This window comes from Oreochromis aureus, linkage group 13, assembly GCF_013358895.1.
Source record: "Oreochromis aureus strain Israel breed Guangdong linkage group 13, ZZ_aureus, whole genome shotgun sequence".
In the NCBI taxonomy this organism is placed as follows: Eukaryota; Metazoa; Chordata; class Actinopteri; order Cichliformes; family Cichlidae; genus Oreochromis; species Oreochromis aureus.
In genome coordinates, this window is record NC_052954.1 from 628,009 (window position 1) to 772,187 (window position 144,179).

General features: G+C 41.9%; 2 protein-coding genes across 7 annotated transcripts; one reads left to right on the top strand and one right to left on the bottom strand.

Annotated features, from left to right (window-relative positions):
- Positions 1-3,083: 3,083 nt before the first annotated feature.
- Positions 3,084-120,034, bottom strand: hspa12a (heat shock protein 12A). 5 transcript variants are annotated; one of them, XM_039621989.1, is made up of 12 exons: positions 119,709-120,034; positions 54,860-54,936; positions 54,244-54,368; positions 41,970-42,156; positions 33,554-33,658; positions 33,002-33,118; positions 29,525-29,696; positions 17,275-17,361; positions 15,604-15,708; positions 15,268-15,526; positions 11,564-11,667; positions 3,084-7,188 (listed from the first exon to the last, which is right to left on the bottom strand). In XM_039621989.1, the coding sequence occupies exons 1-12, from the start codon at positions 119,749-119,751 to the stop codon at positions 6,557-6,559; spliced, it is 2,013 nt and encodes a 670-aa protein (XP_039477923.1). In that variant the 5' UTR covers positions 119,752-120,034; the 3' UTR covers positions 3,084-6,556. The 5 variants fall into 5 exon arrangements, with proteins under 5 accessions (XP_039477923.1, XP_039477922.1, XP_039477921.1 ...); XM_039621988.1 differs by having other exon boundaries at positions 17,275-17,364; XM_039621987.1 differs by having other exon boundaries at positions 54,244-54,371.
- On the top strand, positions 104,172-108,339 carry LOC116328900 (sterile alpha motif domain-containing protein 3-like). Of its 2 annotated transcripts, none has more exons than XM_039621991.1 (5): positions 104,172-104,937; positions 105,515-106,023; positions 106,124-106,279; positions 107,157-107,246; positions 107,332-108,339. In XM_039621991.1, the coding sequence occupies exons 2-5, from the start codon at positions 105,529-105,531 to the stop codon at positions 107,620-107,622; spliced, it is 1,032 nt and encodes a 343-aa protein (XP_039477925.1). In that variant the 5' UTR covers positions 104,172-104,937; positions 105,515-105,528; the 3' UTR covers positions 107,623-108,339. The 2 variants fall into 2 exon arrangements, with proteins under 2 accessions (XP_039477925.1, XP_039477926.1); XM_039621992.1 differs by having other exon boundaries at positions 104,172-104,587.
- Positions 120,035-144,179: the final 24,145 nt, after the last annotated feature.

Below are 144,179 nucleotides of genomic sequence, written 5' to 3' on the forward strand. Positions count from 1 at the left end.
GACACTGTTGAACGTGTTGCAGGGTTTCTTGACATTGCATACTGTTGAATCATGAAGAGAATGTTGGGTGCAGAAGGCCTTGTTGTTCTGATAGCAGAAGAGACAGACCACATTCCATACCCCCACCTTTACCGAGAGCATAAAAACAAGGAGCCGAGGTCATAACTTAGGCACCGTAAGAGAGAAAGAATGTGAATGTTTAGGCTTTTACGACTAGGTGGGGGCTACTAGAGGCTATAAAAGGCTGAGTAACCCGTCACCATTTTGAGACTTGCTGTGACCCTCTGCAGGCAGGTCTCCCCATCATGATGGTTCTTATGCTCTTAAGTGTTGAATTGTATGGAAATAAATGATTGTTGATTGAGCATTTATACACCGAGTATTGTCCTTCCTTCAGCCCAAAGATTAAAAGAATTGGGAGATTTTAACAATGGTCATGATCACAGGTACTGGGCCGGGGGATGGGTGGGGGACTTTGGATCGGTGGGTGTGGGAATTCCTGATTGGAGATGCCAGCAAAATATTTGGACCAACGTTCTCGGTCGAGAATGACCAATCTAAGATCCTATGAGATTTTAAGATACAGATGGATGGCGGCGCGTGAACAACGCGAGGCTCAGCGTCTCTCCAGAATCTGCTATTTAGCGGTTTTTTATCTACTTTTAACCGGATTATTCATCCAGAATTGCTGTGCGTTGCTGACCTACAGCAGACAAGAGATTCTGGACATCTGGACTCATAACTCCAACAGTTTTATCGCCGATCTCCGACTCATCCCAGAGATCTCCAGAACACCGGAGGCTGCCCACTCTCCCCGGCCGGGCGGAAGTGCACGCAGACGGCGCCGAGAACGTAAACAAAGGCGAGGTAGGCGCGGAGGGCTACGGGCTAAGCTAAAGCTAACACCACATCGGCTGCCTTTACCCAGTATTTTCCTCGCAAATGTCCGTTCTCTGGCAAACAAAATGGATGATACTTATATTTCAGGATGTTTCAGGATGTTGTGCATCCCTGGGAACAATCACTGTGGATCTGAAACAAAGTGGTCTTGTGGCACACCTTGCCCCCAGTGTGAGGTAAGTTATACAAGCCAGTTGCGCCACATGAGCCCATCAAAAGTAAATTTTCTTAAACAAGGCCTAGTGCCACACGACCACATGTTCAGAACAAAATGAAATTCAAATGAAGACGAAATTAACTGCAATTGTCTTCACAGATTTGGCCTACTTCATAAAATCCCACGTGCTGATGCTACCCACTGCTCCCTTCTGGCTGTACCAAAAGTTTTTGTGATGTGGGTACTGATTTTATGCACATCTTCTCTAGGGATGACTCCATCATCATGTTCTTTGAAAGAGAAGATGGGCTTTCCATTCACAGACCTATTACTACTTGACCTTAAAAACTTTGCACCACTGTCGGCACCATCAACCATCTCAACCAATCCAGCGTAGTTGTAGGATTTGGTTTTGTCTGCAAAGTTCACAGTAACAATCACAACTACTTTCAGATTGAAGCTCTACGCTCTAAATAAGTACCCAACTTTGGTTCTCTGTGAACTATCTGCATTTTGATAACCGATAATGAGCATTTCCTGGGAAAATAATTATTAATGTTCTCTATTACTTTTTCTTAATGAATGCACACTTAACCCAACCTTCTTTTGCCCCTGATATCCCTGCCAGCTGTATCAAAATGGCATTTCTTTGTGCATACTCAAATACCATGAACTGGCTTTTGAGTATGCACAAAGAAATGAACACATAAAGCCCGCTAGTGCCTTTAACTGATCTGCCAGTTCTTTCTCCATGTTTGTCAAAGACCTGATTGGCAGGTCTAGTTCTTTTATATCTTTATTTCTTTTCCATCTATCTTCTTCTTCTCAGTGTATCATTTTGTCATCCTGAATATGTTCATCTTCCTCTCCACCTGATGAAATGACTCAATCCTTCTCCACCTCATTCACTGTGTCCATGTCCTCTAAAGGAGTGGCAGCCCTGCCTGTCCTCTCTATTATAACTCTATGGCATGATGGTCTATTTCTATTTTTGGCCTGAAATTAAGAATGTCACTGTGAAAAACTGTAAAAGTACAATCTACAATAAAATAATTGTGCCAATGGCACAACTTAACCCAGGCCCCTTGACACAAATCCCCCAACCCCACTAGTTTGAAAAAAAAAGCATCATCCAGCAGTTTTTAGCTAACATCATGTTAGGTGTATAGACTCATAGTGTTGCTTACCAAAGCACTAAAACATTTGTGAAATGTTTTCAAACTCATCTATAACTGTTCAGACAAAACAATCAAAAAACCTTAATCATAGAAATTTTACTTTGAAAGCCAAACAACACTTTTTGAACTTAAATGTGCTTCATTCTCATGCAATGAGACTCTCTTCTTTGCAGGATGAGTAAAATGGTTGACTCTTCAAAAATGTGCAGTCACATGACCAATTTCCTCTATGGTTTTCTAGGAACAAGGGGTGGTACAGATCACCCCACTTTTCCCTACACTTAAATACAGTCAAGTATTTTTAACTTGTAACTTCCCACTTCTGGTGCAGTGCCCATATCATCTCCTAAATAATTAACTAAATTCACTGAAAATGGAAATTACTTGCAGCCATTAAAATGAGGTCTGCAGTGCTTTGAGAACTCATGTCAAAAATAACATGCTAGTCCTACGAGCAAACTTCTTTCTTTTATAAAGGTGGAGTCCTTGACGTTTCACAATAATAATAAAACCAGGGTAGAGCCAGCTCACTCCTCATTAGAGCCACTTGATGGCAGTGTTGCTTCACAAACATGTAGCCATTGTTCTTCAGATTTTGTCAGCTTGGCTCTAACAGACCATTACAGCGTTGGTCGATGTGTTAGGAAATACAAAGGTCTAAATCTACAATTAGATAGCTAATCATACATTTTTAACTCCAGTAACTTGCAGGCTGTGGTTGCACATGTTAGTGTAGATAAACACACTTTGCATAACTTTAACATTTAATTGTTGGTTGCCTTGGCTCTGCCACCAAGACCTATAAAATGACCCCATTTTAACTAAGCCGAAGAAAGTACAGCAAACAATTTGAAATAAACATTTTATTAGTGACAGTGAATATCTGGCATTGGCAAAATAATACACATAGTACTGCATGAAAAATAATAAACATAAAAATGTCTTTGCTTAAACAATAAAGTTTGCTTAGTTTTTGCGTTCCAGAGTGGCTGACGTGATCCTTACTACAAGCTCTGTGATTTTAGCTGTGAATTCCTGGATTTTCTAGAGAGTCTTAAGGAGATGCTTAAAGACAAGCAAGCTGACTAGAGTGCTACTCAAATCACATCCAAATAACCTGAAATCAGACTCATCGACTGAAAATGATGCTTCACACACCAAGAATAAAGTCAGCTAAAGTCAGATAGTCAGCTAAACATGTCTTCTGCTAACCTTGTTATAGCTTTAAGTAAAAAGCTGCTACATAACAGTACCCTGTGCATCACATAACACTCAAAGTTGTACAAAACACATAGCAATCATCTAATATTAAACAAGAAAACCACGGTGCTATTAGAGCATTACATTTATACTTTGTGAACACAGAGGTGTGTAAAATAAAAGGTTATTAGTTCAGTTATCAGTAATGTTTGTTATGAGCTGCCATCGTTTAAGCTCAAATACCAGAGCTCAAAAAGAGGACACTACCAGAGTAATTATGAGTAGTTAAGCGTGGTTGTGTGTATTAGTAATAGCAGTCATTCCTATGCGACACATGCAAAACGTGCATTGCAGAAAGAGCGCTGAAGACAGCAGAGGGCACCGAAGCTTGTGCAGCTTTGTACATTTACACTGAAAGGCGAGACCAGCTTTAATTCACAGTTTAAACAAAGGATCAAAGGAAATCAGTAATAATTCAGACTTATACATAACTCATAACTGCTGCATATATGGTCCATGGCAGTGAAAAAATGAAATTCAAAAAGTGCGATTATATAATCCAACAACCCAAAGGGAGTTTGTTGCAGCTGAGACTTTAATGGTAGAATGTTTGAGTGTTTTTTTCCTCCTAAATCTCAGATCATTGCCCTGTCCTGCTGACTCTGTCAGTGTGGCCCACAGGTGCCACTCTAATGATGGCACCTGTGGGTGCTGATGTATACTGAGTATACATCAAAGTTTTTCTTAAAGTATGTATTTGTAACTTTCCAAAGCATGAAATTTAAACAATAATATGGCCCTAATGCAATGACTGTTAAAGGGCAGACTGCCTCCTACATCTTCGCAACACTGAGACTAGAAAGGCCAACAGTTAAAGTTTGAATCTTACAGACGTTTCAACAAATTAATTTTAAGTCAAAAACAGGCTAAGCGATGAAATCGGGTTTTGCAAGTTCTAATTTGATCTTTTTCTGCTTATTCAAATATGGATCTTCCTCCATTGCAGGGACAAACTGATGTCTTTATGACCTGAGTTGCAGGTGACAGTAAGCACTGTATGTTCTTGGTGGTGACAGAATTTGAACATCACATTTATTCATGCTAGGCACTATCATGATTGAGACTTTTTTGTAGAATAATCTGGAGATTTTACCTGTATGATTATTGCTGACTGTGCATCACACTTTAATGAAGACCCAGCTGGACCGCACACGTTCAGATCATGGAACCATGTAACCCCACAGGCTGAAATATTTTTAAGGACAAAGGTATTCAAGTTTTTTTGTGTGATTGCAAAGTAACAGTAAGGTGATGCATCCAGCCTATGAAGGAACACAACAATCAAAGCCTATAACTCTCATGTTGAAGATGTCCGTGTGACAGAACACGAGCTTTCTTCTCTCCTTCATGTGCACGTACACAAAAACACAGACATATGCACTCTTGGCTTTGAAGCTGCTCATACAATGCTAAAAATCTGTACAATATTTAAATACTGTATTTACAGAAATAAATACACTGTTGTTTGCCTCAACTGGCCTGTTGCACTTTACGTGCAATCAAAGAGGTCGAGTGGGCGGGGTCATTCTTTCTACAGCTGATAATCAGAAGCAAAAACTAATAAAGGCCACAGTTAAGCACATTGATGGTTGTTCTTTCTTTAGGATTGAGCTTGCAGCACATTTCACATTACTGGAATCAGATATAACACTGGATTACATCAAGGGGCCAAGCTGGTGCTTTTGCATGATTCAGCCTAATGGTTAAAGTGGCTATATACTTTTTTTGGTTTAACATATCAGTAGAAATATAGTTGCAATAGAATCACCACACCTTCAGCCTTTACACGGGTTCCCTTCGTCTGTGTAGTACTGGGTCTAAAGGCCTGATCATGAAACCAAAGCATGAAGAGGACAGCACGTTTTTCCCTGGTAGAAGAAGCTTTCCACTTCAGCGATGGACAAAGGATAGTAAAAGTCAGCAACCTCAGTGAGTAAACCCATATTTCTACAGATGGTACAGTGATTACCATTAGTGCACCATACCCTACACACACGAGGCTGTAAACATAAAGTATGTTGCTAAAGGCGAAGCACAAATATGATCTGTTATGTATGTAAGTAGATGTAATACTGAAATCTATGTGAAACTGTTTTAAATGAACCTGATGGTGAGAGTCAGCCCAATGCTGGAGGCTCTCAATCTAAAAATATGAACTACTCTCACATCTCCTATTAATGGAAAATGAGCAAAATGACTCAAATTCATATTTTTTCCATGTGTCCTGGATGTATTAAGAATGATTTAGTGTATATTTTTAAGTTGAGTTTTGGTAAATGATAGCGAGTCAGTGTTGTTTCACTTTTAGCAGCTAACCAAAGATGTCACAGCATTTTTACATAGTAATGCTACTTATTTTTAAGCTTGTAATCTCACAAATGGAAGATGACTGCAAGTTGTCCAGTTGGCAGACTGGCCATATATAAGGAAAATGGTGTGTTTTGCCCTCGAGGGAACCATTCAAAGGGCTGAATATTGCAGCGATTTTATATAGAAGAACATTAACAGTGTGAAGATATTTTTGTGTAGCTCTTCTGAGGATGTATACTGATCTTTTCATAGTCTCAGAACAGAAAAACATTCTGTAGTGAAGCAACTAGACATGGCATGAGCTGACCAACAAACAAAGATGAATTCACTGTATGTGTTCCTCTCTGTGCCAGAGGCAGTAGATCTGCATAACATGTATGAAGAAGCTTCTGTCAGGAGCTTTTTAACCTGACCCCTGTGGCCTCATCACTGGGTTCAGGGGTTTCCTTGGAGGGAATGACCACTAGAAAGCTGCTTATCAGTTAAACGTGACAGATGTGGTGAAGTGACAAACCTAAAACATACTAAGCTCTCATTAGTGCCTCTCTTCTTACCTCGATGATACGCGGATTCTAAAGCTGAATGTCTGCGTTTAAGTTAAGTTTGCACACATCATCACTTTAGTGCTTAAATGAAGAGCGACTGAACCTTCCCAGTACACGCCCCTACAGGTATGTGTTTGTATATATGTGTAAGCTGTTAGCGTCCATCTCCACAGCTCCGGACTGGAGCATGAATTCTCTTTTGATACTTAATGGCTTAGGAAATCAATACTAGCTTTGACAGTGCGTCCGGTAGACACGTCCACTGCCATGGCTCGGATCTCTGTGTCGCCGAACTGCATGAGCGTCTGGATCTCTCGGCGTGCCGCTGTACTTTCCGTTCCGCTCACGTCTAAGCGCAGTGTCCCACACTTCCTGACACCGGGCTCGCTGATGAAGCCCACATTCTCCTTCTCAGAGCAGTAAACATGGATGACAATAACCTGCTGGGAAGGTTTAGCCGGCGTGTAGCTCCGCTTGACCATCTCACCAAGCGCCACAGACTGGTCCGCAGCTATGAAGGTGTCGAAGACATCCGTGCACCAGCGTGTTCCATCTTTAACCAGCAGCTTCTCCGGTGGGTGCTTCCCCTCCACAAAACGATTGAGGACACCAACCCCGTATGTGAGCGGCGAGCGGCGGACTTTAATCACACTGGGGTCCAGGCCAAACAGAACAGCGCCTTTCAGGATGGTTAGGCCAACGTCATGGGGAATGATAATGCGGCTGCGGCCCTGAAGCATGTTCTGAACGGCTTGCTGCAGCAAGGGAGACTCGGCAAAACCTCCCACTAAAAACAGGAACTTGATGTCACTGACTTCTGGCTTCTCGAAGAGCTCAGCTGTAGGAGAAACACAGAAATGCCTGTTATTCATACCCCGTGAGTGCACTGACACACAGCTGTTTATATCTTTTATTGATAAACAGCTGGATTTGAATTTTATGACCACCTTCCTTTCTTGACACCAGTCCCTGAGCCTGGTTCTGAAGGACGCCTTATTCTCCTCCCACTGTTGTCAGAGTGCTTGCTCATATGATTGTTGGGCTTTTCTGTTTATTGCACGGGGTTTACCTCACAATATAAAGCACCTTAAGGCAACTGTTGTTGTGACTTGGCGTTATGTAAATGAATCGAATTGAACCTGTCACGGTTTATGAAGCTTGGCCTTGCTGTTTTACAGATCCTAATCATCTGGCCATAGCAGCTTTCCTCTTGTAAAAGTCTTCATGCTTTCCCATTTCTAGAAAATCCATCCAATCACATAATCAATGTTATTTTCTTTCATCTGTCTGAGTGTTTTCGCTCATCAGTGCGATCTGCCTTCTATTCATACACATAATGATGACAGGAAGCTGTCATGCACGGCTGAAAATTCCACTGTACCAGTACTTACTCATTTTAAATTGGTTCTGACACTAGAGCAAGAAATACAATTACAAATTTTGGTGTTTAAATTTCATTAAAGTTTTGTGTCCTTCGATTTCTTTCTTGAGATAATGTATGGATATTAGGCAGTTTGTTTATTAGATTCCTCACTTTGGGGCTTAATGAACTGACAGAGAGCAGATTTCTCCCATGTTAGCTTCTCTTCTTTGGCTTCCTGTTAAATCCAGAATTGAATTCAAACTCCTCACATACAAGGATTTGAATAATTGGGTAATTGAGCCCCGTCTTAAAGACCTCATGGTACTGTGCCCTCTCTGCAGAGCATCTACCATCGCAGAGTCCAGAGGAGAGCTGCCTCCATTCTCAAAGACCCCACACACCCCCAACACGGACTGTTCACACTTCTGCCCTCGGGGCGAAGGTTCAGAAGTGTGAAATCCAGAACATCCAGGTTACGTCCACACTAATGTGTTTTTGTTTGAAAACGCATCGTTTTCTCTCCGTTTTGGCCTCCCGTCCACACTGAGACGACGTTTTCCCCAAGGAAAAACGCAGCGTTTTGAAAACGCATACATTTCAAAACAGAGCTGTCCCGTCACTGTCTGGACACTCGAAAACACAGACTTTCGAAAACGATGATGCATGTTGGTCATGTGATGCAGTCTTGTGACCACTTAAACCAAGATGGCAGACGCATCGGACAGCATTTGTTTTGTTTGCTCAAAATTTTGGTAGTAGAGTCATCTTGTGTTTCACGCATGCGCAGAACTGCAACGTCAGTGTTTTCGGCCGTTTTAGTGTGGACGCACAACTCTTTCAAAACGACTGAAAACACTAGTGTGGATGCGGAGCATTTTCAGATGAAAACGCCGTTTTCAAATCTATCCGGGCTAGTGTGGACGTAGCCCCAGACTCAACAACTCCTTCTTCCCCACTGCCATCAGACTCTTGAACAGCTGACCTACTTTTGAATAGAGATGGACCGATCCGATATTACATATCGGTATCGGTCCGATACTGACCTAAATTACTGGATCGGATATCGGCGAAAAATAAAAAATGTAATCCGATCCATTAAATATAAAAAAAAACACCTCACAAAACTTGCAACACCGCGTAACTGGGCTCATAACTGTAGCACGTTGCAGCAGTGTGCTCACATGATAGAGCGGCTGTGTGTATTTGTAGCCTCGCTACCAAACCAGCATTTCATCTCCGAGGAAGTTATCCCAGAGAGAAGTAAAGCAAGTGTGTAAGTTCATCTCTGAATGTTTGTAAAGTGTTCCCATGTTAAGCTTAACAACCGATATATGGAGCGACTGCCTCTCTCCCTCCCTCTCCTGCCGCTACTTCAATCGTGAAACTGCTTAACGATCAGCTGATCGGCTTTTCTGTCGCGAGTCCGTCTCTCTTCTTTGTTTTTGGTCCACTTCGCGCCAGAAAGAGGAAACCAGCGGCTGAACAACAGCAGCACGTTTAAGCTTGATAAGCTGTTGTTAGAATGTATTTAATATTACTTTCTACACCAGGATCCTTTTCTACGTAGCTGACGGCTGGTAACTGTGCAGGGGCGGATCTAGCAAAGTTTAGCCAGGGGGGCCGATAGGGTATGAACAGGGAAAAGGGGGCACAAAGACATACTTTTCTTTCTTATTCTCATTTAAAATGTCTCGCTTTTAATAAATAATTATCTGAATCTTACACCCAAAGTTTTAATCTGATGTAAAATGTATAGAAGTCCATTACTGTATATAGTAACTGTTAAGTCTAATATACCCTAGTAAGCTATAGTACTTTTTCCTTTGGGAAGGTACCATCTGTGAATTCTGCAATTCTGTTGAAGAAAGATGTTGAATCTATTTCATTATTCTTGAAAAATAATTTGTTTCTGTGCATTTTTTTTCACCCTGCATCAAATTAAAGTTGATTACATCGATTAAGCATCATGAGGTGGAGGGTGGGTGGTTCCCTATTTTTTTTTTTTTTTTTTTGGGGAGTTTGCAACCATATTAGTTAGGTTGCTTAATATTTCTGCTAAGTACTCTTTAAAATACCAGAATAGGGAGGATGGAGTAGGTTTAAGTTAGGTTTTAAGTTAGGTAAGGTTTATTAGATTGATCAGTGTTGCTGAACTATGAAATATTTTGGGTGCAGTATATTTTTTTACACACAGGTATAACAGAATAGCTTTAGTGTTGTTGTTTATTTAAACTTGAGTATGAACTTATACAAAATGCAGCAAGATATTAAAAAAAAACAATTTTATTGATTAAAAAACACACAATATCGGATTCATATCGGTATCGGCAGATATCCAAATTTATGATATCGGTATCGGTATCGGACATAAAAAAGTGGTATCGTGCCATCTCTACTTTTGAACAGTAATAATAATTTTTTTTTCACATCAGGTCATCTTACATATTAAGCCAGCACATTAAGCTATAGCTCTTTTGCCCACATCTCTGTTTCAAATCTCTATATTTTGTCTCCTTTTCTGTCTTCATTTATTTATTTGTATTATTTGTATTTATATGTTCTATTTCTATTGTATATATTAATCAGCATCTGTGGGTGGACAGCAAAGAAAGAATTTCATTGCACAGAGAAATGCCTTTTCTCTTGTGACACATGACAATAAACACTTTGAACCTTGAATGTTGAATCAATAAATGGCCTGGTAAATGGCCTGTATTTGTATAGCGCTTTTACTAGTCCCTAAGGACCCCAAAGCGCTTTACACAACCAGTCATCCACCCATTCACACACACATTCACACACTGTGAATATAGGCCCCAATAGGCCCCTTCACTTTTGGGCTGCAGGCTGAATTTGGGTTCCCAGGGTATTTAAAAGCAGAATGGGACGCTCTAAGGCCGTCTTTTTTGGAACCAGCTCCCAGTTTGGATTTGGGAGACACACACCCTGTCTCCTTTTAATACTAGGATTAAAACTTTTAGGACTGGTGACCCTGATCCTTACTTAGTGACACAGCAGTAGGTCTAGGCTGCTGGTGGATTCCCATGATGCACTGCAGCATTTATTCTTACTTCTTTTGATTCAGTCATTATTAATCTCTGGCTTCACTGCGTGGACAGGTCAGAGCAGATGGCCCCGCCCCTTGGTTCTGCTGGAGGTTTCTTCCTGTTTAAAGGATGTGTTTCCTTCCCACTGACGCCAAATGCTTGCTCATGGAGGATTGTCTAACTGCTGGGGTTTCTCTCCACTACTGTAAGGTATTTACCATTTGAGGCAGCTGTTGATGTGAGATAATACTTCATAAATAAATTGAATTAAATTCAATTGTAGCACTGTCTTTACAGTGTTTTAAAATTACAAATGTCACAGAAAAACAGCTGTGGGAGGATGCTACAAGGGTTTTATTTTATTTATGTTATGCTAAATTGCTATAATCACTATCTGTACTGAATCAGGTGCATCCATCCTTAAGAAATGCGACCTACTTTCATGTGGTTGAGGAAACTGTGGATTATCTAGGTTGTCTGGAGTTAGGGAGTGTCATTTTGAAACTGAGCAACAAAAACACATTGAACAGAATGTTACTGAGCCCAGTGAAGGTTTTTGATACTCATTGTTCAATACTTATATGATATATTGTACATGTAATGGCCATTTTTCCCATTAGTTACTTGAGAGTAGTGGCGCAATGACTAGAGGTTGTCTTAAAAGTTGCATTGCAGTTTTACTGCAAAACAAAAAAAGTCAAATGTTTTATTATTAGCAATACAAATACTATTATTTACTTTGCAACTTGCTTGACTCTAAGGTGAGCAATACATGTTTATCCAGCTGTTATAATGTAGCTTACTGAGATGTTGGATGATGTGGTCTATGGTGGGCTTAAAGAGGGAGTTCATAGCATCTGGACTCATCCGCAGCATCCCCTGAGACGACCACTTAACAAAGTCCACACTGGAAAGGAGAGGAGAACATCTGTTACATACACTGTTCATTTCAGTTCACAGGCAGATCATTAGTTAGTTGCAAGAAATGATCAAATCAAAACATCACTGAAGTGTCAAATTTCAGAAAATGGTAAAGAATCATATTTATAAATGACAGCACAAAATGTAATTAATGATACTACGGAACTGTTGTTCACTTCTGTCATTTTATTCTAATCCAGACACAACATGTTTGTTACAAATGGGACCAAAAATGCAAGAGGCTGTTTACCACTTAACAGTTTATTAATGCAAGTCAGAAATAGAAATCAAAAAAAGACTTTTGCTTCAGGTGATGGTCCAGAAAATTAAAGCATTTCTTAGCCTGTTAACATGTTAGCACAGCCTAGTATAAAAACCGTCTTACAAAGCCACTAGCTACAGTGGTATGAAAAAGTAATTTCATACGGCTGAGTAAGTCCTTCGAAAGAAGTGTACTTAGAGCTACACTGTGGAACAGCAATCGCGTCAGCGAGCTGTCCCAGCGGTTCCTGGTTTTAGTTAGCGAGGTAGCCAACGTTGTGTAACTCGGGCTAACGCGTTACAGCGAGCTGTTCGTTCAGTGTCCGGCTAGCATTAACTTGTTAGTCGACCTAGGGTTCGGTTAGCATTAAGTTGCTAACGATATTGGCTAGCGGAGTGCAGCTAACGTGTCACGATGAGCTGACTCCCGTGGCGACTAGCTCGGATTTAACTCCCGCATCTAGTCCTAGCTACATACGGGCTAACATGTTGCGACGTGTAGCCTAGTCTCACCCCTTTCCGCTAACCTTGTTTACGGCTCCTAGCCACGCCAAAAGGTCGGAACCAAAGGCCAAAGAGGCTGTATCCCGCCCGTGCCCCCCATCATGCGGTGCCACCATCTCGGGCAGGGACCCTCATCCAATGTGCATTGTCTGTATGGGTTCCAAGCATGCTCAGGCTTCGCTGGGGGACCCTCAGGGATGCCCACACTGTGCGCTGATGCCAGAGAAAGTCCTGGAAAGGAGGCTGAGAGTAGCAGTAACGAACAGTCAGGACCCCTGCCTGTCGGCCGCTGCTGCTACGAGTAATATCCATCATCCGTGAACCTCCACAAGCTGGGCGGACATGATGGAAGAAGAGTCCCCGCTCATGCCCCCATCGTTCGAGGACCTCCTCGATCAAAACGTGGGTGAGCCGGGTGGCGAGGACGCGGAGGGTGATGCCAACTCCGACCTCCTCGACCTAGAGGATATGGATGAGGAACAGGAGGATGACTCTACCTTTCCTCCCCAGCAGTCCAGGCCACTGAGTGGGGCACCCCCGGTGGACAGCAATTTCTACGAGGTCTGCAAACGGGCTGCTGCCAAGCTAGGCATCCCATGGCCTAGCTTGATGGCAAGAGGCTCCCACCAGCCTTGCCGCCATCGAAGCAGCTTCTGCCAGCAGTCCTGGCCTGCATGAAAGAAATGAGTCGCTATTGGTCAAGTCCTTTTAAAAGCAAGGGCTGCTCTAAGCTTGAAATCCAGGGGATGGGTGAACTGGGGCTGACCGAACCCCCAGCAGTGGAGCCTTCAGTGGCGTATCACCTTCACCCTAACCGCAGGGCAATCTCAGCTTCTTCTAGCATTTCTTTGCCCAACAAGATGGATCGCCTCACGGCATCTATTTATCAAAGGATGTACAAATATGCTGCACAGTCAGTATGCTCGCTTAATGCAGTCACACTGCTATCAGCATATCAGGCAGAAATTCTGGAAGACATGGGCCATCAGCTTGACTCGGGTTCCCCGAACCCAGCCCTCTGGGATGAAATCTGCGTGGTTAATGATCTTATTCTTCGCTCCTCCAGGGGAGCAGTCCAAGGGTGTGGCCGTGTTATGGGCCTTGCAGTCTCGGGTGAGAGAGCCTTGTGGCTAAACCTGTCAGCCCTAGGCAATGCTCAGAAGGCTGAGGTCATGGATGCAGCCTATGACCCAACCAACGGTCTCTCTGGCCCAGCCCTGGAGAGAATGAGAGAGACAAGCACCCGCAGAAAGCAGGAGGGAGAAGCATTCATCCTCTGCTTACCCAGAAAACCTAACCCTCAGCCCCAGCAGGTGCCAAGAGCTGGTTTTGCAGCAACAGCAGCAGCTATGAGAGGGAGACAGAGTGGGGTCAGAATGCAGAGAGGAGCAGGAGGCCCGCAGTCTGCCCACCAGGCCGAAATAGAGAACCAAAGACCTTGGGGCAAGCATTCCTTTGCAGCAGATGCTGCAAAGAACAAGCCGTCACACCCCGGAGAGGGGAAGAAGAAGCGGTCAGCCTAGCACACCTGCAACATTCTGTGTCACCCCTCTCTTCTCCCCCAAAGAGAAGGAAGGTGTTAGAAGGGGTAACCAAATCACTCCAGGGTTCAGGGTTTCCGGAAGTTTCCAGTTCACCAGGAGCACCCTCTCAGTCTCCTCCTCCAGTTCAGGGAGGACAGACTTGTGGACAAATGGCGCAGTGTCACCAAGCACTCCTAAGCACTCTGTCTGTGTCACCAAGCACTGTCCAGAGTCACCAGACACTTCACTGTGTTTTGGGGGTAACAAAAGAAATAAAACGTGCATTACTGCAGCCAGGCAGTTTGCCAAGGGCAGAATGTCCCCCCAGTTTCAAAATAAAAACAAAAGAAAATCACTGCCATTTGTCTTTGTCCCCAGCGTAGGGTACGAGTTTCAAACTATCCCATTCGAGCTATCCTTAGCCCCATGAGTGTTCAGCAAATGTGTGGAAGCAGCGCTGTCTCCGTTGAGGAACAGCGGCATCAGAATATTCTCTTACATAGACGATTATCTAATATGCTCACGATCGCGCGAGCAGGAGATCAAAGACTCGAGGTGGTAGTGGATAACCTCACGGAGCTCGGTTTCACAATCAACCTGGAAAAGAGCCACTTGGAACCCGCACAGTATACAGAGTATCTGGGGCTCAGAATAGACTCTATCTCTTATCGTATCGCACTTTCAGAGCGGAGGATCGCATCCTTCACTCACTGTCTTTCCCGCTTTCAGCTGGGGAAAGTCGTGCGGTTCCGACTCTGTCTCCGCCTCCTCGGCCTCATGGCCTCGGTGATATCACTGGTACATTTGGGGCTTATGATGAGAGATTTCCAGCGGAATCAGGATTTTGACAAGTTAAAAAAACTAGTATGTGCAGAATCTGTCTTGATGGATGCTCAATCATCCAGGTCAGTAAATCCCAAAAGGTTGATTCTGTTCTTCTGGACGTAGCATTTAGTACTGAGGAACTGACCTCCCAGCCTATTGCTCATCAGTGGGCTGGTTTCAGTCATTGTGCAGATGTACTGTTTATAGAATTGGAAACCTGCAGTCAGCTGAGACTGAAGAAGTCACCTGATAATGATGAAACGTTTCTGAAAACGTCCAGATGAACAGAATCAACCTTTTGGGTCATGTACAGAATCATATGCATGTGATCAAGAAATATTGCAACTGGAAATCACAGAGTCAATATAATTCAGATTAAATCTGAATCAAAAGCAAACAAGCGTATCTTTTTGGTGTCAGGATTATATAGACGCTCATGTCAGTTCAGGATTGGGCTTTCTGTTTATACTCACTTGCTTTTGCGCAGAGCATGTTCCACACTGTGGCCCCTGAACTTCTTGTAGTAGTCAATGAAGGAGAAGGGCAGGTTAATATTGAGAGGATTGGTTCTGTCAGGGGCTGCGGCTCTCTTTCGAGACTCAAATGCAATCATCAGATCCACCCACGCAGCTGGCCTCTTTATCTTAAATTGGTCAATGAAATCCTGGCCAAAGATCTTACACAGCAGCTTCTCAAATTCATAGTCAATCCCAATGGACCCATAGGGGCCACCTGAGAAAACAGACAGCTGTGAGTCACATGAAAATGGACCGATGCTTTAGCAAAGTGTTACGCTACACGTCTTTTACCCGAAGCCTTGTAGAGCTCTTTTAGATGTCCTTCTGGAAGACGGATCTGATGGACAGTCAGGTCAACTGTTCCCCCACCACAGTCCACCACCACATATCGGTCACCTGTACAGAGAAGTGAGCAGGCGAGAGGCATGGCATAAGACAAATAAAGTGCGTGCACTGTGTGGTTTACAGGAACATGACTTTGTCTGGCACTACTGCTTCTGGAGCGATGCCACAGAGAGTAGTGCTGAACTAAATCCATGTAAACTCAGTTCTGACGCAGTGTAGAAGGAAGCAAACCACTCAGGATAGGTGGAGCTAACAGTTTTATTAGCCTCTCTATTAACCCAGTAACACCCAACCCATCAAAAAATAGCCAGAAAATTCAGATTTTTTAGAACTGAGATGTTTATTAACCCTTACGACAAAATCCACAAAATGTGTTTTTTGCTTTATCATGTTGTGTTTGATATGTTTTTATTATATATTTATTATGTATTTTTTGTATCGCATTTGATACATTGAGCGTTTTTGGCAACTTTTTGATAACAACAGTGTTAACTTTAGACAAAAAAAGAGTTTTGTCCATAACATTTTGAAATTATGGCAAATATTGATCATGTTGATGAGATAGAGGTCTCAGAAACTCATGTATCAAATATGATACAAAAAGTTAATATGTATCCATGTTGCAAGCAATAATTATAATCTTTGTATTAAAGTCAGTCTTCAATTTTTAGTAAGAACTTTTGAAGATGAAGGGTGTGTAACAGCACAGCCACTCGGCTGTGACATGGGAACAACACAGAAACCAAAGCTCCCGTGGTTATTAAAGCTCGCTAGCAGGACGGTGTTTAGCAGACTGATACTGTCAGCTGCAGGTAAGCATTTGTCCAGTGTTCAACAGCAGAGATGCTAATGAGCTATCAAGCCTGTAAAGCAGGTTTTCCAGTGGTTTGTGCTGTGATTGGTTATTTGCTAACCAGTCAAATGGTTTATGTGTTAATTTAGCTCCTCATGTGCTGCTGATGGGTATCCTGAATAAGCCTTAAAACCTCTGAAATGTGAGGGTTTCAGCTGGGCTCTTTTTCCACCTAAAAGGAAAGGTTTGTAAAAAATGAGCTCAGTTTAAAGTAGCTCTAAAACCACATGTGTGTGTTGAAGGGACAGACCAAACCTCTATAGAAGCTAATTTTACAGGGAGGCTGTAACATACTGTCAGGTGACTGTTTATTCTGATATGACCAACAACATAACAATCAACTACAGCAATGCGTGCCTCTGGCTGATCCAGCCTTTCCCAGTTAGTGGAATCAAATGAACTTATTTAGCAAACTGCATCAGTGTTTGGTGGCTCCATGCTGGACACAGATCCCCGCTGTGGTTGTGTCAGAAGGGTAAGAAACTGCCAAATCAAATGTGTGGACCTACCTTCTGCAAAGGCAGCAGCTGAATGATGCTTAAACTATGTCAGTGTTTGACATTTGTATCTGTAACTGTACACTTGACTTTTTCATTTCTTTATAAGTTTGGTGCCAATTCTCTAAATGTTAGGTTTATGATGCTGATTTCTTAATCAGCATCATAATTTCTTAATCTATGACAGGATGACAGTACATGAAACAGCAAAAGGAGGTAGCCTAAAGGAAAAGAGAACAGATGAGTAAAAGAAGAGAGAGACTCTACCTTCTTCCAGCTCCGACCAAAGCTCCCCTATGACATTTTCCACCAAAAACGTGCGACTCTGCCGGTTGCGCCGTACATGCTCCTTAGCTGCTTGTTAACAGAAAGAGAGTGTTCTGATGAGTCTGATAAAGGCAGGAAGCGTTGCTATGAGAAGTTGTGGGGCTCATATAAAGTGGAGTGTGAGACAAGCAGCAGGCTGAGATGATACTCATCCATACTATGAGCAGGACTGTTCTATAGTGTAATCTCTATAGAGATCTTTTCAGGAACAGTTTAATTAAAATGACTATTAAATGCTTGGCCACTAAGTGCATACATACATACAGTCACTTCAGAGTGGATTCAGTCCTACTTAAGATAAAATATACAACGTCATGCACAGAATCTAAGTGGAAAATGGATCTATTCAGTCTTATATATATAGTGGCAAATCACAACAACAGTCACCTCAGGACACTTTAGCTTGTAAGTTAAAGACCCAACAAGAGTACAGAGAAAACCCAAACAATTGGACGACGTTCCACGAGCAAGAACTTTGGCGACAGTGGGATGGAAAAACTCCCTTTTAACAGGAAGAAACCTCCAGCAGAACCAGACTCGGGGAGGGGCGGGGCCATCTGCCATGCATGTTTGGGGGTGAGCAAGGGAGAGAGGACAAAAGACACGATGTGGAGAGAGCCAGAGTTCAAGAATAACTATTAAATGCAGAGATGCACAGTGAGTGAAAACGGTGAGTAAAGAAGAAACACTCAGTGCATCAGGGGAAGCCCCCAGCAGCCCAGGCCCAGTGCAGGGGAACTAAGGGAGGATTCAGGGTCACCTGGTAGAGCCATAACTGTTGAAGAAAAGGTTTGAGCCTAATCTACCTCCCAAATCCATCCTGGGACCTCAGTAATATGGTACTGTATGTGATGATAAGGCCTGTATTTCAATTCTGATTTAACAGGGAGCCAATGAACAGAAGCCAGTACAGGAGAAACCTGCTCTCTCTTTCTAGTCCCTGACAGTACAGAGTGGGGGTCTCTGTTTTTTTAATATCTCTCCCTTAACTTTAGGAAACACCCGAAACACATTTAAATAGAAGGACAGAAAGGTTCGCATTAGAAATAAAATAAGCAATAGTCACATTTATGCAGCTCAGAGTTGTATAAATGTCTGCTTTGTCCCGTATCTCTCTGAAATAAAGCTCATTATAACCTGACAAAACTCAACCGTCTTAACCAGTCACTCCCCTGTGATGCACCCTGATGCAGGCACAAGGAAGAAAGTCAAAAGGACTGCAGCATGTATTCAGCATGTTATTCTAACTATACTGTAGATGAATAAACATTACTAAATATTATTTCAATTATTTAATTATGGCTGCATACATTATCATTTAAGTCTTATGAATGTTTCACATTTTCTCATTATTATAAGCCTTTATTAAAGCTGAAATCACTCAATGTTAAGTGACAGTGATGTGGAACTTCAGTCTGGCAACAGTAATAATCTCTTAAAAATGCCCTGAGCCCGAGACTACAAACTGACACAATCATACGCTCGTGTCTTCAGCAATGCAATGTGCCAGGTTACAAATATGAAGGGGTGACTGGCCAAAGCTGTCACGGTTCTGGGTCATTCTGACCCAGCTTCTTCAGTTCTTTATATTTTGGTATATTTCTATAGTATTGATTATTATTCTAGATTAAGTGCAGTGTCTGTCTGCCTCCTTGTAAGTTGTTTCTTGTTTCCTGTTTTACTTTGGAGGTTCGTGTCTGGTGTCAGTGTGTTCGGTTTACTATTCCCCTGTCTCGTCAGCTGTGATTTCTCCCAGGTGTGTTCCCCTTCTGTGCCTCATTCCTTGATTACTGCCGTGTGTATATTAGCCCTGTGTTACCTTTGTTCTCTGTCGCATCGTCAACGTCTACTCACCCTCAGTTTCTGCTGTGTGTCCTGTTACCTGTTTTTGCCTGCCTGTTAGTTTATATTTTCCAGTTTAGTTAGTCTTCTGTTTGGTAAGCAGCCTGCAATAAAGCAGTTCATTCTGAGTTACTTTCGCTTCGTGAGTCCTGCGTTCTGGGTCCTTCCTCTCTGCCTACCTGCACACAGCCATGACAAAAGCTCTGGAAATAAGATGGTGTCCGTCAAAGGTTGTGACATCAAACACAACGTGCAACAGGGGCTGCACGGCAAGCATAAAAATACCATAAGACATGCAGAAAAGGTTCTTTCATCTTATGAACCACGCTCTGTGTCAGCTAACGTGACACATGGTGGTGGATGGATCAAGCATGGAGGTGTTTCCCAGCTGCCGTGGCAGGAACACTGTCAGAATTAACCTTAGAGAAAAGGATTTGACCTTAATGACAAAAAATGCTATAAAATATTATATAGTAATAATTTTTTCCACTTTAAACAACTCAGTCCTTTAAAAGTACTTCAGTCTGAAATATACATATCAAATATTAATTATACTTTAAAGTCCAGCTCAGGTGGAGCAGAAGCTGCAAATGGACAGATTGTGGTCTTTGCATTGAACTTGCCACATATGCAGCTGCAGCTCCTCTCTGTCGGTTTACTGTCCTTACATTTACTGATGACAGGTGCCTGCAGAGTTGAGTTGATTTATGTTTTTAATCTGTAAACAGTGAGCATCCCTACACAAGCCTACTGCTCCTCTGTTTCCATATTTCGCCATTGAGCATCTTCAATGCAGGCTTGTTATGGCCACAGTTTGCTGCAGGAGTTCATCTGTCAGTGACAGTTCAAAGCTAGGGGCAGAGTGCAAAGGTCCTGGGATCAAACTGCGACACAGCAGAGTGTCACAGTCTCTTTGGGGGACCAAAATATGAGGGTGGAGAAGTCCATCCCATCTTCAGATAAGACCTCCTCATGTCAGCCTCAGAATCCTTGTTGGAGGATGAGGAGCCATCTTCGCACTCTCACGGTCACAGTCTCAGACTGCAGGTTTTAGATCTCACCCTGGGCCAACACACCTGAATCAAATGATTAGTTCATTATCAGGCCTCTGGAGAACTTCAAGACATGTTGAGGAGGTCATTTAGCCATTTAAATCACCTGTGATGGATCAGGGATACATCTAAAACCTGCAGGACACCGGCCCTCGAGGCCTGGAGTTGGACACCACCGGTGTAGATGCTTCTTTGTGGTGGGTACACACATCACACAAGTTCTATAATATTCAGTCCTGTGGGACTCATTTAGGCTCTGTGCTGCCTGCACACATTTATCTCTGGCCACTCAAAGATATTTGTAGTGATTTATTTTAGTATTTAATATTTAATACGGAACTGTAAATTTGGTCTTTTCCAGTGTTTTATTTCAGTTCATATTCTTACATCTCACAGCACTGCATACACACAAGCAGGTTTACTTGGTGATTAATACTGTAGTGTAACCTTGTAGTTGACTAAACTGTGCTGTGAATATTAAAAATGATTTAGATGAGAGCTAGTTTATGTCATTTATTCTGGCCCAATACGTTTGGTAGTGACATTTACAGCTCAACAGCTCAGCATTCTCATGAGTTTCTACTGTCTACAGTTGAACTCTGTTTATGTATTTTCCATTATCACCACAGACGGTCTGTAGTGTGTTGGTGATGTCACCAACCCTGAACTACAGGTGCTGCATACCAATGGTTTTTGCATAATGGGGACCTTAGGTCTTATCAACCAATCAACATTTGCAGTCGCACACTTCATCCACTGCCAGCAACATGCAGTTGGGATCTGAAGTCCCACAGATGTGTCCATCCACACACGTTTAGTTTGGAATGAGCCGGAAGGACGATCAAAGAATAAAGCATGAAAATGCAGACTGTGATTTTTAACTCTCGCTTTCACTCCAGCTTTTTGTATGTTATAACCAACAACAGCACAAGTAAGAGTGGCAAACCAGCAGTAACACATGCTTTGTCCACTGCTTCCAAATGACAACAGAAGGCGGGGCCTGGAGCAGGGCGGCCACCTGAGCACTCTCTCTGCTAGACCATATATTGAGTTTTAGCCTGATGGTGCAAACCGACTCCATTACAGGGGCCTCTTCTGTGTTGTGTCACCTACTTAGCTTAGACCATTCAGTTTCCCTGATGTATAATTCATGGCAATCATCCAGGCACTTCACCATGTATACTATATTACTCTGTGCCGGGTCCCGATCCGTCATGTCTGGACCAGTTTTGATGCACCGTGTTATGGGGTTCGAACAGTGATTAGAGAAAACGTTCCGATAGTCCCACTAAAGATTTTTCTGTGGGTGAACATCCTCTTTTGGTGGAATCTGTTTACCTGAACTTTAATTGTTTGCTGTTTTAGCTGTGTTTCATGGTTGTTGAAATGGTTTTGTGGGATTTCAGCTGAGATTCTGATGTTTCTATGGATACCACACATCCATGTTTAAATAACAGATCTGATGGAACATCCTGTTAAACCAGCTGTTCTCCCTTTTGCCTCCGGTACCAAGGGGAACGGAGGTTCAACAAGTTAATTGTTTATTGCTTAATTACTTTGTGTAGAACTGTAAAACTTTAGAAAATATAGTTTAAGGTCCAAAGTTTATGCTTGTGCTTGTTTGTGGTGAGAGGCCAATCAAAGTTAAGTCTGTTAAGCTGAGGTTTAAGGCCTGGACAATTGTCAAACCTTTTGTTCTCCATGATGGAACATTGCTGACAATAAAAACGGTTATGACTTTAGCTAACTCCTGATTTGATAAATTCTGCACTCAGCGTTGAAGTCTCCAGCGTCACTGAAATGCAGACAGATGCCACTCACTTTATGTTTTCGCTCATCGCCTTTTTCCGCCTTTTTCACTACACCTGCTGTCTTGGAATATCTGCCCCCCTTCCTTCTTTCACACAACGGTATGATTACAGTCTGTTTTTGCATGTGATTGGCTGCATGATATGTCCATCAAAGTGTCACCCTAACCTGCATGGGTTCTCAGCAGGGCTGAAGATTCAGCTCACACATAATAAATGTATCGCGTGAAACCCCTGACCTAGAGCAATATTTAGGTGCCTTCCCAGCTCTGACAAATGGTTAGGAGGAAAGCCTGGCCACCACACCTGACATCCATCATACTTCCCTATTTCAGAAGGTGGCGGGGCCTGGAAGAGAGAGATGTGCAGCTGAAAAGCTGCTATAAAGAAAGACTATGTAAAAAAAATCACTCATCTCGCAACACTGTGTGGATGGGTCCTTTCTGTGCTACAAATGGGAAGAAACAGGATCAAGCTCAGGAATTAGGCTCATTTGACACAACCAGCTGGGGAAGAGGGGCGAGGTCAAAAGACAAACTCTGAAACAGAGCCAGAGATTGGACAGTAATATAAATTTATGCTATGTCTTCTAATGATGCTGCCTAAGAGAAGCGTGTATAATGTAAACAGAATTGGTCCTAGCACTGAACCCTGTGGAACACCATAATTAACCTCAGTGTGTGAAGAGGACTCTCCATTTACATAAACAAATTGGAGTCTATTAGATAGATATGATACAAACCACTGCAGCGTAGTACCTGCAGCAACTTCCCTAATAAAATGTTATTGTGAGTAGTAACAAACACTGAGGTCTAACAGGAAGCTTAGACATTGTTCTATGATTAGCTGAGATAGCTAATGATGCTTTTTAAGTAAAGGTTTAATTCCTGCCACCTCCTGTGGTACTTAAGCCGTTAACAGAGAGACTCAGTGCTATCCGAGTTCATCTTTCTAAAAACATTTAGTCTAAACTCAATATTCAAAGACTAACATTTAAATTTTAGTTTTAACATTTATTTCTGTTAACTACACAAACACTTTTGGCTTTTAGTTTATTTTTAGTGACATAAAAAAAAAAGTCTGTATTGCACAGCCCTGCCTGCTACACCCAGGAAGCCTCAACCAACTGGGATCCAGTGTCTATGTGTGAAAGGCCAATTTAAGACCAGTAACTCAGGTAGAAACCTTTTCAGTTCTCTTACAACAAGTCTTTTTATTTTACTGAAGCCACTGAACCTCAGGCTGACTGGCAAACAGCAGGCACAGGTGTCTGGCCCTCTTACACAGGGCAAATGATGCAGAGAGGGATGGACAATCAGTAGTTATGTACAAGAATCTCAATCTAAATAATACCTAAAAGATCAATCCAAACTGATCAATATAGAAATAGCATAAACATTACAAAACATGTCTTACAGATGTGTCATGTGGACTAAACCATGTGAGGAAGAATATGCTTCAGTGGGAATGCACATCCAAAGGAAACTGCAGAAGTCATGTTAAAGTTCCAATATTCTTTAATATTCTGACAGCTTATTTATTATGGACTCGTGTCTGTACTTTGAGATGAGATGCATGCACTTGGCTTTTCACAGGGATCCTCCACAATAGAGTGTTTGACTAATGGACTCTCCTCTCTCCAAGGAAAGCTCAGAAAATGACAGAACTGACACCCAAGTCTTTAAATCATCTTTAAACTATTGTTTCTAATAATACTACTCTGCTCCTCAGGAGCCTGAGACTTATTCACTGAGGAGTGACAGTCACCACTCACAGGACACTTTGTTAGGTCAGCCATTCTCATGGCAGCATCTGATTGCATTTAGGCATATTAATAGGGTTAATATTATTATTGTTATCATTATTATTTATTATTGTTGTTTGTACTGGGGACCATTTCCAAGGCATCCAGTTACAGCTAGAAATATGTTCTCCAAATGCAGTGACACTTGTTTTCTGTATGAACGATGTATTCATTGTCACTTGAATTTTACAGTCTGTTGCAAAAACGCAAATTTCAAAAGTCACTTTTCAATTGCTCTGAATCTTTGAAGCCCTGAGTGCTTTCTGCTTGAATATGACAAAACCAATGAATGATTTCTCTACAATTTCTCTACGAACTCATGGTACCGGGTCATTTGACCCAGCCTTTTGTGTTTATTATTATTATGATATATATCTTGTGTTCTAGTTCGTTCAGATTATGTTTTCGGGTTTAGACTTTTTAGTTCTCAGGGTTTTGGTTCTGTGTTCCCTCTGCTTTCTGTCTGTACCGAGTCTCTGAGTCCAGTCTGTGCATTTCCTGTTTTACTTTGAAGGTCTGTGTCTTATGTCTGTGTGTTCAGTTTTGTGCTCTCCTTGTCTTGTCTGTGTAATCAGTGTCAGCTGTGCCTCCCAGCTGTTTACCTCTTGTATTTAGGCCGTTTATCAATGCTCAAGTACGCGAGTACGTACTCGCGTTCTCGGTGAGTACGTACCCGCCGAGAACGCGAGCACGGACTCGCGATATGTACAATTGGAACACCTGCGTATGTGATGATGTCACAGGTCCGGAGTTTTTAAGGCCGTCCCCTCCTAATTTAACTGTGAGTAACATGTTATGAAGCTTAACTTTAATCACAGCCAAACCGGTTTACTCAGGAACAAATAAAACACTGAAATAAACCAAACATTAACATTTAGAAGTGATCTAAGTGACTTATATATCATTTTTAACCTCAGTAGTGAAACCTCTATTAATAAAAATAGTGTACATGTACATACGTGTACATACCTTAATAAAAACAAGCAGGTGAGATGTTAGAACGCTTTTATTTCTATTCTAGTGGACACTCAATACTATAGACAGCTGCTGGGGTTTCTTTAACCTGAGTAGTGAGAAGACCGCGAGCGGGGGGGTTGAAAACGATGTGCCGGGAGTCCGCTGTTGAGTTTTGGACGAAATGCATTCTGGGATATTTAGCTGTACCAAGTCCACACCGATGCATGCTCGATAAAACGGGCGGAGCGAGAACACATCCGGGACTTTTTCGCGTTCTCGGCTTGATGCGTACTTCGAATTGGAACAGTACTTGGTCTCCGACTGATGACGTATCACGAGTACACGAGAACGCAAGTACGCACAAGTACGCATATTGAGAAACGCCCTTAGTGTCTGCGTCTTCCCCTGCTCGCCGTCGCGTCGTCCCTCATTCTACTCTGTGTTCTGTTTGCCTGCCTTTAGTTAGTTTTCTGTTCAGTCTGCAATCTCCCAATAAAGCCGGGTGTTTTGAGTTCACATTTTCCTCCGTGAGTCCTGCTTTCGGGTTCACTATTCCCTCCTGCCTTCACACAGCTATGACACAAACTCTGTGATTTTTCTATTCATTTCTGGGTTTTATAGCATGCCTGCCTGCAGCCTAGGTCTGAGCTGCAGGCAGTGCCAGCACTCACACTCTTCTATTCTGAACTCATGCTTGTGCTGTTTAGCATTAACCCTAGAAACTGAATGGAACATATGTTACTCTAAAGCTTTGATTATGCCTTCCATACATGCAAGTGACCTGTTACACAGGCACTAATGCAGCTTCATAGCAGCAGAGATGCAGCCTTTTGACCTGAGCGCTGATGATGAACATTTGCCCGTCTTTATCCCCAGAATCTCTGCCTCCCAAAGATGTTTGGGAGATGTTACTGACTGGTTAACAGTTAACCTAAGTAACTGCAAAATCCAATTCTCTGTGTTGCTGACCCAGACATGCTGCTGCCATCAATTTTAAAATCAGCTAATATTTTTCATTAAATAGTAAAATGTCTCATAGTATAGTAAAATGTTTACTATGCTCTAATATCAATAAACATTAGTTTATGGGATTTGGAAATCACTGCGTTCTGTTTTTACTTTACAGCTTTTTAGGAAGTGAGGTGTTAGAGTGATATGATGATGCGTGCTCGATCATCCAGGTGAGGAAATCCCACAAAGCTGATATTGCTCATCTGGACGTCTTCAGTGTCAGAAACATTTCATCACACATCCAAGACTGAGACTGAGACTCAGCTAGATTCAGGTTTCCCCCCATTATACACAATAAAATAGCACTATTTACTTCATAATGAACAATGGCTTCAATTTTATAATGATTGGTAGGCAAACTGTCACCATTGAAACTGCCATCTTCAGATAAACAGAATTGGTTTTCTGGTACTGTGATGCATGCAGTTTACATGCAGTATATTTGGTCTTGTGCACGTGTATAAAAGTATTCTGCAAAGGTGTACAACAAGAGCAAACTCATTTGTGGCTCCACAAAAGAACCAACAACGCAAATGGAAACAGCAAGGCCAAAATGATTCTTTGAATCTGGAGTTTTTCTTTATGCAGACTAACGATAAGACTGATAAACCTTGTAAGTCTTCTGTTTTGGTTGTGGTGATGAACACATGCTTTGCACCAAAAAAAACTTGAAGATGTGAGAAAGAAAGCACAGAGAGCTCACTGCTGTTGCTCCTTTTTGTTTAGATCAGTGAGGGTTTAACATTTTCACTTTGCACCATTGGCATACTGCTTGATTGACTAGAAATGATTCTGTTCTGATTTCTACAGGGAGTGCAGAATTATTAGGCAAATGAGTATTTTGTCCACATCATCCTCTTCATGCATGTTGTCTTACTCCAAGCTGTATAGGCTCGAAAGCCTACTACCAATTAAGCATATTAGGTGATGTGCATCTCTGTAATGAGAAGGGGTGTGGTCTAATGACATCAACACCCTATATCAGGTGTGCATAATTATTAGGCAACTTCCTTTCCTTTGGCAAAATGGGTCAAAAGAAGGACTTGACAGGCTCAGAAAAGTCAAAAATAGTGAGATATCTTGCAGAGGGATGCAGCAGTCTTAAAATTGCAAAGCTTCTGAAGCGTGATCATCGAACAATCAAGCGTTTCATTCAAAATAGTCAACAGGGTCGCAAGAAGCGTGTGGAAAACCAAGGCGCAAAATAACTGCCCATGAACTGAGAAAAGTCAAGCGTGCAGCTGCCAAGATGCCACTTGCCACCAGTTTGGCCATATTTCAGAGCTGCAACATCACTGGAGTGCCCAAAAGCACAAGGTGTGCAATACTCAGAGACATGGCCAAGGTAAGAAAGGCTGAAAGACGACCACCACTGAACAAGACACACAAGCTGAAACGTCAAGACTGGGCCAAGAAATATCTCAAGACTGATTTTTCTAAGGTTTTATGGACTGATGAAATGAGAGTGAGTCTTGATGGGCCAGATGGATGGGCCCGTGGCTGGATTGGTAAAGGGCAGAGAGCTCCAGTCCGACTCAGACGCCAGCAAGGTGGAGGTGGAGTACTGGTTTGGGCTGGTATCATCAAAGATGAGCTTGTGGGGCCTTTTCGGGTTGAGGATGGAGTCAAGCTCAACTCCCAGTCCTACTGCCAGTTTCTGGAAGACACCTTCTTCAAGCAGTGGTACAGGAAGAAGTCTGCATCCTTCAAGAAAAACATGATTTTCATGCAGGACAATGCTCCATCACACGCGTCCAAAGTACTCCACAGCGTGGCTGGCAAGAAAGGGTATAAAAGAAGAAAAACTAATGACATGGCCTCCTTGTTCACCTGATCTGAACCCCATTGAGAACCTGTGGTCCATCATCAAATGTGAGATTTACAAGGAGGAAAACAGTACACCTCTCTGAACAGTGTCTGGGAGGCTGTGGTTGCTGCTGCACGCAATGTTGATGGTGAACAGATGAAAACACTGACAGAATCCATGGATGGCAGGCTTTTGAGTGTCCTTGCAAAGAAAGGTGGCTATATTGGTCGCTGATTTGTTTTTGTTTTGTTTTGAATGTCAGAAATGTATATTTGTGAATGTGGAGATGTTATATTGGTTTCACTGGTAAAAATAAATCATTGAAATGGGTATATATTTGTTTTTGTTAAGTTGCCTAATAATTATGCACAGTAATAGTCACCTGCACACACAGATATCCCCTAAAATAGCTCAAACTAAAACAAACTAAAACTACTTCCAAAAACATTCAGCTTTGATATTAATGAGTTTTTTGGGTTCATTGAGAACATGGTTGTTGTTCAATAATAAAATTATTCCTCAAAAATGCAACTTGCCTAATAATTCTGCACTCCCTGTAATGTGGAAGTATAGAAAACATGCCACATGTTTAATTAGTTTACATTTTTCAGGCCTAATGAAACCATAACATTATTAAAGTAATTTTGCTGAGATAGGAGGTTAAAATTTCATGTAATTTCACCCCTAATTACTATTGCACAGATTTCAATTGCAAATGACATTCCTATATTTTGGGTTGGTGGGCGGCAACATGAGCAAGCATTTGGTGGTCTGGCCTTTGGTGGCCCGGCCGCGGTGGCCCGCCCGCGGGTCCCAGTCCCAGCCACGCTCAGCCCAAACGAGCCACATGGTTGTAGCCCTTCACACAGGAGGGGCTGTAGGGGACCAGTGCACTGTGGACCAGGCAGCAGCTTAAGGTGGACGTATTGGTGGTCCAACCCTCAGTTGCTGAAACTGGTTTTAGATATATGTGACATCAACTTTGTGGTGAGAGAGAGCCAACACTGGTGTTTGTGGGCGAGAGACACTGGCCCCACCTGATGACTCGACTGTCTTACTGGGAAACTTTAACACTAATGTGGAGGGGATGTGACTGCAAGGACTGACATGCTCAGCTGTGAAGCAGAGTGTTTTCTATCTAACATCCAACATTCACCCTGACTTTCCCAACTTTCTGTTGCAGTTTGCATGGCTGACATGCATCTGCAACACTGCAAGGTCACTGCCTCTGGATTAGCTGACCCTCTTCAAGAGGGGGTACCTGAGAGTGTGTTCCAACTTTTGGGGCTCAAGCTTCTCAGCCCCCTGGGAAGATATGTGCCAGAGAACTGGAGCGGATCTATTAGTCAAACCTCAGATTCGAAAAGGAAAGGAGCCATTTCAGGCATCTAACCAGGATGCCTCCTGAGCACATCCTAGGTGAGATTTGCTGGGCATGTCCCACCAGGATGAGGCCTGGGAGCAAGCCCAGGTCAGACTGGAACAATTACATCTCCTGGCTGGCTTTTGAACACCTTGGTGTCCCCCAGAGGAGCTAGAAAAGATGGTGGGGAGAGGGAGGTTCTGGGCTCTGTTTAGACTGTTGCCCCCATGACCTAGATACGTGGCAGCAAATGTACAGATCGATGGATAATAAATCCAAAGAAGCTGAATAGTACAACGCAATTCTCAGAGAAGAAGCAAAAATAAAAGAAATGAGTTGGTATGCATTTGAATCGTTTTTGAAAAGTTGTGTAATAATTACCTGGTGACGCTATGAAGAAAACAACATAAGGGAAAACGTTATGTTATTATGCCAGTAACAATGTTGCCATCGGAAATCAAACACTGAACATGACTGTGTGTATGTATGAATGAAAATGTGCTTGTGGTTTCAGAATAATCTGTTATATCTGTTAATGAGACATACCTTGGCTCATCCCACTGCCCACATTGTCAGAGGGGCTGAAGCCATTCTGTGTGGTCTGGGTGCCCAGGTCCACCATCTGGTGGAGGCGGAGCTTGCGGCAATAGATTGATGCTGCTTCAGGTTCTAAGGCAATGATCAGCTGCTCAGGGTTTTCCCGGGATACCAGACCAGACTAGACAAGAGCAGAATATGAACAACACATAACGCTTCAGCTTTAAAGGACAAGAAAATGTTTCTTTTGTCTTTTCAACTAACTTCTTCTACTGTGTCCACATGTAGTAAACACTGAGGTACCCTGTGTTTGCTGAATTATTAGTCACAACTGTACCTCACCTTTGACCCTGTGACAGGTGGGATAGCTTACAGCCCCCTGAGAAAATGGGTGGAACGACTGCTTTTCTTTTTCTTTTTAAATCTACAAGCTCCTCAGGTCTCTTATGCTTTGTCACAACTAAAATATTTACAATTAAAACCTTCCTCTTTTTAGTCTCACACTTTAACTGTTTCACAATATAGCGTATTTAGAAGTTTTTCTTCTGCTTATTCGTACATCACTACATCACTCCTGGAGAGAGCTGCCACAATTAAAAATCCACTGATCCCTGACTGGTGTAAGTCACTAGACAAGCATATGGATTTTTAAAATAAAAACAAACCATCAAGAATAAAAGTTTAAAAACTCTACAAAAGCCAGATCACAAAGCTGGTCCAAGAACAAACACTCTGTGGAAACGTAACACTCTCTGATTTGCCTTTCATTAGCTTTAGCAGTAAGCACTGTAACTGGAATAAAGGTTTAGCATAAACACCTCTCTGACAGACTCAGCTAACACCAACTTAGAACAATACATTGGCCAGAAAAAGAAAATACAGCCGCCCACCCCCACTAAGTAATGCAACTGATCAGTGGGGACCAGAGAGAAACAAAGTCATTGGTTTTTTGAAGAGGCAGAAGTTTCCTCCTGACTAATTTGATCACGCAGTAAATTTCTATATACATTGACACATAAGCAGTTTTTTGGTTTTCAGTTCATCAGAACAGTTTTCTTGGCAATGTATAAGGAAGTAAGGAGTATAAATGATGTATTTGCTTCCATATCTAACAAAGACATCATTTTAAATTGATTTCTCTTTCTAGTCCCTAAGAGGCACTGCTGGGTGAGGCTCTCCCTCAGTCTGGTTCTACTGGTGTTTTGTTCTTCTTATAGGGGAGTTTTCCTTCCCACTGTTGTTAAACACTGACTAATAGGTGTTTTGCACATGGTTTGATTATCTCTCTAACAATATGCCAAACTTTAAATACAGAGTTCATTGAGGTGCCTTGTGTTGTGAATCAGTACTATAAGAATAAAACCGAACTGAAAATAAATCTTCAGACTACAGCTGTCCCAATTTAAATACAATAAAGTTCAATTAACAACTTTTTCTAATCACGGGATGCAACAGGCCAAGGAATGCAATGAATGCATAATATGGTGACTATACGACTATACTGCATTCAAGAGTCAAGAATGTGCTGTAACTAATGCAACACATTAGCTGTGATATAAAGCAGTGATTAAGAACTGCTGGTGAGGAATGACACTTGCAGTGTAACCACAGAACAGAAAATTGCAGCTGTTATAAATCACAGTCCACCAAAACAAAGATGAAAGTGATAAGAACGACTGTATCTCACATTTGTTTCATTATTCACATTTCTTTTAGTTTTCTTTCCTTACTTTATCTCATGGCTACTTTAAATGTACAAAATCAGCAGCTCTGCTTTAAACAGAAAGTCCAAAGAAGCTGCACTGAAGCAGTTAGAGAAGAAAGCCCAACAGCTTCAGTAGCTGATGAATTCTTTCTGATTCTCGTTCATTAACAGCAGGCCATATTCTCCTTTTCCTCGTCCATAGTCGAGCAGTAATTCTTTACTAGAAAGCAGTAATACTTTGAGCAGTAATAGAGTACTTTGAGTAAAAAAAAACCCTTTAAAGATAGTTTTAGGCTGATGCAAAAACTAGTACCTACTTGGATCGACTGAGCACAGTTTTCAGGGTTTCCATTAGGTCACAGTACCTGGTAGCAGCTACTAAAAAAGTACCTGGTACCAGGTACTTTTTTAGTACCAGGTTGGCTGGGGTTTCAAGCAATCCGAGCAGGTACTAAAATGTGACGTAGTTAGAGTGCATGCCACTGATTGGCTGGTCAGCCGTGTCACTAGATGAATCATGAGAGCGCAGCAATGGGAGGAATGGTCCCTGAAATCCGTAAATATTTCTGCCTTGATGTCCATTTTTTTGAAATGAATTACATTGGAGGGTCACTCACTCACTCCTGAGAATCTACCCCTGAGTCTGATGACCTCTGTATCCCTGTCCCAGGCAGGTATATTCTTGCCTTGTCATGATGTCAGGCCCCTGAGGTGTGAATTTTCTTTTGTGGCTGGTCAGCCAACACTGCAGCAATCTACAAGAAGGGGCAGAGCAGGCTGTACTATGAATTACATTGGAGGGTCACCACTCACTGGGGAGGAAGCACTGAGAATCTACCCAGGCTGGTAAGGAAAGCTGGTTTGGTGCCAGGACAAAGGACTGAGGCTCTGTGACTCCCTGTCCCAGGCAGGAGCTAATCAGCTGGAGACTGTCCTCTGATTTTGTCATCAAAGGAGGATTCTGACTTAAGGAAAAGGAGAGTTGGTCTTCTTAGTCTAGGCCCTCACATTCACAGGACCTGCCCATATTGTGTAGGTGTGCTAGAACTCTTATACTACTATGACATCTTCTATACTGAGGTGTTTTATCTTATTTGCCAATATATTTATACTTGAACATGTCCAGCTGGCAGGATATAGAACTGTTATATTACCATGTTTACATTTTTTATTGTCCATATATGTCATTCTTGTGATTGTATCTGACTTGTGATTATTCTTATCTCTGGGTTAGACCCATATATTTATATTAGAACTGTTAAATTACTGTGCTTACATTTTATTGTACATGTTGACATATGCACACATTTACTGTTGGTCACTAGATTTTAACCTTGCACTGTTGCACCCATTATTATCCTGAACAAAAAGGACTCATCCCCAGGAAGTGATTTAGCCATTTAGATTTAGAGAGATTTAGTAATGTCTGTTGATTGTATCTGTGATTAGATTCTAGCCCTTGAACCTGACTGGGGATTAATAAAGTATCTATCTATCTATCTATCTATCTATCTAAGTGAGGTGTTTTTGCCATGTCCAGCTGGCAGGATATAGATTCGGGACATGTTAGAGTGATTATATCTCTGGGGTGACCTCAGTGTACCCCCAAGAAAAACTCCAGGAACCCAGAAAAAAGAGTGGGAATGGGATCTTCCTGGTTAAATAAAGGTTAATAAATAAATAAATAAAAATACTTCTACTTAATGTTAAAATCACCATGAGATCCTATCTTCTTTCTCTAGTATGAAACACATTTGTGGGTGAGTGGGGTAGGAGTCTACCTTGTAGGCAGCTTCCCTCATGAACTGCTTTGCAGGCATTTTCCAGATGGCAGGAACTGTGATCACCCATCTAACATCACTGTTGTCAAACTCGCCGCCTGTCTGATCACTCAGCTCCTGTTGAAAGAACATTTAAACACGCCATTTAATCCTTATGCATTTCAGGTTTAACTGTGAGTTCATGCCATCAGTCAGAACCTCTGAGCTCAGAAGCAGTCATCTCTCTCTGATTGGTCCACTGTGCATGCTTTATCACTGTAGTACCCTTTAATTCATAATGTCACAAGTTTGTGAATTGTTTATGAATGGGCTTCAGGCTAAAGCTCAGTGTGTGCCCAACAGAATTACTAACATATTTCCATAAAAGCTGGGACACTACAATGCATAAAATTCAGAGTGAGATAATAAAATAGACCTGAAAGGATTTGCTAATCAATGGATTTTGGTTTGATTTAAATTCCACACATCTCCCAATGTTTGTCAGCAGAAGCTTAATCAAAGGAGAAAATATTACTTTGCATGAGTAAGAGAACAGAAAACATAATGCGTTACCTTCAGTGCTTGTTCCTTAAAGAAAGCCAAAGCATAGGCAAAGATGTCCAGAGCTTTGACACGCTTCCCATTAGCTGCATGGAGGTCAGTGTTGATGGACAGGTTCTGATTGCAGAGAGAAGACATCACAGTCAATATATCACTGTTAGTATTTATTTCTATTCTCTTTGTGGATTGTCCACACACGTGTACTACCACACCACACCGTACAATCTACTCTGTCGAGTCAACGTGTCTCAATATGGAAATGGGCTGGCAACCATACATTCATAACGATCTGTCATCCATGACCAATTTAGACTCATCAGTTATTGTAACATGCATGAGTCACGGGGAAACATCTAAATTTGACAGCTGTGGTAAAAATCAGCAAGTGTCTGTCTGTGAAGTGACACCAAATATTCTGACACTGAAGGAATCACAGCCATTAGATGCACTCAGTTTCATAATGTATGTAAAAAAAAAGGTCTCTATCGGATGCAACAAGATGTTTCAAGTAGCCACATATTTAAGCTCATGGTTGGCCGAATGCTAGTGGTCTTTTTTTTTTCTATTTTTAAACTTCACATGGCTCACTTCTGTACCTGTACTTGCTGGAAAAAAAACAAACAGAAAGTGAAACATTTTTACATATCCCTATAAAGGGCCTATAACTCAGAAAACTCCTCATTATAAGAATATTGTAAAAAAAAAATCAAGCTGATTATGAGAGACTCAGATGGAGGGACTCCCTGAATTTCCATGTAATGATCCCTTTACTTCAGTAACTGTTGACTGTGGTAGAAAAGTGTGTTGTAATTATGAGCAGTAACGGGCTCTGAGCCAAAAGCCATTGGCAGAAATACAGTGCACAGAAAAAAATATTTGCCCCCTGGTTATTTCTTTATTTTTTGCATTTCTCACACGTAATATTAGACAAAGTTGAACCAAGTTAATGCAAAATGGAATTTTTAAATAAGTTAAATAGAAGCTGTCTGAGAAAGTGAAGGAGGCTAAAGATTTTTCAGATATTTCAGTTATTGGCAGTTACTTCAGTTCATTCAAAATAAAATAAAGAATTTCATTCTGGAGTTTTTCAGTTTGTTAGTTCATTCCCCATCATCAAAAATGAACTAGAGTGTGATTAAAGTGGTGGGTGGGTTCTTTTACATTTTGAGAGAAGCCAATTGAGTCTAATAACAGATTAAATGCCATGTTGAGGCTGTCATTTTTAGCATCTACATGGATGTTAAAATCACCCACAATAATTATTTTATCTGAGCTGAGCACTAAATCAGATAAAAAGTCTGAGAAATCAGAGAGAAACTCTGTGTAAGGCCCAGGTGGACGATAGATGATAACAAGTAAGACTGGTTTCTGAGTTTTACAGCTGGGGTGGACGAGGCTAAGCATCAGGCTTTCAAATGAATTAAAAGTCTGTCTTGGTCTTTCGTTAATTAATAGACTGGTGTGAAAAATTGCTGCCACACCGCCCCCTCGGCCTGTGCTTGAGATTTCTGGTAGTTAGAATGACTCGGGGGTGTTGATTCATTTAAACTAACATACTCATCCTGCTGCAACCAGGTTTCTGTAAGGCAGAGTAAATCGATTTGTTGATCAATTATTAAGTCATGTACTAACAGAGACTTGGAGGAGAGAGACCTAATATTTAATAATCCACATTTCACTGTTTTACTCTTTGGTTCAGATGTGGATACTGTATTGTTCTTTCTTTGTGATTTTTATGTTTAAGTTGTTTGTTGCTGGTTTTAGTTTGTTTTTGTCTGTTTGGGAGCTGACACAGTCTCAATGGAGATGGGTTTTGGGGGTAGCAGGAGGAGAGAAGCTGCAGAGAGGCGTGTAAGACTGCAACTCTGCTTCCTGGTCCCAACTCTGGATAGTCATATTTTGGGGGGTTTAATAAATTGGTCCATATTTCTAGAAATGAGAGCTGCTCCATCCAAAGTGGGATGGATGCCGTCTCTCCTAACAAGACCAGGTTTCCTCCAGAAGGTTTGCCAATTATCTATGAAGCCCACATCGTTTCTGGGACACCACTCAGACAGCCAGCAATTTAAGGAGAACATGCGGCTAAACATGTCACTCCTGGTCTGATTGGGGAGGGGACCAGAGAAAACTACAGAGTCCCACATTGTTTTGGCAAAGTTACACACCGATTCAATATTGATTTTAGTGACCTCCGATTGGCGTAACCGGGTGTCATTACTGCTGATGTGAATTATGCTACAGGGGCCTGGCTAGCTACGGGTTTTCAAGGGTGCGAAGCCGAGTCTCCAATTCAGTAATCCTGGCCTCTAGAGCTGCAAATAGGCTACATTTGTTACAGGTATCATTACTGCTAAAGGAGGCCGAGGAGTAACTAAACATCTAACACAATGAGCAGCAAAGTGCCTGGGGGACAGGTGAAGAGGCCATGCTGCTAGCGAGTCGGCTACCAGCTAAACTAAGGTAGCGAAAGCCTAAAGAAACAGTAAGTGAATACTGTGGCTATAAATTAGTGTGTGAACACACAGAGTGTGCTTCAGAATTTGGATTTCCTCTACTATCACCGCCTTTCACCTGCCGAACCACTCACTCAGGTTAACGACTCTTCCCAATGGGAAAAAATGCTTATATGGGGTTTGGTTGAAGGGGCAGCAGCCTACACAGAGAAGCCCAGACCTGCCTCTCCACAGCCTATACAGGAGAACACTGACGCATTCGGACATATGCTCGGGTCCTCGTTCTGTTGGCACATCTCTATGGGCAGAAATCTGTGCCATCAGAAACTGAATTTGAATAAGTTAAATTTGAATTTGAATTACTCGGATTGAATCTGAATTGTAACTTGAATGAAAGCTTTTGAAAACTGAATTTGAATTAGTCTAATTTGAAATTGAATTTATGGTTTGAAAATGAATTGATTTGCTTTGAAACTGCATTTTATCCTTTAAAAATTCAGCTCTCGAATAATTTCAGATTCACTTCTCACCATTCAGTTTCAGTTCTACAATTCAGTTTTTTGGGACTTACATCCGGTTCCGGTTCAAGCGCAGATTAATAGAACTACAGACTGATAGCGTTACTGACGGAATCTACAGCGTCTTGAGCTGAATTAAGACTTCAGAAGTCATTCGTCATGTCGAATGACCAGCGGATAAACTCTCAGGTTGGTAATAAATGTATTACATGTATAAGAACAAGCGTCATGTTAACAATTGATAGCCGTACAGTAACTTTTATGCTTATTGTAGCTGCTAGCTAAAAACGCTAATTTAGCCTAGTTTGCCCTGGATTCAGCTTTGACAAACAAATATGATCGACTGTTTCTAGTAGAATTCCAAAGTTGTCATCTTGTACCCTCTCAGAGCCCTGTATGCTTGCAGAGACCCCTACAGTAGGGAAACATGCAAAACGCTGTCCAAACCTTTGTATTTGAGCTTTATTTATGTCTTACACAGCATCCCAACTCTTTAGCGAACTTAATAACTTTAGCTAAAGTGAATAGTTAGTCTTATTCATTAGTGCAGCGTTACTGGATCACCTCTGTTTGAAGTGATATAATATGATATACAACTATCACTGTGTTTAACTACCATAATAATTCTTAGGGTACTGAGTGCATGCTTAATTAGATTTTTTTTTTTTTTTTAAACATACTGCTCCATTGCTATGTTTGACAGGCTGAAGTTGTCGGGTCACCTCCTAAATCGACCATCTTTTACAGGTGTTTTGTGCCAGAAATGGAGTGTCCACTGAAGACTGAAGATACTGAATCTCTACGCCGTGCCATTGATCCCTCCTGTGCCTTCATCTAGACAAGAGACATTAACTTAACCACTCTCACATGCTCTGTACCTACATCACCTTCCCTGACAGTCGTAGCTTGGCTCATCTGAGGGTGAAATTATAAGAATGTGTTATTTTGCAAAGTGCTCTCTAGGGTTCCTAAATAAAATATGGCATTGAGGTCATTTCTTTTGAATTAATCCTTCTTCTGAAATATAAGAACCTCTCCTGGTTTAAATGGCACTTTCTGTTCCTTACTTCCTGTTCCACTCCCAACCCCAAATAGATGCTGACAAGCTGACACAGTAACATGGAAGAGGGAAAGAAGCTGGAAAGGACTACTACAAATAAACCCAATGCCTAACAATGAAAAATGTAAAATAAGAACAATAATAATAATAATAAAGATAAAAGATGAAGTAACAAGTTTTTTGTTTATTCCAAATGATCATCCAGATGTCTGTGACATGTGATGACAAACACCATAATGGAAGGCCTTAGTCATCACATGCTTAAACTCATCATATATTTTTGCATATGCTGAACAGGCAGTCAGACATGCTGTAACTGTGGGGTAGAAAACTGCATGAACACCATACAGCAGGGGTCTCAAACTCCAGTTATCAAGGGCATGGAAAAGTTGCATGACACCGGCCTTCGAGGAATGGAGTTTGAGACCCCTGTCATATTCCATATGACAGGTTTTGGTTGAACTTCATGAAGACTCTGAAGTTTCTCTTCTCTTCTGGCAGAACAGGAATGTCGCCTTGTCCTGTGAACCACCGTAAGGATGTACTTAGAGTAGAACTGGAGTGTCACCGGCCTCAGGCTCTTCACCTTTTCAAAGACAAAGCAGTCATTTAGATAAAATATTAGATATTGTTTACCTGTAAATGCACAAAGAGAATTTAGAAATGTAATTATTGTCAAGAGTGAACAAGCACTGATAGTGTAATCTACAGCTGTGGCCAAACGTTTAGAGAATGAGAAGTGTTGTTTGTTTATTTACAAAGTTTGCTGTTTCAGTGATAGTTGTATATCATATTATATCACTTCAAACAGAGGTGATCCAGTAACGCTGCACTAATGAATAAGATTAACTATTCACTTTAGCTAAAGTTACTAAGTTAGCTAAAGAGTTGGGATGCTGTGTAAGACATAAATAAAGCTCAAATACAAAGGTTTGGACAGCGTTTTGCATGTTTCCTTACTGTAGGGGTCTCTGCAAGCATACAGGGCTCTGACAGGGTACAAGATGACAACTTTGGAATTCTACTAGAAACAGTCGATCATATTTGTTTGTCAAAGCTGAATCCAGGGCAAACTAGGCTAAATTAGCGTTTTTAGCTAACAGCTACAATAAGCATAAAAGTTACTGTACGGCTATCAATTGTTAACATGACGCTTGTTCTTATACATGTAATACATTTATTACCAACCTGAGAGTTTATCCGCTGGTCATTCGACATGACGAATGACTTCTGAAGTCTTAATTCAGCTCAAGACGCTGTAGATTCCCGTCAGTAACGCTATCAGTCTGTAGTTCTATTAATCTGCGCTTGAACCGAACCGGATGTAAGTCCCAAAAACTGAATTTTGGAACTGAAATTGAATTGTAGAACTGAAACTGAATGGTGAGAAGTGAATGTGAAATTATTCGAGAGCTGAATTTTTAAAGGATAAAATGCAGTTTCAAAGCAAATCAATTCATTTTCAAACCATAAATTCAATTTCAAATTAGACTAATTCAAATTCAGTTTTCAAAAGCTTTCATTCAAGTTACAATTCAGATTCAATCCGAGTAATTCAAATTCAAATTTAACTTATTCAAATTCAGTTTCTGATGGCACAGATTTCTGCCCATACATCTCACCCACTAGGTGCTCAGGTGACATTCTTATGAGATGCCCAAACCATCTCAACTGCTTCCTTTTGATGTGGAGAAGTAGCAGTATTACTCTAAGTCCTCTTGAATGACTAAGGAAGCCATCGACCCTTTGGAGAAAGCGCATTCCCACCACTTGTATCCACAGTCTCATCCTTTCCGTCACTACTCAAAGCTAATGACCAGGGTGAGGGTAAGGCTTCACCAACCGGGAGTGAGCACACCAACATTTTCTTGCTGAGGACCCATAGCCTCGGATTTGGAGGGGCTGATTCTCATTCCTATCATTTCACACTCCACTATGAACCAGTGCAAGCTAGAACCACATCATCTATAAAAATCACAGATGAGATTCTAAGGCCATCAAAGTGAAAGCCTTTAAAAATACTGGTGGTCGCCTGTTGATACACCTATGGCAGGGGTCGGCAACTGTGGGCACGCGTGCAGGTTAACTGATGGCACAACCATAGCTGGACTGGCCATCGGCCCACCGGGCAAATGGTGATTTTTCATTTTTACGGGTCGAAAATTTTTTTTTTTTTTTGTAATGGTATAAACAATGAAAGGTGGTGGATTGTCCAGATGCTGGTCGATGTGTAAAAATAACTCAGTTGTTTGGTGGTGGCTGTGGCGGAGCTTCCACAGAGGCCAGCAGGTGGATGAGGGAAACAGGAGGCTGGAGGAGGAGAGACCCGAGGCGGCCGCCGGTCCGAGTGTCAGGTGAACTGAACTTCAGGTAAGAAGTTATGACCTGCAGTCTATCTGGGTCAGATATAAACCAAGTTTAGGTGGAGTTTATTTTCGTTGTGCTGACTTTTTACCATCAGTTACAATAACTCGTACTGTGTGCTAGCTAGCTTGATGGAGTTTCTATACTGCTGGCTGGGTGCTATGATGTTACTAGTAGTGAACTTTATTTTATTCATAAGGTTAGTTAGTAGAGTTTCCAACCATCGTCCCGGAATTGTCCCGTATTCAGAGAAAATATGACGCGTTTCGTATTAAGCTGAAAAGGAACAGTTTGTCCCGTACTTCAGGTAGGATGGAAAAAGACACAAAGCTGGAGTTATTCTGTCTTTACGCTGCAGTTGTTTCTTCTCCTCTCATTCTCTCCCCCTCTCTCTCCTGTTGCTACTTCAATCATGAAACTGATCAATGATCAGCTGATCGGCTTTTCTCTCTTGTTTGTTTATCGCCCACTTTGCGCCAGAAAGAGGAAACCAGCGGATGTCGCGCTAAACAACAGCAGCACGTTTAAGCTTGATCAGCTGTTGTTAGAATTTATTTAATATTAATTTCTAGTATCAGCTGATGTTTGCTGGAGCCACAGCTGTAAAGCTGCTGGTCATGATGTCGGTTTGGTTATCTGGTGAGAGGGAAACATGCAGATGAAACCAGGAGATGTCCTTACTGAATCATCAGAGCTGAACAGGTGATGGAGAAACAGGTTTACCTTTTAGGTGACATGAATGAGTTGAAGGGAAGTTATGAACTGTTTCTGAGAGACAAATAACACCAGGATCCTTTTCTATGTAGCTGACGGCCGGTAACTGTGCAGGGGCGGATCTAGCAAAGTTTAGCCAGGGGGGCCGATAGGGCATGAACAGGGAAAAGGGGGCACAAAGAAATACTTTTCTTTCTTATTCTCATTTAAAATGTCTCGCTTTTAATAAATAATTATCTGAATCTTACACCCAAAGTTTTAATCTGATGGATCTGAAAATGTATAGTCCATTATAAGTCCATTACTGTATATAGTAACTGTTAAGTCTAATATACCCTAGTTAAGCTATAGTACTTTTTCCTTTGGGAAGGTACCATCTGTGCAGTCTGCAATTCTGTAGAAGAAAGATGTTGAATCTATTTAATTATTCTTGAAAAATAATTTATTTATTTATTTATTTTATTTATTATTATTATAATTTATTTCTGTGCATTTTCTTTTTCACAATGCATCAAATTAAAGTTGATTACGTCGATTAAGCATCATGAGGTGGAGGGTGGTTCCCTTTTTTTTTTTTGCTGGGAGTTTGCAACCATATTAGTTAGGTTAAGTACTGTAAAATACCAGAATAGGAAGGATGGAGTTTTTAAGTTTATTAGATTGATCAGTGTTGCTGAACTATGAAATATTTTGGGTGCAGTGTATTTTTTACATACAGGTATAACAGAATAGTTTCAGTGTTGTTGTTTATTTAAACTTGAGTATGAACTTATACAAAATGCAGCAAGATATTAAAAAACAGCTTTATTGATTAAAACACACTATATCGGATTCATACCGGTATCGGCAAATATCCAAATTTATGATATCGGTATTGGTATCGGACATAAAAAAGTGGTATCGTGCCATCTCTAATCAAGACGGGGGAAAATGCTCATCACTGCACTGTACCTCCCACACTGGCAAGAAACAGAAACCCTCAGGAGCATGCTGCAATATTAACTTGCCCAAACAGCAGGACCGTCACATTTTCCATCAGCTGAGACAGTCACTGACTGATGATGATGGAGTGTGCCTGTGCAGATCCTGCCCGGAAGACAAGTGACCTAACAAGCTGCTATACTCATGATGTAATGTGTGTATATACTATGTGCTGGGCAAAATGCTGAACAATGAATTACTCTGAATTCCTCTGTTTTTGAATATTAGTGTGTGATTTTGTATGCATAGAATAATGCTAAAGACTAGCTATCCTTACTGTGAAGCAGTATGAGTGGTCAGAAAGACTAGAAAGTAAAATTTAATGTCAATATCCTTACTGCAGTGGTGTGGAGCTTCATCTTGAATTTTTCAAGGTAAAGCCAGTGTTTGGATTCGCTGGGGTCCAGGTCGTGGTAGAAGTCACGAGCCGCATAACCAAAACTGTGGAATTTTCTGTCTGGAGTGAGAAGGATGGTGGTCGGTGTCTTCTGATTGGATACACCGGGGTCCCCACCCTCCCAACGCCTGGAAAGAAAGACAGTTATCAATACATGTGCAATAAATCTATCTGCTTTTAAGTGAATAAAGTAGCTAAACTTTTTAACGATTGTCACAAATATTGGGTAAGGATTGATTATTCAGGAAGAATTAAGCATCATTCCACAGTTCATGGTAAACTTGTAAACAAACCTTTGAAATTCAAACCATTCTTTAAGTTCTCTGAGAAAGGCCTTATGAACCCACTGGCTCACTAAATTGCCCCAGCACTTATGGAAAAACAGAGGACTTCTATTATTAGGGCCCTATTGTTCCTGCTCCTCTAAACCTTAAAGTGTGAAGGTCCTATTGTAATCACTCTGTTTTATTTTCTGTCTTTAATTGCCTTTTTGAAGGATTTAACATACTGACAAACTCATTAAATTTTGCACATGCCTCACACCTGTTCAAAGTTTTTTTTATTATAAATTACGATTTTGCCATTACCAGTCATTGTACTTTTGCGAAGGGATTTTATCGGATCAGCTTCATACTTGGTCAGTCTAAAGCACAGCCCCTGAACACATTTCAACTGACTTATTTGACAGAAGGCACAGAGCCACCTAGTGGGAACAATAAATACCATGTTTTACACTTTGGGGCACAGTTTTGAGGTGGTTGACCCCAGCACCTTGAAAATTGTCCAGGAAAGCCTTAAGGAGTTGGTCTTTGGTCACAAATTTTCATCAGAGGGCATGACTTATCCTCCGAGGTTGAGCCCATCCACCTCAAAATCACTCAGAATCACCCAAATCAATCAGAATGGGAACGCTTATCATTTCCACAATTGCTATATTTAGTATTTTTAGACCTCTTTCCCTGTTTCAGTAAAGCCCTCACCAGTGACTCTGGTCTCTCCCCTGGTCCTGTGATTAAGTCTCCTGAGAAAAAGATTAAATAAACCTTGCATTCCTTCCCATCTGTTCAGTCTGCTTTTGGGTCCACCTTTTCCCCTTTGACCTTCGGACATATCCAAGCTAAATGCTTACAAGTGTTTTCATTTTCCTTTATATATTCTTTCTGCAGCGACTGGTTCTACTGGGGGACCAGCAGAATTTGGGTACAAGTACAGATCACACTTTTTTCTGCTGTTTGTAAATGCCAACAGGCAACGTTGGTGCAGCTTGGAAAAATAAATGTAATCCCTGGTGGCGACTAGTCTGGTCAAAGTGCTGTTCAGCTGTTACGGCTCTCGTAATACATGCATACAGTTTTAAACACAGTAATTATTGTGTCTCTAAGTCAAGGACCTTAGAGGTTTAATGGTCATTCCAACACATGTACTCAAAGTTGAAAAGTGCTTGGTTTTTTTATTTATTTATTTTTAGTTTCCACAAAATGTATTTTATTGGTGTTTTCATACGATTTTTAGGTGCCAGGAAAAAAATGCCAATCTTTTTGTATCTCTTTGTGTAATAAGCAAAGTTGTGGTTACAACTCTATAGAAATAGATTCATAGTAGCCTATTTAAATCCTTTTTAGCCAGACCACCAACAACAAGCCTGCCCATACTCATTTGAGCCTGCCCTCACATGATGGTAATGTCACGTGTGATTAGGGATGGGTATCGAAACCCGGTTCTTGTTGAGAACCGGTTCCCACTGTTTCAATTCCTTGGAATTGTTTGCCATTTTTGCAAACGATTCCCTTATCGATTCCAGTCGCCCCGAATGACGTCACCACTTTGCGGAGCGTCATTTACCTGGCAGGGCGCCTAAGCGGCTCAAACGCTCAAAAGTTTGGTTATACTTTACGAGAACGGATGACAACAGGGCAACTTAGTATTTTAAATCTGTTGTTACAAACCTGGGTTTTAAGATGGACAGTGATTTTAAATTAGACAGTCAAATTAGGGCTACTGTCAAGTCCAGTTTTTATCATTTAAGGCGCTTGGCAAAGGTAAGACCTATTTTATCCAGGCCGCATCTTGAAATGGTAATCCATGCTTTTATTTCATGTCGTCTAGATTACTGTAATGCACTGTATTGTGGAGTTAGTCAGCATCTTCTCTCTCGTCTGCAGTTGGTCCAGAATTCTGCTGCACGACTTTTAACCAAAACTCGTAAAAGAGAGCACATAACTCCCATCCTGGCTTCACTCCATTGGCTGCCTGTATATCTTAGAGTTCATTTTAAAATCCTCATGTTTGTGTTTAAATGTTTAAACGGTCTTGCCCCAACTTACCTCTCTGAGCTTCTGCATCCTTACTCACCCCCCAGGTTTCTCAGGTCAGCTGACAAGCTGCTCCTGGAGGTACCCAGGTCCAAGAGGAAGCTCAGAGGGGACAGGGCGTTCTCTATTGCTGCTCCTAATCTGTGGAACAATCTGCCCCAGCACGTTAGAGAGGCCCCTTCACTGTCCACTTTTAAAACATGTCTTAAAACCCATTTTCACTCCTTGGCATGTGACACAGTCTGACCCTGATTTTATTGATTTTATTGTTTTGATCTAATTTTATTGTTTTAAATGTAATTCTCATCATCATTTTTTTATACTATTTTATTATTGTCTTTGCTATTTGTGCTAATTTTATTTATTTTAATGTCATTTTAATAATCATTTTTATATATATATATTTTATTTATTTTATATTATTATTATTCTTATTTTTTAACATGTTTAATGTATCATTTTGGCATGTCAAGTGTACAGCACTTTGTGTTCAGCTGGGGGCTGATCTGAAAGTGCTATATAAATAAATTGCTTGCTTGCTTGCAATTTGCAATACTTGCAAAGTAGATATTTCATTTAAGGGAGGAAACACTACGAATATGCAAAAGCATTTGCTCACAAAACACACGATAACCTTAAATGAATGTCGTGTTTATAATTCCGCTCCGGACTCGTGAATCTCAACCCAGCAGCAGCGGTAACGTTTGCACGTCCTCTCCCGTTAATGCGGCAGGTAAATAATGTGGGGATCAGGGAAATATTTTACTGATGTTTAGGCATATTGGCACCCAATTAGCCTGTATTACAGGTGCAGTTATAACCACTTTAAACTGTTGAGTTGAACTTATAATCTTAAATGCTTTTGAATGCTTTTTATAATCTTAAATGTTTATGTGCAGATTACATTACTTATAAAAGAAAGGCCTAACTCTGAGTACACTCTGTGCCAAAGTAGACAGGAAGTGCAGGCTTTTCAGCGTGCTTGTGAAAGTGAAACTAAAGCAGAATCTAAGTGTAAGTTACTTTGAGGAGCTGTTTGGATGATGCTATTTGAATAACTAGGTTATTCATTATTGTCTTCTATTAACATTTATTCAATAGATTACATATACATAGTTTCAGTTAGGTTATTACACATATGAGAGTGGCTTCTGTCTCTCTGTTTGGTAAAAGGTTATGGGCAGAGGTGCGAGGTGAGACAAAGTGCAGCTGAGGTCGAGACATACACACACAGACACACACAGTAGATAGACTCACTTATAGGTGAAAGTTTAATCATATTCTGCTTGTGACTGCAAAATTGTGCCTGCAAAAGAACAGTTTGTTGCAGAATGTGCGTCTGCTGTTCCAGACATAAGCGAAAGTGGGAAGTTCGACAGGAAGCATCTGCCGTTGAGATGGAGACAATGTTCTTTTTAACTGTGTCACAAGTTGTCAACAGAACATTTGTGGTTTTAACTTGCATGTATTGTATCGGATGACGTATGAGGGGACGTCGGTAAATATACCCTGATGTTATAAAACCATTCCTGTGTAGTTATTGGGCGGAGATCCACAGCTGAGATTGTGCAGTGTACATCTCCCCATGCGTGTTCATTAAAAATCATCGTTTGACTCCACCTGGCCGGATCAGTGTTGTTATTTGGATTTCCTCCTATATCCCTCCTTAATATTTGAATCCTAACAATAATCAGCTAACAGTGCATATTATGTTAGCGCGATCTGCCTTATTACAAAACCTGCCATTACTGTGCGCTGCATTTATGTGACCATGATGAGACAGACAGAGTCTGGCTGGCAGTTCTCGCTGCAGTCTACCGGTAGCGTCTCCTTTCAGGCCAGGATAGACGAATGTCACCGAGCAGTGACTAAGTTTGTGGTCAAAGGCTTGCACCCATTTGCCACAGCAGATGCCCCGATTTTCAGTAAGTGAATGTGTTTAATTGTAGGCAGGGACATTACTGGATATTCTTGTGTAATTGCTACAGAATAATTTATGTTATACTTTGTTATTGCTACAGAAGAATATTTATTTTATTATTTTACATTGACAATTTTTTCCTGGGGACCCTGTGACACCCCATTGAAGAGCCGTAGGCTGTGGATCTCTTAAGATCTCACTGTTGGGTTTGTAAGGCCATGTTACTCCTAAATTTCTATCTTGTTCAAAGAGAAGATGTAAAACAAAGTTCTAAGCTAATCGACCTTAGTGTTCTCCTTTTTTCAAAAATAAGAATCGATAAAGAATCGAATCGTTAAACAGAATCGAAAATGGAATCGGAATCGTGAAAATCTTATCAATACCCATCCCTACGTGTGATATAGGATTTCTTCAAAGGTCCGTACTGTTTTGTTTGACTTCTGTGTATTCAGTAACACATATAGAATTATGTGGTAAACAAGCTAAAATATGTTTTGTGTCATGGTCCTGGGTCGTTGACCCAGCGTTGTGTGTTTTATGATTATTTTCCTCTGTTCTAGTTATTCTGGTTTTGGTATTCTGTGTCCTCCCCTCGTGCCCTGTTCGTGTTCTGGATTTCCTGTTTTATTCTGACGGTCTGTGTCTGTTGTCATCATGTTCAGCTTGTATCCTCAGGTCGTCTTGTGTATTAGAATCAGCTGTGCTCCCACCTGTATGTCATTACCTGGTCTCCTTGTTTGTGTGTATATTTAGTGGGTGTCAGGCGGTGCTCGGCGTCGGCTCGTCTGCGTTTGTCTGCATTTCTCCGCATCATTTAGGTATATCCCCGTGTCTCTCTGTTCCTCGCATCGTGTCCTCTGTTTGTGTTAGTTTTCCCAGTTTAGGTTCATGTTCAGTTCTGCCCTCACCTTGGGCTTTTCACTGTAAATAAATCTCCACCTGCATCTCCACTGCCGTCTGCATCTTGGGTCCTTTCACTCCACAACACGACTGCTGCCCCAGCCGTGACAGTACGAGCCGACCAAACATGGACCCAGCAGCATCCGCACCCTCCCAGGAGTTTCCCTCCCAGGAGTTTCGGGAGGAAGTAATCGACTCTGTCTCACGGTTGATTAACCTCTGGCTCGAGCGTGAGGGAGAGGAACTGCACCGCGCTGTAGAAGCCAGGCTACAGCGATTAATTTCTGCTCACCCCTGGCTACTGGACTCCCTTCACCCACTCGCACAAAACTTCATTCTCCACGAACTCCACCTTCACCCCCCCACCGTTACCGCTCGCCCACTCGCTTCCACGGAGCTCGTGCCGTCCGAACCGCCGGACGAGGAATCACCCGGACCGTCGGAGCCGTCTCCGAATAGAAAGCAACGATCGCGCCGTCGGCGCGGCACCCCACAGCCGGATGTCGGGAAATGTAAGCTACCGGCAGTGGTGAGTGAGAGGGACACTGTTTCTGCTTTTTCGGAGATAAGGACTGTTTACTCTGGGGCCGTTTTCTGTGCCGCCAGTAAGGACTATGGTGTTTTCCCTGGCTCACCTGCAACTGTCGATTATAAGAATGTGTTTCCAGGAGCTCACTTAGCTGCCCAGCCTCCAGGAGCTCACTTAGCTGCCCAGCCTCCAGGAGCTCACTTAGCTGCCCAGCCTCCAGGAGCTCACTTAGCTGCCCAGCCTCCAGGAGCTCACTTAGCTGCCCAGCCTCCAGGAGCTCACTTAGCTGCCCAGCCTCTAGGAGCTCACTTAGCTGCCCAGCCTCTAGGAGCTCACTTAGCTGCCCAGCCTCCAGGAGCTCAGCTAGCCGCACAGCAGCCACTAGCTCAGTTAGCCGCTCAGTCGTCACCTCCATCACATTCAGCCTCACAACCCATAGCTCAGTTACAGTCACAGCCAGACTTATTACAAACTATGTTACAGTCCATTTCCCAGTCTATAGCTCAGTTGGTAAAAGAATCATCAGCCTTATCATCAGCTCAGTCTCCAACTTCGCCACCATTATTGTTCCAACCTTTACGTCAGTCACCCTCAGATCAGCCACCTATTCAGTCGTCATCTTCACCTACTCCTCCTGTACAACAAGCGAAGCCAATCCAACCTGAAAAGAACTGTTTTTCATCTGTTCGGTCTAAGCAGAGAGACAAACCACACAATATTGTAATCAGTCCTCTAAAGCTGGTCATCCCAGAGACTGTGACGCACTTCAGGGCCTCCCCAGAGGCTGAGTTTCAGCCCTCAGCGCACTCTGGACCCCTGAAGGCTAAGAACCCAGCTGAGGACTGCACCCAGCTGTCGCTGTCTGAGCAGGGCCAGTGCTCCGCGCAGCTGCAATCAGCCCGATGTGTGCCAGGGGCCCCTGTGCCCGCTGGTTCTGTGACCATGTCCGCTGGGGGTTCTGGAGAGCCCGGCCAGCCCATTCTAGTCTCCGCTGGGGGTTCTGGAGAGCCCGGCCAGCCCGTCCTCACGTCCGCTGGGGGTTCTGGAGAGCCCGGCCAGCCCATTCTCGTCTCCGCTGGGGGTTCTGGAGAGCCCGGCCAGCCCGTCCTCACGTCCGCTGGGGGTTCTGGAGAGCCCGGCCAGCCCATTCTCGTCTCCGCTGGAGGGCCCGAGGAGCCCGTCCAGCCTCCTGACTCGTCAGCTGGAGGGTCCGAGGGACCGCTCCGGCCTCCTGTCTCCGCTGGAGGGCCCGAGGAGCCCGTCCAGCCCCCTGACTCGTCAGCTGGAGGGCCCGAGGAGCCCGTCCAGCCTCCTGACTCGTCAGCTGGAGGGCCCGAGGAGCCCGTCCAGCCTCCTGACTCGTCAGCTGGAGGGTCCGAGGGACCGCTCCAGCCTCCTTCGTCGTCAGCTGGGGGGCCCGAGGAGCCCGTCCAGCCTCCTTCCTCGTCTGCTGGGGGGCCCGAGGAGCCTGTCCAGCCACCAGGTGTTCCAGCAGCAGCTTCATCCTCATCAGCTTCACCCACGCCGTCGTCTGGTCCAGCTCCGGCTTCATCCTCGCCTGGTCCAGCTCCGGCTTCATCCTCGTCTGGTCCAGCCTCCGAGTCCGCTTCGTCTTCAGCGTCGCCTGGCCCAGCCCCCGCAACGCCTTCATCCTCGCCAGCTGCAGCCTCCGAGCCTTCATCCTCGCCAGCTGCAGCCCCCGAGCCTTCATCCTCGCCAGCTGCAGCCCCCGAGCCTTCATCCTCGCCAGCTGCAGCCTCCGCGCCTTCATCCTCGCCAGCTGCAGCCTCCGCGCCTTCATCCTCGCCAGCTGCAGCCTCCGCGCCTTCATCCTCGCCGCCTGGTCCGGCCTCAGCATCTGTTCCTGCCTCGCCGCCTGGTCCGGCCTCAGCATCTGTTTCTGCCTTGCCGCCTAGTCCGGCCTCAGCATCTGTTCCTGCCTCGCCGCCTGGTCCAGCTCCGGCTGCAGCCTCCGAGTCAGCCTCAGCCTCGTCAACACTGCCGTCAGAGCCAGCTCGCCCTGTGCCACCTCATCCTTGTTGGCCGCTTTCCAGGCCTCTAAGCTGGCATCATGGCCGTCGAGGCGGCCTCCTGAAAGAACTCGCCGCCACCGCTGGCTTCGCGGCCAACCTCCGGACCTGCTCTGCCACCGCCGTTGCCGTGTGCACGGTCGGCCACCTGAACTGTTTGCCCGTTGCCGCGTGCACGGACGGCCCCCTGAACTGTTTGCCCGTTGCCGTGTGCACGGACGGCCCCCTGAACTGTTTGCCCATTGCCGTGTGCGGGACGGCCCCTGAACTGTTTCCGCCGCCACCGCTGCCTTCCGGCGCGTTGGCTTTTGGTTAATGTCGCCAACGTGGCGGCCTCCGGAGGTGAACTGTTTCAGACTCCTGAGTTGTCAGCCTCCGGGCCGGCCTCCTGAACTGTGTTTTGGGACCCTGTTCGAGGACTCCAGCATGTGTGTTTGTATTTTGGACAGTTCCTGTAACTCGCTGGGGCTTCTTTTGTTTGGTGTTGGTCCCTCCGTCCTGGGCCCCCCGCCGCCCGCCCTGGGGTGGTCGTCTGTTTTTGTTTTGGGCTGTCTGGAGCCAGCCCTTGGAGGGGGGGTCCTGTCATGGTCCTGGGTCGTTGACCCAGCGTTGTGTGTTTTATGATTATTTTCCTCTGTTCTAGTTATTCTGGTTTTGGTATTCTGTGTCCTCCCCTCGTGCCCTGTTCGTGTTCTGGATTTCCTGTTTTATTCTGACGGTCTGTGTCTGTTGTCATCATGTTCAGCTTGTATCCTCAGGTCGTCTTGTGTATTAGAATCAGCTGTGCTCCCACCTGTATGTCATTACCTGGTCTCCTTGTTTGTGTGTATATTTAGTGGGTGTCAGGCGGTGCTCGGCGTCGGCTCGTCTGCGTTTGTCTGCATTTCTCCGCATCATTTAGGTATATCCCCGTGTCTCTCTGTTCCTCGCATCGTGTCCTCTGTTTGTGTTAGTTTTCCCAGTTTAGGTTCATGTTCAGTTCTGCCCTCACCTTGGGCTTTTCACTGTAAATAAATCTCCACCTGCATCTCCACTGCCGTCTGCATCTTGGGTCCTTTCACTCCACAACACGACTGCTGCCCCAGCCGTGACAGTTTTGTATCTGATTCTTAAAAGTAATCATTGTTTCCAGTTTACCTCATTAAAAGGGAATTTCTTGTCTTCTGGCTGCGTCTTCTCTGTTTAATTCAATTTTCTTGTGCTAGGGTAGTGTTTGTATATAACAAATAGCCCTATTCAAATAATAATTACTTAGTACTTAGTAATATTATTTACTTATATTAAAGCAAGAACAACTCCACCAAATTAAACAGAAATTAAACAGAAATCACAGGTTACATCTACCCAAGGACAAGATCAGTAAGTCCAGAAAAGTTCAAGAGCTGTGAAAAAAAATCCATTCAGGCTAAAAGATGCAGAAGATATTCAACATTTCAAAATGAATTTAATATATCAAAATGTTAAAGACTTGGTGAATGTTTTATCTGAACTTTTAACTGTGTTTGTTTATCAAGTTTTGTGATTTATTCTCTTTCACGCATAGCTCTCTATTTCTTTTTTGGGGGTACGTACGTATGTAATTTTGAGGGACATTCAACATCTTCTATAAACCTTTGTATTAAACTGAAGACATTTCACTGTGTTGTTGTGGAGTTACGACCTGACCATCATCATAATAAAACTCCTTGTATTGTTACTTTTAATATTTCATTAACACATAATGAAATGCACGAATTTATTATGTCTTAGTTTTACACGGCTTTGCTTCAAAGCTGACAATCCAGTATCCAGAAATATTTATAACTTTCTAATATGAAGTTGTGCTTCCAAAAATTCTGGTGTCTGCCAGTGCCAAGCTTTAAGCGTCCTAAAAGATGCACGTATAGAATCATTTGACAATCGTAGGTGACTTCCTGCTTGAGCTTTCACATTCACAAGATTTTCAGAAAACATAACCTCTGACCTTGACCTTGAGTACAAGACTCACCCGAGACCTGGTAGCGTCTCCCCAACAAAAATTGGTCCTGGGTAAGAGGTTTTCATAGGAAGCTGGAAGTCACTCATCCAAGGGACTTCCAGTGTTCCTCTCTCTCCAGGATGTGTACATCCTTATCACTAAAAGACTGGCCACTAAAGAAGTCACTTTGATGAGCAACGAAACATTTCTCCCAGATGCAGAGAACTGAGGATGCATCAAGACACCTGGTGGTGCATTGGATCAGGTAGCTGGGGAGAGTCCTGGACAGACCAAGCATAGCATATCTAAACGTATAGTGATGGTATCATAAGGAGATCTGGAGTGGTGTCTCTGGACTGACAGACTGGGGTGACAGTTCCTATCTTTGAATAAGGGCCTGGAGTATGTGCTCCAACTACAGGGGACTACACTCTAAGGCTCTCTGAGAAAGTCTATGCCAAGGTGCTGGAAAGAAGAGTTTGTCAGACCTTGGATACAAGAGGAACAATCCAGTTTTCATTCTGGTTGTGGAACACTGGACCAGTTCAAAAGGATAATTGAGGTAGATTGCCCAACCCTCTACATGTGTTTTGTTAATATGGAGAAGGCACTCGACAACATCCCTCAGAATATCCTGATGGGGTGTTTTGGGAGTATGGGATGGCCAGCACGTTGCTACGATCTCTGTACAATGTTCCCACTGGATGTTGGACTTCACCAGGGCTGCCCATTGTCACTGATTCTGCTTGTAATTTTTCATGACGGATTTCTAGGCATAGCAAGTTGGTGGAAGGGTTCCACTTTGGTAGCCTCAGAATCTCATCTCTACTCTTTGCAGATGATGTGGTTCTGTTGTCTGCATCAGGTGGTTGACTCCAGCTCACTTTGGAGCACTTCACAGCCGAGTGTGAAACAAAAGGAATAACAATCAGCATCAAATAATTCCAAGACTATGGTCCTCACTATGGTCCTATGGTCCTATGCCCACTCCAGGTCAGGGACGAATTGCTGCGCCAAGTGGAGGAGGTCTTCTTCACAAGGGGTGAGGGGATAAGGAGACTGACAGATGGATTGGGATGGATGTACCAGTCTGTCTTGGTGAGGGGGGCACAAAAAGTAAGCTGTTGATTACAGAGCTCAAGCATTCGAGCTTTGTATAGTGACTGAAAGACCGAGATCATGGATACAAGCAGCAGAAACAAAGTTTCTCTGAAGGGTGGCTGGATTCTCCCTTAGAGATAGAGTGAGGGGTTCAGGCGATTGAGAGGGGCTCAGAGGTGCTCCTCCACATGAAAAGGAGTCAGTTCAGGTGGTTTGGGCATCTGATTAGGATGTGTGCCTCCTTGGTGAGATGTTCGTGGCATGTCTCAGTGGAAGGAGGCTTCAGGGCAGACCCAGGACATGGGCAGACCCAGGTGGCTGGGGAGAGGGAGGTCTGGGCTTCTGGTTTAGACTGCTGCCCCACAACCTGGCCCCGATAGGTGGAAGAAAATGGATGGCACCTACGGTACCAACATGAAAATCCTAGGTGACTTCCTTTTTAAGTTATCACCTCTAGGTCAGACATACATATATACATATACATCTATATATTAGGAATGTGCGTTACTAGTCGACTAGCCAACTAATCGGCATAATTGTCACTAGTCGGTACAAGACTTACTAGTCATTTAATCTAATTGTTAAAATTTTAATTGATGCCCAATGCCAGTAAATTATTGTGTCTGGTGCCTTCTGCCCCAGATGGTGCATCATTGTTGAGAAACACCATAAATCTGTTTATCTGGGCTTGATCTTTTTGTTAACACTATTAGAATGAGATTGTGGATACAAATGGAGGAAGCTAGCTTTCTCCGAGAGGTGAATAGGCTGTCCCTTAGAGATATGATGAAGAGTTCAGTCATTCAGGGGCTTAGAGTAGAGCCTTTGTTGTCTGAAGTATAATGTTGATAATACATGATGTGCGGTACCCCATGAGACATTATTGAAGAATTGTGATAAATGGTTAAAAGAATCCTTTTTTGACACTCAATATTGCATTCACCAGTATTCAGTGTAACAGCATTTTGTTGAATTGCCTGTTGATTATTTTTCATTAATGATGATTTTACTAGCAATGAATTGGAAAGTAGCAATGCTATTCAAATTGCTAGTTGTAATGACTACAGCCATTAGAGACAGATGACCTATGTGCGCACAGTCTCACTGATTAAACTCCAACAGGCAAACAAAAGCAATGTTTTTACCTTTAAGCTGGATGTTCATCATGAAAAGAATCTCTTAAGAAATTCTGTGCACAATCGATTTAACATTAAAAAGTAACTTCAAGTTTATATTCTTCCTCCTTTTGTCCGTGTTTTGCTGACACTTTTCTGTGTCACGTGTCCAATTAGCTAAATTTAGTCATAACTCAGCTTGTGTTTTCATTTGCCTACCAGAACATCTTGCTTCAGCCTTGGTGATAAAAGATGGTTTTTTAATTTTTGTTCACAATCAGCCGAACTGATGAAACACCACCAGCCCACCATCACATTCCACCTCAGTTTCCGTTGCAGTGTCAGCCTACCTCATGGTGTGAATGCACTCTGGTTCCTTAGCAAAGGCATAAGCATAACCGCTAGACGTGGTGCCAAAGTCAATGGCAACTACGACCACAAAGGAGGGCCCTGACGGTACCTGGTCTGTATCATTCTGCTGTGCACAAAGAGGAACAGACAGTTTGATGGTGTTAGGACATATGATGAGTTCAAAACAACCAATCAATATGTGTAAATAAAAAATAATAACATAAAAATGGTAAAGACATATCACAGGTTAGTAAATATCTGCAGGATGTTCAGTGTTCACTTTGAATGGCACAATGATGTTGGAGACTGCAGTTTTATTTCTGCATTTACTCAGTCTTGGTATCCTGCTGTTATGTAACATATATGAGTGAAGACATAAATGAAGAGCAGACTGGCCAGACTGTCTTTACCTAACAGTTTGTAAGGACTTTGCTGTTACTGCTGTAGAATACATTAAATAGACCATGACTCTCCAAAGCCAGGTGTTGTGGTACAAAGGTAATCAGATTACCAGAATGACAAGAACAATTTGAGAAACAGGAGAACAAATGTGTCAGATCACACTTGTCCTGTAGGAACAATAATTACAAACATGAACACATGACAGAGAGTCACCTGAGTGTGTGAAGGAGAGAGAGGTGTAATTCCAGGGTCGCCCATGCTCTTTGCTGGAGAAGGATCAGCCATTGCATCTGTACATGAAGACAGTAAAATATTTATTATGTAGTCCTACGGTGCAGTTCATTTTCTATTGATTTTTTATTTAAAGTGACACGTTGTCGTGTGATTTTTAAAGCATGTCTTTTTTTTTTTTTTTTTTTTTTTTTTTTTTTTTAAAACCTGGCCCGTTTGGTTCTTTTGCCATCAGAATTATTGTCTAAAGGCGAAGAAAGATGCCCAACGGATTTACTTTACCAAATGGACCATCCCAGCCTTGCCGTAATGGTCCATTTGATTCACCTTTATTGTTTATTTTATTTTCACTTGCTGAATACGGGACAGACTTGACTGGTGGAAAGAAAGGGGAGAAAGAAAGAGGAAAGAAAAACAGCTGAGAAGAGGGACGGGGAGAAGGGCAAAACCAAAACCAACAGAATAAGCAGACAAAAATACATATATCGATCACCTGGGTCACCTGTTGAGAAAGAAAAAAAAAAGAAAGCAAGCAGAAGAAAACGAGAGTAATAAACAACATCACAATGATATATGGAATATGACAGTAAATACTAAATATTAAACATTATTGTGCAGCACGTGAGAACGACAGCGCACAGTGTGCTTTGAGGTAGGAGCCAAAAAGGGTGTAGTTTGTGTGTGTGATCACCCGTGTGTGCACCTGTGAGCATGAACGCTTGTTTTTAAAAGGTTCCTTCATGTAATGATCTGCTAGAGGGTGTGGGGGCCACTGCCCGTCCTCCAGGGCATGAAGCAGGTATGGAGGAGATCAAAACTCCAGACATCCAGAGGCCCCCAGAACACAAGAGACCAAGGAAGACCAACAGAGGGCAGCGCGCATGCTATCCCAGAAAGAGCTGAGGAGAGTCCCAGATGAGGGGTCACTCAGCAGCCGCGGAGCAGAAGCCGGGGGTTGCAGTGGCGTGCCCGTGAGCTCCGCCCGGCAGCCAGCTGTGCCTGAGTGACCGAGCCCCGGGCCGAGGCCGAGGCACCCCATCCCAAGTGGCCCGAGCAAGCCCCAGGCTCCAGGCCCCGATAAGCAGCCGCCAAGGAGTGAGCCGGTGGGTACCTGGGCGCCCACCCCGGACACAAGAACCACCAACGCACCGATGTCTGAGGGCGTCTGCCACCGGCAGGGGAAGTGGTGGGGGGAGATGGGCCTCCAAACCTTGGAGGGCCTGAGATGTCCCCAGAGAGCATGTCTTTAACATTAGTTGAATATCAGTAGGAAATGTATTCCTTTTATAGAGAAGCATTTTGTCATTTTATGCACCTTGTTTTTATGCCGTGCATTTGTGCAGCTGTAAGCTTTTGCTACTGTGTAGTGACCAAGGACTACAGATCTGCAGGTCATCATTTATACATCTATATGCAGTGTTGGGGAATAACGGAATACATGTACCAGTGTTACGTATTAAAAATACAAAATATGAGTAACTGTATTCTGTTAAAGTTACCGTTTAAAACGGTGGTATTCAGTGCCTGTATCTCAATCTTGTGCCCCATGTCACCTCTACTTGCAGCCCGCATAATGACATGAAGAAATATTTTGTAAAGTATAATTCAAAAAATTATTTAATATGAAGGCAATAGGCAGAGTGTTACAGGCATAGCATGTATGAAGCATGTAAATATAATAATAACCACTGCAGCCAAACAGAGTGCCTGACGAGCCCAGCTGTAAGTAAGCTGTTAAGACTCAACTGTACACTGTGTTCGTGTTTTCCGAAACAATAAGTTCCGTTGGAGCAGCCTTCCAACGCCTCTCTCTGTCTCTCGCTAGCAAAGTTGACCCAGACAACAAAGTAAAGCTAGTTTTCGTCTACGAGCCCGACACGAACCCAACGTATTAGCCAGAGGTCCCTTTACTACGATTCGGAGCCGCAGACCTGTTTTATATACGGGCGGAATAGTTTTCTATACGAGAAAGTGCAGCCTTACCTAATGTCCACCTACTGTTACTCATTTTATATTAAGATTTAAAAATCTAGTCGGTATTGGTATGGCGAGTAGCCTTCAGTAATAGTAATAAATCACACAGCAATAGCACATTCACGTAGTTGTAAAAAGCTTGAAAATATATTAAGTAATTCAAAGTATTCAGAATGCGTTACAAAATACATTTTGGGGCATGTAATCTGTAATCTGTAGTAGAATACATTTTAAAAGTAACCTTCCCAACACTGTCTATATCATATAGAGCTAGTTTAAATGAACATTTTTATGATAAGTGTTCCCTTTCTTCCCTGCTCATCTTTTTTTATCCCAAACTAAAACATTTAATCTATCTTCTTGTATCTTCTGACCTTTCAAATTACCCACAAACGAGCCTCCAAGGCTGAGGCCATAAGCACTCTTTTTTAAACGTTACATTCTTGGAGACAACCATTCATTCATCTACAAAAACAACATGCACACCATGCTTCCTGCATCAGTCGACTCCTGGCTGACTGATACAAGACGTTCAAATCTGCGATGCAGCCATGCTCCTGTTAGGGTACAACTTTTAGATATTATTTTATTTAAAAATGACAGACTTATATTTACTTAGTAATTAATACTTAATTAAACCTGAAAATAAACTTCCTGTTCCACTATTAGCGGGGGTGTCTTTAATCCTGATCTCAGTGCATCCAGATGGCACCATAATTCAAAGGGCAATGCTAACAGAAACCTAGCTTAACCACTGCCTTAAATTAGCTCCACACTTTAAGCACAATACTGCAATAAACAGAACAAATTGTTATCAAGGTCAGCTGACTAAAGATGCCCATGGTCACACTGACTGTTTTTCTTGAACACATGTACAGATGATAAGGCTCTGAAACTAAGACATGCTGCTTGCATAGTTGGTAATGGCAGCACCAAAAAATGACCCAGAACACCAAAGAAAACCATATTCCTCCACAGGCTGCTGACCATGAACTCTGTAAATGGCCCAGAAGTGAAAGGATGCTGCTTTGTGGGTGTCAAGCAGCCAAATGACAACATTTTCTGTGTGGAAAGTGCAGAAAATGTCTGTTACACCTGTCTTCAAAACAAAATGACATTTCAGTAGAATAGGAGATTGTCTACCCATTTGCTTCCATCATTTTCATTAGTCTGGCTTAATAACCTTCAGTGAAAGTGTTCTTTGAATGCATACAATAATAATACTCCCCAGACATATTGTAAGTGTCTGGCAGAATTGTCTCACGGCGGGACATCGTGTTATCCATCCTATTTTTCCAGCTCATTCACCCTTTTCTCTTCTCATCCCCTACAGAGTGGATGAGTGGTCTGAAGACCAATAATACACTTTGCCAGGCAATTACAGTGCAGAATTACAGACCACCTGTGGCTAGACTCCATCTAGCCACAGTCCACTCCCCAAAATCACTTTACAACCTGGACTTTTATTCCCAACAAAAGGTTGAAAAATCTGATCACAATTAGCAAAGTAAAGTAACGGTAATCTTATAATAAATAATATTTCAATCGCCATTCTTTGTGTGCCAGCAGAGTGTTCACTTGTCTTCAATGATTCATTTAATGTCTAAGGCATGTTTACACTGAAAATTCTAATTCTTACCTCCACCATTCATCTGTTCTCTCATCCATAACAATCACACAATAATTTAAGTCATCCTGCGGCACACCGTGTGTCTTCCTTACAGTGATAACACTGCTGGGTTTGTCCAACCAAATCATCAGTTCTGTGTTTTTTCCCCCATTAATCACATTTCCATACTATCTATATGAACACTATTGATTGAAAATATTTTAGACAAACAAACATGATGGACTGTTAGTGCACAATAAATTAAACTGCATTCAATCTCAATCCACTAAAAATAATTAAAGTTCATTGAACTTTTTATAGAGTTCATCTCGCTGAACTTTAATTCACAAATCTATCAATTTTAAGGCAAAATAGAAACTAAACTTTAAAGCTAAAAACAAAAAGTCTAATTTATTACATTTACTCTATATGATGTTCAAACCTAAGATTTCATTTTCCAAAGTAAAGGTTAAACTATTAGTCAAGCCCTGCCCTCATGTTTCCAAATGATCAAACAAGAAAATGCAAAAAGTAACATTTAATCCTTCATCCTCCTCCTAAACAAACAGACAAAAGTCTGGTAAATTAGTATGAAGAGTCCAAACAGAGTCAAGTTGTAGTGGATGACTGGGTCAAACAAGTGACAGGGGACTGAGATCGACAGATTAGAAATATGTTTTTAATCATTTCATTTTCATTTTCTTAGTTTCCTGCTACAGTTTGCTTAGGTGCCATTCAGGAAAGACTGTGGTCAGGGTTAGACCTGTTCAGAACAGTAAATGTGCATCTGGCAGAAAACCCTCCAGATGACCATGCTTTATTCAAGCCTGTCATTCAAGCCAATGACAATGAACAAGACACATCAAGTTAAGTACAATGCAGGTCGGAGTGTTCCTGCTTTTCCCACACACTTTTTTATGCCATTGCCCTTTTTGGTAAAATAAAAGCACAAGAGCAGAGTCTATATCTTTATTGTTCTCAGGGAATACAAGCTCAATTATTTGTTTGTCATAATGCCAGGCGTTCTGTAAACAAGCTTTCATTGTCATAAATTTGTTTAGTACATATTTCTGGATTGTGAGAGTTGAGACAGTATGAGCACGATTATCCACCACACAAAGGAAAGATGTTTAAGTTTGGTAAATGAGAAGCTACCAAGTAGGTGTGCAAGTATCAAATACATGTTTATCATAGTTATCCATACATGCCCCTGAAAAGAAAGCCGCATGTAACATGGCTTAAAATGTTACTAACTTGTCGCAGTTTTGCATTAATGTGCAACACAGTTCCTGTATCACTATCACCAAAACAAATTTCCATAAAAACAGGTGAATATGGAGAAAACAATATAGCTAAGTCATTTATCAGATGACAGAAAATAAGACAATGAAAACACATTAGATCTCAATGAGAAATAATCATGCTGGATATCTTCACTGCTATGGATTGAATAATGTGTGAAGCACGCCACATCATTTGATGGAAATGATAAGTATCAGGCTACAAAGGGCTGAATTCAAATATGTTTCAGAAACAGAAATTCAAAATGGTACTCTGGTCAGTTTTAATGGAGGGATTGGCCGATTACGTCCGAGTCGAGATGGCTGGATGTGAGGCTCCTGAGACTGAATGAGACAGTAGATCTCACTCTAAAGATATACCAACGAGTTATGTGACGACCTTGAAGGGTTCACTTCTGCTTCCAGAGAGCTACAGCTGCACCGCCTCTCGCTTCCGGCTTAAGGTAACGTTTCACCTGAAACATAAACAGTTCTCTCTCAAGGCTCTCCTAAACACAGGGCAGCTGAAAACTCCACTGACCAAAATCTAGCTTCTGTTAACCCCGGTCGGCCGTTTCACTCCTGTCACTTGAGCTGAGTGCGTTACAGTGAGTGACAGCTGAGTGTGTTACAGTGAGTGACAGCTGAGTGTGTTACAGTGAGTGACAGCTGAGTGTGTTACAGTGAGTGACAGCTGAGTGTGTTACAGTGCGTGACAGCTGAGTGCGTTACAGTGAGTGACAGCTGAGTGTGTTACAGTGAGTGACAGCTGAGTGTGTTACAGTGCGTGACAGCTGAGTGCGTTACAGTGAGTGACAGCTGAGTGCGTTACAGTGAGTGACAGCTGAGTGCGTTACAGTGAGTGACAGCTGAGTGTGTTACAGTGAGTGACAGCTGAGTGTGTTACAGTGAGTGACAGCTGAGTGTGTTACAGTGAGTGACAGCTGAGTGCGTTACAGTGAGTGACAGCTGAGTGTGTTACAGTGAGTGAGAGCTGAGTGCGTTACAGTGAGTGACAGCTGAGTGCGTTACAGTGAGTGACAGCTGAGTGCGTTACAGTGAGTGACAGCTGAGTGTGTTACAGTGAGTGACAGCTGAGTGTGTTACAGTGAGTGACAGCTGAGTGCGTTACAGTGAGTGACAGCTGAGTGTGCAGTCTGGCTCACTTTAAACCTTCTCAGGAAGAACAGTCTCCATTGTGCTTTTCTTAGTGTGATACATTCAATGACCATGTGAGATCATTGGTAATGTAAGCACCTTTGATGTTATGCACACTCTCCACCCTCTTCATTGTTTTTTAAAGTGTGGATTTTTTAAACTTCATCTTCATTGAAGTGTAATATTCTACAAGCAGCATAAAAGAAAAAAGTTACAACATTCAGAATACAAAGTTACATATGATTCTACAGTTCCACCTTTTTATCAACATGCCTGAGTCAGGATAAGAAGTGTGCCTTTGACAAAAGAAAAAAAAGGAAAAAAATGGGGGATAAAACTGTCTTCAGGTGGAACTGTCTTGTATCCAAAGAGAAACCATAAAACAAATATATTTAAAAAACAGAATAAATCATGAAGCATCCATCTAATAATGTTACAATTGCTAATTGTTACCATTAAGTTTATTGCATCAGTAACATTATTGCTGGTTCCCAACGTTTATCAAACACACTAATTTGAAGTTTTCCATTTGTTACAGTTCCAAACTTTTTGTATCTACATATTATAGGATAGAGGCTCTGACCATTCAGCTGTTATGCATTTACACTGATAGTTGACCTTGGTTGGTCCCTCTGGTGTCTGGTGTGACACCCATCTGTGCTAACCTGGGCTCTGGTGGTATGTTAACTTTAAACACACCATTTGGGGCCATTGTTTTTGAGTCCAAGGCATAATTAAAAGCTTGTAATGATATAGGGGCTCTAGCAGGTCTTTGAAGCATTTATAAAGCCATCAGTACCAGGACTTTCATTGTTTTTAAATGTTGCCTGCTTTATCGCAGACTCTTTAATTGTGCTTCCAGTTGTTTAGCAGATGGTTCTTTCAGTTACTTATATTTGACTGAGGAAGTTTAAAAATGTTGTCTCACTGGAAAAAGTGTTTATATCTCAAGATGGCGGCGTGAGCAGTCGCAGCGGCCCGGTGCTCTCCTCAACTTAGCGGTTTTCTTTTTATTTTGTGTATTTTTGTTTCACTTTTACTCTGATATGCAGGAGCACATATGCAGTACAGTAAAACTGAACTGCTTGTGGTTCTAAACCACAAAAACCTGCACACCTTCACTGACAATGACTGGGACTCAATTCCCCCTGAGATCCGGAGGGTCTCTCCGGACCGACTCTAATTTCACCATACCACCGCTGAAGTGGCGTAGGCGACGGAGGCACAGGAAACAGAAGAGAGGGAAGAGAGCGGGGCTGAAGGCTAGGCTACGTGGTAACCCACACGGACCGGCTATTCCGAGTCTCTTCCTCACCAACTCACGGTCACTAAATAACAAGATGGATGAGCTACGACTGTGGATCACCTCACGCTGTCTGGATTACTGTGTTATGATCATCACAGAGACTTGGCTGGACTCTTTTACCCCAGACACTGCGATTGAGCTAGTGGGCCATGCTACGTTCAGAGCGGACAGGAACAAAGAGTCCGGTAAGAAACGCGGGGGAGGTCTGCTAGTGTTTGTAAACAATAACTGGTGCACCAACAACACAGTTAAAGTCGTCCACTGCTGCCCAGACATAGAATACATGATGGTTCAGTGCAGACCCTTCTACTTGCCGAGAGAGCGCACAGCGATCACAATAATAGCAGTTTATGTGCCGCTGCAAGCTAATGCTAAGTCAGCCATGGAGCTACTCCAGCGCTCCATTAATAAACAGCTAACAACGCACCCGGACTGCGCTGTGATCATGGCAGGAGATTTTAACCACACAAACCTGAAATCTGTCCTGCCTGGATTCTTTAAAAACGTGAGCTTTCCGACGAGGGAAAACAACACAATAGACCAGGTCTACACTCAGCTTACTAGGCCACCCCCCTGCCTCATCTCGGACTCTCTGATCATCTCTCTCTGTCCCTGATCCCTGCTTATAAACCTCTAATTCAAAGACAAAAACCATCTGAAAAATCAGTAAGAGTGTGGACCGCGGAAGCCATCACCGCCCTACAAGACTATTTTGATAACACGAATTGGAGTGTATTTGCAGAAGGATCAGACTTGGAGGGCCACACATCTGCCGTACTCTCATACATCAGCTTCTGTACTGAGAGTGTAACAACAACAAAGACTGTTAAAGTGTTCCCGAACCAGAAGCCATGGCTCAACAGTGAGGTGAGAGGCCTACTAAGAGCACGTGACTGCGCCTTCAAATCAGGAGACCAACAAGTCTACAAAGAGGCACGCCAATCTCTGGTTAAAGGCATAAAAGAAGCCAAGCGCAAATACAAACAGCGCATCGAGGAACACTTTAACACAAAGAACTCCAGAAACATGTGGCAGGGGATCAAGACACTCACTGGCTACAAAGACAGTTGCACACAAATCAACTCCCCAGACATCACCTTACCTGACACCCTAAACCATTTCTTCACCCGCTTTGACCAAGAAAACAGGGACACCATCACCCATCCTGCCATTACAGAGAAGGACAACGCTCCCATCCAGCTGGAGCAGCACCAGGTCAGAGCCACACTGCGCAGAGTCAACGCGAGGAAAGCAGCTGGTCCTGACGGTGTAGCCGGTAGAGTGCTTAAAGCATGTGCAGACCAACTAGCAGAGGTTTTCACCACCATCTTCAACCTCTCACTGCTACAGTCTGTAGTACCATCCTGCCTTAAGTCAGCCACCATCGTTCCAGTGCCCAAGAAGAACACAGTGAGCTGCTTGAATGACTATCGTCCAGTTGCTTTAACACCCATAATTGCCAAATGTTTCGAACAGCTCATCATGTCACACATTAAAGCTGCCATCCCTGCAGACCTCGATCCATACCAGTTTGCATACAGGGCAAACAGGTCGACAGAGGATGCCATAATAACAGCTCTTCACACAGCCCTCACACACCTGGACTGTAGTAACACCTATGTGAGAATGCTGTTTGTGGACTTCAGCTCTGCCTTCAATACAGTTCAACCCCACAAACTGGTTAATAAACTAAGCAACTTAGGACTCAGCAGCTCACTGTGCAGCTGGATACTGGACTTCCTGAGCAACAGACCCCAGAACGTCAGAATGGGAGAGCACACCTCCTCCACCCTCATTCTGAATGTGGCTGTCCCACAGGGGTGTGTCCTCAGTCCCCTCTTATACTCACTTTTCACCCATGACTGTTCACCAATCCACACCAGTAACACCATTATAAAATTTGCTGATGACACCACTGTCATAGCACTGATCAACAACAACGATGATTCAGCTAAAGAGAGGAGGTTCAGCATCTGAAGCGATGGTGTGACGACAACAACCTGCATCTGAACACAGCCAAGACCAAGGAGATGGTGATCGACTTCAGAAGAACAAAGTGATCTGAGCACTCTACCCTCTACATTGAGGGGGAGGAGGTAGAAAGGGTAGAAAGTTCCTCGGAGTCCACATCTCGGTCGACCTTACCTGGTCCACAAACATCTCCCACCAGGTAGGGAAAACACAACAAAGGCTGTACTTCCTCAGGAAACTACGTCAGGCCCAATTACCCCAAAGACTGCTAGTAAACTTCTACCGCTCCACCATCGAGAGCCTTCTGATTTACTGCTGCACACTCTGGTTCAACTGCTGCACCGCGGAGGACAAGAGGAAACTGCAGCGGGTGGTGAGGGCAGCAGAGCGGGCAATCGGCACTTCACTAACAGAGACATCTATACTGGCAGACTTCAGCAGAAAGCCAGCATCATCATCAAAGACCCCTCGCACCCTGGACACTCACTTTTCCCCCCCTTCCCTCTGGTAAACGCTACAGGTCCATCAGGTCAAAGACAAACAGACTCAACAGAAGTTTTTACCCACAGGCTGTCAAACATGCCCTACCTCCACCCTGATTGGAGGATAACTGCACCGCCAACACTCATGGACATTACACCTTATTTATAAATCATATTTCTGTTTATACTTCAATGCAACCAACACCCCTACCTCTTTAAACTGTATTTATTATAACATTATTTAGTATAGTTCCAACAGCACCCCCCCCACTCAATGTGCAATATCACTGATCACACTGCACCTCTCAATGCACCTGATGGCATGTATGTGTATGTATATAGATGTAAGCGTGTATGTTGAAATATGTGTGTGTATGTATGTACGGATGCAAATATGTATATATACATATATGTATGTATGTGCGTGTATGTTTGCAGGTGTATGTATAACTTGTACATATCTTTCTTGTGTAAATGCAAATTTGTCTGTCATTGTGTAAATACATACGCTATTGTGTACTCCACACACATGGAGAGCCAAACTGCCTTTCACTGTTCTTGTAACAGTGACAATAAAAAGCTATTCTATTCTATTCTATTCTATATTCCATATAGGTTTTTGTAGAATTTTGTGAAGGAATTCCTTTTGTGACGAAAGAGTCTTGGACTTTTATTGTTTGTATTGTGTTAGTTTTGTTGTTTTCTTAGTGTATATGCTAATAATCTGCTTGCTTTGTCTCCATATTTGTAATATCTTTGCTTAGTAAGTCTTAAATTCCCCTCTATTCTTCACTTAAACCAGCCTTTAAGTGATGACGTATGAACTTTCCTTTGGGTCCAAACTGCTCTGCATTTATTAAGGCTGTGGTGTTCCCATATGGAAAAGTGATATATAAATCTTATTAAGTTTGTATGTGTCTTGTGTGAAACTTGTATGAAAAGCATACAAGAGTGAAAACAGATATAAGATCCCTTGAAAAATTATATAAATGAAACTTGTATGTTTTGTATACTTACTAAAACAATATATGAAAGTAATGAGAAAGTGGCCACTTTCATGAGTAAATCATATAAGCCTTATATGATTCACTATATGAAGTAGGCCACATCTTATGCAAGTCTTTTAAGTTTTTACTATTTCTTTTCCATATGGGTTTTTAACATGTTTTAATGCTTTTTATCTTCTTTTCTTTAATCTGAACAAGACCCTAAAAAAGTGGCCTTACGATTTAACTACAGCCCAGCCCATGCAGGAGTATATTAACGACTAACCTGGTATTGTGGATGGATTATCTCAGTTGTTCTCCTGACTGAAGTTTGGTTCATTTGTCGCATCATGGCACGCAATTGCATTTGTCCCTAACCATCGGGAACCCTCATGTTAACTTTTGAGTGGAAAAAAAGTTAGCGTTCATCCTCCAGCTTCACTGTTTATGTTATGCTAACATAGCTGTGTAAGTAAGTAAGTCAGTAAAGTTTATTTATATAGCACCTTTCACAGACGTGTCACAAAGTGCTTTTGTAGCTCAGTGGCAAACAGATGCAATTAGAGACTGTTTATTGTAATTATTATTAAAGGTGTTTTATTCTGTTCAGTTAAAAACACTCATAATTGGAGAGAGACTCTAAAGGAAAAATCCAAATTATTTTGTATGGAATTGTATTATTTATGTTATTTATTTATTTATTTTTTGTAAAAGATTATTTTTTGACCTGGATGCAAATGCGGTTCAACCAATGGGATTGTTTGTCCCGCCTTGTGTTTTCATGTTTGGTTGCGCTGCTAAGGCTGCTTAGACCACGCGCCATAGCTGTACCTGTGGGGAAAACGTGGTAGCTGTTGGTGTCTGCTTGATTAGCCACCAGATTTGGATAGCCGAAGCTAGTTTTATGAATACGAAGTGCTTTGCACTGGTGAGTAACCGAACTATTATAGCCGCTGATCGGCATCCTGAAATGTTAATGTTGTTCGCTTCAAAAACAAACGCTAATGGTGACGGTACTATGCAAGTAGCTAGCGGGTACTAGCTAAACTCACACTCCCGTTGTTAAGTGTTAGTTGAAAACTTATTAGCTGTTGTTAGGTTAAGGAAAAAACAGTATGTCTATCTGTTGTATTGAAATGTTTTATTGTGTTACTTTTATTCATCACTGTTGTTACTTGACAATGAGCAGAGTATATTGAGTTTGCTGCTTTTAATGAGCAGTGTGAATTGCTTTAATGATTGGTGATAGCTACATTGCCATGTAATGAAAACCCTTTTGAATTTGATTAGTTGTACAACATTAGAAATAGGACTTGAATTTGAAACGGATTTTGTTCATGCTTTATACCTTAAACAGAAGTGTTGTTAGTTAAGTGTGAACAATGTTTAATTGAAGTAATTCTGACCTCACTCTTAGGTCAGGTTTTTTGAGTTGGAGAAAGGAGCCAAGACTCCCCGGAGAACTTTGGATTACAGACTTTGTGGAAATCCGCAGAAGAGGAATAATTTTCCATTGCAATGGATGGCGAGCCACAGCCCATTTGGAACTGAATCTTGAAGTCCGGTTGCCTGAACTGTGGTAGGACAAAACTGTGCAAACCATACATCGATCGTGGACTGAACTCACACCAATAACTCACCAGATCACCAAACAGGCCTGATCTGCATCCTATTGACACTTTAAAAGACCCGGGTCTAACATTCGTTTCTTTTTTTATTTTGGGTATCTGTGCGAGCACACACAATTTTGGTTATTATTGTAAATGCAATACACTGCACAAATTTCAAATACAGTTGAACCATTGCTTCATCATTTGCGGTTGTGTTTTCATTGTGGTTACCCATCCTCTGGGCTCCTGTCGTTCCCGAAGTCTTCTGATTTGCCCATTGTTTATATATTTTTGTTACATACTGGTTACACTTTACAATGTAAAAACACAATACAGTCATAAATACATCTTAAAAACCCTGGTCTAATTGAAAGCTTTTTGAAATAAAAATGTCTTTATTTTTTGAAGGTCTCCAACGAGTCCAAGCACCGTAGAAATAGGGGAAGTGCATTCCACAGTCTGGGTGCAACAGCTTGGAAAGATTGGTCCCCTCGGGTTTTAAAACGAGTGTGGGGGACCACTAAAAGGTTTTGGTTTGATGACCTCAGGTTACGAGAAGAGTTTTGTGTATGAATCAAATCGGCAGTATTGGGGGGGGGGCTGTCCCTGTAATGCTCTAAAAGTTAAAACTAGAATTTTAAAATGGAACCTAAATCTGATTGGTAGCCATTGCAGCAACTTTAACACAGGGGTCATATGAGCTCCCTTCTTCGAGCGGGTCAGTAGCCTCGTTGCAGAGTTTTGAACAACCTATAGACGAGCTAGCCCTTTCTTGTTTAGACAAGTAAACAGGCTGTTACAGTAGTCGAGTCTTGTAGAGACAAAGGCATGTATTATCATCTTGAGTTCACTTGTTGACACGATGGATCGAAGTTTTGAAATGTTCCTCAAGTGAAAAAAGCAGGTTCTTATAATCTGATTTAAATGTCCCTCCAAAGAAAAAGCTTCATCAAAAATAACACCCAGGTTTCTAAGGTTATGTTTCTGTGAGGAACCTAGATTCTGACATGATCTGGTTTGCAGACACACTAAAATTCCTTTCAGATATATTAGATGAAAACCAGTCTAGAACAGAGCCAGACATCTCAACCAGGTCTCTCAGTCTGTTTATCAGGATGGTATGATTGACTGTATATCAAAGGCTGCGGTAAGGTCTAAAAAGACTAGGACTGTGTATTCTCCGGAGTCTGCTGACATCATAATATCATTAGTGACTTTCAGTAGTGCTGTCTCAGTGGAATGCAATTTTCTCAGTGGAATGCAATTACAGAACCCAGATTGGAAATGGTCATAGATGTTGTGTTTTTCCAAGTATGCTGTAAGGTGGACAGCAACTGCCTTCTCAAAGAGTTTTGACATAAATGGGAGTTTGGAGAGATAGGTCTTAAATGTTGAAGTAATGTTGGATCCAGGTTGGGGTTTTTGAGCCTTGGTTCCACAATGGCATTATTAAACCCCGATCCTTTTGTCCCCATGATAGAACAGAGAAAACCGACTCATAGTGTGTTAAAACATTTCTTTTTATTCAATCATCTTCCGGAAGAGAGAGACTCCTGCACAGCTCAAACACCAGTTGCAAGAGCTCTAACATTGGAATCATAAACTGTGCCTCATATAGGTGTTATTTTGGTACTTTACACATCACACAGTCTCAAACATTGCTTATATGGAAAGTTCCTCTTTTCTGTGTCTTATCTATTAATATGCCTGTGCACTAAAACTTCCTGTTTTTCAGTCTGGCTGAGCACTTAGCTTGTGAGTTAAAAGTGGCCTTGCTCTGCAAGCCTTCATTATTAAAGTACATAAAACAATATATTAGGGAAATAAGGATACTAAGGATATTGATTTCCTGACAGCATGTTTTAAAAAGCTGGGGAACACCCCAGTCTGAAGAGAAACATTAAAAGGGTTCACAACCCAAGGACCAATGGTGTCAAAAGCATTGATGAAAAGCTTAGTGGGGATAAAATCTGAGCGGCTTGAGGATGGCTTCATTTTGTCCACCAGGGCTGCTATTTCATCATATATCACAGTTGTAAAAGTTGACCAGGAGTACAAAGGGAGTGCCTCACTCGGAGAACAAGAAAGCTTTGGGGAGATTTTAGCATTGATTTCTTTGATCTTATCAACAAAAAATTGGAGGAGTTTATTACTATCTACTTTAGAGTGTACATCTAAAGGTACCACATCTGGGGATACAATAGCACTGATTTTGTCAAAAACTTGGGATTTCTCTTGTTTTTTGATATGAGTCTAGAAAAATATTCTGATCTAACAGTTTTCACCGTATCATTTAAGGAGAGCATGAGACCTCGAAGATGGAGCCTGTGTACTTCAAGTTTGGTTTTCTTCCATAGTCGTTCCGTTTTGCTGCATATTCTCCTTAAGTTTAAGATAGACTAATTTATCCAAGGGCATGTCTTCTTTTGTAAAGCCGAGCTTGTTTTAAGAGGTGCCACTTGATCCAAAATGGATGTGCATTACCTACTAAAGGACTGAATAAGAGTATTTGCATTGTTTCCAGTAAAAAGTAGAGAACTGTCAAACATGACGGAGAACCTCTCAGCAGTAGTCTCAGTTATTATGCGTCTATATTATGCGTCAGGTGTTTGTTTAGAGCTAAAATTGAGTTCAACAAAGACACAATTATGATCACTCAAATGTAAATCCTCAACAAACACATTGCCAATGTTGAGGCCCACGGAAAAGACAAGGTCCAAGGTATGGCTTTTTAGATGGGTTGGACCAGAGACATGTTGGACAAGTAGGAGCAGCCTTCAGGACGCAGTTCATTTAGGTGAATAAACTCGCCATCCCTCTGCCATCTTTCAGTGAGAAACAGAAAATCCATGTTTTTCCCTGTGAAGAGCTCATTCAGAGAGAAGAATTTGTTTGCAATGGAGTGGGCGTTCAAGAGCGCAATTCGACTAAATGCTGGCAGCGCAGGTTTCACATCAGCTTGTCGGAGTGGAACTGAGAGCAAACACCGTGTCCGAACGTGTGGTCTCCAGCAGCACCACGGAACCGGTGGGACCAACCACCGGTTTTGCGATGCAGGCTGCGAGGACACAGCGGTAGAGAGGTAATCAACAAAAACCAGAGCATCAGATGGGCAGGATCTACGCTGTAGTGGCTGCGAGTACGCGTTTCCAACCAAATCCGGAAGGGTAACTGGCAGCAGAGACCGGGGACGCCTCCAGACCAGTCAGGAAATCTCCGATCTGTGAGCTCGTCTAATGTGTACCTGGATGCCGGCCCTACAGCCTCTTTTCCTTGATTTCTTCTTGGAATTGCCTAGGTACTACATCTAAAGGTACCACATCTGGGGATACAAGGACCTATTAAAGGACTGAATGAGAGTATTTGCATCGTTTCCAGTAAAAAGTAGAGAACTAGGTAGCAAGAAGTAATCTGGTGAGGTGGAAGAGGACAGAAATAGTGGGGGGAAAGTTTTCCTATAACTGTCTCAATCATCATAAAGACGTTCCACAGACTTTTTGATGTGGAGCAAGAAAGAACGGTCGTAAACCACAGCGGCATAGCTCCATATATTAAACGTCAGGGCTGATATAATAGCATAAAATACAATACAACGCAGGCTTCCATGCGCTTACCTGCTGCTCTCTGGCAGGTAGCTCCATGCCCTCCTGGGTTTTAAATGCACCTTAGAACACACATGCATCAACACTACATATGAGTGAGCGGAGGGAGGTTTCGAGTCTCCACACACTTCTCTGTTGCCTGTTGGGGCGGGGGGCTGGGAGGAGGAGTTGGCCGTTCAATTGGGGTCTGGAATGTGGGGCCTCCCCGCTGCTGCGGAGTCGGGGCGGTCTGCTTCTCTCCACCCCAGGGAAGAGGGTAACACTACCTGGGTCTGGGTGCAGTTTCCTCCTCCAGGGGCAAGGGTACCTAGACCCGGTTCTTAGAGTACGCTTGGGGAGAGTGAATGTGTGTACAGTGTCTATTTATGTCTGTCTCCACGTTGGGTGAGTGTTGAGTAATTGCATATGAGAGCATGAGGGTGGGAATGGATGTTCGTATCTGTGTGTGCCTGTTTGTCTGTGTCTATATGTCAGGTCGGGTATAAGACGCCACCTCTCTGGGGACATCTCAGGCCCTCCAAGGTATGGAGGCCTATCTCCCCCCCACCACTCCCCCTGCCAGTGGCAGACGCCCTCAGACATCGGTGCATTGGTGGTTCTTTGTGTCCGGGGACGGGCGTCCAGGTACGCACCAGCTCACTCCTGGTGGCTGCTTGTCGGGGCCTGGGGCCTGGAGCCTGGGGCTCGCTCGGGCCCCTTCAGGGGTGGGGTGCCCTCGGCCTCTCGGTCTGGAGCTCGGTCACTCTGACACAGCTGGCTGCTGGTGGAGCTCACAGGCACATCACTGCAACCCCCCCTGGCTTCTGCTCCGCGGCTGCTGAGTGACCCCTCATCTGGGGCTCTCCTGAGCTCTTTCCGGGAGAGTGGTGCGGCTGCCCCTCCGTTGGTCTTCCTTGGTCTCTTGTGCTCTGGGGGTCTCTGGATGTCTGGAGCCTGGATCTCCTCCATACCTGCTTCATGCCCTGGAGGATGGGGCTATGGCTCCCCACACCCTCTAGCAGATCATTACATGAAGGAACCTTTTAAATACAATAAAGGTTTTGGGGCCTTTATTGTTCTTAATATATCTTCTCCCCCTCCAGCATATAATGGGCTCTTTTGAGGACATTTCTTATCACTGTTATGCTGATGATATTCAGTTGTACATCTCTTTTAAGCCCCAGGATTTATCTAAGCTTCAGCTTTTAAATGACTGCTTAGATTCTATTAAACGCTGGATGGCTGTAAATTTCCTCCAACTCAACGAGGGGAAAACTGTCGTATGTGCTCTGGACAGATTTGCATCCCAGATAGTGAAAGCCCTTGGTCCTCTTTCTGTGTATGTTAAATCCTCTATCAGGAATTTAGGTGTCACTTTTGACTCGACCTTTACATTGGATGGGCATGTGAATTCTCTGGTTCGGTCTTGTTTTTAACATTTAAGAAATGTGGCTAAGTTAAGCCCTATTTTATCTCGCCCTGAACTGGAGATAGCTATACATGCATTTATTTCCTCACACTTGGACTATTGTAACTCACTGTTTATGTGTCTAAGCAAAGGTTCTCTGGATCGTCTGCAGGTTGTGCAAAACGCTGCAGCTAGACTTTTGACAAAGTCCTCCAAGTATTCTCATGTGACACCATTGCTATTTCACCAAAAGCTGAATCTGTTCATCTGGGCGTAGCGTTTTGTGGGAGAAACGTTTCGTCACTCATCCAAGTGACTTCTTCAGTCATTGCTATTTCAGCTACACTGGCTTCCTGTTGAATTTAGAGTACATTTTAAGATCCTGGTCTTGACATTTAGAGCCTTGCATGGACCGGCACCTCCCTACATCTCCGATCTGCTACAGCCCTATGTCCCTAGCAGGTCCCTGAGGTCATCTGATCTGGGCTTACTTGCTATAAAGCAGACTAAAATGAGAACTAAGGGTGACAGAGCTTTTGCCACCGTGGCCCCGAGACTGTGGAACTCTCTCCCTCATACATTAAGAACTGTGGACTCAGTAGTTGTTTTAAAAAAAACAACTCAAAACTCACCTTTTTAAAACTGTTTTTGGTTAAATTTCTGCCTGTTTTATATTGTCTGTTTTTACCCTTTTATTATTTGTTATCTTTTGTGCAGCACTTTGTGATTCTGTCTAGAAAGGTGCTATATAAATAAAAGTTTATTTATTTATTTATTTATTATTTATTTTTAAATACAAGCGAGCTCATGCACACAGGTGTACACACGGGTGCTCACAGACACAAACTACACCCTTTTTGGCTCCTACCTCAAAGCACACTGTGCGCTGTCGATCCAATGTGCAGCACAATAATATTCAATATTTAGTATTTACTGTTATATTCACATAGATCATCGGAATGATGTTGTTTATTATATTGCTCTATTTTTTTGCTTGTTGTCTCTTTTTTCTTTCTCAACAGGTGATCCAGGTGATTGATATATGTATTTTTTGTCTGTTTGTTTTGTTGGTTTTTGGGGGGGTTTTGCCCTTTATCACCGTTCCTCTTCCCCGCTGTTTTTCTTTCCCTCTTTCTTTCTCCCTTTTCTTTCCCCCAGTCATGTCTGTCCCGTGTGTAGCAAGCAAAAATAAAATAAAATAAACAATAAAAGCAAAGGTGAATCAAATAGACCATTACGGCAAGGCTGGGATGGTCCATTTGGTAAAGTAAATCCGTTGGGCATCTTTCTTTGCCTTTAGACAATAATTCTGAAGGCAAAAGAGCCAAACGGTACAGGTGAAAAAAAAAACAAAAAAAAAACTTTATAATTGCTCTTATAGCACTTCTGATTAGATGCAAACTGTATTTCGTTACACTGTATTTATACATGTGTAATGACAATAAAGTTGAATCCTAATCCTAAAGATACCACACATAAACAAATTCAAGTTATGTTGTTTATTGAACTTTAAGGTGGTTAAAATCCTCCTCTTTCACATAGTTCTGCCACCATTAAATCTCTCTGATTACACTGATGACACTGAACACCAGTGTTGGTCAAGTTACTTGAAAAAAGTAATCAGTAACTAATTACTGATTACTTCCCCCAAAAAGTAATCCCGTTACTTTACTGATTACTTATTTTCAAAAGTAATTAATTACTTTTTAAAAACACAATTTACAACCTGAATAGATAAAGCGATAGATCTTTCAGCCCAATTCTACTTTTTCTGCATAATCCATCATACAAAATGTAATCAAATGGAAACGTCTCTTTTTAAAACTTTAAATCTTTTAACTTTATGCATCAAGCAAAAATTTAATTATATGCAACAAACAACGCAGGCTTCCTGTCACAGTCAGCTGATCGGAGCAGCTCAAGGAGCAATCACGTAGCACATCATTAGATACCAGCTAGCCCAGCTTCAGTAACCCTACAAACGTCACTGCTGTTTATTTTTCTGTCTTCATTTATGCTGAAAGTGATAACAGAGCTGTACGTTTGAATTTATTTCACAAATCTCTCAGTCAGAACATGCTATATCATGTTTAGGTGGAAACTAGCGAGCTAACTTCCTGCTAATTTCTAACTCTGTTAAATGTAATAAATTCTGTTTTGATTGATTGATTGATTGATTGATCATACTTTATTCATCCCGAGGGAAATTGGGTTAAGGCTGCCAGCCGTGCCAGCGCCGTCTTACCCATCCGACCATACATACATTACACAAACATCACATGGGGAAGACAGGTCAGAGGGGTATAACATGGAAAAGCACAACATGAGGAAAGATAAGGAGAAAATTAAAGCTGCAAGCAGCGATATGAGGGCCCTCGCACCCCCGGCACGTCGAGCCAAGCCCAACACCTAAAACCAGCGCTTCCGATCTGATGTCACATTGATGGAATTCATGCATTTAACCACCAGCTAAAATTTCATCTCATTCAACCATTATTATAGTCGTCCCACTAGGTGGCGCTCTAACCATTACTGACAAATGGCATAACAAACATTTCCGAGCTCGAGTCTCATCACGCCTGCGACCTTTGGGAGAGATTGGACATTGTGTTTTTGAGCGACAGCAGGTTACTGCTTTTTGGCGAGTGATTGAAACTCCACGTGCCGCCATAACCACCCCGTTTCCCTGAACGTAAAAAGCTTCGCAATTTAACATCACAAAGGTCTTTAGATTCCACACACAGGAGATCGCGTAAATCTAATGAAATCCCTTGGAGGAGTTCGTCAAAGTATGAGGCCTGAAAAGAGGGGAAAATGTCGCCAAATTTACACATTAATTTTAAAATGGCTGACTTCCTGTTGGATTTGGGATATTGCTCCAGGAGACTTTTTTGTACATCTTGATATCTCCAATAAGCTTGCCAGGTTTCAAACTCATACATAAAACACAGAGCAGGGGCTGTTGTTTTGAAATTTTGTAGGGGGCGCTGTGGAGCCATTTTGCGCTGTTCAAGGAAACTGAACATATAAAAGAAATCCCTCATCACATTAGAGGTGTGCGCCAAATTTCAAGACTTTTAAACTTTTCAAGCCCCTCAAAAGCCACTTCATCTTTCATGGTGAACTGCGTTGCCACCAGGGTGCGCCGTTCAGTTTAAAGTCACAATTTTCTCACTGAAGCATCAAGAGGGACTGATGGTGATATTCACCGCTTTTGAGGTGGCCACGATGAACCTGTGAAAATCAGTACAACAAAATGAAAGACATGACATTTCCTGGTGCCACTAGGTGGCGCTCTACGTATTCCTGACAATGGGCATATCAATCTGTTCAGGGCGGGTCTGACATCATCCCTGTAAAATCTGGTACTGATCAGATTGGATTTCATTGAGTTACACTAATTTGTTTCTTCATGGCGAGACCTCAATGTTCGCCATGCTGCTGGGGTCACACCCTTCAGCGAAAACTCACAGTTTTCTCTGTAACCCAAGACCAACTCCTTAAGGCTTTCCTGGAGAAATTTGAGGCTGCAGATGTCACCCATTACAATACTGTACCCCAAAGTGTAAAACATGACATTTCCTGTTCCCACTAGGTGGCGCTGTCCCTGATGTCAAATATGGCAGTTGAAATATGTTCAGGGGTGGAGCCTTATCATATGTGTCCACTTTGGTCAAGGTCGGACAATGTATGACAGAACGAGAGGCAATAAGATTTTCATGGCGAGTCATCGAAATTCGCCGTGGCGCCACAGCCTCACAGTAACCCGAAAACTCAAAAGCTCCGCAATTTAACATGGCCCAGGTGTGTAGTTGACACTGACCAAATATGAAGCTTGTACGATGAAATTCCAATGAGGAGTTCGCAAAAAGTTCGAGGCATGGAAATGGCAAAATTAGAGCCAAAATGTCACCTTCACTTCCAAATGGCGGACTTCCTGTTGGGTTTAGGACATGGCCATAATAGACTTTTTGTGTGCGTCTCCGAACGTTAGATATGTGTTCCGAGTTTTATACATGTAGGTCATACCCATCTCGGGGCTCGCGTTTCTCATTTTTCTAGGTGGCGCTACTGAGCCAATTTTCCCTGGACATGTCTACGGACATTAAAATACGTAAATTTTCACCAGACCTGACGCGTCTGCAAAATTTCATGAGTTTTCGAGCATGTTTAGGCCCTCAAAAGGCCGATTCATTTGCGAAAATAATAATAATAATAATAATAATAATAATAATAATAATAATAATAATAATAATAATAATAATAATAAGAAACAGAGCAGATACAATAGGGCCTTCGCACTTTTGTGCTCGGGCCCTAAAAATAACTCCCCCCAGACTGAGCTCCAACAGGGAGATCAGTTTGAGAACAGAAAAAAACCACCTCTGCACATAGCACATGAAAAAACTCTTAATACACCAAAGAAACACATGACAAGCAACAGGGGTGGGTAAAGGGTGAGAGACAGCCAGTGTAGACAGTACATCCGGGCCTGCAGCCTGTGCGCTGGTCTCCATGATCCACCATCAGCATCGGAAGGGAATAAGCGTCGAAGGCATTTGGAGGGGGGATGAGTGTACATCTGCATGTGTATATATGTCTGTGTGCATGAGTGTGTATGTGTCCAGAGTTCAGCTGAGACAGTGTCCTTCGCCCTGCCAGGCTAAGTAAACAGTCTTCCAGCCAACCCAGGTGGCCTTGCATAGAATGGGAAGAACAGTCAAAGCACAGTCGTTATCAGGGTGTTGTTGTTCAGCTCCAGCCTTGAGACCACAGCTGGCGCCAAAGGGGTCTCCGCATGAAATGATGATGGTTTTTACTTTAGTGCAAACAGCTCATATGAATTTCCAAGCAGTTCTACAGTCCAGCACTGGTCTCTCAATCTCCCGTTGGAGAGCCATGAGCTTCTCCATGATGTTATCAAACTTACGTTCCGTGATGTTGTCATTCTTGTGCTCAAAGAGCCGATTCTGAGAACTCACGACCGCAGTGAGCTTCTCCAAGATGTGATCCAGTCTGCACTCAGAGGTCTTATTCTGAGTATTCACGGCAGCCGTGCGCTTCTCCAAGATCTTATCCGTGCTGCACTCAATGAGCCCATTTTGAGAAACTCACGCCTCGTCCCATTGTTTCAATCCCAGCGGGCAGCCTTGTGGGGGTTTGAACAGCCGGTTCCGCTTCCTTAATTCTTCGATAAGTCAGGGCCAAGCCAGCTCCAATCAGCAAGAACCCTGTTATCATGGTTCCGAATAGGTAGATATCTTCAGCACTCAGGCTCACCCGAGCCCAGACTTCCCATTGAAGGGGTGTCAATTGCATTCAGAGACCAGTTGATCAAATCCATAATTCCTCTTTCAGGTTTTAGAGAACAGACTGTGAGAGAGTGTTCCAGGGAAAAGTAATACAGAAAACACGAGACTAGACAAGGACACAAGAGGCTAAGCAGGGAAGCTAAGGGAGAGGAGGAGGAGGAGAAAAAAAAGTGCAACCGCCTTCGCCAAGAGCAAGAGAAGAGGAGAGCAAGAGAAGGATGCCTGGATGTTAAACGTAATTGTTACACCTCGTAAAGCAGCAAATTTAGACAGTTTTTAACTCTCACGGTGTGTTCACACCGAACGCGATAGACGCAACCAAGAGCGTCAGGTTTATATGTAAAGTCAATGAAGAAGCGCGATGACGCTTGACTGGGGGTCCTGCGAAAATTCAGAAGCAGATTTGCGTCGCGAAAACACGTCAGTCACGCGTCCAAGTAGCGTGACTGACACGTTTGACATGCGAATAAAAATACGAGCGTCAGTTTGTGTGGTGCATTTTGTGCATTCACGCGTATCGCGTCTACTGCTCGAGTTGGAAAAATCTGAACTCCAGCGTCAAGTCGCGCCGCGACAACCAATCAGGAGCCTGATGACATGCCCCTCTGACCTAGTTCAGAGGGGCAGGTCCAGCCAAAGCCCTTCATTCTTTATTCAATATGGAGGAAAGGCTCATCAACGCGGTTGCTAACCACCCGGAGCTTTACGATGCCAGCTCCTTTCTGTACCGAGACAGGAATAAAAAGGACCTAGCTTGGAGGAACATAAGTGATAAGCTCGGGCAACCTGGTAAGTTCATTCATTTCTCTTTTGAATCTTTTGACTGACCCGATGAAGCCGCGCAAAAGCTAGCAAGCCCGCCTACTGTCCCGCTATTTTCCCACTGATGTACAAATACCTTTCCGCTAACAAGATAATGTGTTTATTCAGAGGACATCTGCAGGAGAAAGTGGAAGAGCCTCAGGGACACATATAATAAGGAGAAGAGGACAGAGAAGGAGAAGAGTAGTCTGCAGGAGGATCGGGGAAGAGATGGAAGTTCTTCGCGGTCATGGGGTTTCTGGACCCCTTCCTCACCCCGCGGGAGACTAGCGGCAATATGGTGGGGACCGTGGAGAACATCCCCCCCGAGGACCAGGGACAGCCCGGAGAGGCAGCAGGGGAGTGTCAGTCAGAAGGTATGTTTACAATGAATTAATGTAGGCAGTTAATTTATGTGTGTTGTCATATAGGAATATATTTTGTTTATTAATAAACAGTATACAGTGGTCCCGCTGTTCACCCGTCACTGCCTCGCTTTTTCGCAGTTTTTTATTACACAACAATGCGTGTTGCATGCTGCAGCCTGATTGACAAATCTGCTCCGTGCCGTGTCTCCTGCGCTTGCCAAACTTATCATGTTTGGTTTTGATAACCATCATGTCCAATAGAAAAAACAGCAGAAAAAACACCCATATCTGCACTGGGAGGGAAAAGGCGCTCAAAAGTGGCGCACAGACGAAGAAAAAACGCGGCATAATAATACTTTTACGTTTTGAAATCTACAAAGGTTTGCACTTTGAGAATCAACTTGTGAGAACTGTGAGTAATGCTCGTGTGTGTGACAAAAAGTGTACAAAGTGCGTGGCGAGGGGCTAGTTATTCTGAGAACCCCTGCTGCAATAAATGAGGGATCACTGTATATACTTTCTCTATGACTATTGTTTAAAACCTGTTAACATTTAATATTGTCTTGACAGAACAAACTGATTCTGCAGCAGAGCATCCCTTGTTGCTTCTCCTGGCTCCCCAGTCCCTCCACTCCAGCTGCTGCACCCACAGGTATGTACATCAAGCACTGATAGCTTTTTACTCGCTTGGATTCCCCTGTGATCACCTTTACTAAATATCTACAACCAATCTGTTTATATCCTGTTTTTTTCAATTTTGAAAATCAATTATCAGCCTTCTCATTTCTTTGTGTTGTTTTGTGCTGTGTTTTACAGGCCCACAGAGGAGGACAGCTGAAAGGCGGTCGAGGGACGGGTCCCAGGACGGGTCCCAGGACGGTCCATCGGCGGTGGAGCTGGCCATCCTGGAGTCCCTGAAGAGGCCACGCCAGTCTCCAACGGAGCATTTCCTCCTCGGCCTTGTTCCTGCTCTGGAGAGCATGCTGCCTCACACGAGAGAATTTGTCAAATTTCAAATGTATAAATTAGTTTTTGAAAACAGCACAGCTGTGTTAAATTTGGAAACATTGGACCCTAATGATCAGTAGTTTTCTGATGAGGCAGCAGCTCTCCAGGGCAGAAACAATGTTGTTATTTTTCTCCTCCTTCTCCCTGAGGCTCTTCCACTCCAAGCTGGGTCCTTTTTATTCCTGTCTCTCTGTAAATAGTTACATTTTATATATTTATGTTTAATGTTATTCTGTTTGAGAATTTTAATATTATTTCAAATAAATTTTTGTAATGACTAATGTCTCAGTTCTACTACACAGCAAATATTGGCACACAACTTGACATATGTAGAATTTATTTCATATTATACTGATGACAAAATATACTAATATATAACCTGTAGTGATCCCATATGTGTCAGGAGTATCGGAACAGTTGAGACGCATTTTTTCTAAACACCGGGTTTCTGTGGCTTTTAAACTCCAAAATACGCTGCGCCAAAAAACTGGTCCACCCCAAGAATCGGGTCCCCCGACACAAACAGAGTAACATAGTGTACGCTGTTAAGTGCCAGGAGGATTGCCAGGATTTATACATCGGGGAAACCAAACAACCTCTAGCGAAGCGGATGGCACAACACAGAAGAGCTACCTCATCAGGCCAGGACTCTGCAGTTTATTTACACCTACAGGCCAGTGGACACTCTGTCAATGATGAGGATGTACACATCCTGGACAGGGAAGAACGCTGGTTTGAGGGCGGAGTCAAGGAGGCCATTTACGTGAAAAGGGAAAGACCATCTCTGAATCGAGGAGGGGGCCTAAGGGTCCATCTTTCGCCATCTTACAATGCTGTGATTGCAGCCATTCCCCAACTCTCTGTGAATGGGACTCATGGACATTGATCAGTGGTCTTTGATCAGTGGGTTTTGGTCAGTGATTGTTGATCAATGGTCATGGGAATTTGCATAATTATGATTAAGGAACTGACCTCACAGCCCATTGTTCCTTCAGTGGGCTGGTTTCAGTCATTATGCAAATGTACTGTTTATAAGGTTTGGGGAAACCTGCAGTCAGCTGAGACTGAAGAAGTCACTTGGATGAGTGACGAAACGTTTCTCCCACAAAACGCTACGTCCAGATGAACAGATTCAACTTTTGGAGATACTAATATATAGGAACATAGTGCAGACCAATTATTTAAGAGAATAAAGAGAGGTTAGTTTATTTTGGAGTAGAGCTCCATTTATTAAGAAAATTTTAAAAAGGCAGGTTTGTGGGTGGCTCAGAGCCGTTGTGGGGAAGTCACTGGGTCTTCAAACAGGCTTTTCTTTTGGCTGTCAAGACGCTGCTCCCTCCGCCAAGAAGTGGGCCATGAACTTCTCCCTCACCAGGACAGCCTCTCTGGAGGAGTTGTTGGCTGCTACACAACCCAGGCCTTTTTTGAAAATTAACCTGTGATAAGACAGCATATCAAGATAGAATTGTTATTATAATATAACTATTTTATCTAGCTCTCAGTTTTAAAAAAGGCTGGTGACCCCTGTTATAGACTCTGACAGCTGCAGAGATTATATACAAATATTCAACTGGTTCTATACCAAAATTAAACCAGGTCTAAAAAAAAAAGGACTCTATAAGATAGACCTTCTGAGTATCACTACAAAGATTACCAACAGTGGTCCTCATACCACAGTTTGATATCAGCAAACACTGAGAGCATACATTGATATGACACCACAGCCATGCTATCATTGCTAACACTGATAACATAGCATAAATTGAATTAAATCGGGACTTGATGAGAACTGTCGAGTATCACTAGAAATATTATAAACAGTCGTCTCCATACCACAGTTTGCTATCAGTAAACACCGACGGCATTCACTGTTAGCATACCACAGCCATGTTAGCAGTGTATAAACTAGAGATGGACCGATCCGATATTATGTATCGGTATCGGTCCGATACTGACCTAAATTACTGGATCGGATATCGGCGAGAAATAAAAAATGTAATCCGATCTATTAAATATCAAAAAAACACCTCACAAAACTTGCGACATGGCGTAACTCGGCTCATAACCGTAGCACGTCGGAGCAGTGTGCGTCACGTGATAGAGCGGCTGTGTGTACTTGTAGCCTCGCTACCAAACCAGCATTTCATCTCCGAGGAAGTTATCCCAGAGAGAAGTAAAGCAAGTGTGTAAGTTCATCTCTGAATGTTTGTAAAGCGTTCCCATGTTAAGCTTAACAACCGATATATGGAGCGACTGCCTCTCTCTCCCTCACCTTCCTGCCGCTACTTCAATCATGAAACTGCTTAATGATCAGCTGATCGGCTTTTCTGTCGCGAGTCCGTCTCTCTTCTTTGTTTTTGGCCCACTTTGCACCAGAAAGAGGAAACCAGCGGCTGAACAACAGCAGCACGTTTAACCTTGATAAGCTGTTGTTAGAATTTATTTAATATTACTTTCTACACCAGGATCCTTTTCTACGTAGCTGACGGCTGGTAACTGTGCAGGGGCGGATCTAGCAAAGTGTAGCCAGGGGGGCCAATAGGGCATGAACAGGGAAAAGGGGGCACAAAGACATACTTTTCTTTCTTATTCTCATTTAAAATGTCTAGCTTTTAATAAATAATTATCTGAATCTTACACCCAAAGTTTTAATCTGATGTAAAATGTATAGAAGTCCATTACTGCATATAGTAACTGTTAAGTCTAATATACCCTAGTAAGCTATAGTACTTTTTCCTTTGGGAAGATACCATCTGTGCAGTCTGCAATTCTGTAGTAGAAAGATGTTGAATCTATTTAATTATTCTTGAAAAATAATTTATTTCTGTGCATTTTTTTTTCACCCTGCATCAAATTAAAGTTGATTACATCGATTAAGCATCACGAGGTGGAGGGTGGGTGGTTCCCTATTTTTTTTTGCTGGGAGTTTGCAACCCTATTAGTTAGGTTGCTTAATATTTCTGCTAAGTACTCTTTAAAATACCAGAATAGGGAGGATTAAGTTTATTAGATTGATCAGTGTTGCTGAACTATGAAATATTTTGGGTGCAGTGTATTTTTTACATACAGGTATAACAGAATAGCTTTAGTGTTGTTGTTTATTTAAACTTGAGTATGAACTTATACAAAATGCAGCAAGATATTAAAAAACAGTTTTATTGATTAAAAACACACAATATCGGATTCATATCGGTATCGGCAGATATCCAAATTTATGATATCGGTATCGGTATCGGACATAAAAAAGTGGTATCGTGCCATCTCTAGTATAAACGATAGTTTAGCATATATTAGCACAGGTATCAATAAAGGACTACAGTATTAAACACTTTTACTAACCTCAGGCAGATGGACAGGCGCTCTGCAGGTGGGATTGAGCGCTTGTAGTTGGTGTCTAGGCGGGTGATTCTGGGACCGACGCGGGACAGCAGGTCCTCAAACTGGGCGAGTGAAAGACGGTGATATCGCAGAAAGCGGCCGTCATCCAGGCGCTGCTCCTGGAGCAAATGGTGAAACTCACCAAACTGCTCACGCCTCTGGAGGACCTGATGGACCCAGGTACGGCGAGGACGTCCTTACCGCCGCTGCTCTGCTCTCCACGGTAAGTAGAGGAGGGAGACTCTCTCTTCAAACGCTAGCTCGACAGCTGCCATCTAGCAAAGATACCATCTGGCACAACTTCCTCCCACATTTACGCTTCATGCGCATCAAAATTGCATATTTTGAGGCGAGAATAATTCGCGTTGGACACGCATCGAGGTGCGAATGTGCACGCGTCAAGCTAGGGGCGTCTGGCGCTTTTTGGTCGCGTCTATCGCATTCAGTGTGAACACAACGTTACAGACCGTTTAAGTTACTGAGTTCTCTATGTGCTGTACTCAGTTCCTTCAGAATATTCGTTGAGCCCAGCTGTTTATGTGCATGATCAAGTTTCTTTCCTTGTTTTCCAATTCTTTTTGTTTGGCTTGTATACGGTATGATTCGTTCTTGAAGGTATGTTTTTGCACATGTCGAGGATCGTGTCAGGATACATTTCACTGTGTGTTATACTTGTATAACTATGCATGTGACAAATAAAGAACCTTGAACCTTGAACAATCCCAAATCATAAGGGGAGGCATTTGAATTTGAGCTCTGAATTTGAGCTGAAAAATAAGTGGATTCTGCAGGATCCGTGTCTACTTGAGTAAAACATGAAATCCCTTCTTTTAGGAAACAGAGCTCCAGACGTCCACTAGGCCTGCCTCTGTACTTTGATTTTCAAGCATTCTCCTCCTCTGTGATAAGGAAGCCCCTCCTCAGATCAATGCAGACCATCCAAAAGAAACATCTTACCACTGTGCTAACCAGCAAGGGTTTCTCCACCATGTGCTAAGTTGTGTTTTGCTTGGGGATCAAATACTTAAAAAAAATCATTTATAACTTTCATGTAATGCATTTTTTCTGGATTTGTGGTTCCATCTCTCCACCATACTACATACCATAAAGAAATTAAAGAGTCTTTATTTCTTTGTAAGTGACCGAACTTAAGTTTCCCCCACTCTATATCTACATTCCTCATCATATTAGCTAGTTCTTTCAATTTTAAAATAGTAGTTCACAGTCCCTACAGGTAAAGTCACTAATGCCACTCTCCTGCCGTCTCATACTATTCCTCATTTGTCAAAAGGACAACAGTCTTCTGTGTGACCGAGCTTGGCAGGAAGGCTCGACAGCCAATCTTACCAACAACCTAACCTGACCATATTATGTGTGTTAGTTCACTTTTCACTGTCATAAACTCAAAAACAAATTAAAGTTTGCACTAAACAGAAACAGAAGATTCTTGATGGAAAATAGCAGCATATTAAAATGCAAAGATGAGACACACACAAAGCATGGCAGCCATTACAATAGCAGAAGGGGGACCTCATTAAATTCACTGAAGCAAACCAGAGGCCAAAAACACAAAACAAATCAGCTATCAAAGAGCCACATTCATCAGGGGCAACAACAAAATGAGCATGAGGAGAGAATGTGCTGTTTCTTCCACCATCTGAGCACACATTCATAGAAGCTATGCAGAGACCCCCACGCAGAGCCTTCCTGGTCATGCCGAAACAGCTTTTCAGCAATTACAGCCACTGCATGCTTCTACATACATGTCCCCTTCCTGATTTCCTTTTTATATGTTTGTAACACTTAAATGTTTGAGATCATCAAACAAGTTTAAATATTAGACAAAGATAACACCAACCACATTTCACTGTTGATATGATGTTCCTTTTCTCAATGTTTTTCAAACACGGATTGTGTGTGTGTGTGTGTACGTGAGCGTGTGTGTGCGTGTGTGTGTGTGTGCGTGCGCGTGCGTGCGTGCATGCGTGCGCGCGTAAGGGTTCATACTATCCTGGTGGGGACCAAAATCTGACATTTACTATACTGGTGGGGACTTTCTGCACCGTGGGGACCAAAATCCAGGTCCCCTCGGGGTTGAAGGCAATTTTCACACTCAAAATGTGGTTTTAGTGTCAGGGTTACAATTAGGTTATGGTTAGGTTTAGGGTAAGGGTAAGGGTTAGGGTTAGGCATTCATTTTTGATGGTTAGGGTTAGGGTAAGCGGCTAGGGAAAGCATCATGTCAATGGGATGTCCCCACGAGGATAGCAAACCAGACATGTGTGTGCGTGTGTGCGTGTGCATGCGCGTGTGTGCGTGTGCGCGCGCGTGTGTGTGTGCGTGCGTGCGCGCGTGCATGTGTGTGTGTGTGTGTGTGTGTGTGCGTGCGTGTGCGCGTGTGTGTGCGTGTGTGGGTGAAGGTGTATTGAGTAAACTGTGAGTGACAAAGTTTTAAAGAGAAAAAGAAAATATTTCTATATAACTGGATTGAAAGGGATTGTATTGGCTCACAAAGACTAACTGATTAGCTCAGAGTAGGTTCATTAGATAAGTACACTTCTATGGAATGCCAGGACTGCCATAATGAGTTAATTAAATACACCGTTAAATAATTAACTAAATGTGGCAAAAATTAATTAAAATTGGAAATAATTAACTACATAAATATTTATGACACATGTAATTAATTACTGACACATTTAATTAATTAATAACACATTTAAATAATTATTGACAGTTTTAATTAATTATTTAATGATTTATTTAATTAATTCATTTTGGCACTTTTGTCCCCTTCATCTCACTCCTTGAAATAATTTTATCTGTCAGCCTCACCCATCAAACTAAGTGGGCGGGGTTAACGCTGCCCATGCAGCTTCTCTAACATTTGATTGGTTGCCATGCAAAGTAAGTCAAGACAGGTCGATCCTAGATAATCGATTGCTTGTGTGGACTTGGGGCAGCTGTTCCAGCTTGTGGCGGGGGGGTTACATTAACCGGTTTCTTTACATATTCCACTCTCCGTGTTTCAGATGTTGCATTCGCAGATTCTCATTTCACCGAATGATCGTCTCTTCCCGCCTGGTCTTGTGTCTCTGTGCTTCTGTAACATAAAGAACGAGCTGACATTTTTCTAAAGACACCAGCGATCAGCTCAACAGGCCCTCAGTTTACCTGCATGCATCCTCCTCACCTGTCAGCTGTTTAACACCTGCTGCTAATTCAAGAAACACGCCCACGTTACCTGGTGATAGTCACAGTTTAACTGGGCAGCCGGTGCTCGATATAACGCAATGTCGGCGCATTTTTCTGCACAAGATAAGTAAATATAGTTTTTTTCCTGAGCGCAGAGCTGCTGGAGCTTGTTTCCCTACAGAGCATTTTATAGGCGAACCAGCTTTATCAGCGGCTGATGTCCAATCACCGGCACACAGCTTTGAAACCTCACCTGAGTTTTAGCTCTCAGTGGTTAAACACTGGACTTAATTCACTCAGGTTTTGTCGGGTCATGTTTACTTCACTGTTTTATTTACAACTAAGCAAATCGGTTTGGCTGAGGTTAAAGTTACGTTTCAGAACTGCATAGTTTAATTGAAGTTTAATGGTTCACTGTGTTAGACTGAACCATTCGCTTTTCTTTATCTGGTGTGTTTTGGATTTGACAGTCAATTTTGAGATTAAACTGACTTTTAAAATGTTTTATACAAAGAGGAAAGAGAAGGCGCATTTCCACCGAGAGGAGCAGAGTTTGCAACAGCGTGTTCATCATGAAGACTGCAACCTGGACAGAAATATTACATCATCTGTTTTTTAATAGTTATTCAACTGTATTCTAAGCACCAGCTGTCTGTTAGAATTTTTAGAGTTTACTTAACTGAAAATAAATGAGGTTAACATATAATTTGTGGGTTTTTTTCTTTTCTTTTTTCTTTTTTTGCTTTTTCGGTCATGTTATGTTTAACTGTCAAAGGCTTGTTACAAACTCTGAAACACATCGTGCAGACTTCTGGATGTTAGGAGAAAACTAATACTGCTCATGAATGAGACTAAAGGCAGGAAGGTGTCCTTTAAAACTAAACATGTTAATAGGACCTCCCTATTTATATCATAGTGTATGATATAGCACGTGTATTTCAGTAATAGCCTACTGATTTCAGTGTAGTGGTGAACAGTCACACAGCTCACGTGGGCGTTATCTGTGATACTCCTTAACTATAATTTATCCAAGTTAACTTCAGTTAACCATTCAAACAATTCTTTTGCAATGACAAAGATAAACAGCTGTGCCAGCTGTTTAAATTACAGCTGCTTATGCAGTAACCATGGTAACCACGGACTCTGAGTGGCTGGATCGACGCAGGTCAGACAACAATTTTACATATATGATCTTAAAACAGGACACAGCCACTATACGTGCTGGCCTCATATCAAATGTGAACGCAGACTGAGTCTATGTTTGACGTTTGCTTTATATCTAATCTTCCTCTCAAACATTTAAACAGCAGCGAGTCTGCAGCTGAGGGAACACAAACTCAAACTGTCGGAACAGGTTTGCTCGTTTCTTGCGTGTATTAATTTAGTGATTTATTAAATGTATAACTGTTATTCTAATCTGCCGCTGAGTCTCTTACGCTGATAAAAACGCAGATAACACAGATCACGAACACCTGTTCAACCAATCACTTTCATTCCACTTTGATCTGCGACAAACTGATGCGTTCATCTCTGTTACAGTGTTGCTAGACTGCTGTTTTTTTGTTCTTTATGCTGTAGATTTTCACATCTCTGGAATAGTTGGCAGTAATAAGGATGATTTTCTGTAAAATCATATTGATATGACCTGTGAATTATTCATAGATGACAGTTTGATTAGTCAGCTGGGAAACTGGGTTAACTTAGAGAGCTGAAGATATCGTGGAGATGCTGACCTCGCTCCGTGGTGTACAGGGCCGTTTACCCTCATGATTAATATTCACAATAAAAATATTAGCCAAACATCATGAAGTCTGTATGTGTTTCATAGTGTCGAACCACCTTTGTACAGTTAAAGCCAGCAGTTACTACATGACGGAAACACCAACGTTATCTCTTTTCTGCTTTTATACACAGGTCACGCTGATTACTGAACAAAATCCCAAAGATCAGCTGTTAATCGAATTGATTTGCTCTCTGTCCTCCTTAAACATGTTTTTAATGTTAGTTATAATTCAGAATTGGCGACTGAAACACGTAGGACACATACGAACATCAGGAAATAAAAACCTGATAAATATAACCTCAGTAAAAGAAGTCAGTGTCAGCGGGGGCTATTACAGCTGTGTACCGGGGCCTGTGCTTTGTCGGTGGTAATAACAGCTGGAATGCTTGCGAGGCTAGCGGGTCTGTCCCACGCTTTGCCGTGCAGCACTGTAAAAAATCAAACTTGCAGTTGTTGAGCTTACAGTCATTTCTTTCACAATTCAACAATAAAAGTTGAGTTGCCCCATAAACTCAAATACATTAAGGGTTTCAACTAATCCTTTAATGTTTTAGAGCAAAAGTTGGTCTCAGATGAAATTTATTGCTGTCAAAATGAATGAATTCAAGTTTTACATGAGTTGAAGCTGTTGGCGCCTTTCTGTGCCTGAGCACGCATGCGCATCTCATATTTTTGGATACTACGGGGTCTACTTTGCGCTTTTGCAAGGACTGAAAGCCACCTGGCCGTCTGCCTTAATGAGAACACGAGGCTTTTTATACCAGGAGCTGGATAGATCGTTCATCTCAACTTTCTAAAGGCAAGTAATGTTTCTTTTATTATATCAGACAGTATATGTTTGAACAGTCTCAATTTGTCTTTTAGAAATATCACAACTGAAGTTCTTCGTATTTTTCCAAAGCTTGGCATAGCATTACTTTCTAGGCTAAGAAGCCTTTTGGCTTATGGGTATGTGTTTACTATATCATTTAAGATTCCATGCCACAAACTACGTCACATGTCACAAAACAATGAAAATCCGACAAACATCGCTACTAAAGAGGCGCGCTCATATCTGACAAACCTCCGCGACACCCCGTATGTATATTTCATGAAGTGCAGTCTGTGGCCGCCATACCACCGAACGAAACAAAATAGGCTGTCTCGCTCATGACCAACGGGCCCCCCCCGCTATTTAAAAATAAATTTTGGGGGCGCCCGCTGCCATGTCGTTTAATTTGTTCGAATCACTTTTAGCCAATAAAATATATGCTTTAGTTTCTGTGTGAACCGGGTGGTGAAGTCCTCATGGCCAGCGAGCTCCACCAAACACACAAACAGGAGGGAGAGGAAGATCAGAGAAGCAGCTACAGAGCTGTAAATATGGGGGTATTTTAAATACGAAGGCCTACTAGAGTCTGCAAGAGTCATATCAAACAGACTTTAAATAACTTAAAAAACACAGATGCATTAGAACTATGCATCCAGTAATGAAGCTGGAACAAAACAGATGAACAAGTGATTAGGACCGGGCGGCATATCGAGTTTCTAAATATATTGATATATTTTTATACGAGATATGAGATGTAACAATATCGTTTATATCGATATAGTCTATGTTACATTATAATGGGGTGACCGTGGCTCAGGGGGTTGGGAAGCGCACCTGTAACCGGAAGGTCGCCGGTTCGATCCCCAGCCTTTCTGTCCTGGTTGTTGTGTCCTTGGGCAAGACACTTTACCCTACCACCTACTGGTGTTGGCCAGAGGGGCCGATGGCGCGATATGGCAGCCTCGCCTCTGTCAGTCTGCCCCAGGGCAGCTGTGGCTACAACTGTAGCTTGCCTCCACCAGTGTATGAATGTGAGCGTGAATGAATAGTGGCATTGTAAAGTGCTTTGGGTGCCTTGAAAAGCGCTATATAAATCCAATCCATTATTATTATAATTATACTTGTGGAGCCGCAAGTTTGCCTCTCTTTCGTCCACTTTTGTCTCTACGCTGCGTTACTCCGCTTCGGCTCTCTCCTGCACTGACACAACTCCCCCTCCCCCATCGCTTCACCTGCAGGCAACAAGATGGACACGGCAGCTATCAAAGAGGAGCTGGTCGGTAAAAAGAAAACATTTGAAGATTACTATTTTAGTGCTGTCAGCGTAAAGTTAATGCCATAACTGAATTAACGGGGCAAATCTCCGTTAACTAGTTACCGTGGATCACCGCGTGCGTGGAGCTGGATGGCTCTAACGAGCTAACTGGGCTAACGCCTTGACGCACGGCCTAAAATCCTTTCATTTTCTCAAAAATCGACAGTGCGCCTTTTGTATGAATTCTGGTTGTGCTTACTGACCCCGAACCAATTTTATGTGATACACAGCTTAAAAAAATCTGTCAAAAAATGTTTTGGTATGACTTTGCTAAGCTACGGAGCTGCACTGCTTGATTGATTGTTGGATTATTACGGCTACCGAGGAGCCTCGCAGAGTGATACATACTCTGCTTCAACGTAATATTACCGTATTATGTGTATAAGGACCATAAATGGCACCTGTAAGACACACGGTTACAAAGAGGATTTCAAACTCCAGGCTGTCAGTCACGCAGTAGAACTTTGTCTTTGTTATTATGCTCAGCATCTTTTATTTTACATTTTGACTGCACAATTGTGAGCTTTTTGTTATGCACAAAACAACATTGTTTTGGTTTATTTATGGAGCATCATTAATAAATGTACCGATAATTTAAACAGATGCTTCAGGAGTTTTATCCCACTCATGCTCTCAATCCAATGTTTGTCATTCTAAGTTGTAAAACCAATCACACAAAATTATCCTTGGCATACATAATAGATCCGAGTACATTGTTGGTGCATTCCATGTAGAATACAATTTGTTAATAATAAATTAAATAAATTAAACATTTGATGTAATGTATGTTTTGTAAATTATTTGTTTTACTCTGTTTTACATGGCATTTTACAAGGCAGAATCAGCTCACTTTAGTGAGCCAAAACAATTAGGACAGGAGAAAAACATTCTTATGTAATGTCAGGAAGCTGGAATTTTATTTTAAAACTAATTGCTATTTTTATTTATTTAGAGAATTAAAAGCCAACTCCAGACCACTGCTTGCTTGTCCTGATTTGTGAGGGATTGATGGAGAGTCTTAAGGCATCACCAGCTACGACATAGAAGAGGATTTCATTTGCCCTGTGTTTACAGTGACTGCGTCTGTTCGTTTAGGACACGAGGGGCATTGAAGTCTCACCTCAGCAGATCACATAACAGGGCTAAGAAAAGGCAGGAGATCTCAACATTTTTTTGTGATTTTTGTGAATTTAAGGAAAACTGTTCACAGCATACATTTATTTCACATATTTTAAGGCACTTAAAAAACCATCAGGCTGTATCCTGTCCTTTCCAAAAATGTGACTATGATACCAACAATTTATCAACCTTTATGTCACACACAAGCAGAAAGCACAAAAACTCAAAAGATATAAAAAAAAACTGTATTAGACTGATTTCTCATGCTGATGCATGTCCTAGTGAAAGTAGCTCCCCTGATGAATCCTTAAATACCTCTCAGGAGCCAGAGACATTACCAAGTGGTTCAGGTGTAGCATCAAGTGATAAAGAGGACAATGAGTTTGTAGATTACCAATGTCTTGAACATAAAATAGCTAGACTTTTTCTATGCATGCAAACATTGTTACATGTTTCCAAAAGTGCTTTGCAGAGAATTATTGAGGAAATTAGTGACATTTTAAAATTTTCTCAGGTTCATTCATTTCAAAGAATCAAAGAGGTGCTTGCTGAACAGAACATTGAGGCAGATGATGATGTAATTAAAAATATAAATGATGCACTTTTCAAAACCAACCCATTAATTATCTCAACAGAACCAAAAGGTGCATTATCTACTGATTACAAGAGAAATATTTATTTCAAGAATAATTTTCATGTAATTGAGCCTAAAGAGTACACCTACAAAGCGAGAACTAGAAATACATTTGTTTATGTCTCAGTAAACCAGGTCTTGGAGAACTTATTGAAAGAGAAAAGTTTCTTTGAAAAGTTAGCATTTGATAAAGAAATTAGTGAAGGTTACAGATCATTTAGAGATGGGCAGTATTTCAAAAACAACAAGCTTTTAGGATTGCAAGATACTTGCATTAGTTTGGCTTTGTATATTGACGACTTTGAAATATGCAACCCTTTAGGAACATCTCGAAAAATTCATAAAATTACTGCTGTCTATTGGGTTGTACTCAACTTATCTGCAAGGTTTCGTTCCACATTGCCCTCAATACAGCTTGCTCTTCTTGGTAAAAGTGTAGACGTTAAACAGTTTGGGTATGATGCTTTTCTTTATCCACTCATTGAGGATTTAAAAGGTCTTGAAAGGACAGGGGTGTACGTTGAATCTTTAAATAGTTTTTTGAAGGGAACTGTATTTTGTGTCTGTACAGATAACCTTGGGGCTCACAGCCTTGCAGGCTTTTTGGAGTCCTTTAATGTCGACAAGTTTTTTGCAACTCTTGATCCTACAGAATTTCCATTAAGAACTGTGGAACAGCATAACATTTTTCTAGAAGAGCTTGAGGATGGTCAAAGACAAAGTGTGTGTGGTGTCAAAGGTTCCTGTGCCTTAAGTGCGTTGTCCTATTTTCATCCAGTCACTGGATTTCCTCCAGATATATTACATGATTTCTTTGAAGGTGTTGTCCCTGTGGAATTGTGTTTGTGTCTTCAAGATTTAATCAGAAAGGGTTTTATCACATTTGAAGGACTAAACAAACGTATAAAATCATTTCCATATAAATTCTCTGATAAGCTCAACAAGCCACAACAAATTACAAAAGCTAGTTTTGGAACAGGAAGAGTGAGTGGCAATGGACATGAAAACTGGACACTTTTGCGTTTGCTGCCTTTTATCATTGGGACCCATATACCAGAACATGAGCCATCATGGGAAATATTGATGGACCTTAAGGAGCTTGTTGAGATTGTTGTCTCGACAACTCTATCAGAAGAAATATTGTCATACTTGGACACCAAAATATTGGATCATCGACGACTACTGACAGAGACTTTTCCTGATTTTAATTTGAAGCCAAAACACCACTATATTAAACATTATAGTCATCTTGTGCGTTGTTTTGGTCCCTTAGTTGATTTGTGGACTATTCGATTTGAATCTAAGCACAACTTTTTCAAGAAAACTGTGCATGATGTCCAATGCTTTAAGAATATACTACTAACACTTTCTTCAAAGCATCAACCGCGCTGCAGTAAACGCCAGGACCGCCACCTACAACGCGGGTCTCGCCACTGGCGATATGAGCGCCTACAAAGCGGCATCATACGGCGTGCGGCGCGCGGTGAGAGATGCCAAACGCCGGTACCGGGAGCGTGTGGAGTCCCGCTTCCACCAGGGCGACACACGGAGTATATGGCACGGACTACGCACCATTATGGACTACAAACCCAGGGACACTGCGCCGATCAACGCCGACTCTGCATTCACCAATGAGCTGAACCAGTTCTACGCCCGTTTCGAGGTTAGCCAGGCGGCTAATGCCATCTACCGCTGGACTACCGAGGACAATGACGTCATCAACGAGAGACCGGTGGGTAGGTTTATAAATGAGACTGAGTCTTATTTGATTTCCTTGTTTTAGGTCTCAAACATAGTCCAGCATCGACGAACCATCAGTTTGGAAGGGTTACCGACATTTGTTCGCGACGACGAGACCAAACTCTTCTTAACATGTCTGGTGAGTATGCAAATCTACTCAATCTTCAGTTTTGGTTTTCAGAGACTTATATGTACTGTTGTTTTTTTTTTAAATTTTGCATAGGATACAGATCCAGTTGAGAGGGCAACCCGAGGTGTTACGGTGGGCATCCTCACTGTTCTGGAGGACTACGTGGGACCCAACTCGCAGTCCACAGTGGTCAATACTGCCATTGTTTTGGAAGAGGACATTATTCTTGATGATCTGCCAGACCTTCCCACTGCCTTTGCCTACCTGTTTGGCCTACTTTATGGGCTCAACATGGAGTTTCCCAAAGAACTCAAGTACACATTTGAAGCTGTGCAACACATTTTTATGGAGTTGACATCTACCTGTTCCCAGAGGATAAGAAGCTTCAAAACCAAGCTCTTAACCAAAGTCTAACCTATTTGACAACATGTTCAACTCAAATGCAACTTGTGTAAAAGAGAATGCAGCAATTTGCTTTGATTTACAGTTTTTGGGTTTTGTGGTAAGTTGCTCTGAAAATAGTAAATTTCTGGCTTTAAGAAAATGGTAAGGTGCAGAAAGTTTGAATCAATCTCTTCTGTTCTAACTTTACTTAATGTAGCTTGCATGACTGATTGCAGATTTCATGTATAACAAGTTTTTATAAAATGTTGAAAGTCTTTATTCTAACTTGAACTGTTTTAAAGAATTTTTATAATCTGGTTTTAGGTACATTTGTACTAGTTTTATAACAAATGTGGCGCAATACTGAACTTCAGAGGAAATTAGTATTGATACCATTACTATTAAAAGACAAGTGGTGGAAAAAATTGTTTGAAAGTTGTTCGCTGTATGGAAACCAGATAGAAGTTGTTCACATCCTGCCATCTGATGTTTTGAATCTGTTTGTTAGTGACTATCTATCAAGATAGGTTTGAGATTCTGCCTGACAATACCACACCTTTAAAATAATGAGTAACATTTGTTACAAAAATTTGACTTTTTTGTGTTTTTGGATAGACTTTATTTGTGGCTGAATGTTGTCAGTATGTTAAAAATGGCTCATCTCAAAGTCAACATTGTCAGTGGTGCAGTTGTGTTTGCACACAAAGTTATTTGAAAATCAACTCTGTAAACATTCATTGGTACAACAGGGAGCACCTCATGGAAACTATAAAAGATACTTTTTCTAAACTTTAGGAAATCGATTGGCAAAACAAAAAAAAAAATATGTTGTGTAAACTTTAGGAAATACGTTGCCAAAACAATAAAATATGAGTTAAGAAAAAGCACAATTATTAATTTTGTAAACACAAAAACATTAGCTGAAGCAACTTTGCTCCTAAACTTGAAATTATAAGTTATCCATCAGAACCTAAAAACATAAATGCAGTGGGTTGCCTTGAGTTTTTAAGTTTTTGCAACGTTTTTTTTTTTTTTTTTTTACAGTGTGGGCTGGGCAGACATCTCCGAAATCATCGAAGCACTTTTGCAAAGAGGCTGTATCTTGACAAACCGACCAGACATCTGAAGATTAAACCACTACATTCTCGGCTAAAAAAAATACTAAAACGGTATTTGGTGACACACAAACAGGGTTTTTCCAAAGTTCAGTTCTGTTAGTTTCAACATGCCGGTTGTTGTGGGCTAAAAACAATGGCCACCAGGCCAAAGCAATGGTTTTGACTCGATCAGCGTTAACTCCGCCCCCTGGGTTTGATGGGTGAGGTTGACAGATAAAATTATTTCATGGTGAGACCTGAAGGACTCAAGTGTGCCAAAATGAATTAATTAAATACACCATTAAATAATTAGTTAAATGTGTCAATAATTAATTAAATGTGTAAAAAAAAAATTAATTAATTATTTCCAATTTTAATTAATTATTGCCACATTTAATTAATTATTTAATGGTGTATTTAATTAATTCATTATGGCAGTCCTGGCGTTCCATACCACTTCAGGGGATTTAATCATTATTTTGTGACTATATGTCCCATCCTCTACACCCTGCAGACCCACGGTGTGTCGCCTCCAACAGGGATAACACCATACCGAAGTTCGCGGACGACACTGCAGTGACCGGTCGCATCACTGGAATGGACGAAGCATCTTATAGGAGAGAGGTGGCTGCATCTACCATCGCAGTATCCAGAGGAAAGCTGCCTCCATCCTCAAGACCCCACACACCCCCAACACGGACTGTTCACACTTTAGAAGTGTGAAATCCAGAACATCTCGTCTCAACAACTCCTTCTTCCGACTGTCAGACTCTTGAACAGCTGACCTATTTTAACAGTAATAATAATTTTTGCACATCAGGTCATCTCACATATTAAACCAGCATATTGAGCTCATAGCTCTTTTGCACACACATCTATTTAACACTTCAATATCTGTCACCACTTATTTATTTACACTATTTGTATTTTATCTGTTCTAGTTCTATTTGCACATATTAACCGGCATCTGTGTGTGGACAGCAGAGAAAGACTTATAGTACTCATAGTACTGAGAAAATCTTTCTTTGTACAGATGACAATAAACACTTTGAATCTTGAATTATTTGATTCTGCTTTTGCTAAATTTGCTAAATTACTTTAATAAATATCCTTCAATTAAAATCTAATCTGTGGACACTCCCTCCTGAACCCTTTGTATAACAGTAAAGGTAAAAACAGTATTAAAGGTATTAATCCTCATTAGTATAAAAGGTTAGTCCAGCACTTTAAAAGTAACAAGTTCTAACTCAGTTCTAATAACTATATTCATGTGCAACTGTTACGTTGTCTTCTCTTTTGAATTTTGCATCTTCATCTGATGATAATGTTGTAACGTTGAGGTCCTAGTCGTCCCTTTGTGGATTCCTGCTCACCGTGATTAAACAATTGAACATGTGGCTTTGAAGCAGAACGACTGTGAAAGACTGTAGTTGTCCCTCGTGACGGGGTGTGGCTCATCAGGAGAAAGTGCCTGTGTGATTGGGTGCATGAGGCAGGTCGTATAAAGTGCTGTGAGCGATCAGGTCGAGCAGAAAAGCGTTATATAAGAACCAGTCAATGAACCATCTCACAAATCATAACAAAGGCATTATTAGGTCTGTCCTCTCAGCTTGTAATGTATTTCTCTATCACTCAGTAAATAAGATGATGAACATGAGATTGAACATATCCAGATCTCCTGTGATGATGATCCTCAGGGCCCTGAGTCATACTACATGACATCATTATTAATGGGAATGATGAAACGAGCAACATGAGAGATTTCAGCTCCCATCTTCTCTTAGCAGCATGTCTCCATCCCTCACAGCTCCCTGAGTTTAGTTCCTGCCCATTTTAAACATCCCATGACTAATTTACTAAACAAACTAATCTGTTTGGTTCACGCTCACGCTCCTCTTTAAAATCTGTTTCTTTTTCCCATTTTTGTCTCATCTAAGGAACACTTAGAAAATAAGGTCTAGCTGGCAGAAGTGGAAACAAGTGATTCTCACATTTGTGTCATTGTGCTTTTTGTTTGGCTTGTTTGCTGGCTTGGAGAAATTCTCCTTCACACAGTGCTGCTACACTGCGCTCAGCCAGGCTGCAGAGGAGAACACAGGGGTGACATTCGCATAGATTTTAATGCTTCTCCTGCATCAGTGAGAAATGTGGCTTTTGTGCCAAAAACAAGGCCGGGATGATTGTGATGGAGAGCAGGTCAATAAATAACTTTAATGTACTGTTATTTTCTGTACTAAAATGAAACTATCATAAAAAAAGAAACTGTTCCCTTTTTTGTAAATGAAATGCAAGTTAACAATATTTGATTTGATAAACTTTGAATAACTTCTGCTGCTGTTTTTAAAAAGCAGACTGACGTGCTTTGTTTTAGGACTGCTGCTGCACAGAGTCAGGAGAGACTGAGGACAACTGATGGGACAGGGACTGTCCATCTGATAATACTACAGATGGACCGATCCGATATTACGTATCAGTATCGGCCCAATACTGACCTAAATTACTGGATCAGATAACGGAGAGAAATTAAAAATGTAATCCAATCTATTAAATATCACAAAAGCACCTCACAAAACTTGCAACACCGCGTAACTCGGCTCATAACCGTAGCACGTCGGAGCAGTATGCGTCACGTGATTGAGCGGCTGTGTGTATTTGTAGCCTCGCTACCAAACCAGCATTTCATCTCTGAGGAAGTTATCCCAGAGAGAAGTTAAAGCAAGTGTGTAAGTTCATCTCTGAATGTTTGTAAAGCGTTCCCACGTTAAGCTTAACAACCGATATATGGAGCGACTGACTCTCTCCCTCTCCTGCTGCTACTTCAATCATGAAACTGATCAATGATCAGCTGATCGGCTTTTCTGTCGCGAGTCCGTCTCTCTTCTTTGTTTTTGGCCCACTTTGCACCAGAAAGAGGAAACCAGCGTCTGAACAACAGCAGCACCTTTAAGCTTGATAAGCTGTTGTTAGAATGTATTTAATATTACTTTCTACACCAGGATCCTTTTCTACGTAGCTGACGGCTGGTAACTGTGCAGGGGCGGATCTAGCAGTTTAGCTAGGGGGGCCGATAGGGCATGAACAGGGAAAAGGGGGCACAAAGACATACTTTTCTTTCTTATTGACATGCAGGGGTGGACTGGGCATCTGTGGATTCTGGAGAATCACAGAACGTCTGGTACTCCAGGAAGGCTGGCGGCAAATCACGGCAAGCTCAGGAGAGGGACAGTTTTTGATGAACATTCGGGTGACCTCAGTGCTGGGGCTACCCAATGCCTGTCCTCGTTCCTTCAGACGCTCAACAGCAAGATCAACAGCACGGTGCAGCCTAAGCCAGTAATCAAATGCACTTTCACCTTTCTCTGGGAGAGTGGTGTAGAAGTCTGCCAGTGGAAGAGGTGAGCACTGAGCAGAGTCAAAGTGTCTCCTCAGGATTCCATAAATAGCCTCAGGATCACGTGTGACATCTACGACACTGTTTCTAATGCCAACCTGGACCACATCCTTAGCCTTGCCTCTCAAATGAACAAGGATCTCTTCAGCTTGTTCTTCAGATCTCAGACTCCCTAGCTTTATAAAGGCTCTCATCAGATCCTCCCACTCTCTCACTGAAATGAGATCAGAACCATCCCCTCTGAAGCATGGTGGGTCCTTAAGCTTCCTGTGGGACACAAACTGCACAGGCGCAGCATCAACAGCAGGTGTAGAGGACACAGCACAGGAAGATGTGGCATTAGGTGCAGGTAAAGGGGTACTAGCAGACGGGCTGAGCTGGGTGAAGATACTCTGTGCCACCCTCTGACCAACCAGCTGGATCACATCCCCCATCTGACTGACAATCTCCGTGGCAATAGTATCCGGGTTGGGAGAAGGTGAACTGTTGTTCTGAGACATGTGTGACACAGGGCTAGGGGGAGGGACAACAACCCCTTCGCTAGACTGGGACCCTGGGCTCCTCTGACTATCCCCCCTAATAAAACCACGCCCACTAACAGGAGTGTCATAACGCAACCGCAAAGGGGAACATAACAAACCCCTACCCCTACCAACAACATTAGGAGTACTCGATCCCTCCTCTGTGATGTCCATCACTGCGACTAGAATACAAAAATGCTATATTTGTTCCTTAAAAAAAAATTGTAGAAAGAACAACAATAAATCACAAATGTGCAGCGCTGAAACTGGCCCCACGTCGCTGAGTGGAGTCCACCGTCCAACCAGTTGATTGACGGCTCACGGCACCAATGTAACTCCGCTCAGTCTCCATCTCCGGTGCTGTAAGAGTAAAACTCTCTGGACTCGAGATGGGTAGAGCTCAGACGTGGTTTATTCCCCTCTTGTGGGTCTGCAATAACATGGGATATGAATAACCATGGGTTTCAGGCAACAGCATTCCACCCAAACACAGCAAAAGCTTCCTTGCTACTAACGGGATAAGCTAATGATCGTATAGTGGAACTCTTAGTTTTCTTAAAATAAATAAAAACCAAATATTGATTGAAAAATAAAATGGCAACAAAACTTATTACGGAAAATAAAATAAAAATATTACTGCATTGAGGTTTAGGTAAAAAAGGAGAAATTAATTCACTTAAATGCACATTCATGTGAAAATAAATAAACTTCCAGACCAAAGCCAAAATTTCCTTTCATGTACAATATTAAATGGAACAATGCTGCCATCTACTGGGCAAAATTAATAAGCAGTGTTTCTTAACAGAGTTAGTCTGCCGCTCAATCAAATACATGTTTCAAAATACACATACCTGCAATAACATGGGATATGAATAACCATGGGTTTCAGGCAACAGCATTCCGCCCAAACTATCAAGAGAAGTTTCAAATTATTAGACACGACAGTCTCCTCTAGCTGTTAGCCGCTAGCTCAACGTGTCCATTTTTCCTAACGTCTAACCCATTAATTGGAAAACAAGATCATAAAACTGAAATCTACTGTATGGGCAGTTCATGCTATTAATGTACTGTCATGTTAACCTCAATGAGGATCTTCAAATATGTTTTAAACTCATGTTCAATCATGGCAGACTGGGAAAGAACTTACCACAGCAAAAGCTTCCTTGCTACTAACGGGATAAGCTTAGGGAAAACCAGTTTACCAGTAGCAGACTTCCGCTGTGGATTTTCAAAATAAAAGTTTCAAAATAAACCCATGGTTGCGATCCCAAGTTTAACAGGAATTTAACAACAACAAAACTATATTCATCCTTTTACATCGTTACACTTATGACTACAGAGAAAGACATCCTCATGTCCCTTGACAATGACTTGGTCATAGACAGAGTTGCAGAAAAAAGCAAACTGTTGAAGAAAATACTTATCCTCCAACATTGAGTAAGGTGAGTATTCAAGTTAACCTGCATACTAAAACCTCTTTACTTTGTGATTTATCATAACTCATACAGTACTATGTGTTGTGTGTTTCAGATAACTGTTTTGTATTGGTTCAGCCAGAGGAACTGCAGTATGTTGAGACCTCCATTTCTATGTGAGTATTCAAGTTAATCTACTGTAGAACAATATACTTTTAATACAACATCTAGTCAACATCAGCACTGTTGCTATAATTTTGATGGTTTGATAGCATAAGCCACAATTAAAGTCTTGTAACACTCATGCCAAGCATTATTGTTGCCGGGTTTCCGCACACCGATTACTTTGGGCCAGGCCCAGTCAAAGTCCAGGGCTGTTTTTTAGTCCCAGTCCATCCCTGTTGTCATGTCTAGCTTTTAATAAATAATTATCTGAATCTTACAACCAAAGTTTTTATCTGATGTATATAAATCCATTACTGTATAGTGATTGAAAATGTGACGTCATTCCGGGGTAAAACCGCAAAGGATTCTGGGAACGCATGGCAAGCGGTGCTAGTGCACGCAGGCTTTCACATGAAAACAGCCACACAGCGATAAAAAGAAACACAAAGAATGGCAAGAAGCTGTTGTATTATTAACTGCAATAGCCGGTCGCATGACAGCCACGGGAAGCCGACGGGTAAAGAGATCGGTTTTTATCGGATTACGTCGTGGAAGAAAAATTGTTCAAGCCATGTTTCCGAAGTAACAAAGAGCCGACGGATGGCCTGGATTGCAGCCATTCGAAGACCAAATATAACGTCCCAGAACACTCCAGCTCACATGTTAGTCTGCTCCAAGCATTTCCACAAAGGTACGTCTTCTGTTGTAGTTATTACGTAATTTATCATAACACAATTGTTGATGTAGGTTACAAATAAGTCTTATATTGAATTAGTTGTGCTATGCTGCTTTGTTCACTGTGGCTTTGCGGGCTAATGTTTGTTGTGTTTTGTAGGAAAACCAGCCTACAAAATGCTGGAATACAATCCAGACCGGGCAACTCTATCAGCCTGGGTCATACCGAGTTTAAAGCTGCTACCACAGCCAGATTTGATCGATTAAGAGAGAGAGAGCAACATCAAAACAGCCACGAAACGTCCCGCATATATGTGCCCAAGGGTTGTATTGAAGCAATCAAGTGATGAATAACTGTTTTCCAGTATGTTGTTTTGCAATGTTTTTTTTTTTTTTTGGTTGCATTGTTGATTTGTTTTTTACCGAAGCAGCTAATAAAGCATAATGGATTTTTACAATTTTGCCTCTTTCTTGTAAGATTCTATAATAGAATGAAACAATAATGCCAGTTATAAATAAAGACAATAAACTGAATGAATTATGAAACACTCATTTTATTTCTATTAGACCTGAAAATGTTGTGTAATACTACAACCTAGACTGCGTTGGCCTGTACAGGAGATAAAGGAAAAAAATGTAACAACAGCTGTGAAATGGAATAGTCCAAATCACCAAAGTAAACTGGACCTGGGCTTGTTGCAGGGATCTGAAGTTACTAAACATCTTGTGAGTGTATGCACTCACACTTAGGTCCATATAATGATAAATATGTCCGTGATGAAAGTTGAGCAGCACGCTAACGTCCTTACTCCACTCTGTATGCTCGTATGGGTCTAACCCAGGGGTCTGCAACCTTTTACACCCAAAGAGCCACTTGGACCCGGTTTCCACGCAAAAGAAAACACTGGGAGCCGCAAATACTTTTTGACATCTAAAATGAAGATAACACTCTATATATTGTTTTTTATCTTTATGCTTTGTGTGAACAACTAAAGTAAGTAAGTAAAGTTTATTTATTAAGCGCTTTTCACAGACAGGCAGTCACAAAGCGCTGTACACAAATATTAAAATAAACAATACAATCAATAGACATTATACACAATGTAAAAGATCAAATGTAAATAATGTAAAGAATATAAAATACGTAGATCAACAAAAGGCTTGTTTGAACAGAAAAGTTTTTAACTGCTTTTTAAAAGAATCCACAGAGAAACTAAGGTGTGTTGCTTATGTAATCCATGAAGTGCTACAGAGAAAATTACATTTTATTTATGTAATTAACACATTTTGAACTCTTAAAGAAATATAACAAAAGCAAAGACACCCAGCTGAACTAAAATGATCCATGTAGCAAACAAAAACTGTTGTGAGCCGCCTCCCTTATATCGCCTTTGGGCTGTTGGAGCCTTGACCTGACTCTTAAAAAAGTAATTGGAAAAAAAGCTCTATGCTGCTGAAAAAAATAGATATTTGCAAAATTCTGCCTAAATATGCATTTTACCTGGTTAATGTGTGTGGCGGGCCGTGGTCTGCAGTGCCGCTGCAGGGGAGTCGGACGCACCTGAGCGGCACCCGCAATCACGCCTCGCCGCCTTAAAGTCTGTGCTCTCTCTGCTGTTGTGTTGTCGGGCTGTGAGCTGAAAAGCTACAGCCGGCTGTATGCGTACAGCAACCGTGTGTGAAAAGTGGTCAACAAAGACATGCTGAAAAGCGTGTTCATGCAAACATCGTTGGGTCTGCCGTGATATGTTTACAATGAGACTTCTGGTCCTGAACCTCTGCGCACAGCGTCTGCAAATCGGGGCTTTCATCTTTACGCAGGACTGTAAGCTGTCATCTGTGAGGCGTGAGCGGTGTTTGTCTTTAACATAGTTCACGGTGGAGAACAGCTGCTGACATAATGTGGATCCGAAGATCCATAATTGGCCTATCTGGGGTTGAAAGTCTCGATAAATGCACGGCGTTTCGGTGGGTACACCGGCTTCCCCGAGTGTGACGCTTATTTTGAGCGATGAAAAAAATAATAAGATATAATTTTATTTTTACATTTCAAAATCACAATAATCTTCCAATTTAGAACTACAAGTTAAAAAAAGAACTAAACACAAATAAAATACACCTCAGCGAAATACTTCTAATTTATTTTCCCAAACCACCCGGAGCCACAAAATAAAGACTAAAGAGCCGCGGGTTGCCGACCCCTGGTCTGACCCTTTCACTCCTTTGATTTTTTCCTCGTCCTTTTTTTTTTTTGCCTTTTCGTCACGTCTGTCTTTGTACGGACCTGCCGTGTTCTCCGTCGTTTTGTACATAACTGTTTTGGGGCAAATAAAAAGCAAGTAGGGATTAAAACCGCAGAATTAATGGATTACCGGTGCTGGAAATACTAGCGCTTGATGCAATGTTTTGATTTTGTTGCCACGGGTACCCACAAAGCAATGCGCGAAAGTCACGTGGTCTGTCAATCTCTATATAGGAACTATTAAGTGTAATTTATAACCTAGTCAGCTATAGTACTTTTTCCTTTGGGAACCATCTGTGCAGTCTGCAATTCTGTTGAAGAAAGATGTTGAATCTTTTTAATTATTGTAGAAAAATAATTTATTTCTGTGCATTTTTTTTTTTTTTTTTTTTACACCTGCATTAAATTAAAGTTGATTACATCGATTAAGCATCATGGGGTGGAGGGTGGGGGGTGGTTCCCTATTTCTTTTTTTGCTGGGAGTTTGCAACCCTATTAGTTACACTCTAAAAAATATTCATGGTGTTTGTAGGTAGAACTTAACAAAAAAGCATTTTTCTACTTAAAAAAGTAAGTTGTCTACATGTACACGTTTCAGTGAGTTGACTAATCAATGTTAAAAGTCAGTGCAACACAGAAATTAATAAACACCTCCTTAACTTAAATGTTTGAGTATATTGAACAAAATACTTTTGTCATCAATCAACAACAGAAAATATTAAGTTTGTGTAACATGTAAAAGTGAGTTTGAACATCCTTTGTGTTTGAACTGCCCATAACTGGACCATAACGAAAAAATAATTACAACTGCCATAAAAACAGAAGAAACAGAAAAAAAACAGAGGTTGGCACCACTATCTGGTAAGTTTCTTGTTTTATAGTCTTTTATAAATATGTACTAGTTACAGAAATTTACTGCGTAAGTTTAGTCTGACAATGGCAGCTACATGATGTGAATTGACACTCTGTGTTATGCTAGTTGTTACTCTATAAAAGTAAGAGCGTTTGTCTTTTTTCCTGTTATTAATTAAAACTGTCAATTAAATCTGTCACTCTGGTGGTTACTTTGATTAGCCATAGGTGTGTATGTGACCATGCATACAGCAGAGGGTAACCCCGTAGCATATGTTCATATCATCACAGGCGTAGCAGTTGTCTGCATTCGTACCGCTTTGTGGGAGTAGAGGTGGGTTTCCCCTAGACTGTGTTCGGTGAGTTAACTAAGCATTGAATTCTAAATAGATTAATTACAAGTTATATTTGTACACTTTAAATTTGATGGCTTTAATCATAATTTAGCATAGTAAAGTTGCTAAAGTTGTTAGCTAGCTTTCTTTTAGCTAGCAAACATTCCTCCCAAATACGAGAGTACATTGTCAATTTTTCCACTTATACTTAAAATTTGTCACTTGTCAGGGTGCATTTGGTTAGCTGATAGACCTTGCAGACAGCAGAGCATGATTATTGAACCTCCCACAATTACTCTGACATTTAGTGATGTAGACAGTTCCTTCAAATCTGCATCAGAGACCTTGGTCAATGCTTCAGCAATTTCAGAGACATCAGTCTCAGAGACATCGAGTGTGTCCTGTGGCACCAGTTGCTCATCTGGATCTCAGGATACAGTCATTCTTTCCTCACCTGAACATTTGAGTCGGCGTTTACAGCGCTGGCCTACCAATTTTTCTGTTCCTCGCTTTGCTTATGACACAGAGCTTTTACTTGCTTCAGGAAATGAAATTTTCAAAAAGGATGGAACTAAACTTAACTTTACTCCACTTCTTCCAGACATCCCTGAGAAAATGGCTGAAACGATCTTTCAGTATGTTGCCTACCCAACATCTGCACAATTAGCAGATGTAGCTAAAGCACTTGTTCAACAACATCCTTGCCTTAAAGAACTGGGATCCTATAATGGATGCTATGGATGGCAACAAAGACTGAAATATAAAATGGGCAATTACAGAAGTAAACTCAGAGGGCTTGGGTGCCCTGAGCTGGATGTGAACTCCCTCAAAAGAAAGCAAGCACATGAGAAGACACCTTCAAAGAATCGCAAAAAGCCAAGAAAGGCTGAGGTGAACTATTTACCACTTCACCCACAAGGAGAAACAGAGGAAAGCTTGGAAAAGGAAAGATTGGAACTTCTTGATGAAGTGAAGAAGAGGATCAACTATCGGATCATCAGTGAAAAAATGGCCAAAACATTCTCGAATCGCAAACAGAAAGTTGTTAATCTGGCACCGTCTGTGAATGACTTCAGAAGTAGATGGCCTGCGCTTTTTGATGCAGCACAGGTGATTTTATTAAATAATTTATAGGATAACTTATAATTGTGACATTGTGCATTACATTAACACATTGTGCTTTTAATTGTGTCTTTTTTATTTTTTACAGATAAATGATGAATTCCAAAGGATCACCACTGTTAACTTGGAAACAACATTCATGGCAAAACTGGACCAGTATTCCACAAGAATAATGTCCCTGGTCTCTTCAAAAGGCGGTGCTGCAAAAATTAAGATTGAGCGCATCAGGAACATGTTGCAAGAGGTAAGAAAAAAGAAACTGAATATAACTGATAATCTTACACACCTTAAAAGTTAATTATCTAATTCATTATCTCAGGAGCATTGTTGGCTATCTTTTACTGAAGAGTGAAAAAGTGAACATCAGAGGTGGACAGAGTAAAAATTTGCTAAAGAAAACATCACTCAAAATATATTTGTTTGTTGTAAGAGTCAAGGATATAGTGATGTATTTGTAACTTGGTAACTCAGATTGAAGAGAAAAAGTAAAACTCAAATGCACAAGTATTTTGCACCTCATAAGTGAGATGAAAAGACATTAATGTAACTTTTGGTCACATAATTGCAAACTGAGGTGGGTAAATTTAAATAGGTGCTCTCCATGTCACACGTAACTTGACAATACATTAAGGTAAGTATGGGTCATATTACAAATAATGTGAGGAGAAAAACCTGAGGCAATAATGTGGAGTGTTACAAATATCTTCATCAACTGCACAATAAACGTTTATGAGGAAGACAAGTTATACAAATACATTAAAGAGGGTAGATAGCAGCTTTTAATGTTTTAATCACATCATTACAAGACTTGTCCACAGGTGGCTTTTTCCAGTTCTGCATCACATATCTCACATATAAATATTATAGTTGAATCCTTAGAACTCAACAAAAACTATTTGAAATAGTCTCCAAATCTAGGTTACATTTACTTTCACTCACCTTATCCTACTGCTAGCAAAGGGTGCATTGAAAGCAGGGCAGTATGTAACAGATTAAATTCAAGTTATAAAAATTAAATCATTTGTTAAAAACAAAAATTAAATCAATAATTAGCAAAACGCTAGTCCTATAAATGTAATATGTTTGACTTTTCGCCTAGTAAACTTTTTTTTATTCTCCAGAGTTCGGTGGAAACAAGAAGAGGTGTCACAATCCGTTGCCTGATGGTGTATCTGAAAGAGAAAGAGGAGGATCTCTTCAGAGAACAGCTGGTAGGTAAATCTCACATTGTTTTGTGTTATATTCTTAAATGGCACATAAAAAAAATGACATGTTTCTTTTTAACCTACTTGCCAGGATGGTGAAGAACAGTTCCCAGAAGAAGTGGTAAAGATCGTAGTCACCAGACGTGCAGCAGTGTCTCTTCCAGCCGTCGCTAAAATTGTGATTGAAGGAACAGCTATCCTGGAAGACCTTGATGTGCCGAGAGCATGTGCCTTAATGATGGGACTTATATACGCTCTCAATCTGAGCTACCCCAAACAAGTAAAGAACACTCTAGAGGTATTCCATAAGGTGTTTCTGGAACTTGATGGGCTTAAAGCCAGCCCACGGGTAATGTCTCTTAAGTACAAACTTCTGTCATAAAACAAATGTAATTTAGGCTGCAATATTCAGATGTGCTGCTTCTTGTGTTTTTTATGCAGTCTTAGACAAGTGTAGTTTTGAGAGTTCATAATACGTATAACCTTACCTTTGGATTGTTGCGTTGTTAAATATTAAAATGTTTTGTAATTTTCTTGATTCTGTGATATTTACCAAGTTGGTAGGTTAAAGTTAATGTTTAATAATAAGCAGATTTGCAAAAACAAATTGCCTTACGTTGCAACGTTTGTTTTCTGAGGTATTTTAGAAGGGTGTGATTTAAAATTATTGTTATTTGGAAGACTTTATATATATATTTGCCGCTTTATTTAATATACCTTTACAAATCTTTATAGTGGTTCTCAAAATCAGTCATGAGGCCCCACTGCTCTGCTTGTTTCTATTAATAACTAAACACTGTTGATTGGCTGGTGTGTTCAGTTAATCAGAAGTTGTAGGCACCATTGTGGAGTAAAAAGAACGAAGTGAACTGGTATGTTTTAGCTTCTGATTCAACACACCGTGTCCAGGTAATAAACATGCTACATTTTCTTTTGTTACTGAGGTTGTTTGTGGAGGAATTGTACTGAAATACATTATTGTTTTTGCCCACTCATTTATAATTAAAGGGCTGCTGTAATGTTTGATTTATGTTGTATGACACAGAAGTGTATTACTTCGAAAATGTTATGCAATAAACTGTTTCATCAGTTGGAATAATTTAAATGGCTATGTTTGCATTGATAATTGTGAGTAGGATATATGTAAAAAAGTAAGTTAGATTAACTCAACTAATGTAATTTGTCAACTCAATATTACCAGAAATTCTAAATTAATATTAGGTTGCTTAAACTTAATTATGCTTTTAGAGGTCAAAGTAAATCATGTTGGTTTGTTGAACCAGTTGAGTTAGCCAAACCTAAAAATTACTTGCTGGATTTACTTAATAATATGCAAAATTTGTAACTTAAAAAGCTGAGTGGAAATTGTTACCTCAATTTTTTTAAGTTGAGCCAACAAAACATTTTTTAGAGTGTAGGTTGCTTAATATTTCTGCTAAGTACTCTTTAAAATACCAGAATAGGGAGGATGGTGCAGGTTTAAGTTTATTAGATTGATCAGTGTTGCTGAACTATGAAATATTTTGGGTGCAGTGTATTTTTTGCATACAGGTATAACAGAATAGCTTTAGTGTTGTTGTTTATTTAAACTCGAGTATGAACTTATACAAAATGCAGCAAGATATTAAAAAAACAGTTTTATTGATTATAAAATACATTATATCGGATTCATATCGGTATCGGCAGACATCCAAAGTTAGGATATCGGTATCGGTACTGGACATAAAAAAGTGGTATCGTGCCATCTCTAGATAATACCACAGGGAATTTACCAATGTGTGAGGAAGAGGAGGAGGAAGAGCATCCAGGGAGCACCAACTGAGACGTGGAGGACACGGGGAGTACAGACAGTTGTTCTCTGTAGTTCAAGGACTGGTGGAAACAGTTGCTTAAATATTTGTTTCCTCTGTTTCCTCCACAACTGACACTTTAATTAAAGGATATTTATTAAAGCAATTTAATAAAGCAAAAGCCAAATGAATGGAGCTACACTGATGTAATTAATCTACTCTGAGCTAATGCTGATTATTTTCTTGTTCTTTGAAGGAGAAAGGCTGGAGCAGGTCCAGGCCTGACGGTGCACCGATCTTATTAAATCTATAATCTAACACAACAAAGGTGAGCAGAAAAAGAGCGAAAACACACAAACACATCATCATCGTCCTCTCTCCATCTAGCTGAATTTTTCCTCATACATGATTTCAAATAAATACTGAAGTCAATTCATTACATTTTCTTCTCTTTTCTAAACACACACATTCCATCTCATCTGAACATTCAACCACATATGGATATAATTCACTTCATGTTTCATTTAGTTTGTGTCTTTACCACTTTTCACATTAAGATTCATTTTAACATAATCCCACACACACACACAGACACACACACACAGACACGCACACACACAGACACACACACACAGACACGCACACACACAGACACGCACACACAGAGACACACAGAAACGCACACACACAGACACACACACACAGACACGCACACACACAGACACACACACACAGACACACACACACACACACACACACACACACACACACACACACACACACACACACACACAGACACAGACACACACACACAGAGACACACACACAGACACGCACACACACAGACACGCACACAGACACGCACACACACAGACACGCACACACACAGACACACACACACAGACACACACACACAGAAACGCACACACACAGACACACACACACAGACACACACACACAGACACGCACACACAGAGACACACAGAAACGCACACACACAGACACACACACACAGACACACACACACAGAAACGCACACACACAGACACACACACACAGACACACACACACAGACACGCACACACACAGACACACACACACACACACACAGACACACACACACGCACACACACAGACACAGACACACACACACAGAGACACACACACAGAGACACACACAGCTTCCACAGTTGTTTCTAGAAAGGCTCCAGAGAGGCTGTTAGAATCATTTCATAGATCATATTTTCTTATTTATTATTTGGGTTAAACTTAATTATTTTTAATATACCTGATTATATTCTGATCAGTATTAAGCGTAATTAACTATGAGCAAAATCACATATGAAACATGGGATTCCTGCAATCACACACAATCTGCCAAAGCTGGATCGCGTCCACACACACAAATGTCCGACACGAATCTTTTTAACGATTCTGTTTTAGACTCTGATTATTTTTAACACATAAGGCTGGATGTGAAGACCCTTTAACCCTGTCAGATGTGATGACAGGGGAAAGCCGGGGGACTTCCAGTCTCTCTGTGGCCCACCTCTCTTGACAACCTTCATTATTAGAGCACAAACTCAAAGCTGACATTGAATGTTTTTTTCAAGAAGCCATATTATATGAAAGGGTATGGAGAGAGAGCTGTACAACACACTTTTTATCTTTTCAATACGACGCCCAGTGACATGACACTGTTACCACAACAGCCATGACACAGGCGGTCTGAGGGCTTCTTCATAGTGAGGAATCACACTGGTATTGGATCAGGTATTAGCAGATATGGCTATACTATCACACCTGAACAGGAAAAAGTTCATCCCTGTACCACTGCGTTTGGTATGATGACCCTTTACACTAGGGCTGCTCAATTAATCGAATTTTAATCTAAATTACGATCTGGGTTTTCAACGATCATTAAAAATGACTGAGCCGATTATTAGCACCTCCCTCGTGCTTTACTCTCGCGCTGCTCCATGTGGCAAATCGAGCGCACCTCTCTGCGTTTCGAACACGCGTCACAACAATTAAGAGGACCCGAGGGAAGCTCGGAAAGCTAAGCAGAAGTTATTTGGAGAGGAGAGGATAATGGCTGCTGAAGAAAGAATGCCGCTGGTTGAAAAGAGGTAAAACGACTTCAGTGGTGTGGAAACATTATGGGTTCGCGGAGTCAGACGTGGATCAAATAGACATAGTGTGTAAACTTTGCTACGGTGTTGTAGCTGATCATGTCAATAGGCTGGTGTTTTTGGCTAAAAACCTTTGAGAGGTTGCAGGAACCATGTTTTGTTGAGCCATTTTGAGATTGTATGGGACTCGGGCATACTAGTTTTTATTTATTTCTTATAAAAGTTACTACTTTCAGTGTTTCATTTTATTTTTGTTCAGGCAGCAACTTCGTTGACATACCTCAATGTCACTTTGATGCAATTGTGCATTGTGTGGCTACACAGCTTGCCTTGATATTTGGTTATTTGTATGCATAAATATTATGCAGTATTTTGAAGTTCACTAAACATAGATGTTTACATTTTTCATTTATTTTTTATATTGCAAACATTTGCACTGTTATCAGTATTCGCACACTATGTTATATTATTTTTTGACATCTTTAAAGCCATTATTCAATACATTGTTATTGTTAAATAAATATCGTCAAATAATCGAGATCTCAATTTCAGTGAAAATAATCGTGATTATCATTTTTGCCATAATCGAGCAGCCCTACTTTACACTGCATCGGCGATCATGTTTAGTAGGGCTGGCACCAACATCTCTAACTGATATGACTCATACCACCGGACCAAAGCACCCTCTAAGGCAGCGGTGTCGTGTAGGTCTGTGTCTCTGTGCCTTTAGTCTGGAGCAAATCCTCATATCCAACACCCACTTGCTTCCTAAGCCCTCCTGGCCTTAGCCCCTCTTAGCCTTTCACATTTTTAATTTTAACGTTTAAGTTTTCAGGTGACGTCCAAGAACATTTGGATCTGAATTCTTTTTACCAGGAACTTTAGCACCACCTGCTCAGTGGTCACAGTAATATGATTACAGACTGCCAACTACCCTTTACATTTCTTTTCTTACACCAAGTACCTTCAAACTTGATTCACATTTTAAAACTTAAAGTAGCCACACACATCATAACCTTTAGTGTAATATTTAGATTTAAGAAACCTAAATTGTTGCACATTAGAAAAAAGACTTCTAGAAGTAACAACATAGAAAGATGGCAGACAGAAAGAACGCAGCCTCCTGAAGAGGTCACACTAAGGAAATGCCTTCAAACTCTCTGCAGAACAATGGCTTTCCTTCCTGCCTGTCTGTAAGGGAAAAACTGAAGACAAAAAAAGCTGCACGCAGAAATATGGGCTGAACACTGAACATAATTCCCTACACCCAGGTTAGATAAAAATAGACTGCTGCTGTGCTGATATCCATTTCATCATTACCTGGAGTTATTTTTGACTCCATCAAACCTGCATTAGCAGGAGCCTGTTCATAGTTAGCATGTCTGGAGTTCTCTTATTGTATCACATGCATGTTTTTCAGATTCTGCAGCCCCGCGTTTCCTGGAATGTGTGCATACTGAAACACAGCATGAATTATTTAAGACTGAGGAAATATTCATAACTAGGCAACGAGGCTTCACATTTTTGGGATAGATACGCAACGGCTGTTAGCTAGAGTAGTGTTAATGTAAAGCTGACAATATTTGTTGGTGCTCTGCTGTACTACAGAACCAAGAAAACACATAAACCCATAGCCACTGATTCTGTAACAATAACAATAGCTTAGTACACACGATGTTAAATGTATCCAACAGTCCACATAGACTAGAACCCGGGGCAGCATAAACATGTGATACCTGTGAGCTAAATGGTTACCCTAACCTGCTGATTAGTCTAAAGTATAGCCTGTATAGTTCTGAAAAACTTGTTATAGTATTAACATGAACAGTAGCTGCATGTGTAAAGATTATTTTCTGATGCGCCATATATCTACTGACAATTAAATGTTCTGTTCTAAAATGTAAAAATTTACAAAGCAATTTACAAAACTTGTTATTTTAGAGTTTATATATACACTACCTGTCAAAAGTTTCAGAACAGCCCAATTCTTCCAGTTGTTTATTGCAATTCAAGTTGTTCAGGTCCAATCAACAGCTTGAAATGGTACAAAGGTGAGTGGTGAACTGCCAGAGGTTTAAAAAAAACAGCTAAGGTTACCCCAAACTGAAAAATAATGTACATTTCAGAATTATACAAAAGACCTTTTTTGAACACATCATGGGTTAACTATTTAAAGCTGTTCTGCAGCAATGGAGGTTGATCAAGTCTTGAAAGCTGGTGCTACTAATTCCTACAGCTATTCCAACTTTTCTGGATTACTTACACCCCCTCTGTCTGCATAAAAGCAGTGTTGGAACACACTGTGGTACCATACCCTCGTCAGCATCAGTTGAACAGTATTGTACTGCAGAAAGTAGTGTGACAAACATGGTGAGAAAAGGACAATTAACAATGGAAGAGAAACAGACCATCATAACACTTATAAATGTCGCTCTGTCCTACAGAGAGACTGCAAAGAAAGTCAAGGTGTCAGTGAGCACAGTTTCCTTCACCATCCAAAGGCTCAGAAACAAACTGTGACAGGAAGAGGTCTGCAGACCCAAAGACACAACTGAATCAGAGGACAAGTTTCTGAGAGTTAACAGCTTGTGTGAGAGGCGGCTCACAGGACAACAGCTTCAAGCAGCTTAATAGTGGTCCTAGTAAGCAAGTCTCAGTTTCAACTGTGAAGAGAAGACTTTGAGCTGCAGGTTTGACAGTACGAGCTGCAGCAAGAAAGCCAGACGTCAGAATAAGACAAAGAGGATTGTCTGGGCCATGAAACACCAGCATTGGACTACTGAAGACTGGAAGAAGGTATTATGGACTGATGAATCAACATTTGAAATCTCCAGTTCATCAATTCATTTGTGCGCCATCGAGTAGGTGAAAGGATGGTTCCACAACAGTAAACCAACATTTACTGGACAGTGCTGGATAGATGCTTGACAACATGATACTTCAAACTGGTTTTTCTTAGAGGTTATCTACTATTAAAACATAATAGTGAAAGTATTACTATTAGTAAGGTTGGTGGTTCAATCTCTGGCTGCTCTAGTCTGCATCCCAAATATCCTGGAGCAAGACACTAACCCAAACTGCTCTCTGATTGGAGTGTGAATGTGTGAATGTTAGACAGACAAGAAAAAGGTGCCTGTATGAATGAGGCACGTTGTAGAAAGTGCTGCGAGTGCTCAGGGAGAGTAGAAAAGCGCGATATAAGAACTAACAAACTGATGATTTTTAGACATCAACAGGATATGAAACAACACATGAAACTGTGCATTTAATGTTGTATAGTTTGTAGAATCACTGTTTAACTGGACAGTGCAAAAGAAGACAGCAGAATGTTAGGATACATGTAGGAATACGGCACAATGCAGACTTCCTAACAATGTTATGTTTCCAAATGAGCGCTGTTTCCGCACTCCCTCCCGAAAAGTTACTATCTGACTGCCTGACAGAAGCCCCTCCCCCATCCTGTGACCCGCTCCGCTGCAGATGAGCCCCTCCCTCAACACATGGATTATGTCAGAGACTGAATCCTGGAAACAGCCTCTGGCTCCCATTTACTCTCCAACATTCCACGGCACATATTTATGGGAGTGGGATGATTCTCCTTCTCCCTCCTTTTGTTGTATTGCCCAGGCAGGGCGGTGATTGATTAACAAATGTCTTTATATGTATTGTGAGGTTAAGTTCCACAAAGCCCCTTCTAACTCAGTCCATATCACCGCTACATCCTCTCTCCATAGGGTGTGGCCTGCATTGGTCGACTGCAGGTAACACACTGGCTCTGAAAGCTTCCACACACATCCATCCATGCTTAGGAATGACTTATAACCGAGTGAACACTTTACCAAGTTATGGTTGACAGTTAAACATGAGAGAGAAAGGTGTAGTGTTTCTGACAATGTGTTCCACAAGCAGTAGCTCCCAGTGAGGACCAACTGCTTTTAAGTAAGATAAGTGATTTTTTTCCATGTGAGAGTGAATATAGTTTTGTGTTTGTATCTTTAGGTGTGGCTATGGCTCCGGTTGTAGGGCCGTCTGACCCCTGGGTCTCCACACCTACATGTCAAAGTAACCTTGGGCAAGATACCCACAACACCCCGATGCATGTGTGTGATGCAGCTTGTTCCTACTATGTTCTTCATTTTTGGATTTGTTCTTAGTTTCACTTTGTTTCCAGAGTGAGTTTGCTTGTTTTAGTTCAGCTTTAAAAGTTTCAGTGTTGATTTTAGTCCTTTTAATTATCGTATGGATGGCAAATGCCTCGATTTAGGAAAAATATAGGTATTACAATAAAAACACAAAACTATTTCAAAGCAGCTGACTCCCAGTCGGGTAACACCTAAAGTCTCAATAAAGATCAAAGCCACGGCTTCAAAATCACATCAGTTTGATTTCAGTTAACTAAAACGTTATTTGCACATCTAATTTTAGCTTTTACTTTACTTTTGGTTAACTATAATAACCTTGGTCCATGCAGTACAAAGGAACTTATTTGATTATAACATCTACAGGACCACGCGTCCATGTTGTAGCCGTGTAATGTCACCTGAGGGATGGTGGCAAAAATATTATATGTTCACAGGGGGCATCTGATTTTGGGGGGTTTCTCCGTATTGTTGTAGGTCTTTACCTTACAATATAAACCATCATAAGGTGACTGTTGTTGTGATTTGGCACTAAATAAACAGAACTGACTTGAATAAACAGGTCAGCTGTGCTCAACTGGTATCATGGTCACTGTTAGGTTATGACGATATTAACAGGCCTGTGTTTTCTTACTCCTGACTGACAGCTGAAGGTTCGGGTGTGTCTCAGTGCTGACTGTAACAGTCTCATGTTTGTACTTTCTGTGAATAACACAGGGCCCTGGATTAGTAACTTTCTTCATCACATTCAGATGATACATACATTTCACACATGCACTGCACCTTTTTCAGACACTTCCAAATAGAAGTGATGAGGTATGGGAACAGAAATGTCACAAATGAAGCATCATTGTTGAGAAATATGTGAATCTAGGCCGGATCTTCCTGTTAATGCTATCATTATTATTAGTTGTTGAAAAATGAGGTTGTCTGTGTGTGTGTGTGTGTGTGTGTGTGTGTGTGTGTGTGTGTGTGTGTGTGTTTGTAAAAGTCACCGTCTGATGACTAATAATTTACCTTCCAGATGAAAAATACTGTTACAGTACAATGCATTATGGGATTTCATTGTGCTGGTGGACACTTCATTCAAAATGTTAGCACTGCAGCACAGTGATATATTACAAATATGTATATGTGCATCTAAATCCCAGACAGAAAACTGAATGTTGTTCAACGAGCAGCTCCTTTAGACTCGACACTAATTTAAAACAGACACACGTTCATCAACTGCACGTGTGAAACACATCCAACTCTGCTGACAGCCAACTACCTACATCTGCAGAAACCTACATGCATGTCTGATGCATCCACCAGACAGAGAACAGTGTAAATGGCAACACCAGTTATCCCAGCAGTTCTGGCCTGGCTTGAGTGAGTTTCCTTTATCTTCCTGTCTGACTGCTGATTCTGCTGTGAAGCTCTGTAAAGCCTACGATGTAACCAGCAGCATTAGAGCTGATATGTGCTGTTTAACATTCTGTAAAGCTGGGTAGGTCTACATGTGTGAGGTGCTTCTCTCTCTCCCTTCGCTCTCTCCAGGACCGACCTATCCCCACTAGTTATCCCTACTCGTTATCCTCACTCAGCACTGTCATAACAAACAGCCCACAGTGACCCCCACTGCACAGAGCTCAGAAAACTGATGAAATACCAAAAGGCCCACAGGGGGAAAGCGCTCTCTCAGCGATACCTCACTGTGTTGTGGGGCCAGTGAGAAAATGAAACAGTTCTGGGAGCAAAATGTATATGTGATCACTCAATGAATCAGACAGTTGTTTTGTAAAGATGGTCCTGCAGACTGACAGAAACACGATCAAGCTGAACTTCCATGTACAGATGTGTGTAATAACTGCACAGCGTTACCTCAGCCAACCTTCCACGGCATCAGCAGCAGATAGGCATAAGAGCCTTCATGGCAGAAACCCCTGTTTATTAATTCACACAGTGAGTCCAGGCCAGTGCTAGGCTGCGCATTAGCAAGTTGTTTTTTGTCTAGTACATCGAGCCAAGACCCCACCCCAATATCATGAGGGGAGCCACAAGGCAGCGTACTTTTAGTATTGCTCCTAAACCCAGCATGGGTTGTACCAGGAAGGGCATCCAGCATCTCTGACAAATCAAACGTGCAGATAATCGATAACATTTCCACACTGGATCAGTCGAGGCCTGGGTCAACAATGACCAACATGGTGGAAACTGTGCTACTTTGAGCCAAAGACAAAGGAAGAGAGAGAGGGGAGGAGAAAAAGGAAATGCAGAGGGTTGGGGTGACAGCAGAGGATCCTAAACTATGGTGATATGGAGGCAGATAATCCAGTCCAAATTTACCATCATATGCATAAACATATTTCTGAAAATGTTCAACTCTGTCTTTAAAGTACACAGTCTATACTGTTTAGGGAAGTAAAATTGTAGTTAGTATGCCTGACGTGCCTGGGTGTGATGTCATGAGAACATTACCAACAGATAGAGCTGAGAAGGAGCTCCGATTTGTGCCTAATTTAGCTCCTGAAACTGAAAGTGCTACAAACAGCGGGAACAACGTCATAAATGCTGTCGAGACTGCTCTCTTATTCACCAGGAGTCACCACAGCAGGTAGGTCCACATGTTAAGGTTTTTTATGCCATATTCCTTGAATCGTAGCCCAAAGGGATTTGTGTCTCTTCCCTTTTTAGGTCAATCTGTAAACTACTGACTGAAATGACAAAAATCTTTATGTTCTTAGCAGGCTAGTGTTGTCTTTTTGATTCAGACACTTTACAAAGTGTTGTTTTCTTCCTTCTATCTTCTAGAGGAGCAAATAAGGCATCATTCAGCTGCAAACTATCATGGCTGAGTGAGACATGAAGAAGTGTTTGTATCTTTGGCATCCTTTCCATTTATATTGAACTGTGCGAACCCACGAAAGTTCATCCAGTACAGCATCGTGAACCAAAGTGTTGCTGTGAAGATGTAAGATAAACACATGTTGGGCTAATGATGGACCAGGAACTGATTTCAAACATGAAGACTTTGCCAACTGCCTCTTATCCCACAGATACAAATCAACTCTCAGTTTACGCCATTTATGAAAGTCTTCCTTTACAAACAGCTCACACAGCTATTAACCCCTCTGTTTGCCATGATTTAAGTATGACTTTATTACCTCACAAGTTAGGAGATTAACTTTCACAAGAAGTAAGTTTTAGCTGTCAGAGTCCAAGCCAAACAAAGCTCTGATCCCTGTGAGACATCATCAGGGTGGAGTCTCTATGGCATTCATTCAGTGACGTTACATAAGTCTGGAGAGCTGCCAAGTCTGCACAAAGACGGTCCAGGCTTTTTTATTTTCTTTTGTTTTTGTGAGGAAAGAGCTTCTGCAGACGTCTAACCAGCCGAGCTCTGGAATTTCTGCCTAATTTAAACTCTTCACAACACAAACAGCACAACGTCAGCTAGAATTTCATATATAATACAAGAAATCATTAAAATGCTATAGGTACAGGACTGCTGGTGTGGGGGGGTACATCGTATAAAATGGTGCCGGATGACCCTACAGGTTGAAACTGTCAAAATAAAAGTCTTTCTTATATTTGTAAATCTGTAACATATCGTATTGTTAAATAGTCTATTCTGTTTCTGTTACTATAGTGGAGCAACTGTAACCCACATAATGTCCTTAGGGATTAATAAAGTGTGCTGATTCTGATAAATGTTGGTTGGTATGCTTAAATGTACATCTGGAGTGCAAAAGACAGAACTGTTGGCAATTATGTTATTTCAGAAAGCAATAATAAAATGACAGATTTCCCAATGCAAGCCACTGATACCAACTTTAACACAGCAGACTCTGTGCAGGCCGCTGACGTGAAACACAGCTCAGGACTCCAGCTCCATCACACGCCGTACCAGCTCCGACTGGGCGGGGATGAGCAGTACCTGAGGATGTGGTGCAGACTTCTTTTTTTGCTGCATTGAGTCACAGCTCCGGTGGGATGGGCCACGTGACCGAACCCCGCACCGTTATGGAGGACAGACCTGGTCTGTGTCTGCGGGAAAGACCTGCCACATCGAGCTCGGTCGGAAAACACGAGCCAGAGAAAGCGAGAACTTTTAACATCGCCATGTTCTTACATGTTCCTGCTCGGTGCAAGTCAGCGGGCGAGGTCCCGCACAACACGAGTGTCCTTGGAAACCCAGGGAGGGTTTCATAGCTCACACAGCCTCTCTGCACTGCAGCAAAGGTGTCGCATACGCTTTTTGGCCAGAACTAGATCGAAGCGCAAAGTGCCACAGTCGGGCAAATATCAGAGAGTTCCGCGTCTGACAGGCGACTACACCGAAAAGCTGCTGCGTAACTGCTATCAGAGTACCGCAGCTTGTACCGACAAAGGTGTTTGTAGACGTTACGGGATAAGCTAACTCACCTGTGATTATCTTCTCTGTCGATGCGTCTTTCTCGGTCATCATGTCCCGCAGTTTCACCTCCTCTCGAGCCTTCTCTCCGATACAGCTACACCAAGCAATTTTCCTGGTTGCTGAGGCACACCGGGCCAAAGTGGGGAAAAATCAAACAAAATGTGGTTTTCGTCACTAACGCGGTGCCACCCCGAGCTTCGCTTTACCGCCTATCGTTGTGTGCATAAGACCTGGAAATATTCGTGGACAGGGCTGAGGTTCGTGAGGGTCTAGAAGCAGAAGAGGTGCAGAAAAGCTTCAGCACAGAGGATGTTGGACCCCAGATTTGCTGCTGCTGCTCTGCCCGCCCCTCCCATCACATTCATGGCTGTCCTGACCAGGAATGCTGCCCCTGTCCGGTCTGACGCAGCTTTGCTCGGTGCAGCCGCAAAAGATGCAGTACTACCCACTGTACCCCACTACCGCTGTACTCCCCACTACCCACTGTACCAGCATTCAGACTAGTTTAACTGAAACCTCATGAAAAAGTTACCAAACGAGCGAATACGTGAAATACATTCAGGTTAGATTCATACAAGTCGATCATTTCCCCCCTCCAATTTAATACAAAAAAAAAGTATTTGCATGTCTGTTGTCATGGTCCCGAGTCTGCTGATTATTACTGTGTTTTGGGCTCTTCAGGAGGCCTGGGGAAGACCCAGGACACATCTCTCGGCTGGCCTGGGAATGCCTCAGTGTTCCCCGGACAAGCTGGAGGAGGTGGCTGTGGAGAGAGAGGTCTGGGCTTCTCTGCTTAGGTTGCTGCCCCTGAGACCCGGCCCGGATAAGATGGATGGATACTTCTGTTTTACTGTCTTTAGGTTTTGTTATTATTCTACGTGTGTGTGGTTCTCTTTGGTCCAGTTCACAAAACACAATCTGCATACCCCATGCAGATTGTGACAGTCTGTGTGAAATGGTATATAAGGGGGTTTAACATTATAATACAGGTGGGAAGTAAGGAAGTCCAAATACGTTGTTACTGCAGGTACGTTATTTTCAGGTAGCTGTCTGTACTCGAGTATTTATTTTTCTCATGTTTTTCTACATCCTAGATTTTAACACAAATATCTATACTTTCTACTTTTTCAAACCAGCCTTAATACTTTGGGTTTCAAACATTTGAAGAGAGCGCTGTGTGCGGGTGGGGTGGGGTGACACAACACCGGAACGAGTGCAGATGTCCAAAAGTTCTAGTCGCAGTACTTCAGCATCTAGCTAGCCCTACAGAAGAGAAGGAGTAATGCTTCTTAAGTGGCAACATGTTGACATGACATTTCTTGTTTCCAGCAGGTGGCGCTCTAAATTATGCTGACAGTGGGCATATCAGTGTGTTCACGGCAGGACTGTCATCATGACTGTAAAGTTTGGACTAGATTTCTGTGAGTTATAGAAATATCGCTCTTCGTGCCGCCAGGGTCATGCCTTTTGCATAAAAGCTCACAGTTTACAGTGTAACACAAGTCCAACTTTTAATGCTTTTCTGGACAAATTTGTGGTTTCCGGGGGCGCCCACCTTCAAACTGTACCCCAACATGCAAAACGTGACATTTCCTGTCCCCGCTACATGGCACTGTGGCCATTGTCAAATACTGCAATTGAATTGTGTTGAGGGGGAGGACATTACCATGCATGTTTGATCAAGCTTGGACAATGTATCTGTGAGAGGCGTTAGTCTTTGCCATGGCATCCCGTCGCAAAGACTGAATTCAGTACAGCCCAAGTTTATTTTTATTGATCAAAGGTTCAGTTTACCAGCAAACATGGCAGCTCTGAGAGCACCAGTGGCCTCTTCGAGCAGCAAACAAAGAACGCCTTCTGCATCTGTTTGCAGGATGATTGGTTGTCAAAGTCAGGGCTGTGGAGAACAGGCTGGGGGTTTATGGCTTCTCTCACATTCCTCTGTTCAGTGTACCTTGTTAGGGCCCAATTTCTTGCTCAGGTCAGTCAACCCAACTTACTCTCTCTGCAAATCGGGACACAAATTCTTCTATACCATCCAACCAGGCCTCTCAGTAGTGGGAACAGGAAATGATTGGGTGGTGTCCGCATATCCTTTATCCAAACAGTCACCAGTTCTAGGATGAAAGTTAGAAATGGCATTTATTTACCAGAAACCAATACAAAAATCTTTCTGTTTGTCGGAACAGTGCGGATGCACCACCAACTACTGGGAACTTTAGTTATTCCCAGCTCCAGCACTTTCTGCGGCACTGGTACCAAACTTTTCAGGTGAACTGGGGCATCCTCCTTAATCTGTATCTTGAACTGGAAGTGGTGCATTTGAGTGAACAGAAGACTATAAGTGATGGAAATTAACTTACATTTATTATTAAGATAACTATATGCATTTGTGTATAAACATTTACTGCACACTAACAATGACACTATGTTCTTGACTGCCCAAGAATTCTAATGTTTTATTATTAAGCCACATAATTATAGCTGATTAATTTTATGACTTTTAAGAGTTTTATTGGTTAAATGATTCAAAGTTATGGTTTTAGACATGCAGGAGTCTTACAGATCCTTACTGTGCAGCATTTATTATATATTTCCTTGTATTTTAACAGCTTTACATACTGTAACTACTAGTTGACCTGCTTATTTATGCTACCAAAGACAGTCAATTAAGGATTATAAGACACTACACACTGTGTCATTTGTGTCATTTGAGGAAAGTATTATGTCTTATTAGAGTATGGATGCACGTTTTACCAGGAAATACATTAATATGGTTACAGTGGGTGTGGTGTTTGTTTGTTTGATTTAGTCAGTGAGAAGGAAGGATGTAGAGGAGTGATTTCAGGTATTCTCATTGGGGAAAATCTTGAGGAAATGAGGAAAATGACCAAAGGAGGAGAGATCACTGGAATAAAAAGACTGAAAGCTTTTAGAAATGGAGGAAAAGTGGATGGTCTGTCAGTGCTGCATGAGTTTAAGTAACAGCCTACCAGAGAAAGTCGTGGTGGAATACATGAGTTTTAGTGTTCGTGTTTATGTGTTTCCACTTTTCAGGTGTTATAAGTGTCTGAGGTTTGGTCACATAGCCAGTGTGTGCAAAGGAAAAGTGAGATGTGGAGGAGAACATGCGTATGGTGAATGTGGCAGTAATCAGGTTAAATGTTGCATCTGTGGAGGGGCTCGTACAGCAGCATATGGTGGCTGCACGGTAACGAAGCAGAGGAAAGAGTATCTTATGTAGAAGCTTTGAAGAAGGTAAATAACAAGGAAAGAAGATCAGACAAAGAACAAGGAACAGACAGAGGGACAGATGGAAAAAGCAGTTTGTCCAAACGGTCAAACTTGTCATTAACGGTTCAGAACGAGCCAAAACAAAAACAGAAAAGATCAGTTCTCCAATATGAAGGATCTGTCCTGGGATCTTAGTCATCCAGAATGTTCATCACACTCCCAAGTTATACCTTAATGTTAATCCTTCAATAGAACGCCAGGAGCTTAACTGCAAACGGACAGGAGCTTCAGGGCATAGATGTGTGCATTACATTCAAACCCATCATATGTCATATCATGTGTACACAAGAAACATGGTTTAAACTAAATCTAGATTTTGTTATCGAAGGATACTCAAAGACAGAGTTGGTGGAAATGGACGAGGATGTGCAATGTTTATTGAGTTAAGTATAATCAACTAACCACTGCAGTAGAATTAGAAGTAATGATTGTGGAGGTATGGTCTAAGCAAGGAAGCATCAAAGTAATCCATTTTTATAATCCATGTAAAAAGTTAAAGAAGGGAGAAATGGAATGAATTGTCAGAGATTGGAGGGAGAACAGTTTGGTGTGGTGACTTTAACTCACACAGCACTTTATGGGGGCATCATAATGACAACATGGAATGGAAGATGTTGATTTTGATCAACCAATTAATCAGTTAAACTTTAAAGTCTATCCTAGGGTCTATCCCAAAGAAAAGAGGTAATAAAAAGGAATGGTTAGTGTGTTACATTCTTGTGTGTGTGTTGGACACAAGAATGTAAAGCCATAATTACCACTAGGAATAAAGCATTTAAAACACTGATAATAATAATTATGTGTGTTAAACATGTAATGCTCTAAAAGGAAACAGGCAGAAGTTAGAAGAGTAATTAAAACAGGAATAAGAGGGAATATTGGAATCAAATACTGTAACACCTTGGAGAGAGTCTGGACAACTAATAAATATATGTCTGTCTACAGAAAAGAATATGGTTATCCAACAATTAAAGATAATGAAAGATAAATAGTTGATAACAAAAGTAAAGCTGAAATATTGGCAGGAACATTTGCAAAGTTCACAGCATAGAAAGTTTAAATAATGCAGAAACACAAAGGAAGCATTTGGAGGCCCGACAAGATAGAGGTGAACATGAAGGACTGATAACTGTCATGTTTTCAATAGCAGAGTTACATAATGCTTTAAAGAAAGTAATACAGCTCCAGCACCAGATCTAATTAGTTATTGCATGATTAAAAACCTTGGTAATTTTGGTAAGAGTATAATAGTAGAATTATTTAACAAAATGTGGGAAGAAAGTAAAAAAACTCAGTGAGAAAAGGCTGTTTTGTTACATCTGTAAACCAGGAAAGGATCTGAGCTTAGCTGAAAGTTACAGGCCGATAACTTTAACATCTCATTTGGAGAAAATAATGGAAACAATGGTGAATGAAAGATTATTTCTTAGAAACTAATGGTAAGATCAAATATCCTCAGAGTGGTTTTGGGAAAGAAGACGCAAGATGGATCCAGCTCTGTGTCTACAACATGAAGTAAGGCGAGCCAAGGAGAGTTTTTAGACACTGAGAAGACTTATGATAGGATGTGGAAAGAAGGACTCCTGGTCAAGCTGCATCAGATTGATATTAAAGGAAAAATGTAGAAATGGATCAGGAATTTTTGAACGAGTAGGAAAAGAGTTCAGTACAGGTTATGAGGTACAGATTGGTACTCCACAAAGAAGTATTGTTAGTCCAATAATATGTTCCATATTGATTAATGAGGTATTTAATAATATAGATCAATCAATGGGAGTTTCATTGTTTGCAGATGATGGAGTCATTTGGAAGAGAGGAAGAAATATAAGGTTCATCATGACTGAAGTACAGCAAGAACTACAAAAAGAGGAGGATTGGGCTCTGGGATGAGGATTTAGGTTCTCTGTTACAAACACAAAGTGGATTATTTTGACATATAAGAGAGTAGATTAGCAGCTTAATGTCAAATTCTATGGAAATGAAACAGAAAAGGTTGATTTTTTAATGCTTAGGTATCTGGTGTAATAAAAGGCTTACATGGAAAACACATATTGGAGACATAACTGAGAAATGTAAAAAGGTTTTGAATATTTGAAGATGTTTAAAGGGCAGCGAGTGGGGTGCAGAGGGGACAGCGTTAAAGGCTTTATATAAAGGTCTCATTGGATCAGTTCTGGTTTATGGTTCAGTGGCTAAAACATTGTTAAATGACTGTAAAATAAAATTCTGTATCAGGCGCTGAGGCTGTGCTATGGGGCCATTCAAACTACACCAGTGTCCACACGGTGAGTTTAAAATAGGTGAACAACTGCTAGAAACCAGAAGACACCAAACTGCTTTGAATTACTTGGTAAAGTTAAAAGGACATAGCATATATAGCACAGAGTATAAATAAACCTAGTCAAGAAGAAGAAAGTGGACAAATAAACAGTTCTGGTTGGATTATAAGGGAAAAATAAATGAGAGACGAATTAGTAACAAAAATATTAGTCCAGCAGTATCATTCTCAGCTTTGCTGCCATGGCTATATGACCAAACAACTCCTGATTTTCATTTACTGCATACGGAAGAGGGCTGAATAAAAACCAGGTATATGATCATATAAGGGGAAAGTATTCAGAGCATGTGGAAATATATACTGATGCATCCAAATTTTTAGATGAAAAAGTGGATGTTGTGTTTGTTATTCCAGAAAGAAGCTTTGCAATGAATAAAAGGATTACCGATGGCAATTTTGTAATATGTGTTTAGAAGACAAGATATTGTTTTTGATATAATTCATTAAATACATAGAATCAAACATAGAGGAATAGAAATACATTTTTTATGGATTCCTGAACGTATCTGTGTAGATGGAAATGAACAGGCCGATAAGTTTGCAAAAGTGCAATGAGAAGAAGTCATTTAGATATAAATATAAAGGTGAAGAAAAAGTGGCAGGCCCAATGGGACAGAGGAAAAAAAGGTATTCAATTCAATTCAGTTTTATTTATATAGCACCAAATCACAACAACAGTCACCTCAAGGCACTTTATATTATAAGTTAGACCCTACAATAATGCAGAGAAAAACCCAACAATCATATGACCCCCTATGAGCAAGCACTCTGGCGACAGTGGGAAGGAAAAACTCCCTTTTAACAGGAAGAAACCTCCGGCAGAACCAGGCTCAGGGAGGGGCGGGGCCATCTGCTGCGACTGGTTGGGGTGAGAGAAGGAAGACAGGATAAAGACATGCTGTGGAAGAGAGACAGAGATTAATAACAGATATGATTCGATGCAGAGAGGTCTGTTAACACATAGTGAGTGAGAAAGGTGACTGGAAAGGAAAAACTCAATGCATCATGGGAATCCCCCGGCAGCCTACGTCTATTGCAGCATAACTAAGGGAGGATTCAGGGTCACCTGGTCCAGCCCTAACTATATGCTTTAGCAAAAAGGAAAGTTTGAAGCCTAATCTTAAAAGTAGAGATAGTGGCCGTTTATGAATGTCCAAGTACGCCAGTACGTACTCGCGTTCTCGGTGAGTACGTACCCGCCGAGAACGCGAGCACGGACTCGTGGGCCGTTTCTCAATTCTCAAGTACGCGAGCACGGACTCGTGATTTGTACAGTCGGAACACCAGCGTACGTGATGATGTCACAGGTCCGGAGTTTTTACTGCCGTCCCCTCCTAATTTAACTGTGAGTAACATGTTATGAAGCTTAACTTTAATCACAGCCAAACCGGTTTACTCAGGAACAAATAAAACACTGAAATAAACCAAACATTAACATTTAGAAGTGATCTAAGTGACTTATATATCATTTTTAACCTCAGTAGTGAAACCTCTATTAATAAAAATAGTGTACATGTACATACGTGTACATACCTTAATAAAAACAAGCAGGTGAGATGTTAGAACGCTTTTATTTCTATTCTAGTGGACACTCAATACTATAGACAGCTGCTGGGGTTTCTTTAACCTGAGTAGTGAGAGGACCGCGAGGGGGGGGGAGGGGGACGATGTGCCGGGAGTCCGCTGTTGAGTTTTGGACGAAATGCATTCTGGGATATATAGCTGTACCAAGTCTACACCGATGCATGCTCGATAAAATGGGCGGATCGAGAACACATCCGGGACTTTTTCGTGTTCTCGGCGTGATGCGTACTTCGAATTGGAACAGTACTTGGTCTCCGACTGATGACGTATCACGAGTACACGAGAACGCAAGTACGCACAAGTATGCATATTGATAAACGCCCAACGTCTGTCTCCTGAATCCAAACTGGAAGCTGGTTCCACTGAAGAGGGGCCTGAAAACTGAAGGCTCTGCCTCCCATTCTACTTTTAAATACTCTAGGAACAACAAGTAGGCCTGCAGTGTGAGAGCGAAGTGCTCTAATAGGGTGATATGGTACTACAAGGTCATTAAGATAAGATGGGGCCTGATTATTTAAGACCTTGTATGTGAGGAGCAGGATTTTGAATTCAATTCTGGATTTAACAGGAAGCCAATGAAGGGAAGCCAAAACAGGAGAAATCTGCTCTCTCTTTCTAGTCCCTGTCAGGACTCTTGCTGCAGCATTTTGAATTAACTGAAGGCTTTTCAGAGAGTTTTTAGGACATCCTGATAATAATGAATTACAGTAGTCCAGCCTGGAAGTAATAAATGCATGAACTAGTTTTTCAGCGTCACTCTGAGACAGGATATTTCTAATTTTAGAGATGTTGCACAAATGGAAGAAAGCAGTCTTACATATTTGTTTAATATGTGCATTGAAGGACATGTCCTGGTCAAAAATGACTCCAAGGTTCCTCACAGTGTTACTGGAGGCCAAGGTAATGCCATCCAGAGTAAGAATCTGCTTAGATACCATATTTCTAAGATTTTCAGGGCCGAGTACAATAACCTCAGTTTTATCTGAATTAAGAAGCAGAAAGTTAGCGGCCATCCAGGTCTTTATGTCTTTAAGACATTCCTGCTGTTTAACTAATTGGTGTGTGTTACCTGGCTTCACCTGTAATACCTACAGCGTGCTCTAATCGCTCTAATAGGATATTATGGTCAACAGTATCGAACGCTGCACTGAGGTCTAGCAGGACAAGCACAGAGATGAGTCCACTGTCAGAGGCCATAAGAAGATCATTTGTAACCTTCACTAATGACACGGTTTTGCCGACAGACTTAGGCGCAGACGAGGAATCCTTTGCAAAAGTTGACAGGGTGTTTATTTACAGTGATTACACCAGGTGATAATATATACAAAGTGTTAGAAAAAAGGGTCTGGGGCTCCAGGGTCCAAGGGAAGAGCAAAAGGTCCAAAACACACTCCACTACCTCAGCAAAGTCCAACTCCTTTCCTCTCTCACTCACTCGCTCGTTCAATAATACACGGACGGGTCCAGGGAAGATCTACACACACACAGAAAATCCAATTAGTAATAAATCACACGGAGACTCAGATTCTGATTTGCCGATTGGAGAATGACTGACGCTAATGCCTCAAGGATGCAGCGAAGAGTAGCGTAGGTCTCCCATCTTAAGAAGCTCTCCTGATTACTGGAATCAGCGACAGGTGCGATGATGAGCACAGGTGCGTGGGACAGGGGTGGGAGCCCACAATGAGCACCGCCGCGGCAGGGGAGAGAGAGCGAGAGAGAGAGAGCACAAAAACAAAATGCGTTGCCTAAGTCGGAGTCAGCCGGCAAGGCACGGGGACCATGACAGTAACCACACCCCCTCAACCCCCTCCTGGTGACCCACCAGACTTATTGGGATGCAGACGGTGGAACTCTCGCAGCATGTGCCTGTCCAGGTTGGCCGCACGCGTTCCGCTATTCGGTAGCCCTCCCAATCGACCAGGTACTGACAGCCACACTCCTGGTGTCGCGAATCCATAATGCAAGTGACTGAACCGGCAGGCAGGCCATCCATGAGCCGGGCGGGAGGACGGGGTCTGGAAGGAGGGCACAGAGGGGTGGACCGGACAGGTTTAAGTTGAGATACATGAAAAATGTTGTGAATCTTCATATTGCGTGGCAACTTGAGTCTTCCAGAAATCGGGTGGACCAGGGCTGAAAACTCAAACGGACCAATGTAGTTACAAGTGAGCTTTATGGATTCCGCCCTGAGGGGAACAAAACATGTGGAAAGCCATACCTTCTGTCCCACGGCATATTCAGGTGCTGGAGTCCATTTCAGTCAGCGTCAGAGTTAGAAAAACTTTATTTATGCCCAAGGGGAAATTAAGATAGATGATACCTTGCCGACCGTACATGCACAAACATCACATTGGGGAGACAGGTCAGGCTAGGTAGCACTGGTTGGTCGACCGCACGAGCAGCGACCCGAACCGAAACAATGGAAAATGCACAACAGTGTAGGTCTGTGTCAGTGTACTTGTGTATGTGTGTGTGGGTGTTCCATGTTCAGCTGAGAGAAAGTGTGCCCTCCCCAATCAGTCTGGTCCCCTCCCCAATCAGACCAGCAGTGACATGTTTAGCCACATGTTCTCCTTAAATTGCTGGCAGTCTGAGAAGTGTCCAAAATACGATGTGGGCTTTGTGAGGGACCAAGCAGCCAAAGCATAGAGGACACAGGCAAAAAAGTATCTTCAAAAAGGGTTTTCTTTATTTTAACCCTCAAAAAATCCAAAATCAACAAAATTCAAAAACATACTTAGCAGGCCCGTAAAAGAGGTCAACTAAATATAACTCTACAAAAAGTATTTTCCAGAAACTCAAACAAAACAAAGTGAGACACAACTTAACTCACAAACTGACCTAATTACAAAGACACATGAGGGTAGCTTTTATAATGATTTGGCCAAACCATTTACACAATAGGAGGGGAAAACAAAAACACACACTAATTTTAACTAAGCACAGAATAACCTGACTAAACCTAAAACACCCCTGTTCCTGGTAAGCCCATGGTTGGTCCTGCTGAGCAGGCATTTTGTCCCCAGAGTCCTCAGCCACGCCTTTTGCCCAGACAGGAAACAGCCACCGCCCAAACCCAGGTAACTCAGAGAGAAAAACATAATTAATATAACAAAATATTTTAGAAAAACCACACAATGTTACTATGTGCGCGCCTCATAATCCCAGTGTTAGGTTTAACAAAATGATTAATGAATTAACTTAATGAAGAAAACTGCAAAGCAAACTAATAAAGTGAAAAATGAACTGATTTACCCCTGTGTGGCTGATGCCATCACACACCCCCCCTCTTCAGGACTCTCGCTGGTACAGCGAGAGAGGAAGTCGGCGGTAACGTTGTTCTTCCCAGGAATGTGCTTGATGACAAACCGAAAAGGTTGCAGAGCAAGGTACCACCTTGTGATTCTTCCGTTCTTATCTTTCATCTTTTCCATCCACTGAAGTGCGCTGTGATCCGTCTCCAGGGTGAATTCTCTTCCAAGAAGGTAGTACCTGAAGGAATCAAGGGCCCACTTGATGGCAAGGGCCTCCTTTTCCACTGTTGAATACCGAACCTCTCTTGGGAACAGCTTTCGGCTGATATAAGCAACAGGATGACGTTCTCCTTCCAAACCTTGAAGTAGCACTGCTCCCAGACCCCTATGAGATGCATCAGTTTGAAGGAAAAAGGGCTCATTAAAGTCTGGACTGTACAAAACTGGTTCACTACTCAGTGATTGACTGATGTCCTTGAAAGCTACTATAGCCTCCTCTGTCCAGTTAATCTGATTAGGACACTTGATGCCTATCAAGTCAGTTAGTGGAGCTGCCCTGGTGGAGAATTGTGGTATGAACCGACGATAAAAAGCCTGCCATGCCCAAAAGGATCTTAGTTGCTTCCTTGTCTGTGGGAGAGGACAAGACTCAATGGCTTGGATCTTACTGACCTGAGGCTTGATCACCCCATTCCCGATCACATGGCCCAGGTATGCAGTCTCAGCAGAGGCAAAAACACACTTAGAGGGGTTCACCGTCAACCCAGCAGCACCAAGACGGTCGAAGACAGCATGCAGATGTTCCAAGTGTTCCTCCCATGTGGTGCTGTAGATGACAATATCATCAAGATATGCAGATGCAAAGTCTGAGAGACCACATAGTACCTGATCCATTAACCTCTGAAAGGTTGCTGGAGCCCCATGCAGCCCGAATGGCATCACTGTAAATTGGAAGAGACCCCAAGGTGTTCGAAAGGCAGTCAACTTCTTTGATCGCTCCGTGAGTGGCACCTGCCAATATCCCTTGCACAGGTCAAGTGTGGTCAAGTACTTTGCCTTCCCCAGCCGTTCCAGCAAATCATCAATGCGTGGTGTGGGGTATGAGTCAAACAGTGATATTGAGTTTAGGTACCTGAAGTCTATACAGAACCTCATGCTTTCATCCTTCTTTGGCACCAGGACCACCGGATTACACCACTCACTCTTTGATGGCTCGATGATCCCCAAGGACAACATGAGGTCAATTTCCTTCTTCAGGGATGTCAGCAGACGTTCAGGGATCCTGTAGCTCAAACGCTTTACTGAGACACCCTCTTTAATGACAATGTCATGCTCAACAATATCTGTTCGGCCAGGATTCACTTTAAACACTTCAAGGTTGCATGCAGCTCTCACCTGAAGCTGTTTATCATCTGGCAGATGACTAAGGTCGAAATTTACCACATCAGCAGAAGGCAAGTATTGCTCACCAACCTCTTCTTCCTCTGGCACACCCCTTATGAGCATCACTTCTGCTGTCTGTTTTCAGGGCGCTGCGCCCATTCCTTCAAAAGATTTATGTGCAGAACCCTACCGGAGCGTGGCTTCCCAGGGATGAACACTTGGTAAGTAGTGGACCCCAATTTCTTCTGAACCTCAAAGGGCCCTTGCCACTTAGCCAATAGCTTGTTGTTGTCAGTGGGGAGGAGCACCAACACCTTTGTCCAGGACTAAAAGACCTCTGACGAGCTGCTCGGGTCATACCAAAACTTCTGCTTCTGCTGGATTTTGGTCATATTTGACTGAGCAAGCTCACTCATTTTCTGCAGTCGCTCCCTCATCTGCAGAACATAGGAAACAACATCAACAGAGTCCATCTTTTCATTGCCTCCCTCCCAGATGTTTCTTAACAGGGCTAGAGGTCCTTGTACCTCATACCCATACAAAAGTTCGAACGGAGAGAAACCAGTGGAGGCTTGTGGCACTTCCCTGTAGGCAAAGAGAAGATAAGGAAGCCACTGATCCCAATCAGCACCATTGTTATCTACCACCTTCCGGAGCATCTGCTTCAGAGTCTGATTGAACCGTTCTGTTAGCCCATCAGTCTGAGGATGGTATGGGGTGGTCCTCAGGCTTCTAATGCCCAGCAGCTTGTACACCTGTTTTAGTAAGTTGGACATAAAGTTACTCCCCTGATCAGTCAGTATTTCCTGTGGGAACCCTACTCTTGCAAAGAGCTGTACAAGGCAGAAGGCTACTGATTTTGCCTTGATGGATTTCAGTGGGAAGACCTCTGGATATTTAGTTGCATAATCAGTGATTACAAGCATATAGCGATTCCCTGACTTACTCTTCTCAACGGGTCCAACAATATCCATTCCGAGGCGCTCAAATGGGGTACCAATAATAGGCAGTGGTTGGAGTGGAGCTTTGGAAGGACTTTGGAGGATGTCATTTGGCACTGAGGACAGCTCTTACAGAAGTAGGCTACATCTCTATGGAGGCCAGGCCAGAAAAAATGTTGTTTAATGCGAGCTGTGGTTTTGTGCTTACCCAGGTGGCCAGCCCAGGGAATAGAGTGTCCCAAATTAAGCACCATTTCTCTAACTTCTTGGGAACCACTAGCTTCAGAAGTGAGCCCACCTGATGGTAAAGTATGCCATTTTGCAAGACATAGTCACTTTTGTTAATGCCTACCTCCTCTACTTGGTCCTTGTCTACCGCTCGCTGAAAACAGGAAGCTAAACTAGGATCAGTTTTTGCAATTCTATTATATTGCCAGGAATTTGAAATCCCAAAGGTAAGTCTGGATCAGTATGCATTTCTGGGTGTACTATAGTATGCTGGAACTTCTCCTGTCTCCTCTGTCTGCGACTTTTCCGAGGCTTCCCAGGTGCAGCTTCCCATTCCTCATTAAAAATGGCAAGGCACTGAAGACTTCTGTGGTTTCACTTGATTTTTGAGCTTGGGCTCTAGTAACAGCCACATTGCATTGATGATTCTGGTCTGACTCAATAAATCAAAAAGCACTGGAAAATCTCGTCCCAGAATAGCTGAATAAGGCAGGTTATCAACCACCCCAACATTTAACAGGTAAGTCTGTCCATTCACCTTAATGTACATGTCAGCTGTTGAGTACATCTTCTCATCTCCATGCACACAACAAATGGGGATGGTATCACTAACACGGACAATATTGGGGGGCACAAAATCTCTGTGTATCAGTGTATGAGAACTGCCAGAATCAAGTAAAGCTCTTAAAGTTGTTCCATTAGCTTCAATTTGTATCATTTTAACAGTCTGGTCACACTGGAGCCCATGTTCAGCATGTAGACGTGGCATGAAACACATTTGAACCATCTTAGCTGAAGTTTTTGGGCACATTGGCTTTGTGTGGCCCTCTAACCCACAGAGGTAACAAAAATCTTTTTGAATTTTTAATGGTCTGCCAGCAAACTGGTTCTCACCCACAGGAGTTTTATCAGCTGACACTGGCCTCTGATGATACATCTGGGCTGATTTGGGGCCTTCCTTTGGCATTTTATTTGCATTACAGGTCCAAGGTTGTCCTTTCCTCCTGGCAGCTACAAACACTTCTGCCAGCTCAGCTGCCTTCGCTGCAGAAGACGGATTGTGCTCTCGAATCCAAACCTGTAGCTCAGGGGACAACATTCTCAAATATTGTTCAAGGATGATTATTTCACCAATTTCTTGGTTCGTTTTACCTTTTGGCTGAATCCATTTCCCGTAAAGATCTTTAAGTCGAGCATACAACTCCTTAGGGTTCTCATCAAGCCTGACTTCCAGTGAACGGAATCGCTGCCTGTAGGTCTCAGGGCTAACATCATACTTGGACAAAATTGCAGCTTTCACTTTGTCATAGCTGAGAGAGTCATCAATATCCATATGAACGTACGCCCCTCTTGCCTTGCCCGTTAGCAGTGGTATTAAACGAAAAACCCAGTCTGTTTTTTCCCAACGATATGCTAAGGCAATGCGTTCAAATGTGGTCAAAAAATGCTCAATATCATCACTATCAGTCAACTTTTCCAGTCTGGGTTCATGCAATGAAAACTGACCTGATAATGACTGACTGGATTCAGCTTGAGCATGAGGAGAACTAGAAATGTTAGGTAGCTCCCTTGACTCTGATGACTCTGTGATAGGTAATGGTAGCTCAGGTACTGGTGATGTCCGGGACTGCACCTCTAACTGTAAAAGCTGAAACTGATGTTGCAATGCTTTGAATTTTTGTTCTTGTCGTGCAGTTACCTCTTCCTGCCTTGCTTCCCGAGCCTCCTGTTGACCCATATGAGCTTGCAATATTGACATCAGATCCGACAGAGATGGCTCCCTTTCTTCAACCTCAGTGCTCTCCACCATTTCAGAGACTCCAATTTCCTCCTCAGCATCAGCTTCCTTCTGAACAGTTACTCCTTTCTTCTTTTCCACTTTTCCTCCCCGATGCATTTTCCTTTTTTCTGGGGGTGAAAAAACCTCAAAAACTAAAAAAAACAAAACTGTGTCCTCAACTGGCAAGTCCCACTGCTGCCACCAATTGTGAGGGACCAAGCAGCCAAAGCATAGAGGACACAGGCAAAAAAGTATCTTCAAAAAGGGTTTTCTTTATTTTAACCCTCAAAAAATCCAAAATCAACAAAATTCAAAAACATACTTAGCAGGCCCGTAAAAGAGGTCAACTAAATATAACTCTACAAAAAGTATTTTCCAGAAACTCAAACAAAACAAAGTGAGACACAACTTAACTCACAAACTGACCTAATTACAAAGACACATGAGGGTAGCTTTTATAATGATTTGGCCAAACCATTTACACAATAGGAGGGGAAAACAAAAACACACACTAATTTTAACTAAGCACAGAATAACCTGACTAAACCTAAAACACCCCTGTTCCTGGTAAGCCCATGGTTGGTCCTGCTGAGCAGGCATTTTGTCCCCAGAGTCCTCAGCCACGCCTTTTGCCCAGACAGGAAACAGCCACCGCCCAAACCCAGGTAACTCAGAGAGAAAAACATAATTAATATAACAAAATATTTTAGAAAAACCACACAATGTTACTATGTGCGCGCCTCATAATCCCAGTGTTAGGTTTAACAAAATGATTAATGAATTAACTTAATGAAGAAAACTGCAAAGCAAACTAATAAAGTGAAAAATGAACTGATTTACCCCTGTGTGGCTGATGCCATCACAGGCTTCATAGATAATTGGCAAACCTTCTGGAGGAAACCTGGTCTTGTTAGGAGAGACGGCATCCATCCCACTTTGGATGGAGCAGCTCTCATTTCTAGAAATATGGATAAATTTATTAAACCCCCCAAAATATGACTATCCAGAGTTGGGACCAGGAAGCAGAGTTGCAGTCTTACACGCCTCTCTGCAGCTTCTCTCCTCCTGCTACCCCCCCCAAAAACCCATCTCCATAGAGACTGTGTCAGCTCCCAAACAGACAAAAAACAAACTAAAAACCTGCAACAAACAACTTAAACATAAAAAAATCACAAAGAAAGAACAATACAGTATCCACATCTGAACCAAAGAGTAAAACAGTGAAATGTGGATTATTAAATATTAGGTCTCTCTCCTCCAAGTCTCTGTTAGTACATGACTTAATAATTGATCAACAAATCGATTTACTCTGCCTTACAGAAACCTGGTTGCAGCAGGATGATTATGTTAGTTTAAATGAATCAACACCCCCGAGTCATTCTAACTACCAGAAACCTCGAAGCACAGGCCGAGGGGGGCGGTGTGGCAGCAATTTTTCACACCAGCCTATTAATCAACCAAAGACCAAGACAGACTTTTAATTCATTTGAAAGCCAGAAACCAGTCTTACTTGTTATCATCTATCGTCCACCTGGGCCTTACAGAGAGTTTCTGTCTGATTTCTCAGACTTTTTATCTGATTTAGTGCTCAGCTCAGATAAAATAATTATTGTGGGTGATTTTAACATCCATGTAGATGCTAAAAATGACAGCCTCAATATGGTATTTGATCTGTTATTAGACTCAATTGGCTTCTGTCAAAATGTAAAAGAACCCACCCACCACTTTAATCACACCCTAGATCTTGTTTTAACATATGGCATAGAAACTGAACATTTAACAGTGTTTCCTGAAAACCCTCTGCTGTCTGATCATTTCCTGATAACATTTACATTTACAATAATTGATTACACAGCAGCGGAGAGTAGACTTTATCACAGTAGATGTCTTTCTGAAAGCGCTGTAACTAAGTTTAAGAATATAATCCACCCACTGTTATCATCTTCAATGCCCTGTACCAACATAGAGCAGAGCAGCTATCTGAACGCTACTCCAACAGAGGTCGATTATCTTGTTAATAATTTTACCTCCTCACTACGTACGACTCTGGATACTGTAGCTCCTGTGAAAACTAAGGTCCCAAATCAGAAGTACCTGACTCCGTGGTATAATTCTCAAACACGTAGCCTAAAGCAGATAACTCGTAAGCTGGAGAGGAAATGGCGTGTCACAAATTTAGAAGATCATCATTTAGCCTGGAGAAATAGTTTGCTGCTTTATAAGAAAGCCCTCCGCAAAGCTAGAACATCTTACTATTCGTCAATGATTGAAGAAAATAAGAACAACCCCAGGTTTCTCTTCAGCACTGTAGCCAGGCTGACAAACAGTCAGAGCTCTACTGAGCCAACAATCCCTTTAACGTTAACTAGCAATGACTTCATGAACTTCTTCACAAATAAAATTTTAACCATTAGAGAAAAAATTACTCATAATATGTGATATTATATACAGCTACTTTCAGTACCATTGATATTCATTTAGTCTTTTTCTCTAATTGCTCTTTCTGAGTTAACTTCAATAATTAATTCCTCCAAACCATCAATGTGTCTTTTAGACCCCATTCCTACAAAACTGCTCAAAGAAGTTCTGCCATTAATTAATGCTTCAATCTTAAATATGATCAACCTATCTCTAATAATCGGCTATGTACCACAGGCCTTCAAGCTGGCTGTAGTTAAACCTTTACTTAAAAAGCATCTCTAGACCCAGCACTGTAGTCAGGCTGACAAAAAGTCAGAGCGCTGTTGAGCCAATCATCCCTTTAAATTTAACTAGTAATGACTCCATGAACTTCTTCACAAATAAAATTTTAGACAAAAAATGACTCATAATCATCTCACAGATGTAACATTATCTATGGCTACTTTCAGTACCATTGATATTCATATAGACTCTTTTTCTCCAATTGATCTTTCTGAGTTATCTCTAATAATCGGCTATGTACCACAGGCCTTCAAGCTGGCTGTAGTCATACCTTTATTTAAAAAGCCATCTCTAGACCCAGCTGTCTTAGCTAATTATAGGCCAATGGTTAATGGTAAATGGCCTGTATTTGTATAGCACTTTACTCAGTCCCTAAGGACTCCAAAGCGCTTTACATGTTCAGTCATCCACCCATTCACACACACATTCGCACACTGGTGATGGCAAGCTACATTGTAGCCACAGCCGCCCTGGGGCGCACTGACAGAGGCGAGGCTGCCGGACACTGGCGCCACCGGGCGCCAATCTCCAACCTTCCTTTCATATCAAACATTCTTGAAAGAGTAGGCTTATTTGAAGAGTTTCAGTCAGCTTTCAGAGCTCATCAAAGAACTCTGTTATCATGGTTCCAAATAGGTAGATGTCTTCGATGTCCTCAATCAACAGTCCCGCCACCCATTTATCATGCATCCGGCAGGGAATGTCCCTCCAGGACAGTTGGGCTCTCCAAAACCCCAGACTCCTCATTGAGAAGAGAGTGTCAACTGCATTGAAGGACCAGTTGATCAAATCCATAATTCTTCTTTAGGTTTTACAAAACAGGACTGAGAGGTTCTTATGGGGGTTAGAGATCGACAAGACGAGACAGAAGACATGAGAAGCCAAGCAGGAAAGATAAGGGAGAGGAGAAAAAATGCAATCACCTCCGTCAGAGCTGAAAGAACTGAAATGACATCCTCAACATGGCATTTAATCTGTTATTAGACTCAATTGGCTTCTCTCAAAATGTAAAAGAACCCACCCACCACTTTAATCACACTCTAGATCTTGTTTTAACATATGGCATAGAAACTGAACATTTAACAGTGCTTCCGGAAAACCCTCTGCTGTCTGATCATTTCCTGATAACATTCACATTTACAATAATTGATTACACAGCAGTGGGGAGTAGACTTCATCGCAGTAGATGTCTTTCTGAAAGTGCTGTAACTAAGTTTAAGAATATAATCCACCCACTGTTATCATCTTCAATGCCCTGTACCAACACCGAGCAGAGCAGGTACCTGGACGCTACTCGAACAGAGGTCGATTATCTTGTTGATAATTTTACCTCCTCACTACATACAATTCTGGATACTGTAGCTCCTGTGAAAACTAAGGTCTCAAACCAGAAGTACTTGACTCCATGGTATAATTCTGAAACACGTAGCCTAAAACAGATAACTCGTAAGCTGGAGGGGAAATGGCGTGTCACAAATTTAGAAGATCATCATTTAGCCTGGAGAAATAGTTTGTTGCTTTACAACATCCAGAGCCTTCAGGAACTCAGTACAAATCTCATCCAACGCAGGGCCCCTGTCACCAATAAGGTTTAACTGCCTCAATGACCTTGCCAGTGATGCATGAGTCATCCACATCATTGTCAGACTCTGTTTCCCATACGGAAGACATGTCAGTTGGATTAAGGACGTCCTTGAAGTATTCCTTTGACTGCCTGACAATATCATCAGTTAAAGTCAGCAGCACTCCACTCCGCCCCCACTGTACACAGAGTCGGCAGACCTGACTCACCTCATGGTTTGCCAGAATCACTTTGAGACTGTCCAAAGTCTTTTTCCATGGCCTCACCGAACTCCTCCCACACCAGAGTTTTTGCTTCAGTCACCGCCTGAGCCACGTTCTGCTTGGCCTGCCATTACCCATCAGTTGCCGCCAAAGTCCCACAGGCCAACCAAGTGTGATAGGACTCCTTCACCCTGATGACTGCCTTCTCATCTGCTGTCCACCAACTGGATTGGGGATTACCACCAAAATAGGCACCAACCACTTTGCAGCCACAGTTCAATGCAGGTCCATTCAGACTCAATATCCCCAATCTTTCTCAGAAAGCTGCAGAAGCTCTGCCAGAGGTAAGAGTTGAACATCTAGCAGACCGGGGCTTCTGCTGACATTCCCACCATACCCTCACTATACGTTTGGGTGCAGCAGGCCTGTCCAGCGTCCTCCCTCACCACCTGATCCAATTCACCACCAGATTGAGGTTGAAAGCTCACCCCTCTATTCACCCTAGTGTCAAGAAAGGCCACAGATCTGTTAACAAAATTGATCATCGACCTCTGGCATAGGGTGTCCTGGTATGGAGGACCACAAGAGCCGCATACATCGAAATAAAGAATTTTGTGCTTAAATAATGAATTGTATAATAAATTATGCATTCGTAAACTCATTTACAAATTCATTTTTTTAATTCTTTTATTTATTCAAAAATTTATGAAGTAATTTTTCATTTAATAATTTAATTTAAAATACAAACACTACTTGTAAATCAATATTTCCTAACATATTTAATCAATATTTCCTTATTGATCCATAAATAAATACTTCAAATCAAAAATCAATTTCCCAAAAAAAGAATTAAATAAAAACCTCATTTCAAGACGATTTTCAATTTCCAAATTTAAAAAACAGATTTTTTAAATCGTTTATTTTTAAAACACAATTTAAAAAACAGAAATAAGTAAATGGATGTAAAAATCAAAGATTTATTTCTGACATTTAAAATAGCGATTCCTCTCCTAATTTGAAAATTCATTTCCCTTTCCTGTTTGCTCATGGATCAGCTATTATATCAGCAAATAGATTCGCTTTGGGATTAACTGCTGAATTAGCTATTTCATTTCTGAAACCCTGAAGCAATGCAAATTAGCCACGCAGTGCGATATAAGGAGCTCTCTGATTGGTTGGACAGACACATGCCGGCTGCCTGGATTTTTCTACACTGTTTGTGCTCATAGCTTTGCACTCCTAAGAGGTGTGTGTGCTTGTACAAAGGCCATTAAGCCTCGAGATTTACACTCTGTAAATCCCGACCCTGCAGTCCTGCAGGGTCCCACCACACAACAGTTCAGCATGGGACGGGCTAGAATGTCCTACAGCATCCACAGCAGCCAGGGGAACTTTTTCCACTGACACTGATGTATTTCTGTTTATGGTTCAGGCTGAAGATGCCCTGTTTCTCATGAACAGTGCAGATTCGGGCTGACCCATGCCTCAAAGACAACAAGGGCATCCCAGAAGTTGCCACTTCCCGTCCACCAAAAAACACCAACCCCACACAAGCTACACTAGCAATACACAATTTGCTGTAAGTACTCATTTATGAGAGTCATTGGCTTGTACAGTTTGCAGTTTGTGCCTCAGATGCATAGATTAAATGTCCTAATAAACAGTTAATGGGCAAAAGATAGCCAAGAAATTGTACCTGTGCATCTGATTGTCCTCCACACTGCTCCTTGACTGTATAATTTTTTTTCTTTTTGTGGTTTACTTGAAATTAATACCACTCAGCTGCTTCATCCACTGCAGGCAGACTAGAATCTATGATATTCAAGTCTCCAGCTGCTCTATTTCTGGTAACAAATCAAGTTGGGGGGGTGGGGCAAATAAAAATGAAACAAAATGGCCATCATCGCAAACCCTGGAACAAGGATAAAAGTCAGCATGACACTGGAGAGATCATCACAAGAAAGTTTGCTCCAGGCCCAGGAACATCAGCAGTGCCTGTACATAGAGGGGCTGGGCTCAGGCTTATGCAAAAGAGAAAGTGCTTGAATTGCTTCCTTCGTTGAGCTCAAAGTTACTTGCCAAGTAGCAAGGACCCTTTGTCGTCACACAGCGAGTGGGGGATGCTGACTGTGAGGTGGTGTGTTCAGACAAGAAAGGAGCCACACAGGTATATCACCTTAACCTCCTCAAAGCATGGAGAGAGACTGAAACCACTTCTTTGTTGGGCCTGGTGAAGGGGAGAGCAATGAGTTGGGGCTGGAAGTGCCAAACGACACCATTCCTGACTCCCTCCATTGTGATGACCATCTCACTCAGCCCAAGGGGGCAGGTGTTACTGCAGTGCAACAGCATTTTGGAGACATGTTCTCCCCCCTGCCTGGTCATACCACACTCATAGAGCACTGTAACTGAAACATGCCCGGGTGTACTGGTGCATATTGACATCGACTATAGGTTACCTCAACATATTTGCAAATAGTTCAGAGGGAACTGGCTGTTATGCTGGAGATTAGAGTAATAGAAGAATCCCACAGCACATGGGGTAACCCCATAGCTCTTGTGGTGAAGAAAGATGGTGGACTATGTGTGGACTACCACAAGTGGAGGAAGTGTCACAGTTTGATGCTTACCCAATGCCCTCCTGGAGCAGTGAGGCGCTTCTTGTTTTTTTTCATGACACTGGATTTAACTAAGAGCTACAGACAGATTTCTGGTCTCCGGAGGAAAAACAAAAAACAGCCTTCTCCATCCGTACAGCTTGTACCAATTTGTTGCTTCTCTCTTCGGCTTGTTTGGAGCCCCAGCCACTTTCCAGCCATTGCATATGCTGATGCTTACCTGGATGAAGTTACCATCCATATTGACACCTGGGCAGAACATGTAAACTGGGTGACCGCAGCCCTGGAGTTCCTGAGGCAGGGGGGACTCGCGGCCAACCTGAAGAAGTGTGCGATTGCACAGAAGGAGGTACAGTATCTTGGCTACCACTTGGGAAGCAGGCAGGTATGTCCACAGACAGGGAAAACTAAAGCCATTGTATCCTGCTCATGTCCCAGGACCAAAAAGGAGGCAAGGGAGTTTTAGGGGTTTGCTTGTTATTATCGCTGGTTCATGCTCGGCTTTGTGAAGCTGAGCAGCCCCGTATCCAATCTCACCTGAAAAGGTGCCTCAGATCCAGTTAAGTAAATGGAGCAGTGCCAGGTGGTGTTTGACCAGGTGAAAAAGGCTTGCTGTCCCTGCTCCACACCCCTAACTTTTCCCTGCCTTTTATTCTGCAGGCAGATGTCTCGAACAGGGAACTGGTGACCGTTTTGTCAGGCCAGATACAACACAGTCGAGAGGGAGTGTCTGGCAATCCGGTGGGCAGTTGACTCTTTTCATTACTTGCCCCTGGGATGCCCATTCACCCTCTGTTCAGACCACTGAAATGGTTCCACCTAATTAATGATGTCAACTCCCGGATTAGATGGTGTTATCTGGCTCCCCAGCCTGGAAGTTCAAGATGATCCATAGGCCAGAGGCACAGATGGTTTTGGCTGATTTTCTCTTATACCCTCTGGGAGGGGAGGTGGAGTCAGCTCAGCCAGATGGCTCCACGCCGTCAGTTGAGTGATGGAAGTATGTGTCGATGTGTTGTTTGTGGCTACACTGCAGAGGAGGGGTGGTGCAGTGCCAGGAAGGCTGGCAGGACAGCTGAGACTAATTTGCTCGTCATGCTTTCTTTTTTTTAGTAGCCCGTTTGGACGGGAGGAGGAGGAGTGAGCAGGAGACACGTCGACTGAAAAGCCACCATTATTGTTGTTGTCGCTGTCACTGTCCTGGTGGCTATTGTGAATAAAATGGACATTCAAGCTGATTGTGTGCGTCAGGTCCTTGCCACATATGCCTGTTGGTGTACATCGACAAGCTTTTTCTGAAGAAGATGAAGAAGCCCTAAATGCCCCTGAACTCCCTAGAAAAGATAAAGACAATTAAAACAATTTAAAAAGTAGATTAGTAGTGGTTACAACTCACTGTTGATATGTCTTGATGCATTCTCAATCATCCAGGAAAGTAAATCATCCAAGTGACGAAACGTTTCTCCCACAAAACGCTACGTCCAGATGAACAGATTCAACTTTTGGAGACTCACTGTTGATAAATTCTTAATATACAAGCAAATGCTGTTGATAACATGGAATCTGTCACGGCAAGGAGAGTGAGCCGTGTGGAAATAATAAAGGTGGATCCAAACGCAGGCACTTGTAAAGGTGTGAAGGTGGTTTATTGAACACAAAATAAAAATAGACAAACGGCAAACGGAGAATGAACTAAACTATACTGGGAACAACTAACTACTGAACACGAAGGAAGATAGACGACGGTATATGATGGTGACAGCAGGGAGAACACACGGATGGAACGTGGTAGATACACAGACAGACCAGCAACTACTACAACAGCAGACACGACTTAAATACACTCAGAGAAACACAGGGAGATTACACACAGGTGGGGGACACAGCTGGGAGTAATTAACAAGACGAGACAAGGAAGGTAAACTGAACACACTCAGATGAGACGCAGACCTTCACAATAAAACAGGAAACAAGAAAACACTACACAAGGATGCAGGCTCGACACTAAGAGGCAGACAGAATATAACATATGGAACCTGAACTATACTAAACGTGAGACACAACCGAAGAACAAATCCTTAAACATGAATAAACAGAAACATAGAATTCAAATAATAACCAACAAATCACAAAGGTAACAAAACGATCATTCAAGAATAAACCAAAACATAATAAACTCAGAATGCTGGATCGAACCGACCCAGAACCGTGACAGAATCAGTATGCCTATGACTGGTCAAAGATTACAAAAAACCAATTAGAAAATAAATGGACCTATTCTTAAACGACTGAGTTAAGGCTAACATTCCTGTAACATTTTGGCATTTGGTTGCCAACAATCTAAAGGATTTTATTTGTATGGACTAATGTCCTGACTAGACAAAATATTAAATGTCTATTGTGTCTGTAATGTGTTCAGAGTCCAAATCATCCTCAGAACTATCCCTACAAAGAGATAATAACCCATATTTCTCCAAGAAGACATTTCTGATATTGTTTTCCTGATGCTCCCAGCCAGCCTTCTGATATAGAGACCGTGCTGTCTCATCTCCTTTACCAGAATTACAA

Excerpts from the sequence above, each read along its gene's own strand:
- LOC116328900 (XM_039621991.1), top strand. The coding sequence starts at position 105,529 with ATGGCTGAAACGATCTTTCAGTATGTTGCCTACCCAACATCTGCACAA. Across the intron at positions 106,024-106,123 it reads CGCTTTTTGATGCAGCACAG|ATAAATGATGAATTCCAAAG; the intron begins GTGATTTTATTA and ends TATTTTTTACAG. Across the intron at positions 106,280-107,156 it reads TCAGGAACATGTTGCAAGAG|AGTTCGGTGGAAACAAGAAG; the intron begins GTAAGAAAAAAG and ends TTTATTCTCCAG.
- hspa12a (XM_039621986.1), bottom strand. The coding sequence starts at position 119,751 with ATGATGACCGAGAAAGACGCATCGACAGAGAAGATAATCACAG. Across the intron at positions 54,937-119,708 it reads GACAGAGAAGATAATCACAG|ATGCAATGGCTGATCCTTCT; the intron begins GTGAGTTAGCTT and ends CTTCATGTACAG. Across the intron at positions 54,372-54,859 it reads TCTCTCCTTCACACACTCAG|CAGAATGATACAGACCAGGT; the intron begins GTGACTCTCTGT and ends CTTTGTGCACAG.